Genomic DNA, 138221 nt, shown 5'->3' with positions numbered 1-138221 from the left:
TCTCCAAATTTCTTGCCGGACGCCGTCGTGATCAGGGTCGAGTCCTAAATACCAATTGACCGTAAGCGGATATTGGGGGGGGCTAGTTCTGTTAAGGGCGCGGAAGCTCACGAAATCAAAGGCGGCGATTTTCGTTCTCTTCTGTTGATCCGCCTGGTCGACGCCTTCGGGCTCATAGCGGCCAACGAGCAAGGTCGCGGGAGTATCGTCGTTGGGTGCGCGTTCGGACCAGGACGTCCGTTCCTTCGGCTTCTGCGAGGTGGGCTTGAAGAAGTTGTTTACAGCGATTTCTAGCAAATTTGATCCATCAGTCAAATTCGTAGTGGTCATCTCCTGGGCGGAGGAAGCAAGGCCTACTCGAGATGCTGCTCTGAGCCTTGCGCTTGATGACAGGTGGGGATATGGGATGGGTGGCTTTCCGCTTCGTATTGCTGGGCGACGCAGGGTTGGAATCCTTCTCTGGCGCCATGACGACGGCCGTTGATCGTGACTGCGATATGTACCTAACAAATCGCACAGAGAGGAGAGGGCCACAGCAGGCTATGCGGGAGAATGGCATGTGGCTATAATAAGAAATGGTTCAAAGAAGGCGCCAAGACAAAGATAATTTGGAGGCAATGATATCAATTTGGAGCAGGTACCGCGATGGAGGATGCCCTGGTGCCTGACGCGTCGTGGGGCTTTTGGGGCGTGGGGGTAGCCTTTAATTAGTGGGGAGCCCCTTGTAAGTTCAGGGGCGTCGATGTGCTAGCAGTAGCTGCAGTAACCGTAACCACATGTCAACCTTGTGCAGTTACTTGACGATGCAACCCAAAGGCTTCCCCAGTCCAACCCAATATGAGGGTCCAAGACTACTGCCAGACATACTATGTAGATGCTTGTTAAAAATGGGTAGCTCTACGGATTCCAACCATGATGGACACTTTTCGCACCACACCGCCTCGCCGGCTTCACAAGTCTACATGTACTTATAGCTTCGAGGCCATATGCCTTAGGTACTACCTACATAAGTAGCCATAACTGGATCATATCATTCGCGTCGATTTCTGAGATTGCCGAATCAGAACAGGAGCAAAATAAGCTCAACCTTCATGGCTACTGCCGGGAGCTCTGGCAGGACGAATATATACATACATAAGTAGCTGTCACATTCTTCAATGGGAAATCAGAACTCATCACCGATCAACTTCCTGTCGAGAAACCCCATACGCCAGTACACTTTTTCCTCATCCATCAGGAGCTCGTGTCTGCATGGATTCAAGCACCCAGGAGATTTCAGCTCGTTACCGGACTCACGACCAGAACAGCCAACGCACAAGTACTTACAATGCGCTCTCTGTTCTGCTTCCTAGCCGGCGCTGCCTTGGTAGTGGCAAAGGCCGACATGCCTGCTCCCCCTCCTGCCACCTTCGTGGACCGGTGGTGCTTCGTGGTGGGATTCGTAGCAAACCACACAGTGAGTCGGTTACGCTCGCTTCTTAAATAGTTCGCACTAATTTCAGTGTAGGATATCGATGATTTCTACGGCGAGCTTGCTAAGCACGATGTTGATGCAACACCGCGAACGAACTGCACAAACACCGGCTTTCAAGGCTGTTCCTTCTTCGTTGGTGATGGATCATACGTTGATCTCCTGGCGGCGGACATAATCCATCATAATGTGGAGCAGGCAGACTCAATCTGGTTGACCAGTGATGATGGCATCCACGACCCCGATCGTGATTGTCATAGATTCATTGGAGAGTAATCCAGGAAAAGAGAGGTACTGCATGATCTGGTCCTTGTCAAGCTTGGGGAAGGTCTGAGCACCACCGTTGTCCTAGGTAAGTAGGCAAGTCGTAAGCAGCTTGCCTCACTTTCCCATGATATATTGGCCTGCAGGGTGGTTCTTCGGTGTCTCTTTCAAAGGTATGCTCGGTGATGGTATTATCCTCCCGCAGGGCATTTCATGGGTTCATGACAAGGGGACTTTGGGGATGCTGCCTAGATGGAGGATTGGGAAGAGAATACAGAAAGGCTCTTAAAGCTTGGATACAAGTACATGTAGGTAGTAAGTAATACCACCACTCCCCTTTTACACATGGAGCTTCTGTCATATTAAAGGGGCTAGCGGTTTTTCAGTCTGTTCAAGCAGTCTTTACTTCTGTCATATCATTAAAGCTACAGTAGGGTCATGTCAAAGTGAAGGCCTTGTAAAGGTGAAGGTCAAGCGATGATGAGGTTCATGTCAAGGGATGTCCAGGTTTAGTCAATGCTACCTATTGAATGCAATGCCATTGAATACAGCAATTACACCCTGTATGTATTCACAGGAAGCTGCAGCAGTATTTTAGCACCTGCAGTTCCTGATGGGCTTTCCCTTCCTTCCTTTCCACCTACCATTGCATGCACTCCTTCATGTTTCATATGGAGTCGGCCTGAAAACACTTTGATTCCTATCTTCCATTTCTTTGCCATTTGCTTCTCCTTCGCTTTGCCTTGACTTAGCAAAACAACTCTGTGCCGACAAAAGCAAGCCTCTCCACGTGTGTTGCTTTGCTACTGCTCACTACCCAAGTCAACCACTACCGACCGAGATGGAGCTGTCCAATATGGCCATGCTCTTCTTCCTGGCTCTGGCCAAGTTGGCCTTTGCAAACCCTTGCGACGGCGTTGGCGCTACACCGGTCTTCTACCACGAGTACCTGGGCGATGTTTGCCCTCCCCCGTTCCCTCTCAATCCGGATGGTTCCTGTTCGCAATGGGCCAACTATGCCTATGATTGCATCTCTTACTGCCAGATCAGTGCGTATCCCCCCAAACACGACGTCTGAACAACATGACTGACCAGATTGAAGACACCACGTTCGATTGGGCTACCGAGTCGCCTTTCCCCGTTCTGAGTGTCATTATCCAACCAAGTGCGATCTCAGCGAGGGCAAGTCAACTAGCTGGTATGAAATCATTCGAAGCGTCACATCCTGACACTCTATCCATGTCCAACTAACATGATATGTTCCCAGGTCCTGGAGTTTTGGCTTCAGCCCCAAGGTTGGCAAGGCCATCAAGCTTGGTGTCAGTGGAGGCTACAGTCAGAGCTACGGAACCAGTCAAGGTCGTTCTTGGAGCTTTGATCCCAAGGAGGGCGAGTGTGGTTATTTCACCTTCGTCCCTGCCCGCAAGACTACCTGGTAAGCCCCAACCAATTCTCTGGTTCCCGGCAAGCGAGGTACGGGTTGCTGACATCCTCTTCACTTGCATAGTGGCACTTTGTCGCAGTCTTCCCCCATGTGGCAAGATGGCGTGTGGACGTGCGCTCCTAACGTCGTCAACACCGCAAACTATTGCGCCCCGGGTGTCTGGTATGATTCTGCCGGTGATCCCGATGGCGTCATCCTCTTTGTTCGCATCAACTGCTTGACACGCGAACCTCTTGGTCCCGAGTTCCAAGACCCCGTCTACAACAGTATGCTTTCCCTGTCTTATGTCACAGAAGCTATCCTCGTGATGCACTGTAACGTCCAGAGATAAGATCCCGCTAACGATAATGTTGCAGTGCCCGGAGTTCCCATGGACCGCGGTCTGCTGGCTACGGTCATGCAGGGCTGGGTCGACGATACCTGCAGCGCGAGCCTTGTCAGCAGCAACTCTGACGGCACTCAGACGGCAGCCTTCGATATTCACGGCAAGGGCTTCAGCGACAGCCAGCTCGGAGACAATGGAGCCAACCTCAACGCCGGCCTCACGTCATGCGGCACCCTGGCCTCGTGGGTCTTCAATTGGACTCCCGACAACGGCACCTACGACTGGGCCGCAACTGGAACAGTCACCGGAACGTCGGTCAAGGGATGCATTGGTGATGCCGTGGTTGCAGCTGGTGGTTCTACTAAGAGCAACTGCGACAGTGGACCTTTGAGCGCTTAAGGATTCCCTGGACCCTCATCAGAGTAGGCGCGGAGATGACCAGAGTGTGGAGTTGATCCACATGCTTGTTCTAGCTCAACTTGCAATGGCGCTCGTGAAGTCTGGTATTTTGGGAAAGAGAGAAACGCATATATATATGACGTAGGTTAGGTAGATGTTTCCCATCGTAACGTCACCTTGAACCACGCTGAGGGTTTGAGGATCTACTGGCATATGGGGACAAAAGCAAATCGCCACATCTCATTTCTGGTTGAAAGGTCTTGCCGTTTCCATTTCAGCCCCATGTTAATCATGACTATAGCCGCGCCCTATGATCTTTATCATGAACATGTCGATCTGCAAAGCCCTGTCAAATGTAATAGCGATGCCGCTCCCTTTCCCCCTTTGTGGCGCCTATATAACAGATTGTTTAATCATGTCAGATTCGGAGTAAGGCTGAAATAGCTGAGCGCTCGAAATAATCTTTTGGAAGAAAGACCAATGCGATGGTTTTCCCACTCACTAGAGAGGCTGCGTAAATCAAGTTGGTTTGATAAAAGCCATAATTATCATTACCTACTTAGTCACTAGACCCTCGTTTGCTTGTATCGGCAGCCATGGTTGAGCTTGAGGCTATGATGAACCTGGAGCGACTTAAAGAAGATGCAAAAGACTGTTGGTTGGAAAGGCCTGATTCTGAGTATCGTTATAAGGCCCTCATTCCCACAGCATTTCCCGAAGCAGCGGAAGGGTCAGAGTACATTGAGATTGAGTTGGTGGAGAATTTCCTCGCAGATTTCATCATTTCGGCGAGTCCTGTAGATAATAACGCGCAGCCTGTACCAAGTTTACAGCTGATCAGCATCGAATCAAACAAACGCTAGAATACACAGGCAAGTCTTTGAAGGCTTTCTAGGCGCTGCTTCTACCAGCGCCGGGTGGCTATGGCTGCTCGTGTAGGGTAGGAAAGGCCTCCCCTCCGTGTATAGATCAGAGATTAACGAGATCGAGGAGAGTATTGGCAAATTCGGCTACTCACACGGCCGGCCCGCGACGAGATCTATCCGTCTGGGCCTGAGTGAGCTCTCGCGCCACGTCTTTAGAATGAACCTGGAATATGATGGTACTCGTACAAGCCCAGGCTGGATGATCGTAACACATTAGCCAGTCATTAATCTACTACGTTCCAAGTCGATTCAACATTGGTCGACTGACTCAAATTGAACAAACGCTGTAGTAAACGCCGTATTCACATTATGCCAGCTACTAGATTGTCATTAGACTAGCTTCTTCTGCTAGATAGGAACGGACAGCTTCATATGCCTGATTGGTTGCCATCACATCATTCTGCCCGGAGGCGGTACCCTTGTGTCGAGATCCCTTCTGTCGACGGCCTCAAATGTGAACAGTCTATCGAAGAACGCCTTCTCCTCTAGGATCTGGGATGCGGCCTTCTTGACCTCCTCCGGGTTGTTCTCTTCCCACGCAAACGACTTGATTGTCACCAACCACTTCTCCGCGGGGTCCAATGGTACCAGATCCGCCCATGGTGGCAATCTCCCCAGTTGAGTACGTGGCTCCACGTCCCTTTCTGGCAGCGCAAAATGGCGCGTAAAGGCGATTTCGAAGTCTTCATCCTTGACGAAAGACCATGTTTCCTCGATGAGCTCCTTGTCGAACCTACCGTCGAACGCCGTGTTAGTACCACGGCAGCTTGCAATAGGATACACAGTGGTCAGCTGTCGGGAAGAAGGCCTTACTCGTATTTGTTGTCAGCCATGACCATCGGCAAGTTGCCCTGGCCAGGAATCTCCATCTTCCGTCGCTGTGTGAAGGGCTGGCCCTTGGGAGGATCCGGGAAGTCGAACCATTGCAGTGTGCCCGCTACCGTGTTCAGATCCACCTCGGCCTCGGTGTCGAAATCCTTCTCGGGCGACACATTGTATGCCAAGCGCAAGAAATAGGACGAGCGAGCGAGCTCCTTGCTCAGGGCACTCCAGGCCGGGTGCGGACGAGGACGCTGCTGATTGTTAGGAGGCGGTGGCATCTGCGTCACGTGTTCTAACTTGGGAAGGCCTTTGGGATGCGGTTGAGGCGGCCCGGCGTAATATACGACCCGCTTGACAGTGTGAAGACCTTGCGACCAACAGATTCCGCCCAAGATTGCTCGGGCATTGTCGATGTCGGCCTTGAAGATGGTCCCATTGAAGCTCAGTTCGTACATGATGGACGATTTGCCCACGAGTGGGACTTGGGTTGGGATGCTGAAGAGCCTCAACCAATCGATGAGGATAGGCAATTCGTCGATGCTTTCCCCAGACCAAGGTCTTGGAACAAGGTGTGGCGAAGGGATAGGATCTTGGGCGAGTTTGCGCCTGAAAGTTAACGAATTGATGCACCAGCTTCTGTAAGTCTCTACCTTCTTGGACGTTTCGTGTAAGGCTTGAAGGCCCATTACCATTAGTGGTCGTGCCAGCTGCACAGAAGAGAGAAGCAACGATTAGCGTGCCACAGCTGCCTCAGCCACTAAAGTTAGAGCGGTTTCCACTTAAGCAGGCGCGACAGGGCATTCAACAGCAGCTGCCATCTCATTAACCGTCTCAAAGTTGCCAATGGCTGCTGTCTTCATCCAATTCTCCCAGGCCAGTCACAAACACCGATGCAAACGAAGTATTGAGAGCACAATATACCACACTCGACTTGAGCTCATAAGTGCCCAAAGTACTTTACTGGGCGTACGATCAGAAAGGCATACCCGCCGCAGAACACGGCACTCACTAAGGCTACCTGTTCAGGACGCAATCAGGCAGTACAGGCTCTCCTGAATTCGCGTTTTAATTAAGCTCATGACGCAGCCAAATAACACTTGAATGGGTTGCACTGCATCTTTTGCTTTCGTATGATTCGTTTCGGCCTGCTCTTGTCACGTATCAGGTCGGATTTGCCTGCTTGCCTCGGGCTACCATGACAAGATTTTCATCCTCGGATAGGGGCGGATCGTGGACCTGATGACCGGCTTCGCTGGAGAGGAATATTCATGCGGAGCCAGAGCCGCGAAGGAATCCTTGTGAGCGTCGAAATCGAAAGTCATCGTTCCGGCCTCCAATACTGGAATCTGCGGAATGCTCAGCCATCCCCCTCCCCCACCCTTTGTTTTTCTCCGCCAGGATCGGTCACCCGGGCTTTTGTTATGCGCCGCGTACGGCCCAAATCATGGGAAAGTGTCACATTCCTCTTTTGGGAATTGGCGCATTCGAGCGCAATGCTTCGTATGTCCGCCAATAAAACTACAACCTGGGCCCGAGCCGCATGTGCCTCATTCCTCCAGAGACTGCCATGGCCTGTCGAGGACCATAGAGACGTCATCTATCGAGCCTGCCACCCTGCGTCTGGATCGGCCCTGGCCCCCAGAGGCTATCCGCTCTCCACAGTAGCCATTATTAGACTAAGCTGTCAGCACGGTTCATTGGAGCCCCCTAATGCACAACTACGGCCCGGGTGGGGTGTGTTGCTGTTGTACATTACCGCCGTTGAGATAGCCGGGTCCGGCAGGTTGCAAGACATCGTAGGATGGCCCATCGCCGGTTGGGTTATCCTCCATCATACGACCTGCGGATTAGGGATATGCGGTACGCTGTGAACCTACAAGCCTTCTTCTGAGCAGCCAATCCGTAAATTGAGGAACATAGGCTCCGTTCAGGATTGTTGCGAGTCAGCTGCTTAGCATTCTGATATACATCCTGTGCCGCTGAGCTACTGCCTACCTCCCAGTCAGAAGGACATTGCAGCACTACAGCAGATGGCTTCCTGAGCTGGCTCCTCAGTGCTCGGCATCATTTTCGCCCAATCCTGTTATATTGAAGGAATGCATGGCTGAAGTATGGGCAAGAGCAGACCTGTTAAGAAGTGATGCTTATTGATTAATCATACGTCTCCGCATGGCGTACTTTTGCTGGGCTGGGCTGAGCTACAACAGGCCGGATATGGGCGGCCTGCTCATGTCTTGATCGACAAAATCAACTTCAAACTCGAGAGCGGCTCTGAATCCCATGCGGCGCCGTGATATCTATCAAATAAGGTCCTCAGAGTAATCGGCTTAGGGCTGAGTGGTGATAGAAACTTGGCATACACACAGACACCTGGGATACGGTGGCATTCGGCGCTGCTATTCCAACACCCTACTTGGTACGTGCCGGCAAGAGAACTGAAATGAAGAAGGAATAATGAACAAACCCAGCCACGGGGATTCTTTTCCGCGCAACCGTGGGGCTTCTCTGTTCAGTTCTTCCATCATCAGCCCACGTTCACATGCACTCCTAGACTGCAGCCGAATCCCATGTGGGATGCCGCGCGATTGGTTCTCTTCGCGAGAACCGACGCCCACAATTAAAGGTATATGCCGCACCTACCTGAAGGGTAACATGTACTTTGGCGTGTTCGTTGCGGGACATGCATGCATTGGGAGCCTCCACCGAGATCAACGGTGCTGCTGTGCCGCAGGCCAAGAGAAACTTCTTCTGGGCTAGGTCGACCCTACCCTTGAGAGGGGAGGTGTAGGTAACAACAACCTTCATGGTGCCCGCCTCCTTCCTTCGGGGTGTCTACTGTATGTACGTAGGGCGGAAGAAAGACCCCGAGCAAATAACATACAGATCACCTAGAAGGAACGGATGCTGAACCGTGTCTTTTGTCTGAAGGATTGCATGCATGCTAATAGGCTGCAACCGTCGCAATTTCTAGCCTTACTCGAAAGGACTGGCCCCTGTGCCCTACCATTTTCTCCGGGCTACTGGGTGCGCCTCCCGCAAACCACCGATCCTGACCTGAGAAGAAGGAAACGATGTCAGATACGTTATGTGTTAGGCCGGACCCAAGCCAGCACCCAACTAACGGGGTCCCTCTTTAGTACATATCACCGTTGGAGGGTGGGAGCTGGTATATAGTAAGTACTAGTAGGGCGAGGGCAGGCGATACAATACCACTACCCCTGTGGCTGATACCTCGCCGTCTCGAGTAAATGATGACCCTGGTCATTATTTTTTCGACCTTGTACGCGACAAGATGATTAGTCGCAATTCGTCATTCATTACTAACTACTTCCTTTCGCCGCCTATTACTCTGTATGCTATGTTGTTATATTAATATGTGGTGGTGATGTGTAACGACTAATCCCCACTTTCCTACACGCTATCATATCATATCATTTTCCGAAGGATTCCTCGGCACCGAGGAGTACAAACTACTACTGGCTACTAACCTGGTGCAAGGGGCTAACTAGGCTACCATGTGGTTGGGTCATGCTCTCACCTCCTTAGCTCGCTCACTCTGCATGATAGTAGTGCATACATTACCTCCTCGGATGCCTAGCCTTAAGGCTGAGAGAACGGATGCATAGTGAGCTAATGGATGCTGATGGCGGTGGTGGTGTGGTGGTGGCTTCTTGTGGGTGGTGGACGAGGATGAATCCTACGGAATCCTTCTCAGCCTTAAAGGGCAAAAGCCTTTTGGAGTTTCCATTTCCCGAATTGGAGGCCGAGAGTTTCATGTCCTGCCAGACAGGGCAAGAGTTCGCGAAAAGGGAAGCCCAAAATAGCACCAAGCAACACAAGAAGCGGGCTTTGCACCTATGCTGTATACCTCCTTTCATACATAGTGGCAGTCCCAAACTTAGAATCTAAATTTTGACAGGCCTCTCTCTGAGATGTATCTACGGGGACAGTATACTCGGGTGTGGTTGATGAAAAGGCGGGGGAACTTCTAATAATAGACGTTGGGTCCGGAAAGTGCAATTGTTATGGCCCCCAAGTATTAATAAATCCCTCCTACACGAAACTCTCAGCAAACTCTGCCGTATCCTCGTGATCGAGGACGGAACAAGAGTTGTGGTTGCTGTTTCACGACATAGACCCCAATCGGACCTGGCTTGCTCTATCTGGCTTCCCACGGGCTCCCGATATTGTTATTTGATTATTGCCCAGCCGCCACACACTTTTTCTTCTTTGATACGAATGGCTCTTGGTCTCGGTGTGTTTCCTGTCGCCCCTATCCTATCGGCGGCGGCTTATGGTGCGTCCTGGCCGTGCTAGACACAACATATGCTTAACAGCTCAAATTGATGTGATTTGACGTGTATTGGTTGCTTGTTGCTTTCCTGGGAAGATATGGACAGGACTTTGTTGGTTGCGTGAAGTATTGCGGATCTGGAGTTGCAGTATATCACCTCAATATCCAGACTCTGCTGGAGTCACGGTAATAATATCACAGGAGAGGCCCGGCACATAAGGTGGGTTGGGCAAAAAGGGGCGAGCCTCGCCATCCAGGCCCTCGTACAAACTGCACATGCAATCCTGAGAACACGTACTTCGAAGCTATCTACAAATGTTCTGATGCAGCACCTTTTCTCGGATACTGCTGTGGTTGTTGCCATGGCATGTAGATCTAATTACCCGTCGTTTATAAGACTGACAATTGGCATGCTTCTTTCGGATATTAGGCGTACAATTATGGCACGCTATTCAGTAGCAAAGCCGTGGGCCATAGCTATCATCTAACGAAACAGGATAAAGAGTAGAAAATCCTCTTAGTCACTTTGAAAGTAATATCTTGACGACCCGGGTTGTCCTTGGGGATTTTTTTTTGGACTTCCCACATGAGCTCATGATTTATATAACCAATTTGGTTATTGCAATTCTCTATTTATCTTAGCTGAAATGACACTGACATCGGAAATCAGTTTAAAGAGACTCTGAGCCGGGCAGTTTGTATAAATTTACAAGCAGCTTACTGACGGAAAACGGTCTGTAAAATCACTCACGGTTTGTATAACCACTTTCCCTCTTAAAAAGAGACTGTCACATATGAGCAGTATCAGGAAGTGCCTCTTTCTGAGAATTGTTCCCGTACAGTAGCAATATACGCTCACTGCCTCACCGTCCTCACTGAGCTGGCTATTGATACACTGCCTCATGATTTCGAGTATAAGGGACTTGTATAGTCGTTGTGAGAGCTTACGTAAGTCGTCGTCTTAATCTTTGACCCCTAGCTCACTTGCCCACCAGCATAATCTACATATCGATTTCCGTATACCCCAATGGGACTATAATCATTCTCACTGCATTGTATTAAGCAGTAGTTGAATCTCCGCTCCGCGTGAGCAGGACCCGTCCGGAGTGAGGCTGTGCAAATTCGCGCCAATGCATGCTGACTGAGGCTAGTTGTTATCATATGGATGTGGCCTGCCCAGCTATACGATACGTGCCTACGTATATCCGACGACGAGACAAAATTCCACCGACATATTCCCCGAGAAACGAGAAAAGGGAAAAAACGTGCTGCTCGCCACCCACGCGCCTGCTATGACTTTCTTTGATGGGAAATAAGGGTAGTATCATAAACCATCAACCGGGCCGCGCCCGAGTCAGTTTGTCACCCACGTTTCAAACAAAGTAAAATCACTTTTAGTGACTATAGGCGTGCGGATGGATCCTGCTACCGTAACCTGCTCTTTCCGTGCCGCGAAGGATCATGCCGCGGGACGATAGGAAGAAGCCCATGCCGACCAGGGGAGGGTGTATGTACCGTGCCGTAGGGGCGTGAACTGGGAGGGGGTTCCTAGGTAGTTACTTGGTTTTCTCAATGCCTACGCGGCGGATTCATCTGAACCCCTCCCGTCCCCATGTACATACGTACGTCGTCGTATGTAAGGCTTCAAGTCAAGGTGAAAGAGCCCAAATACGGGGCACATATCTACGCAGAGCGGTGGTGCTGGTCCTTTTCTGGTCGTCATCAGCATCGCATATACGGGAGGAGCCAGGGGGGGCCAGGGCAACGGGCGTCATTTCTTTGTAACAAACCATGTCATATATCATCAAGTCCCCTGAAAGAGGAAAGGGAACTAAGCCCTGTCGCGCGTAGTCACCGATTACATATGCTTACCATAGATGGGTAGCATCCGGGGGATGGAGAGAAGGGACTTTTCGCATGATAAGGCCCTGGGTGCTCTCCCTCTGGGCGGCGGCGGTGCGCCTGGCAAGTTCCGTCAGGTGTAGCAAGCCACTAACAAATCCTTATAATACATATGCGTGTGTGGTCTGTTAGATGTTTCGTGACGTGACATGGACGGAAAGTGCCCGGATTTTTTGACTCGAGCATCGCGGGCGAAGACACCGCATCCGGCTTAGCCCACTGATCATCCAGCAAGCCAAGGCAAGTGTCTGATGTCCGGAGCCCCCACCAGACAGCCGTGCCCTGTCGGAGCGAGCAGCGACGACGGAAGATTGGCGGGTTTGGCTTCTATGGAGGTACTTTAACTCCTTCTTTGTCAAAGCGTTTTTCCGGTTGTCGCCAAATGCCTGCCCAAGAACCCGGCCTTTTAACAATAAAAAGGATCTATAAGTGTAGCAAGGTTGCAGCGTACCGTGGTACGGATACTGAGTCCCGTATTGAACCCCTGGGATCGCAGCTGGAGCCCGCTCCCCCACCCCATTTCTCGCTCTGGTTAGCATTTTTCCCTGAATAAGGCCCAGGAAAAGGTCCATCCCAGTTTCGAAAACTGCCATGGGTGCAGACCTTCGAAGTTCGGCATAATGGACGTTGGATATGGGTGTGGCCCGGCATTTGCGTGTCCCCTTGCTCGCCCAGCCACGCTCACCAAACCTTACTCAGTGTGCGTCGCCTGACACCATGGGGGTCTGTATCTGGACGACGCACCCACTTGACCGAGATGAAGAGCCACACACATAAATGCATCTTTTGAAGCAGCTCGTGGCATCGACCCCCTAAACGTTCTCCGCTAGGGGCTGGCAGGTGCACTCACTGGCCGGCCACTTAAGTTGGCTGGTTGTTGGCTGCTTGCTGGCTGGGTGAGATACCCGAGCCTAGCACTCGTGGCACTAATGAAAGTGATCGATATAGCCAAAACAAAAAAAGGGTAAGTACTTACGTAGGATGTGCGCTTGCATACTACTATTCGGACCGGAGGTATGGAGATTGGCCCCAATGCAACCATGCTTTTGGCTCGTTCCCTGTCGTTCGTCGTGGGGAGGACAGAGAGTGAGCGAGAGAGCGAGAATGCAACCAAAGTCGGTGTACCTGAAGATACATCGTTGGATACAGGAAAAAAAGGCTGTTTTTGGGGGGAGATCATCCATCCTACGTTTCAGGGAACATGTCAAACATGTGCAGCTAGCAGGCATCATCTCGGTGCAATCAGCGCATGAGTTTCTGTGCGGCGCAACTCCAAGAGGAGACCTCGGTTGTTGGTGGAGTTGGGATTGAACCACAGATGCTACGTAGCTGTCCCCCCAATTGAAGAGCGAAGCATCTATCCCAAATCGAGTACGTGATTTCGCCAAGAGCCATATCATCGTCAAGAAAAGATGCAGCGAAAAGAGGGCAACCCGTCCATATGTGAGGGTGCCCAATGCTCTCCGTTTGTTGTTGTGGTCACCAATTGTCCATGCATATTGGACGGCCATGCCGTTAGCACCTTGGCTTCGCACTCTGATAGAGTGTGTGTGCAGTGCGTGTCCGTCGGGAAAACCCGACCATTATCGCTTTTGACGGAGGGAAGTTGTGTGAGTGGGGGTTGGTTATAACGGTGATTGGATGCACCTCCAAAATGGAAATGTTCGAGAAAAGGGCTGAACGAGAACGACAAGGATGGCACCAGTACCTTTACCTGGGTGTAGTGATGCGACTTGGTAAGGCTGATTGAGAATGGAAGGCCGTCAAATCCTTCCATAACCGACCCCGTTTTCAGCACCGAACTACATATCAATATTGCCTTACCTTACTGTATTCGCTCGTGATACCTTGGGATACTAGCTGACCTCTCTCTTACATTGCTGATTACCTATTCGGGGTTCACAGCATACGAATAGTAGTGTGGTACAAGCAGAAGACGGCAGCTGCCAGCAGCAGCAGCAGCCCCATGATGTCGGAAGGGTATGCATATAACGGTGTGGATGGATCAAGAGCCACTTCGACGACGACCCTATTCTAAAGTATGTATGGCGACACGACACGTTGTTCCTCTAGCAGCGATAAACAATGATCTTCGTTCCCGTTCAGGGAACAGGGAGAGAGTCTGTTTCGCAGGCTGCAGTCGTGCGTAGATCGTGCGGCATTCAGTTTGCTCACACCAGCGAGGGTGTTTATTTCACCCAGCCCTTTCCCCACTAGGCCCGGCACCTGAGCACGGCACTCACCGGCTATCGTGGCCCCGGGGAAAAGGGCAACGATTGGCGGTCAAAGAGTCGCATGTGTAGTGTAGTAAGTTAGTTGGCGGTAGTGTGCACTGTGAGTGACTAGGTGAGTGTGCATGCGGACAACAAGGAAAAGGGGGCCGCCCCTAAAGCTATGTACTTAACTAAGGAAATCCATCAGCCAAATGTAACGACGCCAACAGAGCCCATCTCCGCGTAATATGGCTGGTCCGGGCGTCCTGAAGGAAAGCCAACAGCGAAATCCCGTAATTCCGTAAATGCACATACACTCGCTGTGCGCCGGCTGGCTCAAGGCGGCTTGACGGGAGGGACCTTCAATCTCCGGCAGTTCGTCTCACGTTGCTATCGGTTAAGGGTTGGCGCCGAGTCCACTATTTCCCATGCGCCAGTCCACCTCCTAGGTAGATTAGGGCCTAGCTGGGCTCCTCCAGCACAGTACCACGAAGCAGATAGAGGCGGTTACACATTTCGATTCGAGGAGCTGGAAAGACCTGAGGCGAATGATTGATCCAAGAAAGAGAGAGAGAGAGTTTGTAAGTCTGTAAGATGATACGACCTCATTCCACCTTGTGGTAAGCGGGCGGCCGCGCACGCCAAGGCCCCTTGAGATTCAATTCTCTGACAGCAAGTGACAAACCACCCCAGATGACAACGTGCCTGTTAGCAAGAACTGTAATCGGCGCCGTTGCCAGCTGAGCGCGAGGCAGCCCAGCCCAGCCCAGCCCTTTCTCCGCGGCGGTCTGTTTCCGCGGGCTGCCACGGCGCTAGCTCGATACCCGCTCCGTCCGTCAAAGTCGAACTCGTGTTTAGCTACTACTACTTGTAGCTTCTGTTACTAGGTGGCCTGCTAGGAGGGGCGGCCAGACCAGCGCGCGTCAGCCCGGGTGCGGGTGCCACGCGGTCTCGTGACTCGGACGTTTTGGTCTCTGGGTCTCTGGGTCTCGGCCGCTCCAAACCCCAGGGGGGGTATCTATCAGCAGAGATATCGGCTAAAGAGCTGCTACTCACTGTAGTGTGTTATTCCGGTGGTATTCAAACACCACCATTGATCGTCGCCTCAATCAATGCTACACAGCAAGTCTAATATCTAACCTAAGATTTGTCACCGGGAGAAGTTTTCCCGGCTGCTAAATGCGAACCTCATTTGAGAATCGGTCGGAGGATACCTCGTAGTATTGCTTGCAGGCATGTATATGCATCGCTCCCAGCTGGATATCTCACGGGAGTAGAAAAGTGAGATGGTGGGGCTGAAATGATGATGCTAGTAGGTGATGCGAGACTGGCGGTATCAAAAGCGGCTGATGAAGTGTTGGAAATACCATATCCTGCGTCAGACAGACGGCCTATGCCATGTGACTATTGATTATTGGCACTATTCCCGTATGCACGACTTTTGCCACTGCCTTGGAAGTCAAGACGGAATGTAACATTGTCGTGCGTCGTCGCAGCGAGCTGAGGTTATCTATCAGCATGGGAATAGGGGACCTATGCGATGCCATTGGAGTAGATCCTTGCTCCGGTAGTCATTTGCTGCGCCCGGCATCGGTCTGTTGCACTGAAAGACCAGCCGGTCTTGGGCAAAGATCTGAGTAAGGCGATAGTGTACGGAGTAATGCAAGCTCACTTCCGGAAACACCATTGGCGAACTGGATGCAAATACCAATGCAGATGTAAATTTGTGATGAATCAGGGTGAAGATCCCATGTATGTCGATGGATGGAAGGTGGTAGTAGAAACGCCCCAGCTCGTAACCGCCTCCTGTCTCCTCTCGCCTCTCCTCCTGGGCAAGTAGCACAGTCATTTGTTAGGTAATCTGGAACAAAGGCAGGAGCGAGTCAACTGCTCCAGACCCTCCGGAGCGCTCTGTCCTGCTCGCTTTGGATCAATCGGAGTATGAGCGGCCGTTTCGGCCGTCAAAAGGCCGGGAACACACACACAAAATCTTTGTGACATGTAACAGGCATGCACATTACATACATGTATGTACTCTTTCACACCGATCAACCAATCCCGTAGCACAATCAGCGAGACCTCGTGTGCGCTGCATGTTGCGGGACACAGCCGTCGCACTGCAGAAAGGACAAGAAGCACGTTTTGAAAGGGGAGCTGCCTTGGCGATCCGAGACCTCACTGTAGCTGAATCAAATCAGCCTTGTAGGGTCTCGCGGGTTTTATTACCCATACCTTACATATGCTTACATAGCCCTACCTGCCTGTTTTTCCAATACTGTCCCACAGCAACACATCACCTGACACCAGCCCCTGAAGTCTAGGGAGCAGCTGATAGATGCAACAACCGCACATAGATGTTCACTTACATTTATTACAGAACATACTCGGATGAACCTCATCCGTTGCCGTTGTGCAACCCTTTCTGCTACCTGCTACCTGCTACCTACACTGATTTCGCAGTCAGCAACACGTAATGATCCACCACGCTCTGTTCAAAAACAATTACAGGCCAATCGCACCTACATACACATGTATGTACGCAGTAAGTGTGAGCGATCGCCAATTCCAAGACACGCAGCGCTTAAGTCCGATGATGGGCGAGTCGCTTCGCTCAGTGATTTGTGCGTTTCCAAGGGGCTATGCCATGCAAGCCCGAAGTCGATGACGAGCGGTGGGTGCTCTCCCCGCATGAGATCCGCGCACCCTCCTCCCCTCCTCCCCCTTCGGGGTGTCGCGCGCTCCGATAACTGCTCCGTAAAATCGCACCGAATGATATCTGCCACAAGCGACATCATCATCAACTCGAGTATGTACGTATGGGGGTTTTCTCTCTCCCCAGTGTGGTCAGATATCTGCGTTGAGTCGACAGCGACACTGCATGTAAATGTGCAAATCTGCTGGGGCAGTATTTTGCGCATATGGAGACGCTGTATGTAGGCAGTATCATTCAGAGGGTGCGTCGTACAAAGCACCCAATAGCCTTGAGGCATGTAATACGGTCACTTGTTAAACGCCCACGGGAAGAAAACTGCAAGTCCTGGCGTATGTCTGCCTACTTTCAGAAATATTCGAAACCTGCCCTATGTACAGCGGCTGCATGCCTCTTTTTGATTCCCATGGCTGGCTGCTGCGGTAGTACCAATGACCAGCCAGATCTGAACACATGATTTGACCGACATGGTACATGTTAGATTGCGCAACCCAATGTGGCGACGATCCATGTGCTTCTTTTTTCTGTTCTTCGTCCCTCGCATTGCCCACACTTTTGCGCCTCGCATTTCCCATACGCACTTGTCGTGATCTTCATCGAAATGGTTGGTGTAGGAGTGTAGCACTTGCTGCTTGCATCCATCCTACCCGCATACATAAGCCGAGGCGACAAGCGTGGGCCACCACCCAGCCACCCCCCGTAGCGCCGCATGCCACCTACGGCACGCCCGCGGGATCGACACACGTCTCAACGGCTAGCATCGATCCATGGATGATGGGATGAGTGTGGATTATATTATTATGTATACGTATATGTAATGTATGCACACGCATGCCCACCGTTGATACGTTGCTATAATTATTGTTTCTCAACTCCTGCCTGCTCCCGATATGGCACATGTGCTGTATTGTGATAATATGTCGTGGTGCATCGCGTAGACAAAATGCAGATGCGATTGGCGTGCATAAATAGGCATTCTGGGATTTGTCATTCGAGAATTGGATTTGGACCTGCCGTTGATGAAACCCAGAGGTCTGAGAACTACATACAGACTACTACCCGCGGTATCACTGCAGCCGGGAGCGCGGCCGCCTGCCTGTTGGAGGTTTGTCTTTGTCTCCATTAGATGGATGAAGGTATTAACTAGAACCCGTATAGTGAGCACACAGGTTAGGCCAGCCAGCCACAAGTGGAAGGAAAAGAAAAGGGGCCCGTGATGTAATGACACGACATCACACGCATACTCATTTTCTATCTCCCGTCTCTCCGTCTATTTCTGTGGGAGCGTGCAGATAGCATTTCTACCTCTGCGGAATGGGCGTGGGTGTAGTCGCACACAGACTATTGTAGGGCTGGATCGATCACACACACACACACGTCTCGCGGAATTAGACGGGGAAAGAAGGAATCCGGTCCAATCAGTGGGTGTTGGAGAGCGGCCCGTTGTCCGCATCAGCTGAATGAAGACTATGCGATAGTAGCTTCAGCAAAAGCTGAGACTGTGTAGGCTTAACTTATATTACCCAGTCTTCAGCCGCGGGCCCGAAACCAAGGCAATAGTCAGATGGTGCTCGTCTGCCTACCCTATCGAAACAGTGATGGGGGCCACAGACTGGCTCTAGGCCTCCAGCGTGCACATGGTGATTGCTCACTAAGAGAGGAGGAGCTTCGGGGGCCCGCGCCCTACGCAAGTCAGTAGGCGTGGTGCTTGGACGTTTCTCTTACTCGCTAAGGCAAGTGTCCAACCTGACACCAGGGCTAGATGATTATATAGTGAGGACATGCTAGATGATTATGAATCGGCTCTCATTTCAAGTTGGCGCATGGCGTGATAGGTTAACGGCCTGGAAACTGGAAATGTCGATGTGAGTACTTACTACGACGCGATATTAGGCTAAATCGACATGCTCGGGCCCTTGGGGGCTAGTAGGTTAGCACGCATGCAAATCTTTCAGGGGTTGGACCATATCAAGCGAGAGGCGACAGTTTTCGAAGGGCACTATTGTCGTACATACAACGTTTTGGCAAGGCTTTCTTTTGTTCATATGTCAGCAACTCCGCCGCCGAGTGCAGATCGGTCGGAGGTGATGAAAATACGTAACCCGTTCGACCGGGATGAAGAATGTTCTGTTGCACCAAAGAAGGAGGCCACAATCTCCGAAGCCCGTACCACACGAAGGAGGTCGATGATAACAACGTACAAATGGGTTCGCACAGGCTAAACTCGCTACCACGCTGTCGGTTATCATCCCCAGCGTTATGGGGACAGGCTACTTGCTTGAGATAACGCGAGCCAAGCCCGACCTAGGACGCACTTGCATCACTAAGGTCGCCGACCGACCATCGTCGTTGACGCGAGGGGGAATTTACACGAACTGGAATGGCGGAATCGTTCAATGTCTTTCCCCTAGGGCTAGCTTCTGTGCTAGCTCGCAGTGGCATGTACTCGTAGCCTACGAGAAGTCCCTTTCGATTTCTATCTTTGGCCTCTTTCTCTCTCTTCTCTCCAAAACCACATGTAGCTAGCCCCGGCTAGCCTCTTCCCCCTCGCGTGCGTGGTTTAGGTGGGCTCTAAGCGAGCTGCTGCGAGACGAGGCGATTCCGGCCCCCGCGCCGGGCGGCCTGGTCTTTGGCTCGATCTCGCCGGGCGAATTGCTTTTTCCTGCCAGACGCCGGTAGGGCTATCCACACTTTTTCATTTCCTGGGCTGGGAGGTGCGTCGGCAGAGAGACATATGACGACTGCACTGCAAGTACCGAACTCGCATTGCATCCACTCTCTTTGGCTCGGTTTCGCCTCGGATCCATACCCAGGGCCTAGGCGGCCTGGCTCTCTGGCTATTGCTGCTGCAGTGCTGCTGCTTGCGCGGTGCGCGGACGCTCCATTCGGAGATGAGGGTTTGCTCGCCACTCCACAATACATAGCATCCTCATCTCATCCCACACCGCACACTTCGTAGGGCTCGCATTTGGCTGCCTGTCCCTTGGATGGGTTCAATGCTGTGTAGCCGACGAGTCATTTCAGTCAGTACACAGTAAGATGGGCGACGGAGCTGAATGCCCAGATACCCCAGCCTACTTTGAGTGCGGAGATAACTGAGACGGCTCTAGCGGGGTGTTGTATCGCCTTGATAGTGAATACCCTTCTACCTTTTACATTGATACCACACGCAGAGGGCTTGGATCATGTTATGAATCCAAACGCCCCCGAGCAACTGGAGAAAAGAACGTAATTCAACATGGCCTTGGAAAGCCGCGGCAAAATCCATGATCACTGAGCGGATGCTGGACGTTATCCCTCCCTAGGCAGAGTATTGCTAGGTAGATTACAACTTCACGCCAAAGGGGTTATCACTTTGTGGCACTGGCACATAGCAGATGGGCGGTGGATTGGGCTTGCTGACAAAGATATAGTTAAGCATACTACCACGAAGTGTCTAGACCCGGGAGGGCCTAGTATGAAACTCTCCAGTGCCAAGGACGTCTTTTCTTTGCCGATCTGGGCATCTGTGCAGATCAATTGGGGATGTTCCCTAGAACACTTCCTTGCCCAGCGTAATTTGGACATAGCTGATTGGTGAATCCAAAGCGGCGCTGTAACAGGTAGCCGCTAGAGTATAATATCTTGGAATTATCAGGCTTTCCAGTTATGTATCGATTCGACGAAATGCGGGCATCATCCGCAGTTCGTCCAGCGCGTTTTAGGGCGGCGCGAAAGCCGCAGCGAGTGAGAGCGAGGTGAGGGGGGACAAAGGTAGGGATACTGAGTCAGCTCGGAATATCTTCCTGCACTTTCATGCCCATTCCGCAAAATTTGGATCTACCACTATCTCCCAGCCAGGGGCCGGGTGGAAGAGTACGATTTCGACCGAGTCATCAACGGAAGATTCCATCTCGAAAGCACCAAGACCCGCCCGCCGTCGTAGGCTTGATCAGCCGTGTATTCGTAACGCGCGAGGTTACTAAAAGGGGGTGGTGTGATAAGTACAGTATTTGAGTGTAGCTGTTTCTGATGGACACATACAGTAGGTAAGGACCCCCAGACCCCGGCAGCAGCATCACCACCACCAATAGGCGGTGGTTGCATTAGCCTGTGTCATGCTCGGCGGAAGTTATAGGGCTGAGTAGTAGCAGGTGAGGAGGTCGAATGAGGCTTATCCTCCGGTGAACCTTGCTAACATGAGTCGCCAACCTCATCCCATGCTTTCTATTAGGCCGAGCGAATATTTGCGCCTCATAAGGCGAATACACCCTCATTTCATGTCATGAGACGGCCTTTTACGCCCAGTAGCTGCAGCGGGTAGACCAGAGACTTCTGTATAGCTCGGCCTTGTGTAATCAAATATATGGTTCATTTGCGTCAATCTATGACGATGACGCAGGCGGATGACGGGCGTCCACTCAACGCAACCGGCAGCTGCACGTGTCGTATATTCATTCATCTAGGTAGCCAAACAAGAGCCGATGGTCCTGATGATCTCGGTATTGCGAGCCATGGGAGTTTGTTGCGCCTCAAATGACCGCGATGACCCCGTTCCACCGTGGTGTGATTATTGGTTGCTTCTGGCAAGCCATGCCTGTCCTCAGGCGGTGGATGGGACATCCGCGGGAGGCGGATTCGGATGAGACTGATTTGCGGCCAAGGTCTAACCGCCCGGTGAAACTGTTTCCTGAACTCAACTCAGCAATTCCATCCAGCGTAAGCATTGTGCACGTCGATGGCGAAGAAGGCCCGGTGGATTTGCCTCTCTAGTGCTCATCGCCGCTGTATTGGGTGGTGACTGGAGCGGGAGAGCCAAGACACCGACCGACCCAACTCGCTCGCGACTGGTGGGAAAGTGAGGCAATACTTTCCGAGCCGCCCTCGCTTGATCCGTATTGATTGAGTGTAATTATCCCTCGCGAGTTGTCTGCTATAGCCAACAGGTCGTGTCTGGTGAGGATACAGTCGTTAAGCCGCTGTGGCTGACAAGTGATGGGTAACGTCCAAATCTACAATTGCAACCCCCAAGTGCCAAAAACGGTATATCTTGCATGGCTTCCCGTAAAGGTGCCGTTCTACATGCAATTCCCATCTCACCCGCCACGGAGCAGCCCTTTCCTTTGATCGATCGTCTACGCCATGCTCACCCAGTGCTGATAGTACACCCGATTGGCCTTCGCATGGGCGGCTGCACTGCAACTCTGTAACTTGAAGGCGTGATGCCAAGGGCGGGGCATGGCTATATGGAAAAGCGCCTCCATGATGTAAGTGATATATGTTGTGATATGTCGTTCTGGTCTGTACTACACGAGTAGTTCGGAGTCGCTAAGATGGTACGAGGGAAAGCGCATCGTCCACCCGAAACCCAGAGTACGCTTAACTCACTGTAAGCTGAGATCATCAGGTTCTGACTAAGACCTCCGGTCTCGTGGGGATGATAGGGTAGACCACGAGAAGCACCTGACTATCGCTACCTGCATGCAGCATGTCGCTCCCTCTGCCGGCGCCGACAAGACGATAACAATACGATTCAGACCACGCAAACAAGTTTCATGTATTCCTCCTCATGGTGTGATGCCAGGGATCGCACGGTTAGAGATGCGGGCGCTTTCGGCAAGATCAAGATCAAATCGCAGAAGTTGAAGGGGGCCGTCATCACACATGATCACTATTGCTCAATCAAGGTGTGTAGGGCTGAACCGTGAACGAGATGCGACTGCCTTTAGAATGCCAAGCTTGAAACGAGCTCTACATACACTACAGGGATGGCCCCTCAAAATGACCTGATTGATCCTACGAGTACCTAGAGAATAGCATTGGACGTAACCGTGTCTCGTGGCTATCCCAAAAAGGCAGGCCTGCCTATCAGGAGGCAAACCAATGAATTGACTTCGCCGAGATTGCCTGATAGGTGCGTTGTGTTATAGCTTGTTGTTGCGTGGAAGAGTTGCATTGGTGAGTAAGGGCCAATATAATTTACCGTACATATGCAGAAAGAAGAAAGAGCACCAAGGCAGATCCCGAGAGCGAGAACGCTACCATATTGGACCGAGTGCAAGAACCGGACGCACTGTACACGCATTCCATAATTGGGCCATCTGGATTCTGGAAGTATGTAAGAAGTAAGTAAGTAATATTATACGGAGCTTGGTGGTATGCTCTTTTTGGCGGTCAAGCTCAGGCAGCCGCAGCTGATCCAGTCAAAATAGTAGGTTAGATTGATGTATTTTCGAAATTCCTTGATTCAGAGCTTGCGGGCTCGCGGGGCCGAAACTTGCGAGCCTAGAGCTGGTGATACTCCGTATTCCAACTCGGCTGAATTACGAACTGCTCCCATGGATGGATGCACGTTCAGAAGGACAATACGGTGATGAGGAGAAGCAAAACAACAACAACATGATGTTGTTGATCCTTATCCTCCAGGAAGCAGGACAGATCGATACTCATCCATATCCATATCGGATCTCGCTGCGCTAGCTGGAAAGTACACTCACCCTCTGGAGTCCCTTCGCCGTGCCGCAATCCCCCGCCCGTCGGCACGACAATGGAGGGACTGCTGAAATCATCAATACCTATGCCGAGAACGTCTCGATCCTTGTCTTGATGATTTGACACGGCATGCTCAGGAGGACTGACTGACCTCAGATCGGACTGTCGGGACTAAGCAGAGAAACGAAGCCTGCTGTAGACTATCCAACCCGTAAGGATCAGAAAGCCTCCCAACTTGTTGCTCATATGTGTCTATCTATTATCCCGGAGATGGCATTTAGAGACGGGGCTTGTGTTAGTAATCAAACTTACTGGCGCTCGCTTCCAACTGACTATCTATCCAGGTGAAGGAACGACATCTTGGACAAGAAAGGCTCATGGGCCGGTGCTACTGTTGCTACTACCGCCCGCTACTTGCCCTCTTTAGCAACACCCCCCTCCGCTCGTGGCCCTGCGCACTGCGCTTCGTCGAGACACCCCCCCCCCCGAGGAAGCGTACTTTACAGGCCCCACCATAGTCAGCCCTTTCTGGCCCTTTCCACTTGGAGAGAGCATTGAACCCCCTCCTGTGCAGCGTGTAACCCCCTCCCCTGTCGATGGCTACACTTGGACCCACCGATTCGTTAGGGATGGAATTGTTCTTGTACATAAACCCGACCGCATGTAGCGTGGTACTGCAAAGTACCCTGGAAGAAAGTTGACTGGAGGGCCCTTGACGATTTTAATGAATGGGAAAAAGGGTCCCTTGGATTCTTCCCCTGTAGGGCATACTCGCGCACTGGAGTCAATGTAACCCACTGGATACCCAGGTACTTCTCATGGGACAGGCATGGGCTCAATGATCCCTGCCGCCTCCAACCGTCGAAAGGGCTGAAGGTATAGACGTAGCCCCATGTACCTTGAATCGTGTACATACTCAAATCGGATTTATGTACTGCAGTACCAGCCGCCAGCCGCCAGGCGCTGGCGTCGGTCATGAGCGAGGTAAGCGGTACGTGAAGCCCAAGCGGCGTCTGCTCCATTGCTTTTGGACCTAAAACTGCACTGCTCGCTCGCCCCTCTGCGACAACTTTTTGCTGAACTTATTGCCGTGACGCCCTCTTTCATCGCCGTTGCAGCTTGCTTCCAGACGCTATCCTGTCCAACCGTCCGTTGTCCAAGACAAGACAACGACCAAGAGAGAAGGGAAAAAAAAGAGGCTAGAGCAGAAGACATCCCACGCCATATTTCTCACACTACTCGACTGTTGTCTAAGCCGTGGACTTGAAGAAATTTGGGGGGTCGCTCGGCTTCGAATACTTACACATACTTGGCTGAGTGTCTAGGCCCTTATGCATCGGAAAACGGTCTATTAGCCGGGAAACTTGTCACCACCGTGGGCCGATTATCACCATTTTTCATGACTACAGCGTTACGATTTGTTTTCTGACGGCTTGTACTTTATACCTGCATATGCATTCTGTCTCTTCACGACTTTTTTCTATTGTCTTGCATTGGAGGAATCTGTACAGCATTTACATCGCCCCCGTCATTTCGAAAACACCCTCGGTTTGCCAGTAGAGGCATACCAGAACCCCAGATATATACCCGGAACCGCCGATACGAACGATTGCCACAACCAACATTCTTGACGCAAACCCCTTTTTGTTGCCGTCCCACAGCGTACTGAGCCACAGAACGCATACCCAACCGGTACAAGGCCTCTTCGGCTGCTCATCGATCGTCTCCCGCCGGGCCAAATCGATACTTCCAATTCGACAGTTGGAGTGGTCCAAATCGCCTCAGCTTCTCGGCTGGCGCATCCGGCACAGCTGTCCAGGGACTGGTCTTCCGTCGTGGCAATTGGATCAGGTGTTATTGCGCAAGAGCATTCAGCTTGAAGGAGGCGAGCAAGGGGGAAGAAAGATTCAATATGGAGACACCACGATACGCCCCAGGGCGGCTCCTCCGCCCATATACATTGATGATCGGACGAGAGGAAATGCTGGGAGAGGTCATCCTTCATACCCTTCTGCATTCTCGCCGACGCTGGCATCCAATCCTATGTCGATACCGAACCGCCCCCGTACCGAAAACGAGACTGCACCTCCGCCGTTACCACCCCCCAGATATGTCCCGGTCGATGGTCCGCAACCCGACAGGAATCACCAGGCCCCTCGCGATCACTACGAAGGGTCCTTCAAATTAGGAAGTCGAGGTTTTGAAAGTCCTGGCCACAGTCTTGACGTAGATGGCCCGAATTATATGCGACGGGAAAGCGTCAAATCCGTCAAGGATGAAGGCTACCATAGTCTGGCTTCTACCATGAACCTGTAAGTCATTATGTCCGTGTGTGCTCGATCCTGCTCACTCACACACCTGCTGCAACCTCCAGACCGTCACCCCAGGATTCGTTGCCAAAGAAGCGTTTCATGTCCCATGATCAGTACAGGCCTCGAGACAACAACGACTACGACAATTCTTTGCTCAAAAAGTTCTCCGCCCAGCCTCCAAGGCGATCTTCTGCACTAAGCTCGTCCATCAATGACGCCCACCCACGGTTTGGCACCGAAACCCGCCAATCGCTACTTCCACATCTATCGTTGCCCATACGGACAAGTAACAACTTCGCAATGGAAGTCCCGGACAGTGCCATGCAGTCAGCCATTTCGCCAAGGGGTTTACCGTTCTCTGGAGCTGGCAGCAATGACTACCGTTCCCCAATTGAGCTAGCCGACTCGGATCGGTCACCTCTGTTCCGCAGTCGACGTACCAACAGTGGCTCTCTGCCAGATGATGCAACGGTTTCTACACAAGGTAGCTTCGACAATTTGGATGATACTGATTTCCCCATGGAAGAAACATCAGGAATCAAGAGACTTCACATTGATGATTCGGGACGCTCAGAGTACCAAAGAGTGGGTTTGAAAAGACGTGCTTCTTCACCGCCGGGGGATGACATGATGCAGGGCCTGCCGAGTTCAGGGGAACTACTGCGCCGTCGCGAGGGAGGCTCACGGCAGTCCCCGACTCCTCGGTTGACTGCGATTCCCCAAGGTTCTATCTCTTCTGTGTCTTCAGTTGGACGCAGCGGATCATATGCGTCGAATGTTTCCCTTACTGCGACTAGCATAACCAGTGGAAACTCATTCGGACGAGTATCGCCCAACGGGCTATCTCCTGTCGATGGTGTCTGCCATTCGCCATTCAGCACACCGATTTCTCTGACACACTCGCCCCAATCATCTATCTCGCGGATTCCACACCACCGGAATCTGAGCGACAACAGGCCACTTGCTTCTCCTCGCAAACTATCGGATGTGTCTAAGACCACCATGTCCAGAATTCAAGGTTTCTTCATGTGCGAATGCTGCCCCAAAAAGCCCAAGAAGTTTGAGACGGCTGAGGAGCTAAGGTAAGCTATAACCCGCCCCCTGCTAGGGAGCTTGTCCAATCAAACCCAATTCTCCCTTTACCTGTGTTGGCTGTGTAAGACTGACCCTCTTCCCAACATTAGTGCACATGCGGCAGAGAAGCAATATGAATGCTCCTTTTGTGGCAATCGCTTCAAGAACAAGAACGAGGCAGAGCGTCATCAAAACAGCTTACATGTTCGGCGTCACAGCTGGTCGTGCTCGGCGCTGCATGTTGCAGGCTACGACAAAGCCTTCCACGAAAGCAGCAACAGGCCCGGCGAAGCTGACGCCTGCGGTTATTGCGGGGATGAGTTCACGCGCAGCGGCGGCAGCGGCCGTAATCGCCATGCCACAGAACAGGATTGGGATGAGAGACTTCGTCATCTGCAAGAGGTGCACAAATTCCGGGAATGCAATTCGAGCAAGAAGTTCTTCCGAGCAGACCATTTCCGACAGCATCTCAAACACAGTCACGCAGGAACGAGTGGGAAATGGACCAACATGCTTGAGAGCGCTTGCATGATTGAGGAGGAGCCTCCTCAACCCCGATGATTCCAGGCACACTTGCTCCTGGGATGTAGATGAACACGAGAGTCGTGGAATTCGACATGCAATTCCATTGCTACACTCGACGCGCCGGAGTGGGGGCTTGCGAAACCCCAAGCGGCGGTTACATTGGGCACGCAAGGATGCTGAATCCTTGATCGCAGTCCTGCCGATCTCCCGCATAACCCAATCCAGATATCGTATGTGGTATGTGGAAGAGTGCCCAGGCCCAAAGCGGAAAAGGTCTCTCCTCGCCAACGGGTGGCGCAGCCCCCGTCGTCTTAGTGGTCAAGTTACGAGGACTGCCACCTCACCGATGTTGCGTGCTTGCTGCAATACAATACCTTGATTACAGGCAGGGAGGTCCGATCTCACAATATACGGCCCCAATATTTCCCTCATGTGGGACACACATAGGGATGCCGTGGTCATGAGCTGGCTGTCACCACTGCTTGTGAAAGGAGTGAGCTTACGCTATGCCAAGGCTGGTTGCAGATTGGGCATGAGTGACGAGAGGAAGGCTTCGTATACGCCTCTATTGTACAGTACGGGTTTTTACAGCATAGCGTTAACATCATCAACCGGAGTCGGGCATGACTTACACGAAAAGGCGTATCATGGATTTGGCCTACCTGCATATTGAGATGTAGATGAGCATGGGTTGATGTCGATTGGCCTTGCACAAAGAGGGAACTACGAAGGTCGACATATAAATACAACCATGGAGTATAAAAAAAATATAGGCACAGGAGAGAATCCTAAAATAAAATTCAAACATATGCTACTACCCGTCGTCGTTCGATGAATCAACATGTCATGTCATGTGTTCGAAGGTCTTGAGAGTAACACTTACCGATATCAAAACAGTATTCAGGCAGGGAAGAGTTGGACTTCCTTATTTGGAAATCTAATTATACCATGTTGTATATTACTTTGGTCCCAAAAATAAGTATCTTTAATATGGCGAGGGAGACAAACAAATCCAGGGTAAGGTAAGATAAGCTGTTTGCATTCATGGCATCCAACCTTAGCCGACACAGCCGAAAGACGCCGGCGGCCGATAGCACGCCCGACCGACATGTGGGAGATCTAGATTCGGCCCCCACCTTCGGCCTGAATAAGCCCTTGCTGCTCAACCGACCTGCCTAGCTGCTTGCCTGCTTGCTTGCCTGCTTGCTTGCCTGCTTGCTTGCTTGCGTTAGCTAACGCAAGCAAGGCAGAGAGAGGGGTGAGCAATCAATTGTATGATTCACGCCTTGCATCTCATTTCTCCGTCCTAAAGCAATACGAACAGGATGTATGGTATCAGCGCTCTGCATCACTGACAGCCGATGTACGGCGTTAACGAGACTACATCGTTACTCGTACTGTTTTCCTGTCGCCTCGCCTTATGCCGTTGCGATTGGACCAAAGTTTTTGGCTCATCACATGATTCAGCCCTACTTACTACTCGTCCAGCTGCCCCGCTACGATTGACGAGGGGTAAAAGGAAGGTCAAGGCTACCTACCAGACCTTACCTCATACTTCCAGGTACGTACCTGCTTCGGCAAGTAACCTAGCGAGAAGGACTGGAGGCAGAAAGAAACCAAAAACTTATCCAAGGCGTAAGTAAGGCTTGCTTACTCTCAATTACTCCTCGACAATTAACATAGAATATACCCTAAAGCAGGTAAGCAAACAACTTGTACCTTTGCCCAAGGGAAGCTGAGAGAGCCTGCCTGTATCAAAGCGGTCGTTGATTCGCCATCGAATTACCGCAGGCAGCCACGGCGAAACAACTGGATTGACGCCGTTGATTCTCAGTCACGCGCCCTTGTTCCTATGTAATTGATCTGTCATGTCTGCCCAGAAAGCAGATGCCATGTACTTGTTCTAGTCAGCATCAATCTAGGAGCTAGGCGCATATGTACTGACCTTTCTTCAAACCCCCAGTCACCAACCACCATGGCGCTCGACAGGATACCCGGCAAGGACAATCTCTATGTAGGAGGGTAAGCAATTCTGCATTGGCATTTCATCGAGCTATCATATCTATTCCATTGCCATGCACAATTTCCGGCCATGCGATTGTGACTGCAACATGCCTGCATCTGCATTACCTGCAGCAATGACGGACACTGACAACGAACAGGATCTTTGCCCTGAGGAAAGCTGATGCCTTCGAGGGGAAGAATATCAACCATGTACTTTCCGTCATCAATTACTCGTTTGAGGGCTGGGGCGAGGAGGCCAAAAAGTTTCAGCATTTGAGTATCGACGTGGACGACATGGAAGACCAAGACCTGCTCGTCCACTTCCCGTCCGCTGTGCGCTTTATTGACCGCGGTCTATATCCGCCCGGGTCGGCGTCAAGTGAGCAGGAAAATACGGAAAATTCCCCTGGTTCGGTCTTTGTGCATTGTGCCATGGGCAAGTCTCGGTCGGTAAGCTGTGCGATAGCTTATCTCCTCTACAAATACCCACATCGTTACGGTGGAAAGCAGTTCGATGCATCAGCCATGTCTACTGCTCAACGGCGGGAGACGGCAACAGACGCGGTTGCCCAAGCCCTGAAGGGTGTAAAGGAAGCAAGACCCATTGCTCAACCGAACTCGGGCTTCATGTGGCAGCTTGAGTTGTGGTGGGAGATGGGCTGCCCTGCAGACAGCGACGGGGCCGTCGAAAGTCATCCCATCTATCAGAAATGGCTCTATGACCGGAAGTTAAAAGAATCGAGAGCTGCGCATATGGCCCCTGAACCTGAGTGGATTCGCTTTGAAGACGAGACTCCAGCGGCGGCCGCGCCGACAGCATCAAAGGATGAGCAGAAAGAGCTGAGATGCAAGATGTGCCGCCGAGTACTGGCCAACTCCAAGTTCATCGTAGACCATAACGGTACAGGCAACGAGGCGAAGAAAACTGCACCCTGTGGGCACATCTTCGTGGAAACGCTGTCGTGGATGCGGCCAGCACTCGAACATGGGGCGCTTGAGGGGCGCCTCAACTGTCCCAACCCCAAATGCTCCGCCCAAGTTGGTCGATTTGCGTGGCAAGGGTTGAGGTGTAGCTGTCGCGAGTGGGTGTGTCCGACCTTCTCGCTGAAACGAAGCGCAGTTGACGAGTCTGATCGCTCTGCCGGATCGTCCATCCGCATGCCTCCCCGGAGCGGCAACCTATAAACGCTGCAATAAATAGAAAATAGTGATCTGCTTCCAAGCCAGTCAGCCCGCATGAATCCTCCCATCTTACATGCAGACGGCAGAGGCTGCAAAAAACTACACTACAGTTGACTGCTGACGTTGGACTGGTGATCCAAGCTCCTCTTTCCCCGCTGATGACAGTAATAACCTCGTTGCCTATGTCATTAACGTATTCCTTCGGCATCGCTATTTGCACGCCTTGTGCTCTCTGCCAACCTCACGCGGTGGATTGATCGATCATCGTCTTGATGACTGGTCAACTGTGATCAATTATCTGTCACACTCAACACCTCCGTACTCGGCTGACGGCACCACACCCGGATAGTTCCGCCGACATCTCTATGCTAGGGCTTATCTTTCCCCATGGTCCACGGAATCCTTTACTTGACCGTGCAGTACCCCCGCGATATCGAAAGTGGCTGGCATAGCCTCCCTGAGACGTAAAGTCCCATATGTGTTGTTCCATTGCGGCCAAATCACTGTGAGGCTGGGATTGGCAAGCGGCGCGAGTACGATTGAGACAATGTGCCTTGTCAGCATTTGTTTGACTCAACTGCTAACGATAAAGACTAAGGGCATATCTATGCCTTGTCCACACATTCAAGCTGGGCGTAAAATGACCGACCACTACATCATCGGATGTTTGCTGACTCAGAAGGTCTGCATTGGTTCCATAGAATGGAAATGTTCATACCTCGGGTTCGCATAGGCAACAAATCCGACATGACAGCAGCCACTACCAGGCCGTTCTACGTCTGGAATACATGGCGGTTTGCCCTAAGTAATGATTGGATAAAACGATCAAACTCCTTGAAGCCATTTGTGACGTTCCACCGCCATGAAGGGATCCACGAAGCCACTACCGCTTTGGGCTTATGTCAACCTAAACTAGGAGGAACTTTGTGGTAGAGTTTTTCCTAAGTTAGTTGACCGGGTGAGAATCCTTCGCCAAGAGAATGAATGCTTGTGTCGTCTATCGTATGAGGCCCAGTCATCACGGCTGGGGACAGGCGACCGGACCATCCGGTAGGAACACTACAGAACGCTGCATTCGAATCATATACTATCTTGCAGGGTAATGCAGAGTCCCGGGATTAAGATGCTGAATGCATGTTGGTCCTGTTTGCTGCAGCAGTCATCTCGTATTTGCCGTGAACAGATCGACATCCAGCAGGCGAAGGGAGTCCTTTGCCGGTTGCCGGAAGAATCAGGATTCAACTCGCAGGCCCCCGCGATTTGTGGCCGGCATGCCTCGAATAAGAGATTCGCCAGGCGTTCCTCTTGGGGCAATACCCCTGGACAGGCATACAGACAGACGCTCGTTATCGGTGCTCATCGAGATATGCCGCTTCTTGGCGCTATGTATGAACCGGAGCGAGCGAGCTCTTTCTACCCTGGCCCCTGGAAGCTTGGCAACTGGACCGACGCGGGCGTGACTTGGCAGGACGACTCGTCACGTTGCTCCTGTAACCGCTGCATTTGCAACCACGGCTTTTGGATGGTGCCTAAAGTTGGCGCGCGTCATGGGCATGAAACCAAATTACCGCAGGTCAGTCCGGCCGACGCATTGATGCCGCATCATCAGTCAGCCCTACCCAGCTACCTGTGGGATTTTGCCATTTTAGGTATATGTCAGGCCTTTGGAAGGATTTGCCCGTGGGGGACTCGGGCGGGAGATCCATCGTTTCCATTTACAAGGGGCAAGGCTATATATGGAAATTTATGTTACACGGAGTAAACCAAGATTGCTGTCATTGATCCCACGGGAAACAGGGCATGTCGGCAGCAGTCGATGATCCATCCTTCCGAAAGGGAAAGCGGCGGGTCCTCGGCGAGGCCGGCGGATGGTATGCTATGCAACTTATCCCTTTCGAAGCATCGTGGCAAGCAACAAACCCAGGGTCATGTTTGTTACATTGCAACTATAGAACAAGGACGCCCGTATCGGTGCGCCTTTTGCGCCAGAGGCACTTTCATCCTCTCTCCCTGAGTGGACATAGGGACAAATGGTTTGCAGTATACTTGGTTCTGACAAGAAACCGCCACTATGTGTCCTTTTCTTGGCAGCGCGAAACTTATTTTAAGGGCTTTACATTGGGTAATTTCTTGGGCATCGGCTGCCCGAGAGTCCACGATGGCCTTGCCCAAATTGCGTAGAGTATTACGCTTCCTCTATTTATCGGGCCGCTGCGGTGTTTGTGTCACCCTCCGCACCCTGCTCTCGCCCCGATACCCCGTTTAGGACATAGCTTCACCAGGAGAACATGGAGGGCAAGGATGATGGACTGAGTTTGCACTATTGTGTAATTGTCTATATGCGGCATGTGGCGGCGCCGCCGCCGCCCGTGTGCCAGACTTGTGTTACTTGTAACTGCCCTGTTTCCTTTTTCGGCTGCTATGCCTAATCTAGGTGCGGGCTGCCGGTGCGGCCTCTGGGGGCCTGGGCTCGGTAAGCCAAGGAAGAAAAGAAAGAAAGAAAGACCTACTGACAGACAAACAAGCATGGGAAGGAGACTGAAACAAAAATGAAATAAAAATAAGCGCAACAGGTGGAATCGAACGTAAGGTGTGTTTGCTTGCTTGTTCGGTCAAGGGAAGAAGCTAGGCAAGCCAGGGGCGGCGGCTTGCTTGTCCGTCAAGGGTGAATGTAAAAAGCCCCGGCAGGCCATAAATGAACACAATGATCAGGTCCCAATCGGAATATGTAGACTGCCAAGTATCGAGTATATGATAGAACTTTCCATTGATGGATACCGAACATAGTAATCTTGGAGCACTTTTTTCACTTTATAGAAGCAGGTACTGCTGCACTCCATACTGGGCAAGGATCCGAACCCCGAAGCAAGGAGCCGGGATCTGACCCCCGCCCTCACAGCGGTGCTTCCGAAGGCATCGGGATTTGTAGCACCATGGGGGGGCATTGATGCCTGCCGCTAAGCTAAAGGGGGCCAGGGGGGATCTCCCTGGGTCTCAAACCGATTATTCACCGAAAGACAGCAAGAGACAAGAGTCGTGTCGGCGGCCAGTGGCTGGGATAACTGGGAAGGCCAGTACATACCCCCGTGCCGGTACTACACCGGAGAACGCTTCCGAAGTCGGGCTCCCTGCGAGCGCTCGTGATGACGACGCACGCAGCCCCGATTGAAAGGAAGGCGCCCGCCTGAAACGCGTGACGATACATGGTGTAAGCCACATCGGCAGGTTTGGTGTGATGAAAAGCCCTCCTCTCCTGACAATTTCAGCCACACAGGTACCCTACCCTCCAGCATATGTGGTTGAGTAGGCCATGTCCGAAACGAGAGAGCCGCACGAATCAAGACTCTTACTCGTCCAGGTCAAACTAAGATCAGGCCGGATGCACATGGTGTTAGGTGCAGCCGAAGAGCCCGAGATGCATATCTTGTAAGCTGTTGCCTCCATGAGCGGCGACACGCCGTAGGTGCAGGCCGATACTGTGTCCATTACTCCTTGGAGGCGGCCAAGGAGATGTACACACAGCAGCACATCGAGTCCTCAAAGCCAGTTCGTTCCCAGCGCAAGATATTCCTAAAGCCCACCAGCTGGAATGATTCAATGATATAGAGGGGCCAGTCAAGTATAAGGGGAGGCGAACAAGTTTGCGGTTCTTCCATTCATGTTGCACAAAACCTTGTTGGCCTAGATTCTTGACCATGGCCGAACCCCAGATATGTCGGTAGATAGCAATGAAAGCCGTGTGGGATGACACCATGACGAGATGCCATTACCTCAAAACAGCATTGAAGGATCGAACCCCCACCCTTCGTCCCCGCTGTATGCTGGGTATGGGAATCGCTTCAGTTCGCAATGCCACACCCCAGGGGGTTGATCGAAGGAAGATGGCCATTATTGCTTGTTACTGATGTCAATTCCGATTATCATCAGCACTAGTCTCTTGTTGGACAGCTATATATTACCCACACTTGGTCGTTTTCTTGAAGTTGTCCTGGAAGACCTTGGCCGGCGTATTAGAGCCGAGGAAGTAAGGGTCGAAAGCAGTGATAAATCCCGGGAAACCGAGTATTTGGCCGTGATAGATCCAGACTACCAACTATCGTGTAAGAAAAGCCGTCACCTGAAATGCTGAGGTGGATGGGTGAATAGGTGAGGTGACTCGACGATGATGTGTGTTTTGTGCATGGCTTGGGGTCTGACGTGTCAGATATTGTACATGTAGGCAAACAACAAGGTAGCTTCATGTACTTCAAAAAGTGTCTGGGGAGAAGAGGTTGGGACTTATGCGAGTCCGTTGAGGCGTGCCCGTTTTCCCCACCGGGCCCAACATTCCTCTCTGACCTCAGGCTCCGTATCTCGTACGGGATACGCTCGACGTGCTTGATCGTCGTAAATCTGATAGGTAGATGGTCGGCATGCTTGATAGGCTGCAGGTAGACCCAAAAGTTCATTCTCTTTTCCACTTGGAGTTTATCTGTAGTTCTAGGAACGTGGTGCCGCCGTGGATACAGATAGCCCCCGCAGACATAGCTCACAGCGCCATATATCCCGAGCTTTCGTAGGGCATCGTGAGGAAGTGCACCATCCGGCTTCTGCGTGCAAAGCGTCATTCAGCCAATGGTGGATAGTGGGGTCCCAGATACTGCATCATCTGCCTGGCTCTAAGATGCCTTACCCAGAGCGTGCTTGAGGCATGGCTAATGGTGGGTGGGATAGCCAATGGCCGTGGCTAGGATAATTGTAACGTTCTGGGGCTGCGGGGATTGTTGACATTCGAGAAGCCGTGGGTTCCATGATATAGTGTTAGACACCCATCTAGTAATAAGCCGCTGACAGTGTCGTATCCCGCAAACAAGACACATAGTACGGGTCTTTGGCTGACGTGTTAGAGGAAGCGTGAGAGAAGGACCGCGGGAATATTGGCCAGGCAGTCAACTTGCAGCAAAGCGAAGGGAAATGGCCTGCTGTATCGTCCGCAGATGGCATGTCCTGCGGAACCCTGTGTCGTATTGCGGGACGAAGGTACCCGGTTGCCGCATACTTGCAGCACTTGTTGGTGGCCGACTCGGGAAACTGGCGTCGATAAATGTTGATCCATGATCTGCAGAAGCGACGATGCCTTGTCACCCGATACCTTTGCGGAGCGCGCATGCAACACCCAACCAAAAAGCCGTAGAACCATTGGCGGCGCAGCCTAATATACCCAACAGACCCCGTCTCATTGCTCAAGGTAACGTCGAATATGTGGTGGTCGCTTGTGCTTATGCGAAGGATAAGCACTAGTCTTTTTAGAGTGCGCAAAGTCCACGGGCTGAAGGGGCCAGAACAAGAGGTGTGGTCAGAATGCCATGGAGGTTGATGATTCCGGTGAGATTCTGGCCTTTTGAGCAGTATTGATAAATACTTGTGCATGGAAATAGGGTTGCAGAATAGCTGGCTACTGCTGGTCGAGGCCGTGGTCGAACTGCCACAAACAATCAGCCGACCCCAGAACGATATCAAAGGCTGCGATACGCCGTCGCCTAGAAACCATCGATGTTGTAAAAGATAAGCGCACCGTCACCCTTCTTTTCTACTTGGCAGCGGTAAGCTTGTGACCCTATCTAGACCAGTTGTAGTAGAGGCAGGCGAGGTTCATTGCGGTAAGACAGACTCGCATGATGTGAGCCGACATTCGGTTACAGACTCAAGATCGGGCCTTGATTGAAAGCTATAGATTTCGAAGAGAATGCGAGGTCGAAGGGTCATTGCTACGTGTCATGAGTGCTAGTGCTACATATGAAGCACCAGTAGTGATGTCGTCCTAAACAACGGGCAGTAGCAGTTCTATCTCGTATCTTATGGTCAAATGCTGTCAACCACAGTCACAGGCAGGTGTAGAATTCACTACCAAGCGGAAGCGCACCACCTGAGAATATTGAGGACAGCGCAAGTTGGGCTTGGTGATACAGTCTAGTCGCATGCATCATACTTCTTTCTGCTCGGGCATTGGACTTTTCCGAGTGGTGGAGGTGCCGATAGGGGGATGGGCTTTGATAGGATGGACTCGCAAGTGTCTCTAGACTTCAGCGCTGGCGTCAACATCAAATGTTATCCTTGGGCACAGCTGGGAAGAATGACGGAATGCTAAGTCTTTCACGATTCCGCTGCGACATCTCAGCTTGCCGTTTTCGCTCTTCGGCTTGCCGCTTCTTGTTCAGTCGCTGCTGGTAGAAAGTCCTGTACGGAGTCAGTCTAAGAACAAGAGATGGGAGTTTGCGAAACAGGACAACCTTTGCAACTCGAAAACGCGCGGCTCTTCGTCTTGAGAAGCCTTCTCGGAATCGGCCTTGTCCTACTCCCTGTCAACAGAATTCATATAAGGCTCCTACGTGAGGCAGCTGGCGAACCTGGTCTTTGGGCTTCGACTCGTCCTTTTTCTCTGCCTCGGCCGTAGAGTCCTTGGCCTTATCTTTATCCTTGGAGTCTTTGTCGTCACCCTTCTCAGCCTCCCTCTTCTTGCGCTGTTTCTCGTCATAATCCTTCTTGGCCTGAGCAATGATCTCATCGTCTTTCTCCTTCTGCTTCTTGGCATCGATAGCAGCTTGGTCGACGATGGGCTTGCAGAAGCGAACCTCCTTCAGATGAGCTGCGCAGACATAGAAGTGGTCTTGCTTATCTGGAGTAACAAGGACACTTGTAGTTGTCTTGTAGCATAAGTCACAGCCTTTGGCCGATGAGTCGGCGACCTTCCGGTGATGCCAGATATTAGGAAGCGACATGATTGCGGATAGAGGCAAATTGGAGAAATGATAGACTGGGAGAGAAATTAAGACGGGCTTGTAACCTTACGGCGAAATCAAAGCTCGTTCTATATGCTCTGTGTCTCCCCCAAATCTCCTGGGTTGGTTGTTGGAAACTGTCGTTAAGAGGGCGGGCTTGGCTTTGGACGTCAGGATGTCAGGCCGCCAGACGGACTTAGCCGTGGCTCCCCCGTGGCTCCCTGGGCTACTTATGTAGCCTAGGTGGGGCTGAGCTTGGGTGGGCTAGTGGGCTCAGTCAAGTCAGGGACCAACGTCCAATATTCTTCAACATTCTCCAATAGGACGGACGTCCAACGGGATATGGTTCAGGGAACCTTGGAAAAGTACTGGTAAAATAAAAGCAGTATTTCACTATCAGAGGAGGCTTTATTTAATATAGCAGGGAGCAACTACTCACCAGTTGTTTGCTTCTAGTGTGTGGTCCTGGTATCTTGTATCGTAGGTGTAAGTGACGACAGTAATTGAGGTTCAAGGTCAATTGAACTAAAGGATAGCTGACCTCCTAAGATAAAGAAGGCCCCCCTGATAAGGAGCCAAGACACCATCAAACAATTCCGTCATTGGCGCGCGGCAAGGACAACCACTTGTTACATTTCTGCAGCCTTGCCTGAATTATATTCCCGCCCAAGCCATTGATTTAAACGAGCCGAAGAAGCAGATCAATCTAGTCTGTCTTTCTTGCCAAATACACCACCACCTTGGGCCATCTATTCCCTCTTCGCACTCTGAATGACGAAATACATCCGGGGACACATACCTTGATTTCCTCCCGCCATCATGTCTGGCGGACTAGACACCCAGAAGCTTGGTGTCGTCTTCAAGTCTAGACCTGACATTCTGAAAGGGATCGAGAAGGCTGCCAATGACCCCTCGAGGGTCCAACTATTCAACAACATCGCCGACTTCGTTTACGAGCAGATTGGCGATCCTTCATCCTCAGAGCCTGCCCTCAAGCGACGTCGCGTCGACATAGAGCCTAGCACTAGCAAGAATGGCGCCCCTACCAATGGCACAGCTACCGCCTCGAGCGCCGATGTCGCCTCCGAGAGCATTTTGCTCGAAGTAAAAGAAGTCTCGGTCTCGGTGCCCCAGCGCAAAAAGTTTGACCTGTGCTTCACGGCCCAGCATCTGTACGCTCGATTCCCGAACACCACCGCGCCCGTCGCCGGCATGATCTACGCCTGGAAGGACATCGAATATGCCTTCTACATTCCCGTCCCCGAGAAGACGCAAGTGCAGCACAACTACGTCCTGTTTCCGCCCAACTCGTACCTATCTTCCCTCTCGAAAAACTCTACAACCTCGGAAACAGAACCCCTGGTCTTCACGGTTTCGGCGGGCGCGCCGAAGCCTGGCGCGATAGGTGGCCCGAACGCCAGTGCGGCTTCTGCCGTCTCGGACTCGTACAGTACACTGTTCCACTGGGCAATCAACAAGTGCCTGCAAGCAGGCTCCAAAGGCGTTCATGTCGTGTCTGCCGACCCCGCCAAATTTCACAGCCTCGTAAAACAGTCACACAGGCCGAAAGAGAAGGCAGTACACGTGAAGGCGTTCCGGGGCTCTAAGGATGGCTTTCTGTTCTTCCTCGAAAATGGCATCCTCTGGGGTTTCAAGAAGCCCTTGATGTTCATCCCGCTAGACCGCATCGCGGCTATCAGCTACACAAGTGTCTTGCAACGGACATTCAACATGGTGGTGGAAATTTTCACGGGTGAGGGAGGGGACACCGAGGCGACAGAAGAGGTAGAGTTCGCCATGATTGACCAAGAGGACTACGGCGGCATCAATGAAAAGTACGTCGCGAAGCACGGTTTGCAGGATAGGAGTATGGCGGACCAGCGGAAGGCAAAAATGCAGCTTGCGGAGAACGCAAAGGGCGGCAAGAAGGGCGCCGACAGGGAGGCCAACGGTGATGCAGAGGATGACGGCTTGACGGAGCTAGAAAGAGCTGCGAAGCTGGAACAGCAATTACAAGACGATGAGGATGAGGACGAGGAGGATTACGATCCTGGAAGCGACGCGGATAGTGACGGGTCCGGCGCAAGCTCAGAAGGCGATGATGACGACGATGACGACGACGCAGAAGGTGATGAAATGGATGAAGAAGGCGATGGAGATGAAGCTTAAGTGACCCGACACTATTGTTGACTTAGAGAGAAAGGAGACACAGACGGAGACTCGGAGGCTTCTTCATCTGGCGGCCGATGTTATTCAGCGTGTATACGATACGTTACCATTCTCGTCCGCATAAGAGTTTCAGCGCTTTGCATTGGCAACGGGAAAGACAATGGCTATGTCTGGAAATGTATTGGTTCCTACCACGGGGGGAGTCATGGGAACAGCGCACTCAGATACTACTATATGTATGATTAAGTACGACGATGATAGTACATCATGTGCAATATTATACATCTAATAGAGGTTATCCTGGGATTTAATATCTTCCAATTTATGCGCACACCCATACTTGGCCTATTTGCTTGTGATTACATTACCGATGGGATAGAACTTTGGAGCCGGAAGAGAGGGAAAGGGGGGGAGGAGGGATGGCGGGCATGGGTGAGCGCACGGTCCATGTCACCGGTGCGGGATGGCGCCCAAGAAGCCGAGACCCGAAAATTCAATTGAGGTCGACCCGTCCGTCGTTCGGCTGCGTTGCGCAGAAGTAGAAGTAGAATAGCTTCACCACCACACCCACCTCGACCTCTCTATCCGTCCCATTGCCCATTCTCAGCATCATCCCCAACCAAGCTGCGAAAAGCCAGGGCCTCATCATGTCGGGCGCCCAGAAACCCATCCGTCTGCCGCCCGTGCGGGTGCTGCGCGTCAAGAACCCCAACAAGCAGGCCGAGCGGCCTTGCATGCAGCTCATGTCCTCCGTCCTCGGTACGTAACAACCTTTTCACTTTCTCTTTACCGGCCGAGTTATCTAGCAGCTGGTGTCTTCAGGAGGGGAACCGCCTACTAACCTTGAGATTGGTAGCCTGCTGGGCTTCGTCGGGATACAACACCTCCGGCTGCGCGCAGATGGAACAGGCCCTGCGCAACTGCATGGATGCGCCCCGGCCGTCGCCGCCGCGGACCGACGAGATCAACTACCATTTGTCGCGATTCCACAAGAGGGTCGCCGGCGTCAAGAAGAAGTAGACGGGCGCAGGCAGGACTATGGACAAGAAGGAAGTTGCCTGTACGATGTCGACAAATGGTGGAAGTATCGAACAAACTGGCAATGCACATGCAGCGACAAAAGATCTCGAGTATTTCAAGCCCCCGTTGAAACGTGTACCCGCTACACTTCGTCCGCCGGAAGAAAGCAAATGGAACTGGCTACTTGCCACGGCCATAAACACTACACAGGGTTGAGACTTTCGGCTTTACCTGGGCTCTCTACACGACGGCTGGAAACTGCACAGAAACGATAAAACGAAGAAGAGTCGAGAAATGCGCATCTCCACTGTACACCAATGCAACGAGGCAGGGAGTTGGCAACGAAGCATGGACAGGGCGTTTACTCTGAATCTGGAATTCGGAGTACGGAAAACGACATACTTGAGAGTACCGTCGTCTCTAAACGTCGTCCGTGTATGATTATGTATAAAGAATCCAAGCACATGTACAAAACGTATACCGCAAACTGTCCCAAGCTTGTCGCTATCTACAAGTGATGATGTCCTCTCTCGTCCCAGCTCAGCACAAGCACGGCAGATGCAGCGATTGGTAGTTGCTGCACGTCTTGCCGCTCGGAGTCGCGCTTCCGGTCTGCAGGTAGACCTGCCAGAAGTTCCCGTCTAGGTTGCACACAAGGAAATTGAGTTCTACAGTATTTTCCTCCCTTAGCTATTTTCTCGCCTATAGAGCCGAGAGGATTTAGTCAAGAGACAGAAAAACTTACGGCGTCCCCAGCTACTGCTCTGCCCCGTGATGATGGTATCCCCCTCGAGCGCCCACACGTTCGTGCCGGAGCCGCCCGTCGCGTTGGCAAAGGTCAGCGTCTTGTAGCTCGTCGAGTCGTCGCCCACGCTCAGGTACTGGCTCGTGTTGGTGCTCTGGATGGTGCCGGCGATGTTAAAGTACTCGCTGCTGGACTCGGGGCCCATGACGGGGATGGAGGCTGTTTGCAGGGCGCCGCCGCCCCTGTGGGTCAGTTATATTGTCCAGCCTTTATCTTCACGTCTTTCCCTTCTTCTCCTTTCTTTTCCATATCCCCTGTTCCGTGTCCCTAAAGAAGGGGGGACAGGTCGAATCGCCATAAAAGCAAAAGAAAGGAAAATATGAGATCTAGAAAAACGACTCACGGTCTTCTGGATACGCCTGCAGGTAGTAATGGAAGATCGGGTCCTGGACGGCGCGGATCTGCTCAGGCTTGGCCGCGGCCTGCGAGGCCAGCAGAGACGCCGTCGCCGTCAGCGAGGGGAGGGAGGAAAGGAAGCGCATCCTGACTGAGAGAGAGAGAGAGAGAGAGATATAGACTGAAGTGGCTACCAGGACTATCGAGTTCCGTCACGAAGTAAACGACCTGCAAGTGTCGATTACAGTTTTATGTATTTATAGAGACAGGTCGCTGGGGCTGTCGTGTGTCTGTGACGGGGAAATGGTGATAACGATAAATAGCTAGATCCAGCCAATCCTCAAGTTAGTGCAGGGAAAGTTAAGAATCATGTCGTACTCTACTTTCGTGGACGCTTCCGTTCATCCCTTTTCCTCATTATAGAACGGAGCCTCGTATCGATCCGGACGTCGTGGCATAAGGCGTTCCCGAATCCGGTAACAGCGGAGGACGGATATCCGTCTGCATGAGTAGAAAGGTGGAGGAAATGGTGCTCCAGGGCGAGAGCAAATCCCGCCCAACCTGTGTCATTCTATATCCAATGGCAACCACAGTCGGGGCCCTTTCGCTTGCTTATCGAGAGAGGAATCGACCGGACAAAACAAACCGCAGTAAAAGTTTCCAAAACCTTCATGAAATTGCAGTGTAAATTCACTCCTATATAGTGTATTGAGCTGGCCCTTGACAACCATCCACCCCCCCTAATGGTCAGACTTTGGTTGACCCATTCCCACGATCCGCCTTCTCTGGGCTCGTTTGCCGTAAGCCCATCAAACCCAACGCAAAATCGCCCACGGAATCTGACCACTCCTCGCTTCCGCGCTCGCAAATCAGATGCTGGAAGGGACTCGAATGAAACACCAGCAGAAAGACGCCTTCGCTTTATAACTAGCGCCAGACCGTGCAACAACATACGAGAGCAGCATAGAAAATCAGGCATGGTAGTGCAGAAAGCATGGGAAAAGTTTGTTTGACCGCCCAAGGCCAAGGAGTCTTCGTTTTGGCTCCCTGCTGATTATACTCAGTTTGTTGTCTTGTTGGACCTTGCATTATGGTCTGTTGGCCTCCCAGACACTGGAGCATATACTGCATAGTTATACGTCCGTAATAAAGAGAAAAAGAGCGAGCGCAAATGGGTATTCCACCAACCAAAACGTGCTGGTATCTCGAAGAATAAATGAGCGTGTCAAATCCAGTCCACATCTTTTTGCCTCCACCCAAGAGCCCCAAAAAGAAGAAGACCTGGTTCGTAAAGTATGTCCAAGAATAGTAGTCGTAGAGAGTGAGTGTCATGATCAGTCGCAGGAGAAAAGAAGAAGCAAAAACAAAAGGACTCGGTTTTTCAATAAGTTGAAAAGGACAAAACAAAAAGTGGTATCAATGTGATGCGTCGTCTATGCGGAGAACTGTACGCCGTTTCAGTGTCATGCAGATGTGTAAAGGTGAATTTTGTCGGCCTGGTTGACCCTTAGAAGGTCTATTAACCACCCCCGTCAATGCTTCGATGTTGATGATGATAAGAAATAAGAATTATGCCGCCGTGAGTGGTGTCAAAGGGGGTCGATCGGTGGTGCCATTGATAGCGTCCATCGAACTCGAGGTCCGAGAAGTTCAGCTACTATCACCAACGCAGAAAAGTTCTATTTCTCCGACGCCGCTGGGGTTGTACTGGTTTTTCATGCCGTCTCGGAATTCCATGAAGGCGATCTGGATATCCTCGTCACTCTCGATGTTGACAAAGTCGCCATCTTCGTCGCGGTAACGCAGCTTCAAATTGCCCCTACCAATTGAGCTGTTCGTAAACCGCGAGAGCTTGGCGTCGATCCGGTCAATCATCGATTGGTAGGTGATGTTGAACGCAACCACCAGCGTTATGTAGGTGCCTGTATCGTACAGCACTTTCACCTTGAGCTGCGTGGGAACATCTCCGGGGCTGAATAGCGCGCTGCCTGGGGTGGCGGTACCGAGCGCTGGCGAGACGGCGGACCTGTTGTCGAGTTGAAGCGGGGCCGGCGCGTTTTCGCCACGTTGGCCAGGACCAGGACCCGGAGTGCTTCCACGTGGGTAAAGGGGCTGCGAGGGGAACTGGGACATTTTACCACCGTAGGAGCCATTGGATTGATGCATACGCTCACGTTGGACGCCAGGGCTTTGGGTATTGGATCGCATGGGAAGGTCCTGCTGCATAGGCGAGCCTGTTTGAGATCGAGGAATGTTATTTTCGTGAAGGTGCGCGGGTATGCCAGGTACAGCAGGGTACAGGAGTACTGCTATTGGTCCTCCTGCTCTGGTTCTGTGGGCCGTTTATATCTGGGGGTACTGTAGGACCTACTCCTTTGTTGCGCAGCAAGGCTCTGCGCCGTACTCATGGCAGGCAGCGAAGGGCCACGGGGGTTTCGGCCGCTCATTGGTGAAGGGCCATCTCGGGAAGGTGCTCGGGGCATAGCCGGCGCGGTATAACGATTGTTGTCCTCCCAGCCCATAGGTGTGCCGGATTTCGGGAAGGGATATGCTCTGGAAGAAAACTGCATACTACCAGTTGTGCTTGTCCGTGTCGAAGCAGGTGAGTCAGTGGTAGGCGAGAAATATGATTCCCCGGGACGTGGGCCAGGCGATCCTGCCGGGGGCGGCATGCGGGTATCGAGAGGTGGTGGAATCCTTGGCAGCGCGTATTGAGGTGGAGGGGCCCGAACCATTGTAGAGAGCGACATCGTACTTTCTCCTGTTGCTGAGCGCGACCTCAAGCTCGAATGTGATGCATTTCGGGTCATCACCCCGCCTGTCGAATGTTGTTGGCTGCCAAAGGAGAGATTCGGTGTGGACGAAGGTGTTTGCTGGGCCTGTTCCTCGTCGTCGTCACTTTCGTTCTGTTGAGCGTAAGGGTTCTCCAATTGTTCAGCATTACGCATCCAAGTGAAAGAAGGGGCTGACTGGTCTGGGCTAGCAGCGAACGGGGCATTGTCCTTCCTCTGCTGATCCAAGCCAACAGCCCACTTCTTCATGATTTCTTCATTACTGAACTTAATGACGAAGTTTTCCACACCGGGATCACCTTTCCACCATATTTGAACGGTGTACGAACCTGAACCCGAGCGCGATTAGCTTCATGCCAGAGGAGTGGACTTGGAAAGTAACGTACCTTTCCCTGCAAACGACAACACTTCGGTAACATTCGTCATGAAAATACGCCCTTTCAGTTGAAGTTTGTTGTTCTTGTTGCGAACCTTCGGTATTGCTGATTTCGTTTTGTCTTTCTTCTCCTTCGTTTTGTTGGGCACGACTTCTTTGCAGCAGAGAAGAATGCATTCGAAGAGATAGATTTCGTACTGTATCCTGTTAGTGTTTTCGCAAGCGGAAAGGTAAAAGCGTGGGCAGCCCATACAAATTTCTCCTGGTCGTTCCGGCCTGTGACAACTGAGTACATCCCATGCAAAAGAAGTCTGCCAAAGGAGTCCACTCTGTGGTTCTTCCAATCGTCGACCCTGACAATAAGATCCTCCAGTGCCTCATCGAGTAGATCACGGTCAACGGCCTCGTTGGCCTTGGAAAGAACCCTTTCGGCAGCTGCTATGCCTAGGGTGAGATCTTTCTTGGTCTCTGGGTCCTCGCTCTTCTTGAGAAGATCCTGGAAGGTGTTAGTTCGGAATGCAGTATACATGGGTACTTTCCCAGGCATAGTCTCAGGCGATCCCCAATACTCAAACCTACCTTCAAAAGAAGCGGGTATTTGACCAATCTTTGCATCGGCTTCAATAAGAAACCATCCAGGGTATTAAAATCGATCGCGACAGGGTTCTGCACCAGCTGGATCTTGTCAAAAACCTGACTCGCAACCTGAGCCGCCTTACGTTGGTTTGCGATGAAAGGTTGGTAGATACTAAAACCCTCTTCGTACATGACGAAGGGTGCTCCCCACTGTTGCACCTCCTGGGACATGGAGTTGGCTGTCTCGACTCGAATTAAGAAGCGGCGCTGGAAATCCAGGATAGCATTGATGTTCAGGAAGATCGAGTGAACAGTGTCACCGGGAATTACACCACGCTGTTCCAGGGCCTTCTTGAGTCCGTACAAGTTCTCCAGATCTTGAACGTATTTGCGCTCCGTGTCCACCATTTCCTTGATAATGTGGTCACGATATGTCATCGTTGATCCGCCAGCTGCGCCGGAAGCGTTGTCGTCAGGGATGGCTGCTCGGCTTGCCTCAGCAAGCCATTCTGTTCGGCATTGTCGAGGACTTTGTTTATCACTGAAGTGACCTAAAGTGAAGAAGCCGTCAGCAGTCGGAAGGCGAGACAAGGAAAAGGAAGCAGTACCTTGACAAATCCCGTCGTGTCGTTTCCCAAGAGATCGTTGATCACGAAACATTCGGAATTGGGAATTTCCAGTTTTTCTAGACAGACCTTCACAAATCTGAAGACGGCAAGCTTTGACCGCTTGGCCTCACTCCCTTCGGTATCTTTCACAACGAGGGGTTCTGCAGGCTGCAGCGAGTTGTAAATGGCAAGGAGAGGGTAGCCTGTCCGTAGTAGTTGCCACAAGGATTCCACCGGCCCTCCATTCTCGCCAGTAGTCGATAGCTCGTTTAGTTGGTTCAGATGTACCTCAAAACCAGGGACCTGCGTTAATCTCTGCTTGAGCTGTACGCATATTTGGTAGAGAGATCGAGAGGCGTCGGCTTTCTCATTGATGATGTTAGCAGTCGCCATGACGGGACCTCCTCCTACCAGGGTACTCGCAGAACCCATAGATGTCAGGGATGCGCTCGATCCTGTCGTGAAAGTCGAGCCAGACAGCTGGCTCTGACGTGGGGCGCTCATAGTGCCAGGAAAGACAGGAGCCGTCTGCGTCCGCAACAGGGCTGGGGCATGGGCCATAATGAAGCAGGACTCTGCACTACTCCATGCGCTCACCCAACCAGCGTCAGTGTTTGTCGAATTCGAAAGGCGACAAAGGACTGGTCAGGGTGAACCGAAACAAGTAGCGCAGCTTCGTTCCGAGGACTCGGGACGAGGTGCTGATTCGAGTGAATGTTATCCGCACTCAACAGTCGCAGGGGTCGAAAAGCAGCTTTCACGTATGCGCAAGGTAGGTGCAATGGTGGTGGAGGTGGCGGTGATGATGGGGCGAAAGTGCTGTTGTGGGAGGTAGACTGAAAGTGGATAATGTCGGTCGGTGTCACCTGTCTGCCAATTCGAGCGTGGTCAATGAAGGTGATCTGATCACACAAGTCGTCTCGATACGTCACGAGTATCGAGTGGTTATGAGCGATGAGCCAACTGATATCGCGCAAGTTGGCCGACGAGCGTCGTCTTCGTTGTCGGTTTCGAAAGGGACCGAAGCCTGTTCTCGTGTATTCCCGGATTGCTAGATAACCCCAACCAGCTGTGTTCGAATCGAGTCGAGTATCCCGAGGCGGCTTTCACCTGTCTGTAGCCCCGGTCGTCGTCGTCGTCGTCGCCTTCGGACGTCGTCTCTTTCGAATATCGTCGTCTGCACAGTTGACGTCTAACCTGCGTTGGTGCTCGAGCCCGTGGTCCCCTTGGAGGTCCGAACCGAGTCGGTATTTGTTTGATCTCCCAGCGTCTTTCTTTCGTGTTCCTTTTGTCTGGAGGCTTCCTGGCTTTGGCGGGGGGGGCTTCGCAAGTCGAGTTAAAGTTTCCTCGTGTTTCTGCCGATGATGGTGTCGTTGCGCAGGGCAGTCTTCATAGGCCAATAAGGGAACTTGAAACGTGGAAGGCAAGGTGACCGAGAGCGGCGGCTAGGAGGCGGCCAATGTCAGTGTGCAAGGTCGGGCTACTTCGGGCACACTTGAGAGCTCCCCACGTCTTTTCTGGATTTTTCAAATGGACGGGCGGCTGCGGGTGGTTCAGGCCGTTGGGTTGGATCGTTTTGCTCAGAAATCAGATAGATGGGAAGTGGATATTCGACCGAGTGCTGTTGTCGACCACGGTCCGTCATTACTAGGCTCATGCCAAAGTCCCTGAAATCTGGAATTGGGGGATGGATGTCTTGACCGATTGTATTGTGGTGTTAGGTAGTCTCGAAGCGTAGGTAGCGTGAGTAGGCAGGCAGGTAGCGTGTACAGCAGCGATGTGGATGTGGGTATTGGCTTTGTGTAGCCTCTGGGCCTTCTTCGCCTTCTACTTTTCCCTTTCTGCCCGTCTTGGGTGCTGGGTCTTTGGGTGCAGCCAAGGCCACCCTATACGCTACAGCAGGTGGGTTGCTTTCTGTGGCCTGCATGGGATGGACAGACCGGGGGGGGGGCAATGAGGCCAATGGAGCGTGCAATACTTGGACACTGTGCATTTGGTCTTTCTTCTCTTCCTACCTACACGTACTATCGTAATATGCTACAAACTAACATGCAACCTGACTATGGAAACCAGCCGCCTGGAGGCTTGAATGTCGTTTTGGTGCCTCGCAGTAGTACACCGGATGTGATCCATTAAACACTTCATAGGGGGGCGGGAGGGGGGGGGGGGGCATGCTTGAGATACACTTATTACATACTGGAACCTACTTGCATACATACCTCATAATGTACATACACCTCGTCGCCCAAAACACACCACTACCTGCATCGTTCGCTGTCTTCGACTACTTTATCTACACATACGAGTGTCTCTTGTCTCAGCATTTCACTTCCGAGGTTGGGGCTTTGGGACCCTGGGTGTTGGCTGTCGCAAAAGCTATCTTGATCGTACCACCGTTCTCCTCCCGAACCCTTCTACTGCATCGCGATTGATGCATTCCCAACTATCCCAGCCTACAACCATCAATCGAAAACAGCCCGAGCCGGTTTAGTACATAGCACGTGCTTCCAGCAAGCAAGCCAGGCTGCTTAATAACATCTGACAGCACGTTCACAGTATGCCCCTTCTCTATTCGCACCCTCGAATTGAGTGATATGTAAGTGTGCCTCTGGGTGGCAGGCTACTCGCATTTTGGGCATCGATTGTGATGGGGTCTTGGATGTTTCAAATTAGCGAATGTTCGCACTATTCCCAAGCTGGCCTAACTTCCGGCGGTACTCAACAATTAGGAGCGACAGCGTTGCACCCCGAATCGTCCATGATCGTCAGCTGCCACTACAAGACCGTTTCTGCCAGCTCATCGCGATTCGTTCATCATGAGCGTGCTTCGCATAGCAATACAATCCTGGGTTGGCGCCGTTCGTGAGATAACTATCTACATACTAGTAGCGGATTCTACGTCGGGTTCGAGTCGACTTGCTGTCTTGTTCATGACCCAGGCAGTCTAAGAGCAACGGACTGCTTGTCAGTTCTCCAAAAATAAAACAAAAAAAAGACTCGAGACGAAACCCCGCGGTCACCTATTGGCCAAACAACAGCATTCTGGTTGGAATGCAAGAGCATTCTCCAATTCCCCATCACCAGGCGCGCTTGGCACATGAATACCTAAAGAACCTAAAGAGCATGCATGGTATATTTGGAGTGGTTGATTTGGCATTGGTCAACAGATCTTCCTGCATACACCTGATTACTTACTAATAAGTGAAGATAACTCGGCCCGCCAGAGCTTCTCTCTCGCGGCAACTTATAAGGTGGGGTAATCCCTGTCCGACGACAACGGCCTGTAACATCCAGAGCATCAAGAAGGCAAAAACGGTTAATATGAAATGGCCGACGTCATCCCCAGAAGTTCTCTAGGACATATTAAATACTTCCTCAGCGAACGCTGTTTATGAACGGGAACCGTGCTGTTCAACATAGAGTGGATTTGTCAACATGTTTGCTTGGGGAATACATATACGGTTTGTTATTATTAGCTTCAGCCCCTCCTTTCCTCTCTACCTTTTGAATAGGGGGTTTCGATGTTCAAATTTCGAATGGAATGATACCCAAGCTTACCAACCTAGTCAAGTTCCACCACCGTTACAACTCCACCAAACCTACTAACTAAAGATGAACCTAACAGCCAAGCCAGAAGCAAGCTTTTGGAATTGGTGGGAGTGCAATACGACAATATCTTGACTCTTGAGTAGGTAGTGAAATCAGGGCCTTATCAAATTAGGCTAGAAGAAGAAGAGAGAGAAAAGGGGAGGATGCACAACACATCAACTCACCAAAAGCATATATGTACTGCCGGGTACTGCAAGTGAGGGCTGCTTGTCTTGCAGAAACATTGATGCCGTGTGGTTGTTGGCAGGCAGGGAGAGAGCGCTGGCAAGGCGTTATGTCGCATGTCCAGATAGACAGCACATACAGGGGAAAGGTTGAAGGTCTCTGACCTCTGCTGCAGGCTGCAGCTCTGTCTTCATTTCTTCTTCCCATGTTCTAATGCACACTACCATGGCCAACAGCACTACTGAATAGTCTAACACCTCCCACCTTTGACCTTTGTGGCTGACTACACACTGACACATATGCAATGGTCGTACCTGCGGGGATCCGAGCCGATATTGCACGCACTCACTTCCTTTGGTGCTTCCATGCATGTTTCCACTGCTTCTTTCGACGTCGAGCCTTGCCCAAAACAACATCCTTTGCTCCGTCCCATCCGATCGAATATGCACCTAGGATTGATCTAGAAAGGTTTGAAACAGCCCCTTCATGCAAGTGTAGAGTAGTACAGCATCCGACAGCAAACAACACTCCATATTCTTTCTTGGTGAACATGAGCCCCTACCCCCACCTTGCTTGCCTGCTGCCTTCCTTTCGGGGAAGATAAGATAGTGGTCTGACCCGGATGAATATATCCACAATCTTGCTACGTTCACTGGCTTGCCCGTGTGGTGGTGAATGGTTCAAGTCTGTGTGTTCTGTTTCTCCCTATGTACGACAAGGTATGTCTTATGCGGCAGGTAACCTTCTTACAAAGCCAACAACTGAGATATTCCGGTACTATTAGCCGGTGGGACATAGCACTAGACCGCATCGCCAAGGATAGAGCTGAGTCTGACAGCATGCTATGCTATTGGATAATTGGGCCCGGGTAGGTCTGAATACTTCTCGAGACCGTGCATGATCCTTATTACGGACAACCACCACTATCACAAGCATTGCCAGCAGGCTGCATGATCTAACCTAAGCTCTCGCATTGACGCACCCTCTCAGATGGCACATCATAGCAACAGCCATGTTTCTTGTTCCAGTTACTTGGCATTGGGTCGCACCGGCGAGTATTTGCTAGGTGACTATTTTCTGTCCCCGCCTCTGCCGTACGCACTCCCATCCCGTGCAGCGACGATCGTACATAGGTAGGTAGCATATGCCCAACTATGCTTCCTTTTTCGGCCATGGACAAGACTGCTGCCACTCACTCCAGGGTGGGCCTTGGATCGAGAATAGGATGCTTAGTAAGCCGTTCTCAAGTGGTCAACTACATCTACTACAAGTTAACAATGCATCAACGCAACTGTATCTCGTTATTGAAGGTCTGGAAATCCGGGGAAGACTTGTTTCGGCAGGATCGTCCGGCAGATCAAGCTCATCTCGTAACTTTCCGCATGCTATTTTCTGTTGAGTTTTGTCTAGTGCAGGCTGCAGCCGCCAGTGGGCAAGTTGCGGAAATAAAGATCTCGATACGGGATTTGTTGCTCCAACATCGGGTTCCTCTCTGGCATTCCCATTCGGTCGCTGATTACATGATTTATACTTCGCCACTACGTAACCTGTCCAGATAGTGAGCAACTTCGGGCAAACACTGTCCAAGATTTCATTTCGTTCACTGGGTGACACTGCCTTGGCCGTCACCAACGACCGCCACCTCGTTTGGGTAGTAGAATGATCGACGTGCCCAGTCAGAGAAGCTTGTCGGCCACAAGTCTACTCACTCTTTGCCCGGCGGTGCTGATGAACTTCCATTCGTCGGAAATCGCTCCGGGCCACGTAAAATTGAGAAATTGGTACTACAGCAAGGTGATATGTTCCCTTTTACAGCTCTACATTCGGCCTTCATGTGTGATTGACTTCCATATAAAACGCCATGATATCCCGTACTAGGTGCCAAATACATGAGTTCATAGCCACCAAAACATATTCGCTAGTCTCCATGTCAAGGGCAGACAACTCGCCCGTGACCTGAAAATCCGCAAGGGATCTCCCTGGGAAGGTTCGAGGCCCATGTGTGTGCTATTCGGAACAGCTGACGAAGTCTCAACATGAGCAATATCAAAACAACGGCTGCTCTCAACAGACCAACGCCGGCTATGATATGTTAGGCAAGTGTACAGTGTCTACGAATAGACGAGGCTTTTTGACTGTCGCAATCCACTCCAGGGCGGATGAGGTTGAAGTTTGTTATCCAAGAGTCCTTCTTTCTTCAGAGAAAGATCTTACCTGAGGCATGACTGGTATCTCTCTATGTATGAGAGTTCGATTAGTTGATCATAGTATTAGTTTCTCATGATGGTTCACAGCTCAGCCAGAAATGTAATGTTTCCTATGTTGCTGCAATGCACAGCTGGCAAAGACCGGGTTGGTGTAAGTCACTAAGCACCAAGCCTCTCACTCACATCGACGACTATCTACTAGTTTACTTCCATGAAAAGACAGATAGATACTTTATACTTGTGAAATGTCATATTTGCAATTGGTAAAGAATAGAGTCGTAATTGTGCGTGTTCGGTGCCCTCTGCTATCACTTGAATACGACCTCCATTCTGAGCCCTGGCATTCGTTATATACGATTGCTAGAACTCACAACGACAGGCAGCGTCTCCTAAGCTTAAATCACGTCATTTATCTACCGTGACGCACCGTGGAGAACAGAGAACACCCGGATGTTCTCCGATATCCGGGGTCGTGACTGGTACCCTCATACCTGACGCACGCGGTGAGGGTCTCTGGGTTGGAAGAGACCATACGAGATCATCAAGCCACGGGACGATCTTTCTGCTGACATAGCGACAAGGTCTTAATGACGGAGGCGGTTCAAGTTACACGTGCCTGTGAGAAATTATGGTCACCATTTCCAAAGGACCCCAGAGGACTATAGGCACCTGCCATGGTGGTGTCGATATCTCACCTTATTTACGTTTACATCTATCCTAATATTGCAGGAGTCGCTCTCGTGAGCAGGTATGCTACTAGGTATGTATCTAGAAGGCGTGGTTGTGAAAACTGTAGCCTTTGTACCAAATCTCGACCAGTTCACCTTGGTGTGGTACCGTATACAAGGCAAAACCGAAGCGCATGCGTCCACGTATTGTAATCATCACGTCTTCTGGTTACTTGAATTCCAAATAGGCAGATATGGGATATGAAGAGCCGCGTCGGTGGAAAACAATTCGGCGTCTTATTAAGACTCTACCACGATATGCATGTTGTAAGTCAGGTATATGTACCCTCTGAAAGGCAGATCAGCATACAAATGCTTGGGCACTTTGCACTCGCAGCTCTTTCATTGCATAAGAGATCGTGGGCTTGTCCATACTAGCCCGGCTATTGTAGTCTTAGCCACACATTCTCCCTTTAGCATAGGCTGAGAACATAGCTAATTACCTACTACATCCGTTCCCTTTAGTAATGGAAGGCTTCATCAGTCATTTCGTATACCTTCCTACAGTGATACAGTGTTTATATAGTCATGGGCTCATGATTTCGACACCTTCACCCCTACCGGAAAGCCTGCGAGTTCACCGGGAACCTCCAGCTTCAGGTTCTGAGTATTATCTTGAAATACTCAGACCGGGATATCCCAACTAATCTATGTCTCACAGTTGTCCTTATTCTAGCCTACATGTACTTGGCAAGAACATATGGTGCAGTTAGCCTCTATTGTAGTATGATCGGAAAGGCAATATGAAGAGTCAAGCTCTTTCAATCCTCTTCAGCGTGTGAGTCCATCCTAGATAGAAGAATGATATGATGACAGATCCAGTTTGAGTCCGGAAGAAGGAACACCGCTGATGTCCCGAAAGTTGACAAGTCCTGGGTCGTCAGGTAAGAACGACGGCTGCGATTGACCTTCGATTATTATCGTGATTCCATTGAATCGGCAAGATAATAAGTGGCAAAGAACAATGTTAAGAAATGCAGTTTCATCCAGGATGCTTCAGAACCACAGCCATTGCCTCCAATCTCACAATAGTCCTCACTTACCCACTCCTTGATTGCCAACGCGGCAAATGCTGAGCGTTCCTGCAGGCATCAAAAAGAGCCATTATATAAGTCTAGAATGTCTTTCGTAATATAAACCTGTCAAGCTTGATCTCCTCAAAAGATCGTAAGTCGGAAGCTTCCCCGAGGCTGCTGGACCCCACCATCGGCCACCTTTGGACGGCATGGCACCGGATGGTCTTCCCAGGTTGCGATGCAATCGTAACAATTACTACTGCCAGTTTTCCAGTATTTTGTGAAGCGAATAGATAGCAACAAACGTTCCTGGATCTTCTCCAAATCGAGAGTTGGCAGGGGCGAATAAATCCATGGATGTTGGCTTCGTGCATCGTAATAAGGGCGATCTTTCAAGTGGGTTCATGGCGTGGATAAAGTAACCTCACTCATGTTTTCTGGTAACATTGAGGGAGCCCATGACGGGAAAAGATGACTCCAGGTTGGGCCAAGTCACCCGGGATCGCCAAGAATGGGGATAGCCAACTTCGTTCTCCCCAGGAACTGGCTGCGAAGTCGCTCTCCTGTGTGCGTCCCCCACACATCCACCCCTCCAACTAACGGGTACATTCTTACTCGTCTGGGTTCCAAAACATGTAACAACCATGAGATTACGTGCTTCCACCAGAACAGCTTTCGTACCCAGGTGTCGGGTGTCTGGGGTCTGGACCGTGGGCAGCAAGGAGGCCCGTCATCCCTTCCCTGTTTTCTGCCTTGCCTCTTTCAGGACGTGATGCGGCTACAATACTTCTCTCCACATTGCATGAGTCTATTCTCACTACATGCGGAATAAAACCTGTTTCTGAAATGACAGTATAGTTTTTTTTTGGTCGTTGATAGTCGACCGGTATGATTTCTCCTCAGCTCATGTAGACTGATGAGTACGTGCTTACTGCCGGCTTTTTTGTAAGAACCTTCAATAGCCAGCCAGACCTACGTATTGATGGATGCATGCATCGGTACCTAATAAGCCTGCGGTACACGTACCTGCTCCGCCAGTGAACCTCCACGCGCCTCCACCTCCGTCTGCACCGTTATCATTCAACACCAGCTCTCCTATACAGTTGCATGACGGGAAACACATCAGAGTGGCTGGCTACCTCAGCCGTATAATACTCACTGGAAATCCCGATTGTTTTGGGTTGCACCAACCGATTTACTCCGGTTGTACAAACAATAAGCAATTGTCGTCCATTGTTGTCCTGTCGGACTATTCCGTCCGAGTTCAATTCAATCTGCCACCTTCTAGACTGTTTACTCTAAATTCGCTGCCGCCTGTCGGGCCTAGCACCATTCCCGTCTCTACCCTTTCCCATCCAGTGTCATTGCGCCATCACCAACCCCACAGTCCACCTACATACATCCTTTGTCAAGACAAGACATCCGAAAGCCAGCAGCCAGCCAACAACTGGAACCGACGGCTAATACCGTCTGCCAGCCTCAAACCTAAACCCGCCTGCCCGCGGACTCGCCGGCGCGCGCGGCTGATACGTGCCCTCGCATTTGATCTTACCTACCCTCCGCTCCACCCATACGCTTTCGATATCCCAACAACAACAACAGTAGGTATGGAACCCTTCCCTTCAGCCACGGAGCCCGACGAGGGTTATAGCGAACACCCACTTTCTGCCGACAACAACGCCTTCGCTCTACCACGCGGCCTACAATCACCGACCGAGCTTAGTTCGTGGCTGGCTCCTCGACTGTCGTCGCTTTCCGTAGCTCACAAAACCCAATTAGCCATGGCTATTCTCGGCGACTTACCGACCACGGTCATCGCAGACATCGTCCTGAAGCAGTTGAACCCCCGTCTCTACATAGACTTTGTCGAATACCTCCCTACGGAAATCTGCCTGAAGATCTTTGGTTACCTCGACCCCGTTTCCGTCATTCACGTCGCGCGCAGTTGTCGAGGCTGGTACGAGCTGGCCGCGGATCGCAAATTATGGGAGAAGCTTTTCTACTGGAAGGATGGCGCGCGCTGCCCGCAGAGATCGACGCGGCCGAGGAGCGAATGAATGCAGGCCTGTCGAACACCGGCATAATACACCCGCAGCGGCTGCGGTCTTCTGAGTATGGCCATGCGCATAAGAAACGGGCCATTTCGGACCCGACACCTCAGGACATCGCCCAGAGCGATGCTATGGATATCGACAACGATAGGATGGACGCCGACGACACGGAGATGGCCGGTACAAGCTTGTTTGGCGGCCCGGCTGTCAACGGCAGCACTTCATCTTCGAAGAGTACAGCCAGTGTCGCGCAACATCTAGGCCATTTAATGATGGAGTCGCCCAGCCCTATGCCCGAGTCGGCCGGTACAACGACCCCGGATAGTCGTGCTGATATCAAGGGCAAGGGTAAGGCAAGAGCTAACGATGATGGGACGCAACAGGCGCCAGCGCCAGTGACCTCGCTGTCTTTGCCATCGCTACCGACCTCGTCACTTTGGACGTACGATGCTAGAGACATGCGCTACAAAATCAACTGGCAATGGTTATATGCTATGAGGCGGCGGCTGGAGTACAACTGGGAGACAGGAAAGTTCACAAATTTCCAGTTCCCTCACCCAAACCACCCCGAAGAAGGTCACGGCGAGTGCGTATATAGTCTGCAGTTCAACTCGGAATATCTTGTAAGCGGGAGCCGGGATCAGACTATTCGCATATGGAACATGCAAACACGTCGTCTCGTGCGACAACCCCTCCGAGGTCACGTTGGCTCAGTGCTGTGCTTACAGTTTGAGTCTGATCCTGAGGATGATTTGATCGTGTCGGGCAGCAGTGATTCGAACGTTATTCTTTGGAAATTCTCTACGGGTCAACCGATCCAGTGGCTGAGGAAGGCGCATACTGAGTCTGTATTGAACGTCAAGTTCGATAAGCGGATTCTTGTTACCTGCTCCAAGGATAAGACCATCAAGATCTTCAACCGAACCCCGCTACGTGCAGGCGACGTGGGTTACGGCCACATTAACGGTGTTAGCCCTGTACCGATAAACATTCGCCATCCGGACCATGAGGATTTTGCCTTGAGCCTGCTACCTATCAAGCCACCTTACACACAAATCGGTTGCTTAGAAGGGCATGGTGCAGCTGTGAATGCTGTGCAAATATGCGGCAACGAAATTGTGTCGGCAAGCGGTGATAGGCATATCAAGGTTTGGGATTGGCCTCAGCAGACCTGTCGTCGGACGTTCCTTGGCCATAATAAAGGCATCGCATGTGTCCAATACGACGGCCGGCGCATCGTAAGCGGTAGCAGTGATAACGAAGTCAAGGTTTTCGACCGGGAGACGGGCTTAGAGGTAGCGAGCCTTCGCGCCCACACCAATCTCGTGCGTACTGTCCAGGCGGGCTTCGCAGATCTCCCGTACAGCGCTGAAGAAGACCGTCAAACTGCCCGGGAGATTGACCAGGAGTATTTCAGAGCGGTCGAGTCTGGCCGGTTAGGCGATACACACAACGCTCGGGGCAAGTCCCTGAATGCTGGCAGCCGTAGGCCAGAAGACATTACCGCTTATGGTGCGAAGTTGCCTCCTGGTGGCGGCGGCGGTCCCTACGGAAGGATTGTATCGGGGTCCTACGACCAAACCATCATCATCTGGCGTAGAGATAAGGAAGGCGTCTGGAGGAGTGCCCATACTCTCCGTCAAGAGGATGCAGCCGCTGCTGCATTGCGACAATCGGCAGCCACCCGCGCGCCATCGCTTTCATCGGGCGGACCTCAGCCTATGGTTATGAGAGCTACACCAGCAAGACCGCTACCTCCTGCCAGTGCACCTCCGACCATACAACAGACACCAAACGCTATACACGTCGAACATCCTATCCACGCCACTCTGACCGCTCAGACTAACACGTCCTATACTCGGATGATCGATCTGACTGTTCCTCAAGGCCCTGTCGCGCTTCAGAGTGCTCTTCTCAACTTCCCAACCATTTTGACATACCACAGTCACATGCAGACAGCTATAGATCGCGAACCCAATCCTGCAAACAGGTCGCAGCTTAGGCAGGTTGTCGCAACAGCGCTGGTACGGGCTCAAGTTGCTCAAAATCGTATACGGGAATCCGCAGCTGATCAATCGATGTCTATGACTGCGCAACAGTCCGCACAATCATCGTCATCGAGCTCTGCGCGATCCATAACACCCACAGCGCAACACACCCTCGGCGGTTCAGGTCCGCCCAGCTCGGCAGCACCTCCCAGTGCAGCTTCCTCGTCCACCGCAGTCCCGCCACCCACCACGCAGCAAAGTTCGTCCTCACGCCTGAGCGCCATGCTGCAAGGCCGCAGTCGTTCGAGAAACCAAGCATCGGGCAGTCGATCTGCTGTAGCTGCCCCAGGTTCGACAGTACCGAGTAGCTCATCAAGCATGGCTACCACTAGCTCAACTTCTGCCGGACCGCCCACTGTGGCCAGCGGGACACCTCAACATGCGACGGCTTTGCAGCAGGCGCAGGCACAGGCACAACAGCAGGCTACCGCAGGAACCTCGTCCACTCAGCCAGTAATGACCGTAGCTGCTGCGTTGTCCGCGGCTGCACCGGCACCTGCACCAGCACAACATCACCCGCATATTACCCCAGCAGACCAGAATCCGCGGGTCTTCAAGCTGCAATTCGATGCTCGCCGAATCATTTGCTGCAGCCAAACGTCAACCATCGTGGGCTGGGACTTCTACAACGGAGACCCTGAGCTTGAAGAGGCGTGCCGCTTCTTTGGTCCAGTAGAGTAACTTTGTCCAGTGGGATAGTTGTGGGCTATGTGTTTACACCATGACAGATTTGTATTAGTATACAGCGATGTGCCTGGCTAGGACTACGCCGGCATTGCTGTGCATGGGCAGCTGTATTATGGAGGTGAGAAGCATTATGGAGGTGGAACGAGCCTTGGTTTTCACAAGCGCATGAATTTGTATTGATAAAATAATTAGTATGCTAGACTCGCTACGACTGGAATGAACTCAATGACACTTCGATTTGGCTTTTACTCTTTTCACTGCAAACACCGCGATATCACCACGGTCCTCTCTAGGTGACGTACATGGAAGTAGAGCAGTAATAAATGGATTGCTTTGGTATGCGAACTTATCGCCAGCCCCCCTTTCCCCTGAAGTACTTCTGCATGCTTTTGAGCATGTTCCCGCTCCAAATGATTGCAAACCACACGTGAATGAAAGCGCTTTTGTTATTATCCGAAGCAGATGCGACTTCTGATGGGAACAAAAACGATCAGGGCCTCCCTCCCATCCTCCAAACGCCAAAACGCAGCATAATTCAAGAACCGCCATCGCCAAACTGGTCAAATGGCCTGACCCGCCGAGGAGCTTCATCATATCGCTGCTCCTCCCGCCATCTTCTTCTGGCCAGGTCACCGCGCAGCCTCCTGGACCTTGCCGGCGACCTCGGGCGGCTCGTCGATGAACTCGGGGACCTCGTCCTAGGAAGTCGGGGACGCCGCCGGCGTCGACGCCCAGGCCGCCCTCGGCCTCCATCTCGGCGCCGAGCATCTCGAGCTCGGCGTCGAGCTCGGCCTCGTCGACGTCGTCGGGGACGTCGTAGCCGCGGCTGAGGGACTCCTGAATCTCGTTGCCGACGTCCATGAGGTCGGCCATCTCGTCCTGGAGGCGCTCGATCTTGTCGAGGTCGACCTTGCCGTACTGCTTCTTGAGCTCCTTGTTGGTCGTCTTGAGCGCGTCGACGGTGGCCATGACGCCCTTCATGTTGTCCTGCATCATCTGCGTCTGCTCGAGGTTCCAGCTTTGGCTCGTCTGCTGGTCGCGCGCCTGCTCCAGCCCGCGCCGCTTCTTGAGCAGGTCCAGCGCGCGCCGCTTGATCGCCTGCTTGCCTGGGCCCTCGCGCAGCTTCGACAGCTTCTCGTTGTATTTGGCCAGCTCGTTGTTGATCTCGGCGATCCGCACGTCGATCTTGCCGGCCCGGTTGTCGTGGCTGTCAATGACGTTCTGGAGCGAGACCTTGGGCGCTTTGGCGCCGCTGCCGAAGAGGCGGTTCATGGTCGCTGTTGTTGGGTTTCGGGCCTTTGGGATGGTGGCAACTCGTCAGTGAAGTTCTCCTGGTTGTCGCAGTTGCATCGCAGGTTTGTTCCGCGATGTCGTGGCTTAAGGACACCCCAAATCGTTACTGTTGGCAGCCTGGGCGTTTTAGGTGGCAAGTTAAGATCGAGAGACAAGGTGGGATGTACTGATTGATTGATGCGGCTCCCGCAATGACGAAGCTTGGCGTTGGAGCGGTAGACGGTCTCTTATCTTATCAAGAGGTTGGGCTGCTTACCTAAGCGTTCTTTCAACTTCACGACCCCTTTTCTTATTAGTTGCAATGCATGTAACGTGCCAATTTAGACTACAAAACAGCATTCCGATTTTTTTATTCGCTGGTCTCTCTGGCCCAGCCCAAAACTATGCGTGTTCTCAAACTTGCGATGTCAGTGGCGTTACAAATTCCTAGTAGTGGTGAGGATCACCGAAACAGGTTGTTCTGAAGGGAAGGAGGATCATAGTCTCAGAGGTTCGATGCAAACATATGATCTATCTATATATATGTGCCATATTGCTATGGCACTCGGTATCAATCGAAGGCTAGCCGCCGTTCGGCCGATAGTGTAAGGTCCTTGACGTTGTCATCCTGTGCTTCCCCTTTCCCCTTCCCCCTACCCCCTGCTTCCGAAATACAGCCCTGCCGCAACGTCGGGCTTCCTCGGAGTGTTGAATGGCACCCCATCCCTTCATCCCAGACTTGGACGATTAGAAGCAATATGCTTCCCACAACACCCACGTCCTGGTGGGCTTCTCGTATCACACCCATCCGGGCATGTCTCAATTCTTGTAACTTGGTACGAACTATCGCATCGATATACGTCTTTTCCACTAAGTGCATAGGATCAATGTGTGTTAGTAGTTCGACCCTATACAGTAGCCAGTAGAAATGACTGGTTGCCATGCGCAAGGACTGACTTACACGCAGTACTTCAGGCCTATAGGCACAATCTGATAGCTGCATAGCCACGGGCTGTTGGTCTTTATCTGATGGCCCAGATGCTTGGCCCAGCAAGCATTTGACACAACAGTCTACTGAACCCAGGGCGCGTGTAGTGACCATCTCGGTCTGGATTCAGTTGCAAACTCATGGCTGCCCTATGTATATAATAACACAAACAGCAACCACAGAGTGATCCAGATAAAGCTGCAGCAGCTACCGTAAAAGGTTGAAGATCTATATGGAGCAATGAAAAGTACGATCTCAGCTTTACATTAACACCGCTTAGGTATGTAATTACTATTGACCCCTGTACAACGACGTAGCAAAATCTTCTGGCTTCGAGATTACTTGACACCAGTGTCTTGACATGAATGAAAGCGTTATCAATGTCTGCCTTTTTACAGGGAACACGACAAAACTCGGGTCGGACACCATGGAGATCGTACTGCCCGTCATACATGTACAAAACAGCTGCAAGCGCAAAGATGGTCCTTAGAAGGAGAGGCCTACTCTTTTACGAATTCTAGGCTGGAAAAGCATTATCCTATTAAGAAGTATCAAGCTTGATTTTGCTCCTGGCTATGGGCTCACGTTTTGTACACGGTGAGTTCACGTGTGTATTTCCCTAATTTCATAGTGAGAGAGGCAATGTTTTAGGATTCGTTTGCTCACGTTTATGAGTCTGGACGCCAAAAGGAAAGGCACAAAAAGAAAACGACCGTATTCGTTGCTGAATAAAAGAGAAGGGGAAAAAAGAAAAAGAAAAGTAATGTTACAGGGGAGTTTCGAACAGAGGCCCGAAAGGATCACCGGTTGCCAGTTTATTACCAGCACTCAACGCAGCTCCAGTAGCCTACTTTGAGCCCAGTACTCTGCCAAACATCCCACTGCACCACTAGGAAATCCTTGTGTCATTTGGGCTTATGGACCCTAGCCTGCCTCCTCAAATGACTATGGATGTATCCTCCTATTGGATAGCACCTCTGGCAGCACTTGTGCCTTTTCCAGTGATACCACCGAACTTACTACATGACACTGACCAGAAGCAGCCCTAGTGTTCATCCTCATCTGGAGTCCTATCTGCGCATCACCTCGTATATGCTAATCCTCACCTCCATATTCAACATGTTCTGCTGCCATCCTCTCTTTCCCCAACTTCCAATATCTTGAGACTGTGGCACATGGCGGCCAAGAATGCTTCACCTCGTTCGGTGATTCGCGGCGGTTGAATGCAATCTCTTGCTGCTCCCAGTGCTCGCGCACGAAGATTGAACTTGGTTGCAAACAAGGTCCTCCGAAAGGTTGTCAATTCGTCCGGTGAATTCCGGGTGAAGCTAAGGCGAGCCCTTTAGCAGCATGCCGCTATTACCCATGGCCTCTGGATATCTAATAGAGATGGATGAGGAAGAGATCTCGGTTGGGTAAGAGTTGAGGACGGAGTAGATTCAATTAGACAAAAATAAAGAATAACGGGAGTTCAGTTAGACCAGAGTTGTTAAGGAAAAAAACTCAATCTTCCGTCTTAGTCCAGTCGTAGAAAAGTGCATTTTACACACATTAGATGAAACATAAATTCCTTTATATCCTAGAAATAGATTAATTAGAGTACTTACCAGCTATTTCGCTAAGAAAGGAAATATACATAGGTACCTATATATAGATACGTGTAACATGTTCATGCTCCTACTATAATTACACACTAATGGATCACTTAATAAGATATGAACTTGGTCTCCAGAATCAGCGACTCCCAATTTGCGACGGAACGTCAAGTGTGTACCAGTAGAAACGGCTAGGCTGCTATTATAACCAGAAGTCTTATTGTTTACAGTCGATATTGACAGTCAAGATAGACAACCAACACTTGCCCACGACTTTCTGAACTCCTCTAAGCGTTGGTCTTGATCCTGTGCCATCTCATGCAGACTGCGAGAAAGAGAGCGACTGCCACCGCCCCTGTGGCCGTGTAGAAGATATTCTGCACAGCCTGAGCCATGATGGTATATACTTCCACCGTCACTGGCGCAGGCAAAGTCTCCAAGACCTCCGGTGGTAGGGACCCCTGTGCAATGTCCGTCATCTGGGCCTCGCTCAGTGAGCCTCGCAGATGCTGCAGTCCAGCACGTACGCGCATGTTCAGCAACGAGCCCCCGAGAACGAGTCCCAGTGTCCCGCCGAGCAGCTGCATCATCAGCGCGATGGAGACAGTCAGGGGTTGGAGATGTTCTGCCACCCAGCTTTGGGAGAAGACCACGGCCAGCGTCTGGGCTGTCCCGAACCCGAACCCCGAGATCATCGTCAGGAGAGACGCCTTCAAGCGTGACGTGTTCTGGTCCAGCGTGGTCAGCACTGCACTCCCAACCAGGGCCAGCGTGACTCCTGTCAGAATGATGGTGTTCGCATAAGTCACGAACTCGGTGCTGACGCCCGTCGCGAGGCTTGCAACCCCGGATGTGATGAAGAACGCCAACAGACAGACGCCCGTGTCGAATGAAGAGAGCCCATGGACAGACTTATGGCATCTCGGTTAGTATTCCGGCGAGTATGGGTGAAGTAGGAATGTGAGTCACGCACCTGGAAGTAAGTTGAGAGATAATAATACACGCCATACATGGCAAACATCGTGAAGAACCCGAATCCTAGGAGGAGAGACATATCTCTGCTGAATATCCCGCGAGGCAAGAGCCTATTGTCAGGATGGGGATGTGTACGCTGCTGGAGTATGAATATCGGCAACGCCACCGTAGCCACCGCGAACAGCACGATAACGGGGGTTGAGTTCCATCGTCCATTCTGCGTAGCCATCTGCAAAGCAAGCAAGACGCAGACACTGCAGACGAGGAAAAGACCGAATCCCAGAAAGTCGAAGCGGCAGAAGTGCTGCCAGGCGGACAAGTGGTCGCTTGGGCGAGCTGGTTGCTGAAAGGGGTATATGAAGACCATCGACATGACGGCGCCGAAAATGGTCAGAGCAAAGACCCAACGGTAGTCGATATTGGTCTCGAAGAATCCGCCTAGGAGCGACCCGAAGGCAAGGCTCATGGCATCCACGCCGACGCAGCCAGCCATGTACAACAGTCTCTCGTCCGGTGAGGTGATGGATATGAGGATCGTAGCGCAAAGTGGGAAACCCAGCGCGATGCCGAGGCCGGTGATGGCACGGCCTAGGATGAATACGGCAGCCGAGTTGGCTATAATGCACAGTATGGAGCCGACTAGATCGCGGAGAAGAATAACGAAGCTTCATCAGTTATTCGAAAGCCAAAAATGCCTGGTCCAGTGGAGTCTTACCGATGAGAAACATGCCGTCAATAACCACAAGCATACGTATATTGGCTACTGCCGCGAGACGCCCAAATCCTATCGCCAGGCATGCCTGAGGGAAGAAGTAGGCGGCACTGAACCAGGCGATGAGATCGAGCGCATCGAATTGGCGACTGAGAGCGGGGACAATGGTTGCTATATCGAAGCCCCTGAGTCAGATGGTGCGTATCACTCACACGCTTTGTCGGGAGTTGATTTCATACTTATCACGGAGTCGTCAAATCCTTTCTAGAATGCGACCAGAAGTAAGCATGAAAGTCCAGAGTAAACTACGAAAACGGGTACTTACGAAGAACCAAGCTATTAGGATACCGACGAAGACCAATCTTCTTCTACTGTCCTTGTAAAGAGGTAGCTTCTCCTCCTCTCTTGGTCGCAACTTCTCCTCAATCGAAAGGGCTACCAGTGTGACTGCTCGTTGGCACAAGGGGTTTGGAAGGCCGCTGTTGTCCGTGGTCGAGGGGGGCACGGCGGTCCCAGCAACATAACTCTTCTCGGTGAGTTGGCAGCTTGTATGCTCACTGCCAACAGAGGAGACATTGGTAGGTTGGTTCATTGCCATCCTTGCTGGAGGATCATGGAGGTTCCGAGCAACACTCGATTGAAGTACCCCGAAGTCACAAGGGGCCAAGGGAGGTCATATACTTGGTCCTGTTCTCACATACTTACTAATACCCAGTTCCTTCTGGCAAAAGAAAAAGAGAATTAATTTCGACTTTCTACTGTCGGTCGCTCTAGTCCCGAATTGATATGAAAGAGTCTCTGCTAAACCTGTAGTCTGTCACGTAGGGTCGGCATCGGGATAGGAAGACTGCCGAGCAAACAGAGAAGTAACTCATTTCCATGTATACGAGGTTATTGCTGAGCAATCAACACATGTTCGAAGGCGCCGCCATGATACACAAAGAGCCGCTAAGGCTGGCTACAGCTTGCGCGAGTGAAAACACATGAACTCCCGAGAACTCGTGGTACATCGACAATAGGTTAACAGAAGCAAACCACTTTTGTACCTCCTCAGGGCAGCGGCTCAGAGCCCCTTCTGGAAAGACTTTGCGATTCTGAGTCACACAACTTTGGCCCAGATCATGTTATCATACTTATACGAGTGATTGGGTGCATATGTTCCATAATATATGAGTGTCAATGGAAGAATATTGCCAATCTTGTTTATGGTATTGAAATCGCCAATAGACAACTTGTCTCTGGTAACGGGCTCAAGCATGTCCTGGATCAGAAGCTGAGTTCAATCCTCTATGATGTCTTGTACGAATCCTCTGTTTCCTATGTCTTACTATACGAAGCTTATCATTTCGGCAGTCCTGTAGAAGAGTCCTGGACGCCAACTAAGATAGGATTGTCACATCAGAGTTGAAAAGAAGCTGCCGACGTCCCTAGGCGATAATTACGGTCACACAAGTACAATTCCGTAAGCCCGTCACGCGAAACCATCGTGTCCTGTGAGAGCTAGCCAGATATCTGGCGATGGCAAGCGAAGCTTGTCATTCATTGGTTCCACGGACGTTTACCGCTCGTGAGACTATGTCTATATGGGGGTATCAAGGTAACATGGAGATCTTGACGGTGTTGGCTAGCTCGAATACTTGGTACAAGTTGTCCACGACGCTCTGTATTCCAGGGTACATGGTACGCAGGATCGATCATCCGATCTTGCAGTTCTCTGAAGAGATATGATACGTTGCACAGCTACCACTTTGCCCGAAAGTGTGGTGTCACCATTTCTTTGTGCGCTCACCCAGTTTGGCGAGTTTCTGCATCTGGATGACCGCAGGAACGGTCTTTTGTGTGACATGTTACTCAATATACGTCTGGATGTTGGCAGTCAAGCAATAGACCGGATGCACTCTGGGTCAGAAGGAAGGACAATAGGTTGGAAAATGAGATATTAAAAATCCAATCCCATGTGGTGAAGTTTGCTATACATGCTTCTATCACGAAATATGTAAGTTGCCCAATGCTTGGGATGCCGATATTACTGGGTAAGAGTATAGAAAAGAGAGAATAACCACCAAACCGCAAATTCCCTATAGTATTATTTACCACGTTGCTACTAGTGAGCATCACAGCAAAAAAAGCACCATGCAGGTTCTTCGAGTATGGCTATGCACTATGTCTTAGCCAGCACTTTCAAGGGGCTCGATGATTTAATACAGCATCAAACAGTCAATGCTCCAAACACCTAGATAGGGCACTTGCCGACCGAAACAAAAGCTTACTCCCTTGTCCCGGAAGAATGTCGTTTTGATAATATGAGCGAGGGACCTGGAGAGACCGGAGCAACTAGATGGCCGGATATGGGACCGCTTAGTCCTTTGGATCAGATACTGTGGTTAATAGGGGCTGTAGGAATCTTGGAATCCTGGGATCTCGGAATCTACGCCACATGATCACTTGAAATAGCCCAGCACGCAATGATGGAGACTGAACCAATTGATCATGATGAAATCAAATATTGGTAAAGTAACAACTTTGACATGGCAGACAACGCAGCATTTCCTAACCTTGTTGCATCTTATGATAACTCGGCTGAGACCCCTCCCCTTTGGAATAGACAGTGGGTAATTCTAGGTGTTACAATCGCTCTTATTGTAAGCAAATATATCTCCAAATTTACATAGGTTGAAGCTGTATCTAACAAGTCCTCAAACATATCGAATTCTGGGTCTTTGTGGCCTTGCGTTTCTATACCAGATTATATATCCAGCATGTTGGGGGCTGCGATGACCTCTCAGTGATGCTTCTCGTGGTATACTTTACTGACTGTCGCAAGGGCGATAGAAGTCTCCTAAATGCATCCAGCACCGGCATTACGAGTTTAACTTGAGTCAAAAACATAGGTATTGACAAAACGATCTATCTCATGCTTGGTAGCGTATGGGTAATCTCGCTCTGCCGTCTGGCCAGCATAGTCCACCTCCGAGAGGACCCCTATCCGGCGCTTGACTCGACCCGGTATGCGCATGCGAGCATCCTTCTTGGTGAGGAAAAGGAAACGGTCAAATTTTCGTCATGATATCTATTAAAATGCAATCCTTGAGGAAGATCATATATCTTGCCGCTTGGTGAATAGTAAAGCACTGTGTAAATGACGATACCTACAGGGTCTATCCTACCACCAATAAGAAGAGAGTCTACCGCTAAGACAAACTTCAAAGCTTAATGACCTTCAGCGTCAGCATATATCTAAATCCGACAACTACTCATTAAGTAATCACGAATGTGAAACCTTTAGCTGTCCAGATACAATCGTATCTTGGTACGTTATCGAGTGATCATCTCCATCTATACCCAAAGCAGATGACCTCCGGCGGCAACCATCGAATGGTCGTATCGCTCCGACGGACCCACTGGCCGCCGGAGAACCCCATGCCAAATGACGCACAAGATTCCCTCAGGCCTCGCGCGACAACTCCTTCTCAGTATGTAACAACTCTCCTTGTGGCACTTTGCCAATTACACCAGAGGTAATCTGGTGACGGCCTCTCTTGGATCAGCAGCAATGGCCGTCTTCCTCTGGCCGCGCGCCCTCAAGCATGTCTCGCCCACGCGCTACCTGTGGCTCTTCCCGCTCGCGGCGGGGCTCTCGTGGTTCAGCACCATTAGCATCCTGCTGGCGCGCTGGCTCGCCCTGGGCCAGCCGCGCTACCCGGGCCAGGTGAACCCGGACGTGCCCTTCATCAGCGACATCGCGGCTTTCACCTTCAAGCCCGTCTTCGTCGCCGGCTGCACCGTGGCCGGGCTGAGCTTCGCGGGCACCATGTTCGCCGTGCACCACGTGCGCTACGCGCGCGCCTTCTACGGCCTCGTCGACGACGTCGCCTGGCGCCAGAACACGAGCGCCTGCGCGCTGGTCGCGGGCCTCGCTGCCGCGGTGTCGCTGTTCTTCCTGAGCGTCTTCGATACCGTCGATGCCCACGTGCGCCACCAGTACTTGCTCATGGGCACCTTTGGCGGGCTCGGGTTGAGCGCCGTGCTGACGGCCGCGGTCTGGTGGGACCAGACTTGGGGCCCTGCCAAGTTTGCCGGATTGCGGAGGTGGTTCGTACATGCCCCGGAACGACCCCGTCGAAACCACGCACAGTGAAGAGATCAGCCAGGCTAACATCGTACGACAGGTGTCTCGTCAATACGTGCTTGATGGCTTGTCAAGTCGCGGTCGGTTTGTCGTTTGTTGTTCTGATGTACTCGGGTCGGTATAAACCTGCTGGCTTTCTAGAATGGACCTTGACGTACCTGGGTTCTTTCTGGCTATTGTCATTTGTTGGATACACGAGGTAAGCACTGGCGCTCTGATAGATACTACCTGGTATGCGTGGCTGTCGAGACTCACATCGAGATACCCAGATTTCGGGAGGGCATTGACCCCCAGACTCCCAGTGACACGGAACGGCGACCACTGCTTGCTTAGAGTTGAAGTATCGCAGCATTCCGTAAATTCGGTAAGAATCATCGATTGTATGTGTATCGCTTCACGGGTTAATGAAGGTCAAATTGAATCTGGCGATTCGGATCCGCCAAAGCATCATAACTGAGAGAGTGGACGTTTGGATACGGCATATCTGCCGATAACTGCATTGCAAGGCTGATACTGTGAGTGTCAAAATTGATATTCCCAATTTCCCCCAGCGTAGCAGTCGCTGTTCATGCTCTAAAAAAAGCCCTAAGGCTTCTGAATCACGTAACTGAAATGTATTACTCAAGGTGATCGTTATGTGAAGAAGCCTAGGCTACATACCTCTGATTGTAGCTCTGTTCTTCACCTACCTACCTAGCAACAACCACAAATTCGTTGCACCAAGTGATTTTATTTGAAATGTACTGTGGCTTTCAGCTACTTCCAATTTACCACCACTTGTTCCGTTGCTCTTTATCCCATCATAACCAATCCTGGAGTCAATTCACTTTCCCAGACCACACAAAAGTTCCTTCTTCGGCGAATTTCACGACCATAAATGATCCCTCTTTAAGTTCATGATCATGGAGGCGTCTCCTGTCGGATTCCTCGATCTCCCTCGAGAGATCCGCAACGAGATCTATTCTCTCCTCTTATGCGGCCCCCGACATCTCCAGGCCACATTCACCTACCCCTATGCCTATGCCACGAGTCCTGGCGGTGGAAAAAGCCTACATCTGGCAATACTACGTGCAAATCGACAGATTGGCGATGAGGCTAGGGAGGTCTTCTACAAGACCAACCGGTTTGTTCGAGTCAGTATCCGTCTTGAAGGGCCGAGTTTGCGTGCTCTCATGGCCGGGTTCGCCTCAAATTACTTACCCTTACCCATGATCGTTCAACGCCGTTCTGCCATCGGCGCCTTCAAGGGATTCATCATGAGCTACAAGCTCTCACAAACCAACCCCCCTCAAAAGGTCATTCATCGACACGAACTCATCATCCTCCACCGCGATCTTCACGTGCTTTGCCTCTGCTTGGAAACTGCCACTATCTTGTCCGATAACTTCGGAGACTATACCATGCATTCAATTACCCTCCATAACCCTGTCAAGAGCATGGATAATTCTTATCCAACCATTGATCAACAGGAGGCGCTCCTAAGCCCATTCGCTAAGCTCCGCGGATTCCAGCATGTCTATATTAAGGGCCACGTGAAGTTTTGTCTGGCAACACAGATCATGACGCAGGTCCAGGTGAAGCCGGAGACCAACAAAGAAGTAATTCTGGAGGACCTACTCCACTATGAGCAACTTGGGCACGAGTACCTCCGACAGAAGCTCTTGGATAAGAGCTGCGAGGCTTGGGCCGGAGCATGCAAGAAGATTGATATCCTTGGACATCCAGATGCCACATATGGTCGCTGCTTGGCACAGGCTACCAGACCGTGGTTCAACCGAGTGGGAGAACTGTTTTTCGAACTCAACCGCAAGCTGTGGGCGAATGTCATTTGCATCATGGAGTCTAATTTGGACGACCCTAAACTTGTCAGAAATCTCGCAGACTCGGCCCTTGAAGGCCTTGGCCATGCGCTGAGGAGGGGGGCGTTCTGGAGGGGAGCCTTCCTAACCGCAGACTGGAGACCCAGCACTGAGCAGAAGGCGGACATGTTACGGCAAAAGGCCAGAGTTTGCCGATTGAGCCAACGCTTCCGGAAAGCGCTGAGAAAGATCAAACAGGCTGAAGAGCTTTGGCCTGGCGATCCCGACATTCGCGAGGAGAGGTTTGCGGTGGAATGGACGCTGTGTTGGGCGAACTTCACAGTCGGAGAGCCAGAGTCAGCCTCGGAACAAGTGTAGGCTTGAACCTGGTTCAACCGGCCAAGCAGAAAGAAAGTGATCATGGCCTAGTGTAATGCGGCCATTGACGCCCCCAGGAATATCGCGAGGAGGAAAGCCAAAGATGGGGCCAGTACTATGATAGAGATATGTCGGATTGAGTGATATTCAGTCATTCCTTTGAGCCATAATATGTTCCAACACAGGGTTCTAGAAGTGCCGCAGCTGTTACTAACATGTACCTACCTCCTAACTACCAGCCTGCCCATCGCTACTCAGTTGATCCACCAAAATCTATTACGTCGCCAGCTATCCCGTTGCCAGCTACCCACCCCATTGGCAACTGTGCAGTCGTTAGTTATTCCACCTCTTTATCTGCCACCGTGAACTAAGATTATGCGAGCACACAGGCCCACAAGTATTGTAGATGTGCCAAATGTACCATGTAATCCTCGCCACTATCTTTGTCATAATGGAAACAGGATCTCCTTCAGCTGCTTGAAGTGCCGATCCAGCGGAGCCACACTCCCCACGTCCACGTCGTGAATGACGAGGATGGGGTGATATGCGATTCGCGACGTCGAGTGGTTCTCGTCGCCTCCGCCAAGCGCCTCCTCCACCGCACGCCGCCGCTTCGCGTACGCGGGCTCTTGCAAGTGCCATACCACTCTGAACCCGGCCGTGTTGGGCGGCTCCCCACCCTCACCATCACGATCGTCGAGCTCGGAGCTGGTGACGTCCTGGCCATCGTAGCTCACCCGGAACTGTCGGAAGACGGACAGCAGCAGGTCCTGCATCCGCAGCGCCTGGCCGGCCGCCTCGAGCTGCAGCCAATGGAGCGGCATCCCACCCTGCATGGGCAGCAGGACGTCGGCGACGGCGACGGGCGGCTGGTGGACTAGCATGCGGCGCCAGCTGGCGGTGGGGTGCCCAAAGGCGTGCCGCTTGGTCCAGAGGCGCGGCCACTGCGGGAGCTGGTAGATGATGGGGTTCGTGCTGCGGGGCTGATCCAGGACCGGCGCCTGTGCGGTCACGACGTCCGACTTGGCCCAGACGACGCCGCGCTCGCCGGGGCGGCGGGCCGTCAGGAGGTCGTCGAAGAAGAAGGGGAAGGCCCTGGACAGGAACGGGTTGGGCCGGGCGTCGCGGACGGCGGCGGCGGACTCGTCGGGCTGCAGGAAGAGCGTTTTCTGGAGGCGCGGCGAGGTCGCGATGGCGTCGCGCCAGCGCCGGCTCACGCGCTGGGCGGACACGAGGAGGGTCTGCTCGTCGACGCACAAGAGGATGGACTGAAGGAGCTCGGGGGTCTTCAGCGGGCTGGGTGATGGACTAGTAGATGGCATTCTGAGTAGTTCAGTATTGATGTTGTCTTGTTTTCTTTTCATGCATTTAAGTTTAGATCTGATTCCCCTCAAGGGGGTCCAACTGCTTCGCAACTTCATGGGCATATCTACTTGTTGGGAGGACATTGAATATAGCATATACCAAGATCGTGTTTTGATGATTATGATTGAATATGTGATCTCTCCGACTCTGATCTGTCAATACTAAGCCAGACATTGGCTTTTTGCAGTTTGACAGGCACCTTGATGGGCAACTGTGAGCGAGCATGATTGAGCGAGTAGTCTTGGTGTTGAATTCTGCGGCTCTTCTCTGAGAAGCCAACTTTGGTGTCTTTACCTAACCCCCCGAGCGAGATAATGTAGTGACCCAAAGTACACCGTTTTGACTGTTTTGTTGACTGTCTACGCTGGGAGGAATGAGAAAAGGGGTTGTTCGGTTGCAAAACTCTCATCATCGTGACATTTGCATGCCTTATTTCGGATATGGCGCAAATTCCAATTCCAGGTCGGGTAATCAACCCAAGAGTTGCAAGTTAAGTCTCAAAGAGCTGAATCTTTCCTGTAAGGTGTTCCATATTGCAAGGGGCAGACCGTGAGGCTGATTCCCCAAGCCACGCCCCCAATTCAGGCTGTGCCCGGCTGCCGGTGAGTCCCACGCCAGTTCACCTGCAGCATATAGGGAGGCAACAAGGTGAGGCAACCATTGCAGGCAGCACTAAGCGGACCAATGCAGAACTCGAAGCTAGGTATCTACACATGCGACCATGGTGGCCATAATATCATAAAAGTGCGACTCGCCCCCCGCGGCGGCCGACAGATCCTAAGCCTCTTCTAAGGGCAGCTGAGCCGGCTTTTCTTGGTAACCAGGAGCAACATACACCCTATCTATCTACAGTCCCTACGGCGCCCCACAGGAAACATAGAGTGAGAAATGGCGTCACGTACGGATTCTGCGTCACAAACACCCGCGCAGGCGCAGGCGCCTCCCCCAGACAGCCTAACGACCGTAACAACCCCTTCGCAACCCTAGGCAAGAGGCCGACATGGAGAGACTCTTTCAGGGTCATCGGCAGAGGGAGACGCACTCCCTCGTTCCAATCACAGGCGGTGCAGGCCGAGCGCGAGGCCCAGCAACCGAAGCGATACCCTCAGATTGTGTCGGTATACAATAGTCTTACTTGGGAAACCCTCCGCGACGACTTCCTGCTGAAAAAGTGGCCGGACGAGGACTACTCTCAGGAGCCGAGCCGAAAGAAAGATCATTGGCAGTTCGAAACCCCTGAAGATTTAACCGACGTGAGTAATCAACCATTTCCTGTGGTGAGGGAAAATTGCACTTTTGCTAATGGAGGGGGCAACAGGATGACTGGCGAGCCATCAAAGAGCTTACCAAGACGAAAAACATCCCGCGGTCGCCTTCGCCAGATTAGGCCGGATTTTCTGATCATATGTTGCTAGGATGCAGGAAGCATGGGATGGGAGGCGTTTCGGGCTGAAAGGGTCAGCGACTGGTCAGCGATGTGCGCACTGTGCCACACTGCATACCATTGGGTCTGCAGGTCCCTCTAAATGGGCTGTTCAAGGCAGCTAGGCAGATTTCCTTGGATATCGATTGTACATTCGGCGTCGTGTCGCGTGGTGGCGGTTATCACAATGGGTACTGAATCATCGCGGTGTAACGAAATCCTCAATTTCTAAACACGTCTTATTACTTATGTAAACAAGTGGCTCAATGGTTTTCGAACACGAGACTTATGTGTAGCAAATGACGGAGGCGCATGAATTTGGGCTTCCAGCAAGGCATCATTGAGCAATACAGAAGTACTGTGGCCTATGTCAATCAGCGCTTGATTTATGCTACATATTCCCCTCCTCCCTCTCATCTTCGGTAGAGTATTGGACTGAAGCTACATCCAAGTTCCCAATTGACCGGTCGGCACTATCTCGAAAGCATGGCCCATATCAAGCTGCCAGAACGGTTGCAAGCTCCGCTGCGTGAAGCGCATACGTTCCCACGGAATGCCATTTCATCCACCATCGATAGCCTTCCATATGCTCTGAATGCGCTAGGGATAAGTTCGATGCGATAAAACCAACGCTATTCGAATCGGATAAGTCACAATGGGAAGTGGTGATCAGAGATTTCTTCCCGGCTGATGGTCGAGGTAAAACAAAAGCAAGCCCCCAAGACGTTATATTGGCCAATACTCACCATCCCAGCTGTCGATAAGTGCAATGCGCACCATCTGTCCGAACTGACAGAATTTCTCGGGATACAAAGGCATACAAGTAGCAGCCCGAGCAGGATACAGGCGAAAAAGAAAGATCCGAAATGCCGTTTCGTGTAAGGCTTACCTATAACCGGCATCGATCATGACACTGAAACCCCTGACTAGGAACCTCTTTGCTGTCAACTCGCGGGCTCCACTCCTCCTCACGTCCGAGATGTTCGGCGAACTCATGACTTATCATCAAGTAATGCCAAGTATCGTGGATTTCATCTCGTTGTTTGGAGAGCAGAGCCAGCCCAACGACCTGAACTTCAGCGGGTTCAGCGCACAGCCAATTGCGACCAAGCCGCTGGACGGCAGAGCAGTCCAAGAGCTCGGCCGAAGCGGCAAGCAGTACCAGCTCTGTTACAACCTCAAATGCGTGAAGCTGAAAACTTCGCATCCAACCGACTTCACTTTTGACGAATGGTCCATCCGTCAGGCTGTTATTCACCACCAGTTTGACGTGGTTGGGGGAAACAGTTTCTGGTTGGTCGTGAAGGGCGGGATGGATCTTGAGCTGCAAAGACGATTTAAAGATCTAATGGGTGATAAAGCTCCGTCTGAGTGCGGCTCATTTGGAACGCCAGAAGAATCTTTTCGCTCTACTCTATTTGCTCACCTCATGTATTGCCTCTGGGCCAGGGAGGATTGGAGGGGGTACATTGCCTGGCTCGAAAGATCTGTCGATCGAGAAGTAAGTCCATCCAGGATCCTTTCGCATCCACATACCGCTGATGCTTATTTGTTCCTCAGAGCCAGTCGGCAGTATGGGGCCGAGCTGCCTACGTCAACGTCTTGAAAAAGTACACGGCTCAAGACATCCAAGAACTCCAGATATGGGAGGAGGCAGCGGGCCAAGCTATTGCGGCACTCGAGGGCAATATCGATGTAATATCGGCCTTGCTGGAGTTCTATGAGGGTGTTGCCAAGGACAAGAACTTCACCGTTCAAGGAGACTGCGCCGGTGCAGTTGCATCGTTTGCAGCTCAAGTCAAAGCTATAAATATCCAATTCGCCATGGAGGTGAAGCGGACTCAAGCCTTAGTAAAAAGTGTTTCGGATCGAAGGGAATTGGTAAGTTATGTTAGAAAGCCGCCAAAGTAGGCAACCAACTGACGAGCCAAATTTCCTAGGTCATTCAGCATCTACAAAGTCAGTCAGCCATCCGCATGGAGAAGGTCAGCCACAGGATGGAGCGAGAGCAGACCATGATGCTTATCATAACAATTGTTACGCTCATCTATCTGCCTGCCACTTTCGTTTCGGTAAGTTGACATTCTAGCACAGTTAGGACGCCCGCTAACTGTGACAGACATTTTTCAGTACGGACATCATCAAGTACCAGGGCGCCGACAGCCCGGGTGGCTCGTTCTCTGAGACGGCAATGGTAAGATGGCTTCAAGTTACCATCCCATTGACCTTTCTCACTGGGCTTGGCGCTTGGGTTGGAAGGAAGGCGTTGCAGAGAGGGTGGGCGAGTGAGAATGAAACCCCGCATATGCGCTCTTACCCTCCCCACGAGATTCAAGGCTGGCATGGTAGGATCAAGCAGCTTCTCATGCCGCCTCGACCGTTGCTGCCTTACAACGAAAAATAGAGAATCACCACAATAATATGGCGTGGTCGTCTGATGGGAGTGTCAGACTTGGCGCGCACAAGGGAGAGCAACACGGTACATGTGTCTGTGGGAGTACTTCATGTAAAGTACCTAACAAGTGTGTTTCAGTACAAATGCGATTCTCAATGATCTCGAAAGAAAAGCCTGATGACTGCTAGTTTGTGTTGTGTCATGTTCATGGGATCTGATTAGACCCCGAAAAGCTGACTTAAGCCTCACGAGAGGGGAACAATGGTTACCTACAGTGTAGCACTGTGCGATGCTGGCCAACCAGAGTAGCAACCCGTTAGCGACCTGTCTCGAGTAAGACAATAATCTAGGGGCTGAAGCGGCAGGAGCCAATGGCACCCCATGAACAGCCGCGCTGGTAGCTGCCCTAGAAGCAGGCTGTAACATATATGTACATCAATTACAACACATATGCATCTGGAAGCGCAAGCAGCGAATGGAACGCGAACGCCGGCATTTATTTGTACATACTGCACTGCCTTCGCGAAAGGATTTTACACTGAATGAGGTAGCTCGCTGCTCGTCGGGATCCTTCGAAGTTGGGGATGGTTAAGGGGGGGCCTGTACGCAGTGGTGAAGTCGCGGCTTAAAATGGACAAACCATGCGGGGCTCACGATCATGAATGAGGCTTGGTGAAAGACCAGGTATAGTGACAGATCATCATGTACTTTGCCTTTTTTGTTGGACTCGAGGTCGGGAGTTGGAGGTACCTATACCGAGTATACCTAAGTAGGAGGTAGGTAGGTATGGTTGATGCTGCAGGCCCTGGGGACTGGGGAGGCTGCAAGACTTGGAGGACAACACAGCTGCTGTACTGAAGTGGCTGCCCCCCAGAACGTCCAAGCTGAATGTGAGTAATAGGGAGAGAATTTGAGTAATAGGTGCCGGGCACGCTGTAGAAGGCTTCCATCAGCTGATTTCTGCAAGTGTCCATCGTTGCTACTGATTACATACCTCTTCTGTCCTCTTGTGGAGTCCAACAAAGTCTGGAATCAACATTAGATTCCCAGCCTGCGATAACTGTTCACTGCGAATCTAATTGAGATTTTGTCAAGCTCATCTCACTCTTGTCGATTAAGTCCTTATCTAGGTACCTTGTCTCACTCCTCCATAACTGCGAACCGCTTGGCGCCCGCTGCATTCCTTATCCCAAGCAACAACCGCAATGGCGGGACAGACCTCAATCCTCGACACCTTCAAGGCAAAATTAAATAGCGAATGGAAATACCGTGCTTGCCACTGGCATAATGCGAAATCCCAAGGGGTTTGTCTTCGACCAGATAGCGAAAATGGAGAATGGGTTACACATTGCTGCACCAAATACTTCTACCACACAGCCGAGATAATCAAGTGGATGCTCCTGATAGATGGGCAAACAGGGCAAACCAACGCTGCTGCGCTGCTAAGCGCTGCGCAAGACAGTGTTTACCATATGCGCAATCAGCCTGGCCGCTTCGGGGCCAGCGATTTGGGCAAGGGCGACCGGCGTTGCTATATTGTCTTTGCCATCCTACTGAATCTCGATTGCGGTTCTTTGATACATACTTTCCAAAGATATGGCATCACTGACGGGAACCTGTCGAATGAGCGACTGTCTAATCTAGATACGCTTAAGGAGGAGCTCCCAGGTTCTGCTTCGGACGTCAACAAATTAGTCAGCAACTTCGACGACATGAGGTTCATGTTCCAGCATGTTGTGATGGACTTGCATACGCCCACAGTCTACTCGGACCGGCAAAAAGGCAGATGGATCAGCCCCTTTTGCAGGCGTCAATTGATCAACAACAAAGGCGGGACAGCCAAGGTGTGGCAGGTTTCGGTACAAGATAGATTCCTGTCGCTGGGACTCCAGGATAGACTGAAGCGTTCAGAGTATAACGACCCTCTGTATGGAAAGGTAATTGCTCCCTGACATCATGCTGCAAAGTGATCATCCCCCGGCTGATATGTGGGCAGTGCTACTCGATGGCCTTGAAGACTTTCACGAGTGAATACAAGCATGTTTTCAATCGAGAGAAGCTAAACTACTCAGCAGTCGAGGGTTTAGCGGGCATGGTCCAATACTTGGGCGAATACGAAGTTGATGAAGAGATTGATGGTCAAGGAGTTGACCGTACATGGAATCTACTCTTGGAATTCGGCGACCTTGATCTGGAAGAGCTGTTCTTCTCTCCAAAAGACCCTCCTGGCGTCTTTGAAACCATTGTTGAATTTTGGGAAGCCCTGTCCAAAGTAGCGGCAGCAGTGGAGAGGATTCACAACCTAGAGGCACACCGAGACCGTGGTGATTCGGTGAGGTATCATGGGTAAGCCTTGTTATTATATGGTAGATGGATGATGCAGCTGACAAGTACAGGTGGCATGCTGATATCAAACCGGACAATATACTACGTGTCCGTGATGAGTTCAAGCTCGCTGATCTTGGCTTTGCTAAATTCAGCTTGAAGGATGAGACTGGCTCAGAGCCTAAAGCAATATTGACAGGTCTCACGGAGACTTATGGTAAGGGGTTTAGTTCATTCCGACAAGTCCGAAGTTAAGCTAACAATTCGTTTCAAATAAAGGAGCTCCAGAGACGGACAGAAGACGCCGTACCCGCGCCGGCGGCACTCTGACTGATTACACTCAGAAAATTGATATTTGGTCGCTGGGGTGTGTGTTCTCTGTTGCTGCCACATGGGTTATACTTGGCCGCCAAGGTGTGTCCGTTTACGAAAAGCTTCGCCAGAATGCCATCAACAAACTGCGCTCCCCTCAATCAGAGAGGCAGCCAACTGCCGCCGACGCTTTCCACGATGGCCATGAGATTCTCAGGGCTGTGACGGATTGGCACAGTCACCTTCGAAGTTCTGTACGAAAATCAGACTCAATAACTCCTAAGATCCTGGATCTTATTGATGACGAGATGCTTCGAAGGGAACCTCAGCAACGAATACCGTCGTGCGAACTGATCTTCAGGTTTGCCGAGGGTATTGCTGCTGCCAGAAGTACTCATGCACTCCAAGCAGACCGGGGAAACTTGAGGCCGCTCAGTGATGACATCAAGAATGCAATACGCCAAGTCGAAGAAGAGGCAGAGCTCCTGACTAACATAGATGGTGAAGGTGACACGGTGAAAGCGCAAATATCTCTGAACCAGGGTGTCGGCGACCGAATATCAGGGGCAATGTTGACGCATAGTAGCCATCAATCTACCAGACGGAACAAGTCGGAGCTCCTGCGACAAGCAAAGAAGAGCATGAGACTTCCTCGCAGAGATCATATTGGTACATCTTCGCATTTGTCGACGAGGATGGGTAAGCCAAGTTTTGCCACGACGCAACCGACGTCTGGCGTTTTTACGAGAGAATTGCGACCAAGCCCTGCCCCGGAAAGGCCAGTCGCACATCCCTGAGAGAGCGGAGGAATGAAAACGCTCCCCAGGCTTCCCTTCCACCGGAAATTGTTATTGGCGAACACCAAGTCGAGTCGCCTGAGTTAATGCCCGACAACAGTCTGGAGGGCCAACCAAAAGAGTACCAACCCTTGGAAGAGGCAACGACACCTAAGATAGAAGCCACTACTCAGAGAGCACATGCAGGCGCCTTGTCAATGCAGGATTCCATAAAAACTCATGGTGATCCTAATGCCGGGTTTGCCCAGGATCAGACGACGCTGAGAAACAAGTCATACATACCCGGTACACCACCCAAGAACAGAACCCGGCCTCAGTCAACAGAGGGATTGGGCGGCCTGTACATTACTACTACGTCTCCGCCATCATCAAGTCAAGGTGAAAGGGTGCCTCGCACTAATACTCGAAACGGATTCGACGGTCTGCCAACGCAGTTTCAGCTTGATCCCAACTGGTCCATTTGCCGCCAACTTGAATCCATTCGGAAAAAGAGCCTTTTGAAACACTTGCTGGGTGGAAACGACAAGTATCTGAGCTCTTTTCTTGTGAATAGAGATATTGTAAGAAATAGCTCCTTGTCACGCATTCTGATTTTTTGATACTGACAACTCGCAAACTTCTAGAAGTTCGTCATTGATAACGGAGGGTCAATGAGACCATATTGGCCAGCCATGAGGATTGCTCTCGAAACCCTTGCAAGCATGATCGGAAGACTTGATAAAGACGGTCTTGATATCGAGTTCACCCTCGGAAAAGGTCATAACACTAGCAATGCTCCTGCGAGAAAATTGTTAGAGAAATTCGACAAGCACGGGACGAAGCACTGAGACCTCAGGATCCTCAGATGGTTCGTACGGATATGGCTATGATTCTCGGCCAAATCTTCCAAGAGTATCTTAAGGATACTTCTAAGCCCATGACGCTCATTGTTTTCACCGATGGCATATGGGAGGGCACCTACTCACTTCAGGATGTGGAAACATCCATCGTCGAATTCCTTCGCGACGACGCTATAAGCAAGAAGTTTTCCAATCTTCGATGGTTCAGCATTGAATTTGTCTCCTTCGGTCAAGCAGGGGTAGGGAGGCTTGAAGGGTTAGATGACGACCTTGAGAGTAAATATAAGATACTGTAAGAGGCCCAAGCTGCTGCTACTCCTTTATGTCGTGCTGACTTTGTATATCCAGGGACGTGATCGACCATGAGCCAGTGTCCGGTGACGTGTACAAAATGATCCTGGGGAGCCTCAATAAAACTTACGACGTGAAGCCAAGCAATGCATCACCCGTGGCCGACACTGCAAGTCTCTCGCCAGGGAGTCCGCATAGCGCTACTGAGTCACCCATGCTTCCACCTTTCTCGAGACAAAATTCAACCTTACGAGGCAATCGACTGAGTAGAATGCTTGGGAGGAACTGAGAATGAGCTTCAGAAGACTCGACCATGCTAGGACTCTCGGTGCCCCAGTATGATACTTATCAGGCGCGTAATTTACGAGGGGTTTGCCGGCTACGAAGGAATCGGAGGTATTCACAGACTTCTTCTACCCGAGGAGAGCACAGATTTTTTGAACCCTTTTCTCGAAGCTCTCTTTGGAGCTACATCACAGATGTACCGTCAGGTCTAGAAAATTTGGCCAATTGGTGGAATTTCGCGGAGAAATGCCTATCTTGGGGAATTATCGACTGTCATTTCTTCGACCCCCATCAGTTCGGTGGCGGGGAATCCCTGCACTCGAGAACGTGGGATTGCCAGACATAAACATGAAGTTTTCCGAGCACCTTTCAAGAGTACTACTAAGACGAAGTGGCCTAATAAACCATGAAGCTCTCGGTCCCCTTGCTAGCTTCCATCCTCGCGAGCACTACCTCGGCCTACTGGCTACCCGAGGCGCTGGAGTGCATCAAAACCTGCGTGGTACCCAAAAACGAAACAGGAACGGACGACACCCCCAATGTCGTGAAGACCGTGGCCGAATGTGGCGATAAGTCTCGTGTGGTATCCGAGAAGGGTATTACATACAATCTATGGACTCCGCTGCAGCTCAAGTCCTTGAGCAATGTCGAGTTCGTTTTCAATGGCAATGTTTCATTGCCCGACAATGTCAGCTACGTCGAATCGGTAGTCGCTGATACCAGTATCTACCCGGGTCGCTGGATCAATTTTCAAGGCAACAATGTCACGTTGGCTGGAAGCGATGATTTAAAAGAGGGGTGGTTCATTGGTAAGTGGCTCTACGAGTTTATCTCGAGCACTGCTTACCAAACAGCTAGGACACGGAGAGCTGTGGTGGCCGGGCGGTGCTGCGAACAGCGTGAACAAGGGGCGGCCGCACTTTTTCTCCTTGAAAGTCGAGTAAGAGGATTCACAAACCAGCCGGCATGGTGATATATCTGCGAAGAACTATGTGTTGTGCAGCTACCTCAGAGCAAGACATCTGAAGATCTGGAAGCCTGTCGCATGGGTCTTCTCGATGGGAGGCAGCCATGTGGGGATGACAGACACTCTAGTTAATGCGCGTTCGGATGATGGATTCCCTTTCAACGCCGGTAGGCGACTATCGCTTTCCCTGCTGCTGCTGATGCATATTATTGACATGCCTTAAGGTGGCATTGACATGTCGGCGAGCCACTCGCTCATCGAAGGCTTCACCATCTACAACGGCGACGACCTGATCAACGTCTCGCCCCCTACGACGAACGTCACCGTCCGGAACATGTACTCGTCGGGGCGGCCACGGCGTCGCCGTGTCCTGCGCCAGCGGGGCCGGGGGCGACTACCTGTTCGAGAATGCCGTAGTGGAGGATTCCCTCATCGGCGCCCGCTTCAAGGGGTCGCTCGGCACGACGTGCGACCTGCACAACGTCACCTGGCGCAACTTCACTGTCCGCAACACGTCGTACCCGATTCACTTCATCGAGAACTACGTCGACCAGGAAAAAGGGATCCCGCCGGGCCGTAACCTCAGTCTGGCCGCGTACGCAATGAATTTCACCTGGGAGAACTTCGTTGGTCGGACGCGTCAGTCTCAAGGATGGTAGCTGTGTCAGCGATCCCTGTTGGAGCGCAACGCTGGGTGAGTATTTCTTCTTCCCGGCCCTATCGTATGTGCCATTAAACTCATAAATATTGTAGGGAGGGCACGGACAAAGGCATTTATCTGCTCTGTGCTGATGAAAACCACTGCAAGGACTTCCGCTTCAGCAATATAGATCTGAAGGCTTACGTAGGTTCCAAGGTTGCCTGATTACTCAAAACAAATATGAAGAGAGCGCCGCATCGCTGACCTTGTAATCAACACAGGATGGAAAACCAGCCAAGATGGAATGCACTAGCTTAAATGGAATATCTGGTATGGGTATTGCATGCACCAACAGCACTATTGTCATGGCTTGAATGAGATGGAAACCAATGTGCTCTCATCCTTCTAGGACAATGGAGGTTTGATTACAGCAGCGTGCCGGCTAGTCTATCTATATCTATAATTTTACAGTCTATCAAAAGAATCTCCAAATCGAGTCCGGGCCCTTCGTCTTCTTGAACGCACTGTACCATCTGCACAGAGGGTACAGTATCGCCAGGGAAGTTGCCCACAGGCCCCAGTATATCCATAGGTTTTCCACCACTACAGCGGGCTGACCCGTGAACGGATCAGTCTTGCCGGTATCGCGGCCGAAAAACCGGGCGAGAACGGCGCCAGCAGAGAACAAGATGAGTTGGTGAACGAGGTAGAAGAACAGGGCGGAAGTGCCGTAGGTAAGGAGGATCGTCAAGCGTTTGGTGACACCAGACGGCAGGGCGCCAAATAGCGCGAGTAGGGAAAGGTTGACCGACATAGTGTAGGCAACGAAGGCGACATCAGGTGGGTACTTGACGACGTAGAAGAACGAAGGGACGGAAGCCAGGTAAGGGTTTCTATCAGGGTGGGCAAAATGTTCGGGCATGTGGAGGCAACCTTCGAACAAGTTGCCAAAACGGAAGATTCTTGTGAAGGCAAAGGCAAGGAAGAAAGCCAGAGCGACCAGAAAAGTCGACGAGTTGAGTCGGGCAGACGATAAGGGGTGGACCTGAACGAGGCGGCCGTACAGCAGCCCCATGATGGCGAAGGAGAGCCAGGCCATGGGGGGAAACACCGACATGATACGGCCCGACATGATGGGCCAGAACCAGATGTCCACTATCGGGTTCCCAGTAGCCGTCATATCCTGAGTGGTGTTGAAACTTTTCTCCGTTTGACAGTGCCCGTGGGTGGGAGACAGCCAGATGTTCCACCACGCAGTGACAGCCGAAAGGGCCAGGAGGATGCCGTTGCTGAAATGCCACGAGATGGCGATGGCGCGAGTTGATGCCTTGTCGCTATTTCGGATGCCTTCCAAGTTACCAACAAGCAACGGCGTCGTCTCGCCGCTCTCATGGCTTTTCTTGAAATAGGCCATAAGGCCATGGGTCGTGGCTGTCTCGATTTTGTCAAGCACAAGCCACAGGATACCGGCGAGAACGTAATCAATGGCCAGGGCGAACAGGACGGCATTAAGGAACCAGATCTTCCCTCCCGTGAATACGACTCCCATCAATACCGTAATGAGGGTTAGAACCGCCGCACGAATGACGAAGTGGCGAAGCATCTGGTACGTCGACCAACCCAGGCGCGTTCTTGACCGGCCGAAGTACACGACCCCCATGCCCAAAAGAAAGGTGAAACCGGGGGCGCAGAGATGCGTGAAGGTTCTGATGACGTAGCCGATGGGACGATTCCATTCAGAGACCGGCGTGCTGTCGCCCTCGGATTCATGCGCTTGGCCGTGGTCCCAGGACCGTATAGCCACGACGGCATGATCCATGGCCATCAGGACCATGAGCGTACCCCGTAACAAGTCGGGGGCAAGCACTCGAGTTATGCCTGCCGCCGGCGCGGAGGTTTTCAATGCGTTGCCATTGCTCGATGGTGCACCACCAGCAGCAGTTCCGTTGCGGTTTTCGCTGCCATTGCTGACGGCCGGCGCGTTTTCCACAGCTGCAGACGACTCAAAGTTCGTCTCCTGGAGGAGACGGTCTCGACGCGCTTCAGCGGTATCGTTATTCGTCCGCATACCGGGCGTATGAGAAATACTCACAACAACCTTTCAGACAATGGAGAGAGTCAAGACGAACACATATAACAAGGCAAAAATGTGATTCATTCTGAGACAGCGAACCAACGGCTTCTTCGGTGATTTCAAAGCAAGGCACGTTACGTAACGCTAGCGACCTAGAGTGGCCCGAACTCATCCCTGCACAGGGCGCCAGGGGCTCTCAAGCAAGAGCTAAGAAGCCATCAATGGTGCTATGGGCTTAATCAGCGCTGCACAAAAAAGGCATCACTGCGTTTGCTGGAGGCCTGGTGAGTGTCACATTGTCAGCGTGGCGTGGCAACTGGTGATTTCTCACCAGAGTCGCTGGTGAAATGCTTCTGACATTGGAGAGCTGATGACATAGTTTCGAAGGGATTCTCCGAAGTCAAATCCGCGATAAACATCGTAGGTTCCTGCGAAGCAATTAATACATGATAAGCCCCTGGATGATTGCAGTGCTGATGTCCATGTGTGAGCTTGCAATTGGTAGACTTGGAGGGTGCTGTTTCTTAATACTTCCCCAGATTCCAGATTCCCGGCTGATGCAGGCTGCAGCTGAGCGGCACCCAAGAACGATGACCGGCTATCTCCGGCTTTGGACCTCCAAAGCTTCCCAAGAGCTTGCCCCCCACCGTCGTGACCTCGGTCAACCTTCAATTGACAACGACCAACAGCTTAACGAGAGACTAGCGACGAACCTACACCGGCCGAAGAACCATTCCTCGGCCACGATGAACTCACAATGGCTTCCGTGCGACCCATGATCCAACTCGCCGCCCGCCAACGGGTGGCCTTGCGCGCCCCCTCTCTACGATGTTATGCGACAGCCTCGGACGTCAAGAATCCGCGACCGGCCTCCAACAACCACATTAGACTTGTCGAAGTCGGGCCACGGGATGGCCTCCAGAACGAGAAGAAATCCATCTCTCGAGAAACCAAGACCGAATTGATCAACAGGCTGACCAAAGCCGGCCTCACCACCATCGAGGCGGGCTCCTTTGTCTCCCCAAAATGGGTACCTCAGGTGAGGCCACCACAAACTCTACTCTCCGCCTGCCTGCTCCTTTCTAACCCAAATATGTGCAGATGAATGGCTCTAGTGAGATTATGAAGCAGCTCCTTGGCAGCGAATCTCGGCCCCTGCACCCGTGACCTATTCCTTTCTCGCACCGAATGCGAAAGGCCTCGAGAACGCGAAGGCGATCCTCGAAGAACATACCGGCTCGTACTTGACGCAAGCCGAAACGCTCGCAGGGACAGACAAGACCGGCAGGCCAGGTGTGGAGCTGGCCGTCTTTGCCGCCGCGACGGAGAGCTTTTCCCAGAAGAACCTCAACTGCAGCATCGCCACTTCCCTCGAGCGGTTTGCCCCGGTGATCCAAGGGGCCAAGAACATGGGCCTGCGCGCCCGCGCCTACATCTCGGTCGTTCTGGGCTGCCCCTTCGAAGGCCACGACGTCGACCCCCACAAGGTTGCGGAGATCGCCACCTCCTTGCTCGAGATGGGCGCCGACGAGATCTCGCTCGGCGACACCACGGGGATGGGCACGGCGCCCCGCACGCAGGAGCTGCTGCGCTGCATGGCGGCGGCGGGAATCCGCAACGAGGACGTCGCCATGCACTTCCACGACACGTACGGCCAGGCCCTGGTGAACACGGCCATCTCGCTCGAGCACGGCATTCGGACCTTCGACAGCTCCGTGGGCGGGCTCGGCGGTTGCCCCTACAGCCCCGGGGCCACAGGCAACGTGGCCACGGAGAACATGGTATACTTTTTGGAGAGTTTAGGCATGGACACCGGCGTCAATCTGGACGCGGTCGCGGACATTGGTGACTGGATCACCAAGGAGATTGGCAAGCCTAACGATTCTGCTGTCGGCAAGGCCGTCCTGGGCATGCGTAGAAATGCTGCCATGAAGGATGTCTGAGCATATATGCGTATTTAGACCACCCGAATCACCGAGAAATGTACATGCAATATATCTGCTCATATGTAGTAGTCTCATCTCCACAATTCTTAGGATCGTGAGTTTAGATAGAATATGAGGTAGTGTTACTGTCACCCCACCCACTTGTCTGTGAGCTTGTGAATTTGTCTGCGATCTATCTATAATCAAGAGCATAGGAAAACTGGCGTAACAACTTGTGCATAGGTATCAGGTAATTGTAAAGTTCTATACTCTCTAACTGTTGGATGTTGTCTTCTGGTCTTCCAGGTTTATATGACGCTACTGGTAGAGCTACAGAGCTACAACCACATGCAATACAGCAACACACAACAGTCTGCAACTAAGTTAATACATACACAACTTCCGAGTACAGCTGAAGATAGATACAGTATGAAATTGCTACCTGTAAATACAAAGTGCTGAAAGAACAGTGTAAGAGTCATGTGATGTGATACAGAGTGGGAGGCTAGAGATGCTTGGCTTGGCGGGGCCGGTTTTGAATCTTAGCTCCTTACCTGAATCAGCATTAGCGCAGTCTGGCGGCTAAGCCTCCAGGGAAACCCGACGTCAACGCTCTAGTGTGTCCCGTCGGTGGAAGCTCCAACTGAGTGACTACAGTGCATGCCTGTGTCTGAAGCTTGCTAGATCTGGATCTTCCAACACCTCGACAAGAGCAATTTATCTGATCCCCCCCGACCAACCTGCCCAGCCATCGTCGCTCCCAGACGACCTGCAGAGCTTCGAGCTCCCGTAATTCAATCGCATCCTTCTTCCTATTGATAGCATCTCCCTCTCCCACCCTCCGCAGCCATGTCCGACCCCCGCGAGTCGTCCTCCTACTCGGTGGTGCCGCGCCTGCGGTACAACACCGTCGGCGGTGTCAACGGCCCTCTGGTCATCCTCGACAACGTCAAGTTCCCTAGATACAACGAAATCGTCAGTCTGACTCTTCCCGATGGAACTGTCAGATCTGGACAAGTCCTGGAAGCTCGAGGTCAGTTATAGCGGGCGGGATGCGGCTTAATTTGCTGCGCGCGATATATATATATACACACATAGCAGACGTACTGACGAGCTTGCCTGGCATCTAGGAAACCGAGCTGTCGTGCAGGTGTTCGAGGGCACCACCGGTATCGATGTTAAGAAGACCAAGGTCGAGTTCACTGGTGAGAGCTTGAAGCTCGGTGTGTCCGAGGACATGCTGGGTCGTATCTTCGATGGATCGGGACGCGCTATCGACAAGGGACCCAAGGTGCTTGCCGAGGAGTACCTGGACATCAACGGAAGTCCCATCAACCCTTACTCCAGAGTATGCAATACCCAAACACCCGCCCAGGCGGCGTCTTCGTCGTACAAGTCTCGCATGCTTACACAATGCTAGGTTTACCCCGAGGAGATGATCTCCACCGGTATCTCGACCATCGACACCATGAACTCGATTGCCCGTGGCCAAAAGATTCCTATTTTCTCCGCTGCCGGTCTGCCTCACAACGAGATTGCTGCCCAGATTTGCCGACAGGCCGGTCTGGTCAAGCAAGCTAAGCAAAAGGGCGCCACCAACAAGGGCGTGCATGACGATCATGAAGACAACTTCGCCATTGTCTTCGCCGCCATGGGTGTTAACTTGGAGACGGCCCGATTCTTCACTCGGGATTTCGAGGAGAACGGCAGTCTGGAGCGTGTCACCCTGTTCCTCAACCTTGCTAACGATCCTACGTAAGTTGGCCGTGTTGCTGCTAATGAATGTTCTTGTTGGAACTTGTTCGCTGATGATGTCACCACAGAATCGAACGTATTATTACACCTCGTCTGGCGCTGACGACCGCCGAATACTACGCTTACCAGCTGGAGAAGCACGTTCTGGTCATTCTTACCGATTTGACCGCGTACTGTGACGCCCTGCGTGAGGTCTCGGCCGCCCGAGAAGAAGTGCCTGGTCGACGTGGTTACCCCGGTTACATGTACACTGATTTGTCCACCATCTACGAACGCGCTGGTCGTGTCGAGGGACGAAACGGATCCATCACCCAGATCCCCATTCTGACCATGCCTAACGACGATATCACACACCCTATTCCCGATTTGACGGGATACATTACCGAGGGCCAGATTTACGTCGATCGTCAACTCGACAACCGTGGTATCTACCCGCCCATCAACGTGTTGCCGTCTTTGTCCCGTCTCATGAAGTCTGCCATTGGTGAGGGTATGACGCGCAAGGACCACGGTGATGTGTCCAACCAGCTGTACGCCAAGTACGCCATTGGTCGTGATGCTGCGGCCATGAAGGCTGTCGTCGGTGAGGAGGCTCTGTCGTCGGAGGACAAGCTCTCTCTGGAATTCCTGGACAAGTTTGAGCGCAACTTCGTCGCACAGGGCGCTTACGAGTCCCGAAGCATTTACGAGTCCCTGGATATTGCGTGGAGCCTGCTGCGCATCTACCCCAAGGAGCTCCTGAACCGTATCCCGGCCAAGGTTATCCAGGAGTTCTACCAGCGCTCGACCGCCGAGCGCAAAGGCAAGAACAAGGCCCACCCGGAGGACGAGGCACAGCAGCAGCAGGAACAGCAACAGGAGGAGAACTTGATCGACGCATAGAAGATGAAGTAGGACGTAGCGTGTGTGTGTGTGTGTGTGTATGGTATAGGTCTCTGTAGAATGGATAATTGACGCACAATGGTTGATTTGGCAGTTGCTCCTGTTGTTCCCGTGTTGATGGTTGAAATCCTAGCAGAAAGTCGGTCTTTCATGACTGACCCTCCTATAGTATAGCATGACTATAGTATGGTTAGCTTGTCGAATCTGCCTGTTTGGTTCTTATATGCAATCTCCTTTTGGTTCGTCCAATACCTGCTGTGCCTGGAGTAGCATCTACCTACTAAGGGTAACCCTGGATTCTGTCTCGGAGCCCGCACTTCTATCTCGACTCCTATAGGTTGCCTGGCTGTATCCACATGCTTACACCTATGTACACATATCTACACATTCGTTTTGTATGTGGGTTCTGGGCCCCATTCTATAGATGGTTCACCATCGCCTTCGGCCCGAAATATGTATAGTCTTGGGTCTTCTGCAAGGCAGCAGCAACAGGAGCACAAATCAAGGCGAGCTGGCAAGGGCGAGCTGTGATGCCGGTGTTAAGCGTGCAGATGTCATCTGACTGACGGGCGCAATACGCAACATCAAGTCCCCCTTCCTGCTGAGTACATGTACTGTACACATCTAAGAGCGAAAATATACTATTACATCGGTACCTACGGTAACTACATGAGTTAGGCTACCAGCTACTACCTCCCTCCATCTCCGATCAATCTTGATAGGTCGCACAAGTCGACCTCGTGACCAGCTGAGTTGGATGCTAGGGAGGACGGGCTACATACACGAAAGTCACCAACCCAGCCACCCGTTTTCCCCGTGTGACGGAGCATCGAAGGTGAAGAAAGCGGGGAAACTGAGCCAACGCCAGCCATTCCTGTCGTGCCGTCCAGATTGTGTTGCCAAGATTTCCGTATTTCTGGGGTTTGGACTCTGGAGCCTTACCCCGCATTCGACAAGCTTGACCCCGACATGGACCCCCCGGTAGGTAGCATGCAAAGAAATTGTCTCTCGGGACGGTGAGCGTGGATGAAAATTAGACTCCCTTGTTCTGCTGTCCCTGTTGGACGGGTTAAAGGCGGCCGAGGAAGGATCGAGGACCATCTCGTCATTCCATCTTATTGGGACATTCTTCTGGGTAGTGGCATTCGATAGGTATCTTCCCTTCAGCGGGGTTTGGGGCGGAAGCAGCACCAGTTCTTTTTGACGCATGCTTGAAATCTGCTGCTTACTCGGTGGTATGCCTGCCTGTACCTTGGTGAAATATGAGGAGAAATAAATGAGTCGCAGCAGTCGCAGGCAGTGTGGTGGGATTGCATGAGAAGAGTCGTGCAACCTTGACACACCTTCCTGTAAGGCACATGAACTGCAGAGAGCTGAAGCCTGGAGCCTGACCGTTCCCATTCCGGGGAAACCAGACAGAACGAACCACGGCTGGGTGAGTCGATGACGATCGTCGGCCCTAGATCCTGCCATTACTCGGGAAATGACCCGCAATCTCCCCATTGTCTCTACGCCTTCCTTCTCCGTATGTTATGTACCATTAAAGATGCAACATTTTCCTAACGGAATTGTGTTATGCAGATACAGATGTATGGATAGACTATGAAGGTTAAAGAACTCCAACGGTTTCCCTTCCAGAAGACCCAGTCTGATTCGTCGAGGTCGGTTTTCAGACGAAGCTTGTACGGATACTCAGTTGTCACTCGAAATAGGCAGGTAATAATAGTGGTAGGTCCAATCGCACGTTTTCCCAAGCACGGTCACCCATCTAAGCAGAAAAAAAAAACAAGGTCAGGGACATAACGTGAGAACGAGGAACGGTAACACCGCGATCTTCCCCAATCTAAACGCTCCAGTCACATCTCATGACCACCCCTTGCCTAGTATATAAGCATGCTGACCATCGGTTACGTCGTTTGCCTTTACCCCAACTTTTCGGCGAGAGGGGAGAAGCGGAGTAGATGCATGCGTAGATTCCGGCCGGAGAGACCCAGTCAGTACATGGATCCGAGCAGTATACCGCATGTTAGCTCAAGTCCAGGTTACATTTCCATCCTGTACAATACTACTACAATACATACCATCCGTACACCTGCAGCCGGGTCGACTAGAGAGAGACAACAGGCCAATAACAATCAACTGGTCTGGTGGATCGACATGGCCCGGCATCCTTCGAAGCTTAATATTAAAAGTGACATCTCTCCCCCGTGTTTCCCGTGTCTGCCGTGTCTGCCGTGTCTCTGCTTGCCCTGCCTCTTCCCCAGACTCTGCGAAGCGGTTTCTGTCAAGTCAATCGTCCGCTCTGGGTCTTCCTCCCATTCAATTGCAAAGAGAACAAGAGGTCGCCCACTTGCCAATTGAGTAAAACACGCGTTCCCTAGTGTTACTCATCAACCCACTACCTACTAGCAGCACCAGCGCCAACTCCATTGATCCATATCCACCCGTGCTGCCCGTTACTTGTTGTACCTGGCACCTTCTTCCTTCTGCACGGTTCATCTCCCCCGGCAACGCGGTAATAATAAAAAGTCGCGATGCATCTGAACGCTCACCTCGCCGCCGTGGGGGCTGCTCTGCTCCCCATTGGCCTCCGCGCAGACCTACGGGTTCAAGGGCCCCGGCCCGGACAAGGACGGGTTCTACTGGATCAAGAGCGAGGGCCTGCAGGCCGCCTTCATCACCTACGGCGCGTCGCTGACGCACATGCTGGTGCACGACCAGTACGGCGTCCCGCGCGACGTCGTCGCCGGCTTCGACAACGCCACCTACTACGAGGTGGACAAGCAGCACAACCACTTCGGCGGCGTGCCGGGCCGGTACGCCAACCGCATCCGCAACAGCACGTTCGAGCTGGACGGGCAGAGCTACCACGTCAGCCCCAACGAGAACCCCACGGCCGACGCGCCCCTGGGCGCCGACACGCTGCACGGCGGCAAGGACGGCTGGGACTGGCGCAACTTCACCGTCGTGGCGCACACGGACGACAGCATCACCTTCTCCATCGTGGACCCGGACGGCAAGGAGGGCTTCCCCGGCGAGGTGGTCTCGTACATCACCTACACCGTGTCGGACTGGACCTGGGACTTCAAGATGGTCGCCCTGGCCACGACCAAGAAGACGCCCATCATGCTCAGCAGCCACGTCTACTGGAACCTCGACGGCTTCGCCAATAACGAGACCAGCACCGTCCTCAACCACACCTTCCACCTGCCCTACAGCGGCCAGCGCGTCGGCGTCGACAACATCCTCATCCCCACCGGCGACATCCTCGCCAACCACAAGGGTTCTGTCAACGACTTCTGGTCCGCGCCCAAGCAGATTGGCGCCAGCTTCGGGGACCCCGAGCTCAAGGACAATTGCGGTTTCAACTGCACTGGATACGGTACGTCGCCCAAAGAATCAATCAATTTTAATGTCTCATGACTACCTGATTGCTGACACGATTTGTTACTACAGACAATTGCTGGCTCGTGAACCGCGCGCAGAACGGGCCCTACGACTGGCGCAACGACGGCTACGTGGCGCGCCTGGCCTCGGCGTGGTCAGGCATCCAGCTGGACGTGTACTCGGACCAGGAGGCCTTCCAGCTGTACTCGTGCAACGGGCAGAACGGGTCGGTGACGCTCAAGACGACGCAAGGGCTGCACGACAACCCGGACTTCCCCGCACCATCCCGCAGTACGGCTGCGTCGTCATGGAGGTCGAGGACTGGATCGACGCCATCAACCAGCCCGCCTGGGGCCGCCAGGACAAGCAGATCTTCGCGCCCGGCGGCGACCCCTACGTGCTCCAGGCCAGCTACCGCTTCAGCATCAACGGCACTTCTTCTAAGTAAAGAAGGGGGCCGACTGGAAGAACGGACTGGAAGAGACTAAACTAGAAGAATAATATAGTTGTGCACCTCTTCGCAGAGTTGGCGATAGATAGACAGCCAGCCCTTAGTATGTAAAATTTAATCTATATGCGTCGCGCGTTACTACCACATCTTACTATAATGTGACCCCTACTCCGATCGTATAGTCGCGTGGCTAGTTGGAGTGGATCAAAAAGGTATAGGGGTAAATAATAAAAAATAAATAAAGAACCCCAAGATGAGGAGAAGAAAACGGCAAAAAGAAAGATCGAAGTATCCTATTGAATAGGATGCATCGGGAATTGAGCCCGATGCGGGGGTCGAACCCGCAGCCTTGAGATAACCCCTCGTCAACGCCGGGGGTGCCGGAACCGGACCCCGTGTAACTAAGTAGAGTCTCACGCTCTACCGATTGAGCTAACCAGGCGGTTCTTGTGTTTGTTGAGGGGCAGGCGGCTTATTCTGGATTTAGACCGGTGTGGCTGACGACATTTGATGGTGTTTTGACTCGACGACGATCAAATATGGGGCTGGTTGTGGAGGCCAAGCCATAAGTCAGTTCGTCCGTCCCTGGTGGGAGACGCAGGTGGGAGACGCAGGTGGATGGACCACCAACGCAGAGAGTGAGTACTGTGGAATGGGAAACCTTGAGCTTGGATGTGGTTCAGTACTTGTCAGGTTAGTTTCGTAGGGTGATTTCAAGATATCTAGATAATATCCGAGGTGGTAACTCCATAGTTGTCATTTTGAAAAGGGGTTGGGGGCTAAAGGTAGTGTATCACCAGCCTCAACCCTGCATGGCCTTGGCTGTTCGAAATCCAGATTGTTCGACTCAAAGAAAGGATACAATCAGGTCCTTTCGGATAAGAAAGCTTTCTTTCATTTCACCGTCTTTGATGCCATGGTATCTTATCTGAAAGCCGAATGAGGATGGACAAAGCCTTTGATTCTCGCGTTCTCTAAGACGGGAAACAATGGCTTTGCTCATACTACTTGTACAAGTAGTAGTTGGAGTTTGCCATGATGCTGGCCATGAATTAAAGGGACATTGCATAGAATCAGGACCTGGCTACCTTCTCAGGTACAAGTGTATCGCCCAGTACTGAATTATCGTCACGCTGGATCCCCCGATTAACATAATCTCAATCACGGCTCCCTCGTCCCACCTACCAAGTAGACAAACAAGAAACAAATACTCGCAATGGCGTATCGACCACCACGAAGACCATCATATCTTGGACTGGTCCCTTTCGCCGGGCAGCCAGATGCGGAGTCGGACTCGTCGTCCTCGAACTCTGACCTCGACCAAAGCATCAGAAATGCCGAGATCAGTCTCCCCTCTTCTTCTTCTGCTCCTCTTCTCCCCCATCTACTCCCGCTACCCCTTCTTCTCTCCCCCCTACTGAGACAGCAGGGACGGCTGTTGTCCCCGTGACCACTGTCCCCCAAGCCAAAGGCTGGTGGGAGGAAGCCGCCCACACCACCCGCGCCTGGGCCAAGCTCGTCGAGGCCCTAGGCCTGACCGACGAGCAAACTGCATCGCTCTTGGCCGCGCCGCCCGTCAAAGACGCCCTCTGGGCCTACGACGAGCGGTTCCTGCAGCCTCACCTCGGAGGCGTCGCCACCACCGACGGTGCTACCACCACCGCCCGCCGGCCCCGGTCCTCCCGCCCCCTCAGCAGTAGCAGCCACGAGCTAGTCCGCCACGTAATCCCCGTCGGCGCCAGCGCCTACACCAACGCCGACGTGCGCGCGCTGTGGGAGGACTTCTTCCGGGAATCCGCGAACAAGGTGCGGAACGACCCGCGCTACCCCGGGGACTGCCATCACGTGCACGCGTCGCTCGCGGCCTGGCGCATCCTGCTGTGGCTCCAGACCGAGGAGGCCGCGGCGCTGGGCCTCGGCGAGCTGTACATCGAGGAGCGCGCGCCGCACAACTGGGGTACGGCGGTGCAGGTCGTCGGGGTGCTGCTGGAGTATCTGTACGACTTTGAGGGCGAGACTAGGGTCTAAAGGGGCGTGTTGCCCAGAAGGAGAAGGAAAGAAGGTAAGTGAAGACGGAAGCACTCAGGGTCAGAGCCAAAGATACATGTATAAAGGTAAGTCCTTTAAATGAATTATCTGGTATATATTTAATACATACCGTACCCTATATGAAGTTGTTTTGAGTAAAGTAGCCGGATGCATGACAAGCCTAGCGGAACTCCTATTGACGTTGAATGAATTACGTGACTCGACTTACCTATTCTAAGGCAAGATGTTAATTTCCACTCCACTCGGAGTGCACGCCGTTAGAATGACTCTTCTCCAGGATCACTGCTGATAATAATGGAGCTAGCCATGAAGACAGAGCGAGTGCCAAGAAGGTCCATTTCTTGCTGGCCCGACATATTTCGTTCTCTCTATTTCCGGCTTGTTTCCCCCAAGCTTGTCCAAGACGCATCCCTCTCAAACCTCCTGCCGTACGTACACCACGGGCCCCTTGTAGTGATGCCTACCCACGGGTATATAGTACGCCAGCGAAGCCGCGACGACCCCGCTATAGACCAAGATAGCCCAGTTCATCGTATCGGGCGCGGGTCTCGCGAGGGGCGGGAAGAAGCTCATGATCAACGCCAGGAGCAAGAACCCCATGGCCACGAGGTTGATGACCAGGCCCGCGCGGCCGAGGGTGAAGTGCGCGGGCAGCAGGGGGCGGCCCCGGACGCGGCGCAGCGCCATGCACGACGTGCTGACGAGGTACGACGACAGCAGGGCGGCGATGCCCATGGACGTGAGCTGGTTGTACGCGATGGTGGAGCCAACGTTGATGACGGACAGCAGGCTCGATACGGCGCCAGTGAAGAGGACTGCGTTGGCGGGGATCTCGCGGACTCGGCCCGGGCCGGCACGTGGGCGAAGACGCGGCGGAAGGGGATCCCGTTGTCCCGCGCGAAGGCGAAGAGCTGCCGGGACGCGGTCGCCATGCTGGCTGCGGCATTGGCGATGGCCAGTATAATCATGACTGAAACCATGGCGCTGGTGCCTGTGACGGAGCCGGTTATGTTGTAGTACAGTTGTATGAATGGAAAGCCCGTAGGGGTGTCGAGGACACGAGATACATCGCCAATATTGTAGCAGAAAGTACTGCGTAGAAATTAAGCTTCATTAATCCCACATTAACCAGCGTGGTAGGTAATATGACTTACAGCATGGTGACGAAACCAAGGCCGCCATTGAGGACGATGGTAGCCATCATGACTCGGGGTAAGGACTTGGACGCATTTCGAAGCTCCTCGGAAAGATGTACGGCAGAGTTGGACCCGATCAAAGCAGTGACTGGCGTGATCATCCCAATCAGTACAGAGAGACCCGTACTGTGCCAGCCCCCTTGGTTCGTGAACTGAGTGAACACATCCGTTGAGGGACTGGGTTTAGGCCCCATAAACCACACAGGGATTATAAAGGCAAAGAATCCCGCCATGTGTAGAACAAAAGCACACGTCTCCAGCCATGGCAATAGTCTGACACCAATGGTATTCAAGACAACCAGCAGTATGACAATAAGTATAGCGATCAGCGTCCCGTGCCAGTTTTGGAAAACATAGTCGGGGTAGTTGAGCACGACGACGCCCTGAAACTCGGTGGCGGCAAGGAAGCAGCCCGCAGCCGTGCTGCTCTGCCAGGCTAGAACGGACAGCCATCCCATGGTGTAGGATAAGAACTTCTGTGCCGACTCTGGTGCAAACTCCGAGATCCAGTGGTATTGGCCGCCCGCGGTTGGTGCCATGGATACCATTTCGGCCATGCTAGCAATGACGAAGATGTAGCCAGCAAATGACAGCATGTACATATATATGAGGCCGGCGGTGCCTCCGTTACCCAGACCGAACGCTGCAGTCCTGATGAATGATAAGTTTTACATCTCACCAGTCTTGGTGATTAGCTGCTCACCCAAGAATAACCTCCCATGTGCTCAAGAGGACCACGGTAAAGGAGAAGATGGAGAAGAACCTGAAGTTGCGCTATACAACATGGTTAGATGAATTGGAAGCAAACACGAGTGTTGTTATCGGCCTGATACTCACCCGGAGCAGCTGCTTCTTGCCCATGCGATGCATGTCGTGAACATCTCTCGAGGTTCCATTCTTCTCGCTGACCAATGAGTCGTGGATTGCATCTGCCAGAAAGACCGTTCCCTTTTTGTCCATCTTGGCCAACGGGTTGAGGCAGCAGCCGTTCCAAGGTCAAGCGCTATGTTGGTTGATAGAAGAGCAACGCCGTATCCTCACCAGATTTGAGTGGAAAGAAGTGGTGGTCATCCAGAGTGCTGTCCACGGTGGCCTTTGCACTCCCCTATATCACTGGCCCATGTTGCTTTGCAGTTGCATTAAGCCCTCGGAGCGGGAAATAGATATGAATAATGAAGCTAACATTGCAAGAGGCATGTATAACGGTGCAGATCGAAATATATACACCTTATTCGTGTAATGGAAGATCAGACGCGCAGAATTTCGATGCAGACTGGAAAGTTACCCATGGTACGAGGCAGCCCTTTGACCGTGCAGAATCATGATGATACTGCCATGCTGGCGGGCTGGGACGGAAAAATAACGGAAACCACCCAAGTAGACGTACAGTAGAGTCGCACACCAGGGTCAAGTGTAACCCCAATCTGATCTAGGACATGCACTATCCGTATAGGTGATAGAGTCATCCATCTATTACTCGATTGGAGCATCTCGGCCGTCTCGTCTGATACTGAGAAGAGAGTCTCGAAGGGTCTGTACGGCGTACACAATCAATCCCAAGGGCCCGAGTTGTTCTGGTTGCTGGCAGCAGTTATTACCGGAGAGAGTATTCCTACTCGGATTTTTCTTGACAATGAAGCAGGATGCTCGCCTGACAGCAATTTTCCGCCAAAGCAGGCTCAACGCAGAAAATATATCAATTGAGGTCCTTCAAATATGCAAGCATATGGGAGAGAATGCTCACTGACTACTTATGCACTCAAGGCCCCAGGCCCAGGCCCCACCTGAATTAGGGGAGCTTATCGGGGATATGCAGCAAAGCACCCCGAAAGCCCCAACTTGATGCAACTATCTGTGGCGACGAGTCAAACAGACGCATTCATCTGGGGCTATTGATGGCTCATTGCTCATTACACGCAGACTGGCCATACCAGGCGACATATTGGACCATCTGCGATTGCCGAAATTCGGGCGACTGATTCATCGTACCAGCAATCAGTCACTGACCTGACATATCAGACCGCGGGGTAAAATTTCCTCAGCGAAGTCACCCCACCAAAGCACCAAAGCCTGCCGGCCATGGAGGAAGACAGGCTGCAGACCGATCTTGGCCACGCCGCCGATCTAGAGGCAGCCGATGCGCCGCCCGAGCCTGTGCCCGAGCCTGTGCAGAGGCAGCCCAAGAAGAGATTTGTCGGCAGAAGGACCGCAGCAGCCGGTGCAGCGAAGAATGGCACCTCAGTTGAGGATAGCGGGGCAATTCAAGGTATTATCATCATACACTACACCATGCCAGACACCCCTGAGTCTCAAACAAAAAGAGTCCCTGATGGTGATCATTATAACACACTGATATGATTTACTAGTCTCACAACCAAGAAGGGCGCCCAGGCTCCTCAACGCAGTCCCGCCGGAGATCCTGAACGACCCCGCGCTGCAGGAGGCCATGGCCCTGCTGCCGGCCAACTACAACTTCGAGATCCCCAAGACGATCCACCGGATCCGGAGTGCGGGCGCGGCCAAGGTGGCCCTACAGATGCCCGAGGGCCTGCTGCTGTTCGCGACCACCATCTCGGACATCCTGACGCAGTTCTGCCCCGGCGTCGAGACGCTCATCATGGGCGACGTCACGTACGGCGCCTGCTGCATCGACGACTACACGGCGCGCGCGCTCGGCTGCGACCTGCTCGTGCACTACGCCCACTCGTGCCTGATCCCCGTCGACGTGACGCAGATCAAGACGCTCTACGTCTTCGTCGACATCGGCATCGACGCCGCGCACCTGCTCGCCACGCTCGAGCGCAACTTCGCCACGCCCAAGACGCTGGCCCTGGTCGGCACGATCCAGTTCAACGCGACCATCCACGGCACCAAGTCGGCGCTGGAGCGGGCCGGCTTCCGCGTCCTCATCCCGCAGATCGCGCCCCTGTCCAAGGGCGAGATCCTGGGCTGCACATCGCCCCGCCTGCCCGAGAGCGAGGCCGTCGACCTCGTCCTCTACCTCGGTGACGGCCGCTTCCACCTCGAGAGCATCATGATCCACAACCCGACGATCCCGGCGTACCGGTACGACCCGTACTCGCGCAAGCTGACGCGTGAGACGTACGGGCACGACGAAATGCAGACGCTGCGGCGGGACGCGATCCGGACGGCGCGGGGCGCCACCCGGAAGTGGGGGCTGATCCTGGGCTCATTGGGCCGCCAGGGCAACCCGGCCACGCTCCGGCTGATCGAGGCCAAGCTCCGGCAGCGCGGCGTCCCCTTCGTCAACCTGCTGCTCAGCGAGATCTTCCCGGGCAAGCTGGCCCTCATGGACGACGTCGAGTGTTGGGTCCAGGTCGCCTGCCCACGCCTCAGCATCGACTGGGGCTACGCCTTCCCGCGCCCGCTCCTGACCCCCTACGAGGCCCTCATCGCGCTCGAGGAGAGGCCCGACTGGGGAAGTGGGCCGTACCCCATGGACTACTATGCTCGCGAGGGCCTGGGGAGGACGCGACCCCCAGTAGTTACTGCTACATAGAGCAGAGAGGCGAAAAGCAATCTGAAGAATGAATACCCGGGTAGTTTCAATGACATGAAAAACCTGGTGAGATCGTACTACATGATCCCACACCCAAGCAAGTAGGGATCCAGTCAATAGCAATATGATCTGCCTTGTACCCCTGACTTGACCCCGTATACCTGGGGATGGATCCACTAGAACTAGGCTTATGACCGTTAAATCGAATGTTGTGTTATGATTTGCTGGGCCAAAATCCGGCGTAGGATTGGTTCATGACTTGACTAGCTATGCACGAAATCCGTGCGTCGTCACCCGTCGGCCAGTTTTCAACTCCTTGTCTCCGCCAAGCTGTGTTTTACCGACACATGCCGGGCCCCATAACCAGTCCGTAAAATCTATAGAATATGTAGTCATTAGTGTCGGCTTTACCCACGGACACTTCGTGCTGCTTCATTTCTCACATCTCAGGAAAGACTGCTTTCCTCTAAAGGATACACTCCACCTCACTCCGCTTCAAATCCTCCCCACACACGAGAGAATTGGCTGTTGTCATCAACCATCTCCCCACCCTCTTCCCTCGCGTAGGAGGCGGAGCACCTGGTCGAACTCCGCCATTAGATACTAGCGCCTGGCGTAGGGTTTTCATGCTTCGCTGTGCTTCCTTTTCCTCGCCACGTGCTGACGGCTGGGATGTCGGCCGAGAAACGCTCTTCGTCGGTGCCGTACGCTCTAGGTGTCAGCTTGATGAGAGTGTGCAGCGGCACGTTCATCCAGGGGCTATGAGACTGGTCCTTCTTCATGAAGTATGCGTAGATGCATCTCAGGATGGCCTGGTGCGTGACAATGATAATATCCTCGGATCGTTCCAGCTCCATGATGATCGGTTCCAAGCGAATCACAACATCACGGTACGATTCGCCGCCGCGGTACCTGTAGTTGTACTTGTCTCGTCTCGCTGAACGAAGTCTTCCGGGTATACGTCCTTGATTTCTTGGTACGTCATACCGTCGCAAACGCCAGCATCGAGCTCATCGAGCGCTTTCCACTGGAGCTGGTTATAGTTCTCAGGGAGAAAGCGAGCAGTCGATATTGTCCGCTTTAACGTCGAGGTCCACACCGTCAGGGGGCGATCTTCCTGTGGGGACAGTCAGTAGTGTCACTAGCAACATCACCGAATACGCGGCATCGCATGACTTACACCAACGGATTGGCGGACCAGCTCTGGCAACTTTTGAGCATATTGATGTCCTCGAGGAGACAAGTCTGCGTCGCCTCCTATCCTGCCGTCCAGGTTATATAATGATTCTCCGTGTCTTGACAGCCACACGGACCGGGGACGGATATGTAGGTTCATGAGATAGTATACAACCCGGCTTTGCAGGTAATCTCGTATGCGGTTGATAATCACTTGGCTGCCAACGTCCATGATCTTTAGGTATGTGTAGTCGTTCTCGTCGCCGTCTTCGTCAAGGGACTTGTAGACCTTTTCGTAGTTCTTGATCCGGTTACGGAAGTCTTGAGCTGCCTGCTCGGGGTCCTGGCCCGTATAGTCCGGGCTGGTGAGCTTGACATCGCGGATGTTGGCCATGATCATTGTCTCGTCGTCACACTTGGACTCGACAAATAACACCTCGATGCCTTCCTTTGTGCATGTGTCCAGCACCCACTTTCGGCGCTCCTTGGTGGAATTGGTGGCATCCAGTATCCCAATCACGCCGCCCTGCCGGAACCAGTCCAACATGTCGTGCATGGCTGCCTCGGCGGCGGCTCGTCTTCGTTTCTCGCCCTCGGCATTGCCCAGATCAAAGAAGTCTGCGGAGGGATGGGGAGCTTCGGTGCGGCGGTAATTGCCCACATTGAATGTCTGGGCATCGATTGAGAGCCATTGGAGGTAGCGTTGTGCTGGAGCAGGATTCAGGTTAGCTCTATGGCCCCCAGGCATTCCCATGATTTAGCGGGACAAGGGAGAAGCAACAAGGACTATAAGTACGCACCTTTCTGCGCAATGAAGCTCTTGCCACGAGCCGGCAAGCCAACCATAACCACACATATCTTGGTATCCTCCACCTGCACGCCTATGCCGTTAGTTCGAGGAGCCATGTTTGCCAACGTTGTATAATATCGCAGTCTGTAGCAACTCGAGGAACCATGTGAGGCAACAGGACAGAAACTGGGGTGGAGCGCGGGCACGAGACCACAATGGGCAGGCAATGTTCAGGCTAAAAAGCGCAAATTGACCAAGTATATGAGTTGGGGAAGGGGTTGATTTTCCAAGAAAAGTGAGTAGAATCAACAAGAGTGCTGTTGTATGGATGCAAAGCAAAGTACATATAAACTCTAACGTAGCAGTCCGTGATAGAATCAGATCAGACCATTACAGGCGTCGTTCGACGATGGCTGCTTCTCTCCTGGTAAGAAAGCTGCACCTGACAGGCAAGATGGCTTGGCTAGTGACAAGACAGGAAAGTCTATGCAGAAACGAATTCCGTCACCTCGGGTAGGCATCCAAAGGGGTGGGAAAGTGGCTTGGGGGAAGGATTGGAAACATGGAACACATGCAGCGGGAAAGCCACTGGACGATGGGAGCTGCGCGGCAACTGCACTGGCACTGGTAGGTACTGCAATTGCAACTGCAATTCGCTGTGTCTGCCCTGTGTGTGTGCTAACCACTAGTGACGGGGACCCGGGAATTCTCAGCAGCAAGCAGTAGCAACTGAACAGGCACAGCGGGGTGACGGTGACGGTGACCAAACTCTTTGGTAAGGCGAAAATCCAGCGGCCATGGCATTACCTATTGCCCTCGAAATGGGGGGCAGGCCGGCTATGGATTCCCCGCATAGACCCAATCGAAGCCGAATAAGCTTGCATCCCAAGGGCGATTCCGGGCCTGGGGTCTCCACTTCCACTAAAAGTGCAGTTGCTTCCCCCTGCTCCAAAAGCCTGGTGACAGGGCATACACACTATCACTATGGGCAGTATGGGGAGGCACGAGATCACCCGGTAACCAGAATTTGGTGGCCGATGGAAGCAGAAAAGAACATTGAACAGCCACATGGGATACTACCCAATTGGCGTCTCCTGATGCAGGGGAAGACTTCGTCTTCCTCGTCGCCTTCTACTTCTTAAGCCAAGTTGTAACTCCAACCGTTGCATGTACCCCCAGCTCATTGCGGATGTAGCAAAACTAGACGATCAAACAGACGAAGAGAGAAGAAAAAAAATTGTTCCGTGCGGGAACGACGTCATGCAATGGGGCCGTTAAGATGGAATTGTCTCTTTTTCTTCGTCGCCCCGAGATCCAGTTGCATATTTCCGAGTAATGACAATGATTATGTGACTAAACTGGTCTGAACCCCGGGTAAAAGGTGGCCAGGTAGCCGAGTATATGGATGGGATCGGTACCCCAAAGCGCTCGCTCGGAACACGAGGTGGAAACAATGCAGCAGGAGGAGGCTCGGTGTGACCGAAGATAATCTCCAAATTCCATCTTTCTCCCTTGGAAAAATTTGGTTGGGAGCCGATGCCAATGAAGATGTCACCAGCAATTGCACCATTCTCATGCTGTCCACTGTTTTCTTCCTTTCATTCGGTGCACTGGCCCCGAAAAACGCCATCGAAGTACACCACAGTGCGCCCTGTCGTGCCAGGAGGCTAGAGTATCCAACATGGACGTAGCCAGGAGCTCGATTGCAGCGGACAGGTGAGCTGTCGTTTCCTAGCGGGAAGCCCGACAGGTCTCGGATTCGAACCCAGGGGACTAATCCCGGTTCTGTGCATATGAGAAGCAGAGATAAAAGCACTGGGGGGGCTCTGTGTGGCTAAAAACGCTTGTAGGGCGCGGATCTGACGGCCGACTCGACCGTCGGGTTTATCTCGCCGAGAAGGACGAAAAGGAGGGACGCCACGGCATCGTGAAGCCCTGCCGCCCCACGAGCTTCGGGAGTAGCGGTGTGGGAGTGAGTAAACGCACAGCACAGCGCCGGCGCCAGCGCGTGGCCCCCCAGCCCAACGAACATTCCAGATGACCGACCCCCCTTGGCCTTGGCCCGGGCTTCATCGTCTTCCTTCACCGACTACTACATACGTGGGACTGACTGAGAGGAAAGGAAACCGTTCAAACTTGCCTTGCTGAAACTCCACGTATTGCCTCGTGCACGCGTGGTCGGCGCATGACCCCCTGCAGCTACACCTCTCATTCTGGCTACTTGGGCTTGCTTTGCTTGTTGGGTTGCTCTAACAGCTGAGGGACGATACGGGTTCGACGAGACCGAGACACCGTCTGAAATGACCACGATGATAGTGTGAGGGTTGGGGTAACAGCTGGGGCGACTCTAACTTAGCGCTGCGGTATTCTGTGGTGGGATGGAGAAGGGAGAATGCCCAACTTGTCGTGGGTTAAAAAGAAGGAAGCCAAATCTCAACGAGCCAAAGGAGCCAAAGCCGCACCAGTCATGATCCACCAATATTCAGACATCGCCTGCCCGGCATGGGAAGCTTATCAACACGTGGAGGGCGCCACGAAAGACAAATTGGCAGCCAAGACATCGAATTGAATCTGCAAAGAATCAATGCACTGATGTACTGTAGAGAACTCCGTTGGATCGATTGATTTTGCTTTTCCCCCGTGCAATTTGTCTCAACTATCCTCTTAGGGAATACAATGAAAGGGTTCAAACACGGTCATGACGACGAGTTGCCTGCACGAGTATATTCATACGGCGCAGTTCTTGGATCTACGGATCGCGCGGGCAACCATCATATCATCCCACGAGATCTGCTATCTCACTCCCTGTCGTGGGGGTTTCTTGTTCTGGAGTCTGGACAAGCCTCAACATCTGTGCACGGACCAAGCCAAGTAAAGCAGCTGGCAGCCACATTCCCAACATGTGATAACGAGACAATTCTTCCTCCCCCTTTTCAGAAATCCCTCAGTAATATTCTCGCGCAATCACTTCAATTAATCCGCCTCCGATATCGAAGCCAACGACAACGTTTGTCAAGAAAGTCAAACCCAGTACATAAGGTCCACTCGCCCCCGTCGTAATGCCAGTCTATTGCCATCCCTCTCATTAGTATCCATAATCGGAGCTTGCAGAAGAAAAATGCTACTATTACAACTCACCTGGCACATGCCTGTGGATGGATGAACTACATCGTGTTTGATCATGTCCTTCGGGTTGATTTCGAACGGCGAGTTCTGCAGCATCACCGCAAAACGTGGTGGCGTGGCATCACAAGGCACAAAATAGCTACCATAGTCCCACAGATAGGTTGCGGCAGGTCGGAAGTGGTTATTGACTATTTCGGCCACATCTGTGTTATGTGTCAGTAACCATCTCTGGTCGTGGATGCAATATGCTTACCTGGTGGTAGGTAAGCCAATGTCGTGGCACTGTCAAGTATCAAAGGAAGACTTTCTATGATATCAATGTTTCCAATCTTGAAACCGTCGAAAATCGTTGCATAATACGAGGGTTGGTACGCTGCAAAGTTCTTATTTGCCAGATTCGCCTGCTCTGTATTAGCTCACGTCTAAGCAGATGCAATCTTGATCTAAACCTACGATAAGTAAATCGCCCTGGCGGTGATTTTGGCTACGATTAACCGCCGGTGGCAGTGCACCCAAACAGAATAGTCCATCAGACGAGTTGCGGCTGATTGCTAGAGACCAGTACGGCTCGACGAGGCCGTCCGTCACCATTGTGGTAAAAAGGGGGCGAATACTCAAGCGCAGATTGATTACTTGTATCATTGGGGTCGTCGCCTTGATATGCCGACGTAAGAGAAGGATAGGCCATTCCGAGCATACCACTTGTAATGTTATCGCCATGCCATGTCCCTTGTGTGGCGATCGCCACTTCCTGGTTGTGGACAGCAACATTCGCTAGGGAGACATCCATGTAGCCAAGTTGACCACTGACTCCAGAGCCATCAGCGTTCCTGATGGTAAAATGCTGGTCTTGAATTGGGCCATTGGGAAACCCGGTTGCACCAAATTTTCCCCAGTCACATTGTGATCTCGATGCCGGTTCGGTCACGTTATTCAGGCACGTGAAGTTCCTGGATCTGACCCAAGTATCAGAACCGGCAGTGTCCAAGATGAGGTTGACAGGAGAGCCGTCCAAAACCACTTCTACCGAGTATTGGGTAGCGCTGTGATCGACGACGCTGACATTGCCTGTTGGGAAAATGCCAGGTACAACATCGAACTGCAGATGCTCAGCGAAGAATGCGGCGGCAGAAGGCAGTCGGTGCGAAGGGCTTTGGGGAAGGCGCTTGAGCTTAGCATGTTTGCCGCCCTTCCTGGCCAGGGACGCCTTGGGAGTGTCCGAGAAGGGTCTTGCCCGGCGGAACTCGACCCCTGGGATTGATAGCGAAGGGACGATGTCGCTTTGCGGGATGGGCTGGCGGCGAGGCTCGGAAGGGAGGGACAGGCAACAGCCAACAAGGATGAAGAGAAGGAACCACATTCTGGCGCCAGATAGAGAACAAATGTCCATTCTTATCGAACGAAGAATTGCAGTTACGCAGTTAGCATACGATGTTCCTTGATTGCATGTGGTGAACAAGCTTGATCAAAGATGTAGGCCAAGGGCAAGGGGGGAGAACGAAAGAGGAATTGTAGCTACGTGTTTCTCATAGTGGGGAGGTATTAATCAGCACTGATGATGGCAAGTGCTTTGCCATTTCAGTTGAGGTAACCGCAGTTTGAACGGTCAGATGCAGTTGCGAGGTATGCCAGATTCTGCTCCTGTCGGTTGCCATCTAACGGGATATTTTGAAGCAAACGTCAAAATCGGCCGCTGCTGGTGCGAGATTGTTTAAATATTAAAACAGAGACTTGGGAACTTGGTGCCTTCAATGGACTAATACTACTATGATCACAACGATGGCTGGAGGTTCTTCATATTTGCAGCTCACCATATGGTACATACATGTAGGATTGTAGCAGCTTCGGTTTCGTTGGCTTACACCACGAGGGCTCTAGTACATAATCACATCTGTCGCCGAGGAACTGGACAGGGTGCTATTGTATGATGCAGCACCAAGTTGAAATTCCGTCGTGGGCGGTTCCATTTACATGTAGGTTCCATTCATGCATGTCACATGCCGGAAGCTGCGAATCTTGCAGAAAGGCGGCAGCCGATCCTGCAATCGAGCAGTTTCAGGGGATGACGTGCATTTGGTGGACCTGGGTGCATTCGTTCAACACCCAGGTACCTACATCTAGCTGCCTCGATTCGTGGCAGTCACAGCAGGGTCAACATGAACCAGAGGAGATGGGGAAGAGCGCCCTTTTCTGGGTCTGTGCGACGTTGCAAGCGAAATGTGATGACCAGAACACCTTGATTGCCAGAGGATGGAAAATGCAATTACACCGTCGAGTGGATTTCGGAGGATCGATCGGTGTAGAACACCATTTCGTTGTGATAGGTGAGTAGTGTAATGCGTGCAACAGTGAGCTGATATCCAATCCCACTAAGCATGGCTTTTAGAACATTGAAGATCACGAAAAGACGGCATGGTTAGTGAAGCGAGCTACGGGATGAACTCCACCCCCTGCTATCAAGATGGATGGGAGCTGTCACGTCAAACTGGCGTGCAGGGTTCCAGGGTGCTCGGTCTTACCATAGGTTGCCTGCGATTGGGCGGTCTTGGCGGTTCGGGTTCGGCAAGCTGCCCAATTGGGCGTCACACAATGGCACAGTGGCACTGGGGGTCCCAATGTAACGGTTTAGTGGCATCCCTGTCATTTCAGACGAGCAAGACGAAATTCGGACATACAACAAGAAAATACAGGTCATCCGCCGGATAGACGTCGGTTGACAGTCGGCTCCCCATTGGATTGTTTTATTATTTGCTGAGCCCCGTTGGCAATTCCGCATCAAACCGACCGTGCGCTTCGAAGGGATGGAGTGTGCAGTGATGCGAGGGAGGAGAAGAGCCGAGGTCTGTCTGGAGGGTAAAAGCGCCATCCCACGAACTGGTTACTTAATTCGTAGGGGGAGCTCGTTAGTGTGCATGGCATCATCCCAACGAGCTGAAATGATAGACACATCTGCTTGGACCCTGCCATTCTCTCTTGGTTTACAAAAAGCTGCTTGGTGTCAAGATTGAATTCATTCGCGTTGAACAATTTCCATTTCGTTTCTGCATCCTTGGCTTTTGGGGGGGTTTTTTCCCCGTGGAACACTGCCAATAACCGTTCCTGGCAAGTCATCGTGATGGCCTCACCTCAGACCCCCTCCACTATGCCGGACCCCCTCGGCAGTATGACCAAACTGTCAAAATACGTTGCCTACTACGAGCCGGCGGCGGTATCCGATCTGCAGCAAACATTGTCAGCCACTTCCAGAGACAGTCAAGACCCGAAACTCATCTTGGTAGCGAGCTGGATGGGCGCACAAGATATGCACATCGCCAAATACGTGTCCAAATACCAATCACTCTATCCCACCTCGCGCATCCTGCTTGTCAGATTCGTCGTCAAGCTAGTCATATTCGAATCACTAGCCAACGCTGCCGTGCAACCTGCCGTGACCTATCTCCGCTCCCAGGTCGACTCAGACTACCTCGCTGCGTCACCGGCCCGGCCCCAGATCCTGATCCACGTTTTCTCCAATGGCGGCATGGCCAGCACCAAACATTTGCTTGCCTCTTATCGGGAAAAGACCGGTCAGGCTTTCCCCCTCCACTGCGCCGTCTACGACTCCTGTCCTGGATTGTGGACCCCCACCAGTGGCTACCATGCTGTCATGGCAGGTATCTCCAAAGGCATATGGCGGTGGATTGTTTCGCCCTTTCTTCACATCCTCAACTTCTACTTCATGATCGTCGTCAAGGTTCTGCGCCGTCCATACCCTCTGCTCAACAACGCCAACTTCCACAATAACAAGGAGGAAGTGCGCCAGTCGAACCGCGCATACATCTACGGCAAAAAAGACAAAATGGTCGAATGGACTCACGTAGAGCGTCATGCTCAGCAAGCGGGAGACAAAGGCTATCACGTTCGGACTGAAATGTTCGCAAATAGCCCCCATGTCGCCCACATGCGGACTAATGAAACTCGGTACGTAAGAATCGTGACGGATACTTGGGAAGAGGCTATCAGAAAGTAGCTAGGAGGTCAAGAGGCTTTCCATGGTTCCATAATGAGATAAATTAATGATGAATGATGAAGTACAAGCTGTCTTTGGATGGTGCCACGTCTGCTGGGTCCTGCGATTCGACATGTTGATGGTCACACATGGCTTCGTGCCATTTTTCGCAGCGTGACTGGTGACCGTTGCAGATTAGCTAGATGTACCACGAGATCTTGTTGTCACAAAATAGAGTCATCGCTGCTTCAAACATGCCCAAAATATCAAGTACCGTAAACCAACCCTGTTTTGCGGAGGTTTCACTTCAGGGACAAAGAGATAGTAGGATATGTTCCAGAACTGACTTGCTGTGCCGCTCTTTGACAAAGGCATTGTTTGCCGACCAACCCAAAGTTTTCGTCAGTCTTTTTTAAAATATTTGGCGGGACTTTCCATCTCTTTGATAACCCTTAAAATCTATCGCACGCTTTACTTACCGTCGCTCTAGACAGTTTCCTTCGATCAATATTTCCAGGGATCCCAGCAAACGACACATACATAGATAAAGACGCATACGCGCATACGATATCGGCTCAGAACATCCCTCAGGATTATGAAGGTGGTGGTGTGGCAGGTAAGGATGTCAAGGTGAGTTTCTCCGTCAAGACCGACTACCTGCTGGCCGCGCTCCGAGACGACGTCCCGGAGGACTGGGTCTACGGCCAGTTCCCGCCGCCCCTGGTGTATTCCACGGCGAGGGTGCCAGAAACTAACGTGGCCGCGTTCGCCCGCAGTTACATCGAGCACCTGATCCGCGAGGCGGACGCTGCCTACCACGGCCACAACGGTGCCGAGGCGTGGAGGAGGCCGTTCATGGGCGTGACGAACGATGCCCGGGCTTGGACCTGGCGCGTCGAAGTCGGCGCCCCGGGCACCACGGTGCCGCCGCCGCCCGCGTGGCTCCGGAGCTCCATCTCCGCCAAGAACAGGTGGCTCGCCGTGCGCATCACCTCGCCGGCCATGTGGGGTGGTAGAGACAGGGCGGGTTTCAGGTACGTGAAGCACATCCTGCACTCGCTCACCCAGGCCCTCAGCTTCGAGACGCCGGAGGACTGCGGCATGGCCGTCTCGGTGGGCATGGGCAAGCGGGCTTTCTCACTCACGGAGCTGCGGAGGCTCGCCGCCGGCTTCTTCGTCACGGGGCACCTCCTCTCGACTCTCCCGGACCAATCCCGGACGCTGCTCAACGGCCAGGGTGGCGGAGGAGGGGGAGGGTGCGTCAACAACACGCTCGGCTCCGTATTGGCCGCAACCCTCCGTCGCAGGCAGGATGCCCCTAACCGCGCGCACCCGGAACACCAGTTACCAGGTAAGCTATTCGATGAGCGCCGCGTCATCCAATGGGGCGCGCTGCCCAAGCCGAAACCTATGTTGACATACCTGAGTGTGGGGTCCACGCTGCACTTCAGCACCGAGACGCGCGAGAAAGTCGGGGAGTTGATGTCCTCGAGCCTGTCCGGGCGGCTGCCCGTCTACGACTTCCGCCACTACCGATCGGGCGTTTACCGTGCTCCCGAAGGTGGCGGCCACCGAAAAAAGACGACCGTTGCCTGTCGACAGCTTGGGGCCACGACCGACGCCGACAGTGTGGCCGTATGGTGTGACCTGCTGACGAGCCTGGTCGTCACTCTTCTGGAAACAGACTACCGGGAAAGATTGGCAAAACGCTAGTCTACTGTTGTGAATTCGCCGAGGGAAATCCCACCGGCTTCGATGCTTTCGCCCTGCTGCACGGATTCGCCAGGACTGACATCGCCGAAAGTATCCAACGACGCATTATCGAGAAGGGCGATATACTTCCCTGGCCCAACCCGCTACCCCAGGAGCCCCAGGAGCCCTTGAAGCCGATGCTGTAAGTAAGGATAGAGAGGGTTGATTAGGTAGTGGTAATGGAGTAGTAGGTAAGTAACAAAATATTACGTAGGTAGCAAGATCGTGCGTAGGTAGGTTACCATGTTCAGCCACTTTAGTCAACTGCCGGCTGGGACTTTCTACGGTCATATTGCCACATTACAAAAGAACATACCATATATCAGCCTGCTTCTTCACCCCTTCGCCAGTGGTCCTACAAATTCCAATGCTATCATAGATGCCGTAGCAGCCTTTCTCAAGACCTTGAACCATCGCATTTTTTTCTGAAAATCCAGTCGCGAACATTCCTAGTCTTCTGCGGTCTTTGTCTCGTCAATCTCTCGTTTCTTTTCTTCTATGACGCGAACAACAGCCACATAGTTCCTCCTTTTGGCCTCGGTGAGGGCATCCCTGTATTTCTTCCGCCAAGTTTCACTCAGCTTTGGGTTCGTACGCTTGTTTATGTAGCGACTCGCTTCCATGGAAGCACCCGCGTCCAGTAGCAGCTTGACGATCGCAGCGTCGCCGGCGATGGCAGCATGCTGCAGGCACGAGCGGGGGGATTTGTCCGTTTCGTTCGGGTGTGCCCCGTACTCCAGGAGAACGCGAGTAGCATCGGGGCTCCCGCGCCGGCTACTCCAAAGGAGAGCGGCATCGAGAATCTCGAGGAAGTCCTGCTGGGTCTGCTTGTAGTGCTCCAGAAGCGTCCGGAGCGTCTGAGGCTGGTTCCCCTGCGCTGCAACAAATATGGCTTTTGCTTCCTCTTCTTGCACTCCCGCGCTGAAGTAAGGTGGTTGTAGATAGAGTTGGACGATATCATCGTGGCCCATGTAGGCGGCGGCACCGATAGGAGTTTCCCCAAGTTCCAAGTCGGTGATGTGAGTGAATGTAGGCTCGTATGGCAAAGCACCCTGCTTCAAGAAGAATTGCAGGACGTCAAGGTGGCCCTGGGCAGCAGCAGCCCATGATGGTCTCCCGAAGAAAGAAGGTGGATCGGAACCCTTATTGAGCGACTCTACCAACGTTAAGTTGCCCATCCATGATGCTATGGCGAGGCAGTTTTCCCACGTGCCTCCAAACTGAGCCCTGTCATCCTTTCTTCCCCCCACACAAGACTGGGAAGACGGTCGAGCTTGTGTTTACCGCCAAGCATAAACATGCACTGAAATCGATCCTTTCGACCTGCTTAGGGTCAGGGTCTACCGAAGAGATGGAATGTTGTATGAGTAAGTCGCAAGTTTCGCGAATGGTGCTGATCCAGGGATGGGTATCAGGCCCATCCGTGCGAACTCGATGGTGCAGATATCGTGCAATCACGGTGTAGTGACGCTCGACCCTCTTAAGACTATCCGGGCTCTCGGCAATCTCCTCGATAGCTTTCGCCGAGATTACGGCGTCGAGAACCTCGTTTGCAAATGTACCTACTGGTCATTAGAGATGGGTCCCACGCCATGCCATGCCAAACAAGGAAACGTACGGCATACAACTCGAGTTGTCATGGACTTCCGCAGCCCTTGGTCTTGCACCATGAACAAGATGATGCTCTTGAAGATGTCCAAAGGGAGTTCTAGGAGCTGCATGTTGTTTTGGTGCGCTCTCTCTGGCTTTCGTTCTCGCTAGGGCTGTAGGAGTTGATGGTCAAGTCAAAAGCCAAAGGTAAAGTAGGGAGTGTACGTATGTGTAAGCAAGTGAATGAGAGAGAGAGAGAGACGAGACTGGAGATTGTGTTGGTGGGGGTGAGCAGTTGCTTATATCAATCAATTCGATACCCGTGGACATTGGATGTAGTAATTACAGGGGTATCTACAGGGCTGAACCGCCCCACCTGAACGTGCTAACCCCCCCTGGCGAAGATAAAAATAGCCATTGTATCCACCTAAGCCAAGATCTCATCTCAACCTTGGATTTCCCTAAACGTCGAGCGAGGGAGATGGTGATTGGCTAAGGTGACCAGGCCTACTACGTCGCACGGTCTAATCGCCGAAAGGTATAGGAAGTGCATTCTCGTCGGTTAGCCAACGTCTTGGGCCATCAAGCAGTGCTATCGAACAGGATAATCTGGAAGCAGGCCAATCGTCGGTTCCGGTCCCGCCTTCCTTTAGATTAGGCAGTTTCGGGCTGTGTGGTATGGGCGAACTTGGTCTGCTTTCCCGTAATTCTACACTCAATTCAATTAGGATTTATTCTTTAGATATGTTATCCGTCATAGCTTAATCAATACTCGCAGGCTTGGTTCTATTCTACAAAGTATTCCTTTTGCGAAGCCGAAATTTGTCTTTGTACCCTCCTAGCAATTCTAGGCCTTGTCGAACTCCATGCTCATCGCCTTTGAGTCCCCCCAAACCACTTTGATGCTAGTGAGCTTGTAGCCCTCGAAGAAGGCCGGGTTGCGGCCCACGGTGTTCAGGTACGAGTAGTTGTTATCCAGACCGGCCAAGATCTTGAACTGCGCGCCCTCCTCGCCCTGGGCCCCGTTCTTGAACACGTGCGACTGCCCCTTTTCGCCGACCGCGCTCAGGGCATCGGGGATGATGACCTTGGCCTCGTCGTTGATCACATTCTCCGAGACCAGGAACACCTTATCGGCCGGCTTCTTCAGCACGCCCGCCTCCTCGGCGCCCTTGTACACCAGCTGGGACACCGGCACGGCCTTGGTGTCGCGGTCCGGGTTGAGCACCGGCTTGCCGTTCTCCTCAACGTTGGCTCCGGTCTTGGTGAGCTTGTACCGGTTCCCGTCGTACTCTGCGTGCCGATCGTGTGCGACGATGCCCAGGTACTCCTTGCCGTCCTTCGTCACGCGGCCATAGCTGATCTTGGCCGCTGGATCAGCGTTTGACCCTTTAGACGAGATGTGGTACGTGGTCCAGCCATCCTCCTCGTGGAATCCCTGGTCCTTGAGCCCCAACGCTGGGATCGAATCGTCAGCACCCTCCGTTTCTTCCTTCTCAAACTTGTAGTTGTCGTAGCGCTTGCTGTAGTCGGTGCCCTCCTTGGGGCTGACCGCCAAATCGATGCCCTTGACGCCCTTCTTGCCCAGAGCCGCAGAGTCTGGCTTCTTGCTGTCGCCACCACCACAGCCTGCGCCGCGGCACCAGATGTCCGGGTTTTGGTTGGTGTTGCTGCCGCTGGGCTTGTCCCCGGCTCCGATGTGCACCGGCTTGTCACCGTTGCCTCCTCCAGTGGAACCCTTCCCATCGGGCGAACCGATGCGTGCGGGCGAGCCGTCGCCGTCGCCGCCATCGCCGCCAGGGGTGCTGCCTTTTCCGCCATTGCCACCCTTACCACCTCCGGCACCTTCGCCTTCACCACCTTTACCGCCGCTACCTTTGCCACCAGCACCGACGTGGACGGGCTCCACGACTACACGAGCATGAAGGTTGCCTTCATATTTATACGCTTGAAAGACCTCATCAGCTTGCTTGTACTTAACACGGGGGCTACCCGGGTGCGTGTGCTTGCTATGTACATTGTACACTGAGGAGCGCGGGACCACAAGGAAAGAGAGAGAGATCACTTACAAGATACGGCGTCAGTTGTAGTTCTTGGAACGGCTCTACCCAAGCCTTCTGGAATGCTGCCCAGGGTAGCGAGACCGAGCACGAGGTTTCTAGCGTTGAAGCGCATGGTTGGTGAAAAGGTCTGGAAATGAGTGACTGTACAGGAAGATGACTATTGCGGATAGCCAGTGAAGATGCAGAGGGGTATCGGACATCTCTATCGGAGTGCTTTCGTGCATTTATAGAGCAATATGCTGTAGGTCAATCTCTAGATGGCAATAGAGCTCCTAAATTACGGCCCCGGAAGGACTTGGAGGCGCAGTTGAGCTTGTGGTTCCTGAAATCCGCCCCTCTGGCCGATATAGAGAGCCCCACCCGCATCACATAAGCATTTAGATGGCATTGAGATTATACTGAGGGATCAGAGGATCCTATTGCCAAGTTTGGCTACCGTTCGTGGCTTTTGTCCCTCAGGTACGTGGTCTATAAAAATAATATAGTAATGAACGGCGTCATGCTTTTGCGCGAAGGATCGCGAGATGCTTACATCGTATCTGATTCCCCTGCAAGTCTCATGGCAATCGTTAATTTAGGGGTAATTAAAGACACTGGCGACGAAAAGTTCCTCTAGTTGGACCTAAGGCTGACATGATATGATATTTAATTGTAACATGTATAGTAAGCGCGCCAACCGCCCCCACAGCGGCTACCCCCCCTGAACGAACTAACTCCGCAACGGGGCTCCTATTGTCTAAACCGGACGACGGCGGGTTTCAGCACGGAATTGTCAGGTCTTTCTCGGGCCAGGTGCTAAAAATACAAGCCTTCATTCGGTGCTAAGTTACCTAACCCAGGGGAAAGAGGCGCACCGTTAGGAGTGTCACACTAGCCAGACGAACTTGGATTAAGACGAACAAGCCCTATGATCAGAAGTTCATCTGTAGTAATAGCAGTAGTAGCAGTAGCAGAGTAATACCAAAAACAAATGGCCGATATGATTTTCCAATGACATGTGGCTCCGCATTGCATGACATTCTGTACAATTCATGACTGTCGCTAACTACCAATTTCTCTCTCGACCAAAGGCAGACTCTATACGTTCGACGCGCTATCCTAAAGCATGTACAAAAAGGTAGAAACCAGCAGGGTGGCTAGATACATGGTAGAAGAGAGAGGTCCATTGGACGAGCCTAGGGACGGCTGGGGTTCATCGTCGGTCTGGTTCGCCACGCTGTCCACCAGTCTAAGGCAAGTGAGTTCCGCTTTCGCCTTGCCGTCCTTCTCCAAGACCGTCATGACAGGGGTTATTCCCATGAGCACTTGCGACAAGGCCTTAGTTGTGCGGTCCGCGAGGTAGTGGCGCTCGCTGTCGACGAGGAACAAGTCGTAGCCCTGGCCGGTGGTGGCCCTACAGTGGCTCTGGTCCATCATCTCTAGGCTCTTGTTGCCGCCGTTCAAGGCTGTTGTTGCGTATCAGTTAGCATTGGGTTTCCCTATCGAATAGGAACCGTGAAACTTACGCCGTGAGATAACCGAACCCCATGTGCCTCCTTTGACGGAGTTGCATGACGGCGGTGGCTTATTTATCAACGTGTCTCGTAACTGATTACAAGAGTCCGAGTCGCTGGCAAGTTTGGCGGCAGACTCGGCCTGGCGGATCAAGTCGGACACGCAATCCTCGCTCAGGGCGTCCGCACAAGTGAAGCTGTTCTTCTTCTCCTGAGGCACAGTAATGTTTGCGGAGATTCCCTCGAAGAAGAGCGCACAGCCAGCCGTGCTGTTGTCAAAATGCAGCGAGGGCGGCGTGCCCAGATAGTAGTTCTTGTCCAGTGCCATTGCCGCCTCTGGATGGCTGCCGTCTTTCGGGGCCTCCTGGAAGCCGACCGTCCAGGTCAGAGGCCGGGAGTCGAGAGTGGTGATGACGTTGGTGATGCCCAAGGCCTGCAGAGTGGCATTGCCGACCTTGCATTGCGCAACGTGGTACTCGTTGGTGGGACACCCAACGGCGTCGCAGCCCAGCAGCTCGCCAGCTGCATAGTGCTGGAACAAGCGAGGCAACAAGGCCACTGGGTATAGGGTACTGGCAGCTAGAGAACGCATCTTGGGCTTCTGATGCTCTATCGCAAAGACTAAGTCGGCGATGACTGTTGAAAGAGTTGTTCAAATGTGGGCAAGAGCGGAAAGAGGTATGCGTAACAAGCAAAGTTGAGAAGGATACATACAATACAGTTCAAGTTGAAATGAAGAGATTTCCGAGAGTTGTTGCAGTGACAGATACACTGCCTCAACCTGATACAGAGCCCAGGTACGAATACTGGCAGTAAGCGAGTGCGACCCATCTAGCGCGCAGTTCTGTTCTATTTTTGGGGCTGACTAGTATAGTAAGTTCAGCTATAAGGCTGGATCTATGAACAAGCCCCCGCCCCCTACCCCTGGACCCCACCGGCACCGGATACCTAGCCTAGAAGAGCCTCCACCTACTTACTATACGATCCAATTTCAACTGAGTTCTGCAGGAACAGGCCAATGTTCATGGATGGAATCCAGCGGGTAGTAAGCTGCCGTAATAGGAAATTGTTGTCAGTTGTTTGAGACGGCTGAGGGGGTTTCGTAGGAATATGGCCGATATTGAGGTTCAGTCCAAGAAGTCATACACTGAGTCGGGACTCTTTGCGATGTAATGTGGCCTCCTTCTCATGATAAATAGAGTACCCTGTCTCCTTCAGTCTTCACGACAGATTACCAAGGCAACTCGACAAGCCAGCTTCTCCTTACATCCAGGCCATCAGCACATTCCCTAATTCACACACTCATTTGCCCCTATTGGCAGCGTATATCTTCAACATCATCCTCACTCACACACTCTCTACCTAGAAACCTACACCATGGCCAGCGTAGCATTTAATGTAATCGGCCTCTTGTTCGGGGTCGTCTCCATGGCCCCGATGCTCAACTCGATGCTGCCCGACAAGTCCGACCGCGAGACCACCGTCCGCATCGGCGTCGGCACCAGCATCAAGGGTTCCGACACGACCGGCGGGAACACCCCGGGCATCCGCATCTTCGACGTCATGGGCCGCGACCTCGGCGAGGCCCGCGGCAGCAAGAAGGTCATCGCCGACGGCGGCTTCAAGGACATTGTGGTGACCGCCAGCGACGACAAGCAGGGGCGGCAGGCGCAGTACCTGTCCGTCTCCAAGGGCGGCAACGACGCGCTCTGCATCTCGTACATCTCCATGACCTGGCCCGACGGCCAGAAGAAGGCCTGGTACGGCGACGTCGGCTACCAGTGCGGCGGCTTCTGGTACAACTCGCAGACGCTCATCGGCGACGACAACTACCAGCCCAAGTGCACGTGGATCGACGGCGACAAGTCCAACGGCATCACGACGCAGGGGTTCGGCATGCACATCACCGACTTCACCGCGACCAAGGAGCGCGCCGAGGCCTACGCCGACGACCCGAACACCATGTGCAAGAGCAAGCCGCGCTTCCACCTGTACGACGACCTCAAGAGCGACTACTTCCTGCCCTACTTCAACCCGCCCCTGGAGTACGACGCCAACCTCGTCGACAAGGACCGCAAGAAGGTCCTGGTCGACGGCGCCTCGACCGGCAAGCTGCCGCCCAAGAACAAGGTGCGCAGCCCCCGCGAGAGGCGCGACATCATCTCCAAGCGCCACCTCTTCCCCGGCAAGCTGGTCACCAGCCCTAAGATGGCCCACAGCGCCCGCGAGCTCTGCGAGAGCAACAAATCCCTCGCCCGGACTTCGTCTCCTTCCACGAGAACCTGTTCTGCGACATGTCCGAGAAGGAGCTGTGGCCACTCTGCTCCAGCAAGGTTACCAATGGCTGCTTTGACACCAAGACGAACAAGATGGTGGCTAAGCACGTTTCTCGCCGCGACGAAGTCACGGGCGTATGATTCCCGAGAAGGAGTATCATGATGTTGCCGCTTGGTAAATTGGGGTCACGGGGAGTTCTATATGGTCTCCATATTGTGTTACTTTTCTCTATTGGTTTTCGGGTCTTATGGTTAGTTATCGGTGATGAGCTGGAGTCGTGCATCTGTAAAGTTCGGAGTTTGAGGCCAGCGTGTATACATATAGGTATAAATGTCACTTAACCTAACATACCAAAACATAAGCACGAATCATCGCTTGAATGACTGCGTGGGTTGACTATATTCCACGATCTGTCACACTAGCCTTCTTCATCTTGACAACCTTTGAAGCATCAGGCTGCCTAGGTCCCAAAAGGGGAAGAGCCATAGACGTACACCCTCATTGTACTGTACTAGACTCAGCCCTGGAGTGTGAGAGTTATATTCTCACATATGAATGGACGTGATTGAAGTCATTGTGGGCAATGCTTTCCTGGACCAAGAAACGGGTATATCTGGTTCTTAACACGAGGCATCACTTAAGACTTCACGTTGTTTCGGAGCGAGATGGCCTGGAGCTAACTTGGAGGCTTTGTTGGTAGGAACATGCCCATCACGAACATAGAGAATGATACTAGATAAGAAGAAATCATCCAGACTGCCTCAAAATCGCCATGCTAAGATGAGCAAGGAACGATCACAAGGTTGCTTTGTACTTCAAATACTAAGAGACACTGGCTTCCTTCAGCGAAAAGGCATAAATCCTGGATCTGCATGGCGACCAGACTGCCCATACCATCGCTGTCGGCCAATCCCCGAGGCGTAGACGTCGTCGATGGGTATTCATTCCCATGAAATATCAACCAGCTGGCATGTTCGAGCTGAGCCCAGTTGTTCATCCCGACTGCCCCCCGTCTGCGCGAGCTGGCGACATGCCCCCACAAGCGCGAGGTGCTGGATCTTGGGCGCCGCGAAGGAGAGTACTACAGGTCGTCATTGCCGGACAGCGCCCACATCGCTCGCCCCGTGCCGAGATCCCACGCTGAGCTGTGGCGGCAGGTATCATGAACGACGGCGCCGCCCGTTGAGCTGCATTTCGCCCAGGATGGGCGCGGCCTTCAAGACTGCTCAGGGATATCCTTTCTCCGGGGCCATGCTCGACGCGCTCCACGGTCAATATTCTCGTAGACGCAGTGTGTTGGGCCATCTGAAAAATGGAGGAAGCATCCCAAACCTGCAACAGTCGAGATAGCGTCATCGACACATCAACGTCACCGTCTCTGATGGGGATCGAGCCACAATAAACCTAGGCAGGATCTTTGAACCAAACAGGAAAGAACACACGAGACCCAGATGTCGGAGGGGGCCACCCGGGCCCTCAACGGACGAACAATATACGTACGAAGCATACACTCAACGGAAGTCAGACCGTCTCCGACATCATCAGCTATGTCGGTCTGACTCGACAGCATTATCACCGGACCAATAAGACGATCTATGTCATCCTCGCCTTCGGACTATAAGCAAGAACTCACTCAAGATTGATCTAGACCTTCGAGCTGCTTTCTCTCCATCCATCTACATATATGTGTATGCACCTACTATCCGTAGCGGGATCCAGTTTGACACAGATTTTTCCTGAGTGATCGACCATCGGCATGAACCCCCTCCCCTTAGCAGTAGCACTGGCCGGAGCGGGTTTGCGTGACACTAATACAAAAGCCACTACCGAGGGGCTCTTCAACGGTTTTTATTTATTTCAACACCAGAGGTGACTAGTCCGCGGTTGTTTCCAAGAATCGGACACACCCCGACAGGGCTGCAGGTGAGGAGTAGCAGAGGAACGGGTCCCCGAGCATGCCGGATGCGTACTCGAGAGAAACGATGTCCTTTTAGTCGCGCACTGGGGGGAAGGGCAAATGCCCTGCATAGCCGTTACATACCACCGATCGTGTGCCTATCATTGGCCGTAAAAGGGGGACCCCCGACGTACATACAGGTACGCTAGAGGAGACATAGGGACTAACCCTGCTTGCCCTGTTAACCAACCAAGCAATGTGGGCATACTCGCAAAGTATGTATTTGCATGATGCATCGCATTCTTCCGCAGAGGGGAGAGCGGGTTAACCCTAGGTTCTTAGGACACTCTGTCTACCGGTCTGCTGCTGCGCGGCAAAGTACAGACATGTAATGCAGTAATGTGGACGAACATCTTTGTCATACGGCTTATAGAAGTCTCCGCTTTAGGGCATTCTCCCTCGTCCCCATAGCTTTTACGTGCACCACCGTCTGGGACTGCTATACTCCGAGGCATACATGTGATGTGGCCCAGCCCTATCCGCTTTCCGTATTCACCATTGGGAAACCCAACCGATTACATGTACAGTCGAATTCGAAATCGGTTTCCGCTTTGTTGAAGTAAATTATCTGTTAAAGCTGGGCCCACCTCGGCCTTGGCGCTGACGGGCACTTCGCTAGACTAGCGCGGTACCTCGGGTTATTAGAGGTACGTACTGGATAAGCAAGCGCCATTATTTGAGCATCGTTTAATCGCCTAATTCCACGCTTCTGAATATCCGGGGAAGCTACAAAAGGAGGAAACATAGTCCACTAATTTCATCGCTTACTGCTTAGGCATTGCTCAGCCATTTGCATACATTTCATCAGTACGTTGCCATCTAATTAGATGGCCGCCTTAAAAGATCGAGCTTTTTCGTCTCTTTAATAGTATTATAACTAAAATAAACTCTATGCGCAGACCACTACATCCGGCCACGCCATAGAGTATAACCGTACTTAGTATACTTAATATAATAATAATAACTATCTTATAGTATAATAAATAAAGGAATTATAAAGATAAAAACATTCTTATAATTTATTTATAACGAGCTAAAGAATATAAATAAACGGCACGCCTTAAGACCTTTTATTTATAAAGATAATAAAAATATAAGAGACGTATTACGATCTCTTAACTAGTAGACGAAGCCCACACGTACTTAAGCCCCTTGGCAAGTTGCACGAAAAATACCCTTCCCGAAAGACAGCCGATACTTACCAAAGAACCAGACACAGCGGACGTGCTTGGCCGGAAATCGGGTGGCAGCCATAACAGGCGATTCCCACGCCAAGTAATCCAGCTGCGATCCTCGCTGATACTAGGGCCAAGGCGTATAGCCTCGCAGTGTGGAAGTAATGACCGGCTAGGCTGGCGACCAATACAGATAGCTCCAACATCGGTTAAAATGGACGAAGTATCCGGACTAAACGATAATGTGTAGGAAGCGGTGCCTATATTAGTAGTTTGACGCTCTTGGCCCGTCGCGGCGTCCCAGAGCTTGACCGTCCTGTCCCACGACGCCGACGCCACCACCTGGCCGTCGGGCGAGAACGCAACCGAGTTGACGCCACCGCCGTGGCCCTCGAGCGTCTGGCGGTAATTATTCCACTTATCGTCCACCGCTGGCTGGCGTATTATCCATTGAGGGATATCGTGTCGAAATATAGTACGAATTACACTTTATTTCGGGGCAAAAACGAGGCTAGATAAATAGACTTAAAGAGGGGTGAATTAAATAATAGAAATAGTTGCGAGAATAAAGCAGTTTATATTATTAAAGAAAGTATTAAGTTATTTAATAATATTTAACTTAATAAATTATTAATAACTTAGTGTAACGAATTAATTAATAATTTATAATAAAACTTTTTAATGTAGTTAAAATTTCTAAGCTTTTTAAAGCTTTATTTATTAAGCTTATTACTTTTAATTAATATAAAAAGTGGTAAGTTAAGAAATTATACACTTCGTTATTATTAGTAACCCGTAAATGCGATTACTTTAAGTAGTATACCTAATAGTGGTAAGCATACTACACCTTTAGCCGCAGGTACTCGTTAATTCGCCAAGGGTCGATCTCTAAGAGCGCTGTTCCTAGTACTTCGACTTTATATATATCCGTCCGCAGCGAGTCATCCATAACCTGTAGATACTTCATGGCCAACCGTCGATGGACTTCCTTCTCGTTAATATGGAACTGGTTATTCTCTCGCTTCTCCGGATCGAGAAGGAAGTCGCGGAATAATAGATGTAGTAGTCGGATCGGTTGTTCGGATGAAGAGGGGATACTGAGCACGGAATAAAGTAGGTCTAGATTGTCTAGTACGTCGTCTAATGTTATACGGAGCAGCCGGGCCAGAGCCGATATAGAGAGGGGGCTAGCAAGTACCACGATCGAACTAAGAACAGTATCGAATTGTTTTAATCGGGCTGCTCGCTGCCGCACCGAGAGACCGAGAAGCAGCTGTTCTAGAACGGGCATGTACGTAGTATTAAGTTTAGATTCTTGGCTCCGCGTTTATTGTTTTAAGACTTCGCCGAGATTTTTATTTAGATTACTAACTTTTCGGTTATTAATAAAGCGATAAACAATAGCGGTAAAGATAAATAATAGTACCGCTATCTTAGTTAAAATCTATAAATCACCCTCGCTTAGTTATTTAAAAAATAAGCGTCGGTTATTTAATATAAAAATATTATACTTATTCTTAACTTATATAAGCTTATAATTAAAGAAAGCGCGTATATCTCGCTTAATTACTACCTTAGCGACCTCGTAAAGAATAAAATCTTAATATACGCCCTTAATTAAAATAAAGTTAAAACGAATAAAAAGCTCGAGCTTATTAATAAAAAAGATTTTAAGTTATAATAATTATATTCTTTTCGAGCTTAAAAATAGATTAATTAAGAGTTTAATATCTTTATCGTCTTTATACTCGTTAAGGGTATCGATAATAATAAGTAGGGTACGGTTCTTATAAGCGTCTCTTGAAATCTTTAATAGCGGTTGAAATAGAACCTTCTCGATTTGTTCTCGCCTCGCTTTCCCGAAGATCAAAGGGTCGGAATCGATGGCAGCCTAGATATGAGGTGTAACTGCCGGTTCCCGTGAGCACAGCTGCGCCGCCAGGGTAGGGAAGAACTTGGACACGCCGCCGCGATCTCCCTCGCCACGTTTGAAGAAGAAGCTAGCACCAAGGATCCCGCCCATGGATGTAGTGTACGCTAAGGTACGCGAGATGGTGGATTTGCCCGTTCCTGCCATGCCGTTGAGCTAGAATATCGCTTCGGCGTTCGAATCCTAAATCCATTCGTTAATTTCGCGCAAGAGGTCGACTCGAGTGTCTGGAAGGCAGGTCGAATTATGTTCTTCGGCATGCGAATCGAAGGCGGCTGCGTATGTAATAGATAACTTCGTAAGCACCTTTACTAGGGATTCTTAAATTATAGATATCTCTTTATATAAACGCGATATTGCACTCTGCGCCCTTTCACTATAAATAGGTGGTAAGAAAACGCTAAATATTTTAAATAAAGAATATATCACGTCCTCTTTATGCATAGTCGTTTAGCCTTTCGCCTATAACATATATTTATTAATGCTAAACTATAAAAGGGGGTATCCTCAAAGAGTGGATTCAGGGATGCTCATGATATTAATGATTAATTGTTCGAGTGATCTTTTATTGCTTAGGTGCTAGCCTTCCCGTGAAAAGAACTCTACTAACGGTGGCGTAATTAGCTCTTAGATAAAGGTTATAACTATAGTTTAAGGGGGCACGAATCTAAGAGTATTAAGATATAAAAACAGCCCCCCTTAAACTAGTTATTATTTATATTAGTTTATAAAAGAGTATAATAAACGAATTTTATTAATTTTAAACGTAATATTTAAAATACTCGCTAGCGATATAAAACCTTTTCACTATAAGGCGGTTTTTAAACGCTAATTAAACGTTATATACTTTTATAACTATTATTACGGTAACTATTATATTAGTACTTTATTAATCTTATACGTTACTTTTTATAAAGTAGTGGTTTACTTTAAAACCTTAATATATAAACTATTGTTACAACTCGACCTAACCATGCGGTTAAAACCCTACTCGCTAGAACGGGATTACCATACCCCGACTAGGCTACGACGTTATAACTACCGACCGTACTACTAGTTATATTAATATAAACTCCCCTATATTACGAAAACGCGTAAATATAATTACGAAGATATCCTAGATAACGAAAGGATGGACCCGACCCGGGAAAGTAGCTAGGAAAGAATTACGTAATAAAGAGCGACCGGATTACTATACTACTAAGTGAGATATTAAAATAGATTATTATAATTTAAGGGATAAATTACCGTGAGCTAATAATAAGATTATTATAAATTAACGGGTAATTTAATAAATTAATAAGGAAAGAAATTAAATATATAATAATAAATATCTTTTATATATTTTATATAAATACTTTTTATTTTAATAATTAATTTAAATATTAATCTTAATTTATTAATAAAATAAATAACTTTAACGAAACTATTATAAATATTTTTAATATTTATATACTTTAATCGCTTTTATTTTTATAAGTTATTACTTATTATATTAATAAAAGCGACTTTTATTATACGTTTAAATACTTTTTTATATTATTAATATAAACCTTAATATATTTTATTAAGTTTTTTTTAAAACTTAAATAGCGTTCGTTATATTTTAATTACTCTTATTTTTACGAGTTATTATTTAAACCTTTAAATAATAATATTATAAGAATTATATTTATATTTAGCCTTAATAATACCGTCCGATAAAGAAAGACCCCTATCGCTACCCCTAGTACTATTTAACGGGACCCTGCTATAAACGTCGATAGCGACGATAATAATAACGAACCTACCCGATAAGCGCTAGTTAAGCGAATTAAGGAATTCGAATAAAAGAGCGTTAATTATTAATATTATTACGCTAAGTTTAAAAAGGAGCGTAACGAGTTTTTAATTAAAAACGTTTTAAAATAAATACTTTATAATATTAATAAACTATGCGAAAAAATATATCTTTTTTATATAGTTATTATTATTATTTAAACCTTTATTATATTAAAAAAGGGTATAAGAATTAATACGTTAATATTTTTTAACGAGATAAACGGAAACCTCCGAAGTTTTTTTTATTTAAATTAAAACTTATTAACGGTTTTATAAAAAAATGTTTTAAAATACTACTTAATAAGTTATTTACGCCGCCTCGTTTTTTAAAAATAAAATATTCGCTTAATTTAAACGTTATTTAAACGAACTTATAAAAAACGACTAGTAAGTTAAGCTATACTGTATAGAGGTATAACGTATTTTTAAAAGTTACGACGGCTTCGAATAAGCTTTTAAATTACTCTTTTAAAACCCCGACAAAAAGCGATAGGCGGAAAGGAAACTTAAAACCCTTAAATAAAAAGAATTAGCCGCTTTTTATACGGCCGAGTTCCGGTGTATTATAACTCGATTAAATTATATCGAAGTTACGAAAATTATAATATATTATCGAAAACTAAAGGACGATATTAAGAACGAACTCAGCCGGCTCGACGCCCCCAATAATTTTCTCTCGTATATAGAGCTTATTATTAAAATCGATACTCGTATATATGAGCGACGCCGCGAAAAATAGGGCGGACTTTAATAATAAATTAATCAAACCTAAGCTAATACGGGGCGATTACGATAATATAATTATATATCGCTTAGAAATATTATAACGTATAGTTATTATAATAAGCTTGTAAATTTCGACGCTATTAAATATAATAAATAAAATAAGAAATTACGCGGTACCTGTTATAATTATTAAAAACTAGGATATTACGCTCGAAAATATTAAATATTAAGGAAAGATTTCTAACGAGTCCTTAATAAATAATATATTAATATTATTAAAATAAAGAATACCTTTATAATAATTATTAAAAATAATAACGTTATTATTAAATATAATAGTTTATTTTAAATAATTTATTACGATAATAAGTGTATTTTTTATTTAATAAATAAAGAAAGTACCGAATAATTCCTTAAAGCTTTAAGAAGTAAGGAGAATTATAGCCGAAATATCGCGATAATATAAAAAGAACGATCCCTCTTTTATAACGGAAATAATAATTTAATAAATAATATTATAAACTAATTAAAATAATTTATAAATTATAAACGCTTAATAAGTATATTAATAAATAAATTAATATATAAAATTACTAAGTTTAAAAACTTAAAAATTAACGGATAAATAATTATCCTTAGTATTCCTTACCCCGATTTAAAATATTTACGCTAAGTACTTATTACGGCCGGGTTTAATTAAAGAATTTATAATAATTACGCCGTAAAGAATAACTTATAAATTTCTTTTATATATAAAGGATACTTTACGTTTTTATAGATTTTATATATATATAACGTTTATATAAAATATTTCGCGAAGAAATTAAAATATAAATAATATCTTTAAAGGATTAATAAACGACTTATTATACAACCGTACCCGAACTATATTATTAAAAGAATTTAAATATTAATCCTTAATAAACGACGCGCGTATTTATTAATATAAAAAAACTTACGGTAATTACGATAATATTACCTAAAAGGATGAGATTAAAAAGAATATTGCGAAGATTAATATTTTAAATACGCTTAAAAAAATTATAAATTTATAAACGTTTAAAAAATGGCGCTTAACGCTTTTAAAACGTATAAGTATATATTTAATAAGAGGACCCCTTTAATATATTAAGGAATTTATAAAGCGTTTATAAATTATCGCGAACTTAATAAACTTTTAAATTACCCGAAAAACCCGGATCTTAAATATTAGGGATAGTATTTCGTACGGGGAAAAGTATAGAAACACCCCTATTAATATATTAAAAAGCGCTTTAAAAAAAACGGAAAGAATAATAATAACGATACGAGATCGATCGTAAAAAATTATTAATTATTTATAAAAGTAGCGTTTAAAAAACGAACACCGCTTATTATAAAAAGACCATAATAAGCGGACTAAGATAGGTCCCTATATTAAATAATAGATAATTAAGTTATTTATAAGTATATCGTATTAATAATAAGCGTAAAAAGAGTTTATATTAAAGTACTACTTAATAATAAAGCGTAAAGAAACTATATTTTATTACGAATCGTTAATTGCTTTAAATTCGAATAATAAGAGAAAAACGGTTTATATCGATTTAAAACCGTTAATAAAAGACTTGTAACCTATAACGATAGAGAAGTATGAAAGGAAGTTGCGAACCTTCCGGTTAATATTAAAAAACGCTATGAATGAATTATGTATAATATTATAAACGTTATAAAATACGATATAATTTTAAAAATATTTTAATTACGGGTAAATAATTCTAAAATTAATTAAAAAATAGGTTAATTTTAATAAAATATATTAAAAAAGGTTTAATTAATAAGTAACGGTTTAAAAAGTAACCTTTTAATAAACTTAAAATATTTAAAGTATATATTATTATTAAAAAACCTAAGCCGAATATTATAACGATTATATTAAAAAAGTATCGGTAATTCGAAGCTTTTTTTAATAAGAAATTAGAAATAAGCTTACCGCTTTATATATAATAAAATTATAAAATACTTTTTAAAAATAAAAGGGAACCTTTATTTATATTTATATATAAATTTAATTAAAAGTACGAACAGGTTTTAAAAAAATATATTACGGAAAATCTCGAAAAAAAAGTTATTCGACTATTTATATTACTAATAGGCTTCTTTATCCTCTTCGTTTTAAAAAAAAGTAAGGACGGGAAACCTAAATAACGTATATATATCAATTATTAAAAACTTAACGAAATTATTATTAAAAACTAGTACCTTTTATTTTTAATTAACGATTTACGAAATAAATTATTACATATTAAAATTTTTATAATACTCGACCTCTTTAATATATATAACTTAATCCGAATTAAAAAAGGAGAAGAATAAAAAACCGCGTTCCGAACTAAGTACGGCTATTTCGAATACTAAGCGATACTGTTTAGCTTAATTAATATACTAATTAATTTTTAATTTATAATTAATTATATTTTATAAAAATACTTTAATAAATTCGTTATAATATATTTTAATAATATCCTTATTTATTTTAAAAATAACGAACAATACCGAAAATATATAAAATTAATACTTTAAAAACTATAAAACACTAACTTACTAATTAACTTTAAAAAAACGAATTCTATTAACGATCCATTACTTTTATAAAATACGTAATATCCTTGGGCAAAATCCGAATAAAACCTTCGAAAATTTTAATAATTAAAAAATAACTTACGCCTATAAACGCTACGGAAATTAAATCTTTTTTAAAATTAACTAATTATTACCGGATTTTTGTCCCCGGATTTAATAGGATAACGATACTTTTAATAAACTTAATAAAAAAAAAACGAACTATTTTAATAAACAGAGAAAAAAAATAAGGCTTTTTATAATATTAAGGAACGAATTTTTAACGAACTAATACTTTGCGTAATAAACCTATTTAAACCCTTTAAAATTAAAACTAACGTATTAAACTATACGATCGGAGGATAATTTAATTAATAAAATAATAACGGAAAATCACACCCGGTTATATTTTTTTTAAAAAAAATTTAACAAATTAAAGTTTAATTATTAAATTTATAATAAAAAATTAATAATTATTATTAAAATTTACGAAAAATAAAGATATTATTTTAATAAAATAATAAAACTAATTAAAGTTTATACCGATTATAAAAACTTTATAACGTTTATTATTATTAAAAAATTAAATAAATAATAAATATAATAGTTTAAATTCTTATTAATATTTAACCTTATTATTATTTATTAAAAAAATAACGAAAACGGTCGCGTTAATATATTAAGCCGATAACCGAACCATTAGGAAAAAGTTCTACTCGAAACGCGAACTATCCTTATTTATAATTAAAATAATAACCTTATATCGTCGAGGTAATTAAATATTACGAGCTACGTCTAATCTAATAATAATTAAATTACTAAGTTTCGGTAATTTAATTAAACCCCCGACCCCGCGAGCTATTTTAAGGATTACCTTAAAAACTATAACGGTCTTACTTTTTACCGAAATAAAATCTATATCCTTAAGCGGTATCGCGAAAACTTTATTAAAGAATTCTATAAGTATCCGGTACACGGATACCAAGGGATATTTAAAACCTAGAAAAGGATTATTAAATAATTAGATTATAAAAACTTTAAACTAATTGTAATTAAAGTAATTAATAAATATAACCTTTATAACAAAATTAAAGCTACCCGACACCGGCTGTACAAAAAACTATAGCTAATCCTATTATTAAATAGAGCATAAAAAATTATTATACTTAACTTCGTTATTAAATTACCCCTATTAAAAGAACTCTTAACTAAAATTAATTACGATAATATCTTAATAATTACGGATAAACTTATAAAGTATACTTATTTCTTACCGTATAAAAAATTTAATAATATTAATAACTTAGCGTATATATTCTTTCGAATAATCGTTAACCAGCACGGGCTGCCCGAAATAATTATTTCCAATAAGAATAAACTATTTACCGCTAAATTTTAGAAATCGTTTATAACATAACTTATAGTTAAATATAAACTATCTACAACTTACTACCCTTAAATAAATAAATAAATTAAATAAATAAACTAAACCTTAAAATAATATTTACGCTATTATATTAATTACGAATAAGATAATTAAGTATAATTATTACTTATAACTTAATTCGCTTATAATAACGTAAATAACGAAGCTACGCGTATTTTATTATTCCGAGTAAACTACGGGTACAACTCGAAAATTATTAAAAAACCTTTAAAAGGAGAGCTAATACTAATTATAACTATATAAGTTAAAAAATTAAAAGAACTTTAAATTATATTATAATAAGACCTTATTTTCTTTAATAATAAATAAAAAGATACGCCGACTAAATAAAATTAAAAAAATTAACCTTTAAAAAAGGAAAAAAAGTTTACCTCTTACGACGAAATATTAAAATAAAATAACTAAGTAATAAATTAGATTTTAAAAAGATAAAACTATTTAAAATCGTAAAAACTATTTTAAAAACTAACTACCGATTATTACTATTTAAAATAATACGGATATACCCTATATTTCATATTTTATTACTCGAATTAACGGCCGAGAAAACCCTAATTAATATATAATTAAAAATCGAAATAAATTAATACGAATACGAAATCGATAAAATTATTAATAAAAAAAAGATAAAACTTCTAATACCTCGTTTAATAAAAGGGTTACTTATTAAAAAATAATACTTAAAAGCTTAAAAAATACCTAGCGAACGCCGCGGAGAAACTCTAGAAATTTAAAAAAGAGCCTCCTCTACAAAGATCAACGGCCTAAGCTTAAAAAAACCTATTAAACTAAAAAACGACTAGTTAACGTCCTTAAAAATATTTAAAGAACGTAGGTTACTAAGGACGAAGTTCTCTTAATTAACGATCGAGGAGGAAATACCGTCCTCTTTATTTAGCTCCTATATTCCCCAACGAAACGCCTCCGAATACTTTTTTATTATAACCTTTTTTATATAATAAAAACGGGCTAAATAACCTAAGGCGGTAAATAGCTACGTTTATAAAAAGAATAAAGCCTTTTCTACGTCTAACTCTTCCGCCTCCAGCTTTTTTTATTAAGCGGCTAGCTTCGTTAAAGCTGACGTAATAAAGGTGCCGTTATAGGAGCAACTAACCCGAATATATTCCGAATAGCGAAACGACTTCTCGTTTATATAATAAGTTAAGTTCTAGCGAAAATAATAAGTACAGGGTATATTAATTAGGTTACCCGTAAATTCTATATTAATAGTAAAAGCTAAACGCGTAATAATTTTTTTAAACCGAGATTTTTTAATACGACTAATTATAATAAGTAAATATTATAATAAAAAATAATAAAGAAAAGAAACCTACTATAACTTAATAATATAAGTAATTAAAGTATTTATAGAGTCGATACTTTAAAGATAAAATATTTAAAAAAAGGAGGATAGTGTTATAACCCGACTTAATTATATAACTAAAACCCTACTCGCTAGAACGGGATTACCATGCCCCGACTAAGCTACGACGTTATAATTACCGACCATATTATTAACTATATTAATATAAACTCCCCTATATTACGAAAACGCGTAAATATAACTACGAAGATATCTTAAATAACGAAAGGATAGACCCGACCCGGGAAAGCAACTAGGGAGAAATCACGTAACAAGGAGCGACCGAATTACCGCACTACCAAATAAGATATTGGAATAGATCACCGTAATTTAAAAGATAGATTACCGTGAGCCAATAACAGGATCACCGTGAACCAACGGGTAATCTAACGGATCAATAAAAAAAGAAATTAAATATATAACGACGAACGTCCCTTATATATTTTATATAAATACTCTTTACTTTAATAATTAATTTAAGTATTAATCTTAACCTATTAATAAAGTAAACAGTTTTAACGAAACTATTATAAATACCTTTAATATCTATACACTTTAATCGCCTTCGTTCTTATAAACTATTACCTATTATATTAATAAAAGCGACTTTTATCGCACGTTTAAATACTCTCTCGTATTATTAATATAAACCCTAATACGTCTTACTAAGTTTCTTTTAAAACCCGGATAACGTTCGTTATAACTATATAAATAAATAAATAAGAGAGATTTTATTAAAATAGTGGAGCCTCACTAGAGGTTAAGTTAAGCTAAACTAATCTCGTTAGTTTTTTCTCTATATTTATCTTTTATTTATCAATTTTTATATTATAGCTTACTTTATAATAATATATATTAGAACTACTATAATAACTATTAGTTATATTAGCTTTACCGGCCTTTTTATCCTTAGATATTATTATATTAATTAAGCTTATCTTTATTACGAATCCCCTTTTCTTATTATTTTAAATAACTATATTAAAATTATACGTAATAATAAATATATACGATCTCTTTTTTATTTAATATTTTTATAAACGAATATTATAAATGCGTATCCCCTTTCCTTAGACCGGATGTGATAAATATTAATATTATAATAAAAAGCCCCTTTTTCCCGGCCGGCGCGAAGTGGGCTATTACCGCCAGACCTTTATTAATACTGCGTAACCTTCTTAGCAGCCTACTTATACTAGATAATAGACGTGCTTATTAAACTAGTTTAATGCTAGCTGTTTCGTAGTTAGTCGTGGTGTTTATTTCCCTCTTTCCGTATTCCTTCCCTTTTTAGCCCTAGACCGATACTCTTCTTTACTCCTAGAGACTAAGACGAACCTCTTAAACTTGCTTACCTAAAAGACATCTAAATATGTACCAAAGGTTTCTTGCCGCAGCTGCGCAATCTTAACCACGCTGTTCAGCTAATTATAAGGCGTAGAGGCCGCCTTGAAGTAGACATGGGCGAAGGGGATATACCCCACGTCGCGGAAGATAAGTTTCGCGCCATCGTGCGTAGCTAAATAGTTAATAGATAGCAGGTTTAATAGAGAACGCGTTAGCATTTAGGGCCTGTGTGGCAATTTCAAGACGGTGGGGGCTGGCAGAAGGAGGAAGCCTGGATGAGGCCTGGAAGACCCGAGCTTTAGAAGGATGGAGAGCGCCGCAGGCGCCGGAGGAGGTCCATTAGAGCGCCGCAACCGTGTACTATAGTAGCTAGTATAGCACTAACGTCTGTATAAGGCTCACGCCTTCGGCTAGACGGTAAATTAATTATTATTATTATTATATTATTACGAGTAGCTACTTACGTGGGCGGTCGCTTATATAAGTAGTATACTTATATATAAATTAGGTAATAAAATTTCTCTCGCTTACTCTCTTATTATAATTCTTTTTTTTTCGTACGCATAGCCTCGTCGACTTTAATTCCGAGGTAAATAATTTTATTATTAAAATTACACACCTATGAACTAAAAAAGAGAAGAAAATAGAATATAAAAGTTAAATCCTCTATTTAGCTAGCTTATAAGTAAGTATACGAAGTGAGCTAATTAAGTTATTCTTTTAAACTATTTAAGTTCGGTGTTCTTCCGCGAGTTCTCGGTTAAATAGAGCGAATTAAATAACGATAATGCTATTTTAAGTTATATAGAAATATATATATTAAAACTAGTCGCGAGTGCTTATTTATTATAACCCGACCTAATCATGTGGCCAAGACCCCACCCGCCGGAACGGAACTACTATGCCCTAACCAGGCTACGACGTTATAATTATTAACCGTATTATTAATTATATTAATATAAACTCTGTTATATTATAAAAATATATAAATATAATTACGAAGATATTTTAAATAGTGAAAAAATAAACCCGACCCGGGAAAGCGGTTAAAAAAGAGCTACGGGACGAGGAGCGACTAGATTACCGCTTTAATAAGTAAGCTAGGAGCGACGGGATCATAACGCTTTTAAGTAAGTTATTAGAATGGATCACCGTGATCTAAAGGATGGATTACCGTGAACTAATAATAGGATTACTATAAGCTAATAAACGTTTTAATAGATTAATAAAAAAGGAGATTAAATATATAACGATAAATATTTTTTATATATTTTATATAAATATTTTTTATTTTAATAATTAATTTAAATATTAATTTTAATTTATTAATAAAATAAATAGTTTTAATAAAATTATTATAAATATTTTTAAATTTATATATTTTAATTATTTTCGTTTTTATAAATTATTACTTATTATATTAATAAAAGCGATTTTTATTATATATTTAAATATTTTCTCGTATTATTAATATAAACTTTAATACGTTTTATTAAGTTTCTTTTAAAACTTAAATAATGTTCGTTATATTTTAATTATTTTTATTTTTATAAATTATTATTTAAACTTTTAAATAATAATATTATAAGAATTATATTTACGTTTAATTTTAATAATACTATTTAATATAAAAAGACCCTTACCGCTATTTTTAGCACCTTTTAACGGGACCTTATTATAAACGTTAATAGCGATAATAATAATAACGAGCTTATATAATAAACGTTAGTTAAATAAATTAAGGAATTCGAATAAAAAAGCGTTAATTACTAATATTATTATATTAAGCTTGAAAAAGAGCGTAATGAGCTCTTAATTAAGGGTATTTTAAAATAAATACTTTATAATATTAATAAACTATACGAAAAAGTACGTCTTTTTTATATAACTATTAATATTATTTAAACCTTTATTATATTAAAAAAAGGTATAAAGATTAATACGTTAATACTTTTTAATAAAATAAGCGGAAATTTCCGAAGCTTTTTTATTTAAGTTAAAACTTATTAATAGTTTTATAAAAGGATGTTTTAAAACGCTATTTAACGAGTTATTTACGCCGCCTTATTTTTTAAAAATAAAATATTCGCTTAGTTCGAGCTTTACTTAAATAAACTTATAAAAAACAATTAATAAGTTAAGCTATGCCGTACAGAGGTATAACATATTTTCAAAAGTTACAACGGCTTCGAATAAACCTTTAAATTACTTTTTTAAAACCTCGATAAAAAGCGATAAGCGGAGAAGGAACTTAAAACTTTTAAGTAAAAAGGATCGGCCGCTTTTTATATAACCGAGTTTTAGTATATTATAATTTAATTAAATTATACCGAAGTTATAAAAATTATAATATATTATTAAGAATTAAAAAATAATATTAAGAATAAATTTAATTAATTTCATATTTTTAATAAATTTTTTTTTATATATAGAATTTATTATTAAAATTAATACTCGTATATATAAATAACGTTATAAGAAATAAGGCGGACTTTAGTAAGAAATTAATTAAATTTAAATTAATACGGGGCGATTATAATAATATAATTATATATTATTTAAAAATATTATAATATATAATTATTATAATAAACCTATAGATTTCAATATTATTAAATATAATAAATAAAATAAAAAATTACGTAACTTTTATTATAATTATTAAAAATTAGGATATTATGTTCGAAAATATTAAGTATTAAAGAAAAACTTTTAATAAGTTTTAAAAGAACGATATATTAATATTATTAAAATAAAAAATATTTTTATAATAATTATTAAAAATAATAACGTTATTATTAAATATAATAACTTATTTTAGATAACTTATTATAATAAAAAGTATATTTTTTATTTAATAAATAAAGAAAATACCGGATAGTTTTTTAAAAGTCCGGAAGGCGGGGAGAATTATAGTTAAAATATTACGATAATATAAAAAGAGTAACCTTTTTTTTATAATAAAAATAGTAATTTAATAAATAATATTATAAATTAATTAAAATAATTAATAAATTATAAATATTTAATAAATATGTTAATAAACGAATTAATAAACGAGATTATTAAATTTAAAAACTTTAAGACCGACGAGTAATTAATTATTTTTAATATTCTTTATTTTAACTCGAAATATTTATACTAAATATTTATTACGGCCGGTTTTAATTAAAAAATCTATAATAATTACGTAATAAGGAATAATTTATAAATTTGTTTTATTTATAAAAGATATTTTATGTTTTTATAAATTTCGTATATATATAACGTTTATACGGAATACCTCGCGGAGAAGCTTAAATACGAATAGTTTTCCTAAAAGATTAATAAGCAATCTATTATATAACTATACCCGGATTATATTATTAAAAAAATTTAAATATCGATTTTAAACGGATAACGCGCGTATTTATTAATATAAAAAGATTTATAATAATTATAATAATATTATTTAAAAGAACGAAATTAAAAAGAGTATTTCCAAAATTAATACTTTAAATACGCTTAGGAAAAATCGCGAACCTATAAACGTTTAAAAAAAACGCTTAATACTTTTAAAACGTATAGGTATATATTTAATAAGAGAACCTTTTTATTATATTAAAAAACTTATAAAATATTTATAAATTACCGCGAACTTAATAAACTTTCGAATTATCGGAAAAACCCGAATCTTAAATATTAGGGATAATACTTCGTATAGGGAAGAGTATAAAAACACTTTTATTAATATATTAAGAAACGCTTTATAAAAAACGGAGAGAATAATGGCGACAATACGAGGGTTAATCGTAAGATATTGTTAATAACTTATAGATATAGCGTTCGGGAAATAGACGCCGCTTATTATAAAAGGATGATAACGGGCGGACTAAGATAGGTTCTTATGCTAAATAATAAATAATCGAGTTATTTATAAATATATTATATTAATATTAAGCGTAAAAGGAGTTTATATTAAAGCGTTACTTAATAGCGGAACGTAAAGAAACTATATTTTATTACGAATTATTAATTGCTTTAAACTCGAATAATAAGAGAAAAACGCCTTATATCGATTTAAGACCGTTGATAGAAGATTTATAACTTACAACGATAAAGAAGTACGGAAAGAAGTCGCGAACTTTTTAATCGATATTAAAAAACGTTATAAACGAATCACGTGTGATATTACGGACGTCGTAAAATATAATATAATTTTAAAAATACTTTAATTACGGGTAAATAATTTTAAAATTAATTAAAAAATAAGTTAACTTTAATAAGATATATTAAAAAAAGGTTTAATTAATAAATAACGGTTTAAAAAGTAACCCTTTAATAAATTTAAAATCTTTAAAGTATATATTATTATTAAAAAGCTTAAACCGAACGTTATAACGATTATATTAAAAAAGTATCGATAATTCGAAGCATTTTTTAATAAGAAATTAGAAATAAGCTTACCGTTTTATATATAATAAAATTATAAAATACCTTTTAAAAATAGGAAAGAACCTTTATTTATATTTATATATAAACTTAACTAGGAATACGAATAAGCTTTAAAAAAATATATTACGGAAAATCTCGAGAAAAGAATTATTCGACCATTTATATTATTAATAGGCTTCTTTATCCTTTTTATTTTAAAAAAGAGTAAGGACGGGAAACCTAAATAGCGTATATATATCGATTATTAAAAGCTTAACGAAATTATTATTAAAAACCGGTACCCTTTATTTTTAATCGGCGATTTACGGGATAAATTGTTATATATTAAAATCTTTATAATATTCGACCTTTTTAATATATATAACTTAATCCGAATTAAAAAAGGAGAGGAGTAAAAAACCGCGTTTTAAACTAAGTATAGTTATTTTAAATATTAAGTTATACCGTTTAACTTAATTAATATATTAGTTAACTTTTAAATTATAATTAATCACGTTTTATAAAAATATTTTAATAAGTTTATTATAGTATATTTTAATAATATCTTTATTTATTTCGAGAACGATAAATAGTACTAAGAGTATATAAAGTTAGTATTTTAAAAGCTATAGGACGCTAACTTATTAATTAATTTAAAAAAAAGCGAATTCTACTAATAATCCGTTATTTTCGTAAGATACGTGATATTTTTAAGCGAAATTTAAATAGAACCTTTAAAAATCTTAATAATTAGAGAATAACTTACGCTTATAAACGTTATAAAAGTTAAATCTTTTTTAAAACTAACTAATTATTACTAGATTTTTATTCCCGGATTTAATAAAATAACGATACTTTTAACGAACTTAATAAAAAAGGACGAATTATTTCGATAGATAAAGAAGGAAGACGAGGCCTTTTATAATATTAAGGAACGAATTTTTAACGAATTAGTACTTCGCGTAATAAACCCGTTTAAATTTTTTAAAGTTAAAATCGATATATTAAATTATATAATCAGAGGGTAATTAAATTAATAAGACGATAACGGAAAGTCGTACCTCGTTATATTTTTTTTAAAAAAGTTTAACGGATTAGAATTAAATTATTAAATTTATAATAAAGAGTTAATAATTATTATTAAAACTTATAAAAAATAAAGATATTATTTTAATAAAATAATAAAACTAGTTAAGGTTTATATTAATTCTAAAAACTTTATAACGTTTATTATTATTAAAAAATTAAATAAATAATAAATATAATAGTTCGAATTTTTATTAAGATTTAATTTTATTATTATTTATTAAAGGGGTAACGAGAACGGTCGCGCCGACGTATTGAGCCGACGACCGGACTATTAGGAAAAAGTCCTGCCCGAAACGCGAATAATCCTTATTTACGACCAAGACGGTAACCTCGTACTTTTAAAATAATTAAACGTTATAAACTATGTTTAATATAATAATAAATAGGTTATTAAGTTTTAATAATTTAATTAAAACCTCGACCCTGCGAATTACTTTAAAGATTATTTCGAAAACTATAACGGTTTCGCTTTTACCGAGGTAAGATCTATATTTTTAAGTAGTACCGCGAAGATTTTATCCGAGAATTTTACGAGCACTTTATATATAGATATTAAGGAATATTTAAAACTTAGAGAAGGATTATTAAATAATTCGATTATAAAAACCTTAAGCTGATCGTGGCTAAAGTAATTAGTAAGTATGACCTTTATAATAAAGTTAAGGCCGCTAGATATCGATTATACGGAGAATTATAGCCGATTTTATTATTAAATAAAGTATAGAAAATTATTATATTTAATTTCGTTATTAAGTTATTTTTATTAAAGAAACTTTTAATTAAGATTAATTATAATAATATCTTAATAATTACGGATAAATTCACGAAATATATTTATTTTTTATTATATAAAAAATCGAGCGATATTAATAATTTAATATATACGTTTTTCCGAATAATTATTAATTAGTACGGGTTATTTGAAATAATTATTATTAATAACTTAATTCGCTTATAACAACGCGGATAACGAAGCTATATATATATTATTATTTCGAATAAATTATGGATATAATTTAGAAATTATTAGAAAATTAATAAAAAGAAAGTTAGTATTAATTGTAATTATTTAAATCGAG

General features: G+C 48.8%; 36 protein-coding genes across 36 annotated transcripts in view; 22 read left to right on the top strand and 14 right to left on the bottom strand.

The window, feature by feature from the left end:
* PG994_001761 (polynucleotide kinase 3 phosphatase) overlaps positions 1-469 on the bottom strand; it is a gene marked incomplete at both ends in the record, with an annotated part of 1597 nt that extends 1128 nt beyond the window's left edge. The window contains 3 exons of the mRNA XM_066853170.1: positions 1-44; positions 112-290; positions 358-469. The exon at positions 1-44 is cut by the window's left edge and continues 749 nt beyond it. Of these exons, the coding sequence (XP_066721311.1) occupies positions 1-44; positions 112-290; positions 358-469 (335 nt within the window). The remainder of the gene's footprint in view (positions 45-111; positions 291-357) is intronic.
* A 443-nt stretch (positions 470-912) lies between these two features.
* PG994_001760 (uncharacterized protein) lies at positions 913-1747 on the top strand (the record flags this gene model as incomplete). Its single annotated transcript, XM_066853169.1, has 3 exons — positions 913-964; positions 1143-1456; positions 1508-1747. The coding sequence occupies 3 exons, from the start codon at positions 913-915 to the stop codon at positions 1745-1747; spliced, it is 606 nt and encodes a 201-aa protein (XP_066721310.1).
* Positions 1748-2591: 844 nt separating this feature from the next.
* On the top strand, positions 2592-3903 carry PG994_001759 (uncharacterized protein; the record flags this gene model as incomplete). Its single annotated transcript, XM_066853168.1, has 5 exons — positions 2592-2784; positions 2838-2952; positions 3003-3170; positions 3243-3493; positions 3536-3903. The coding sequence occupies 5 exons, from the start codon at positions 2592-2594 to the stop codon at positions 3901-3903; spliced, it is 1095 nt and encodes a 364-aa protein (XP_066721309.1).
* Positions 3904-4194: 291 nt separating this feature from the next.
* On the top strand, positions 4195-4766 carry PG994_001758 (uncharacterized protein; the record flags this gene model as incomplete). Its single annotated transcript, XM_066853167.1, has 2 exons — positions 4195-4258; positions 4474-4766. The coding sequence occupies 2 exons, from the start codon at positions 4195-4197 to the stop codon at positions 4764-4766; spliced, it is 357 nt and encodes a 118-aa protein (XP_066721308.1).
* A 453-nt stretch (positions 4767-5219) lies between these two features.
* On the bottom strand, positions 5220-6106 carry PG994_001757 (mediator complex- subunit Med18; the record flags this gene model as incomplete). The annotated part of the gene is made up of 2 exons (XM_066853166.1): positions 5220-5562; positions 5643-6106. 2 exons carry the CDS (start codon positions 6104-6106, stop codon positions 5220-5222), a joined length of 807 nt encoding a protein of 268 aa, XP_066721307.1.
* Positions 6107-25284: 19178 nt separating this feature from the next.
* Positions 25285-27188, top strand: PG994_001756 (uncharacterized protein; the record flags this gene model as incomplete). The annotated part of the gene is made up of 3 exons (XM_066853165.1): positions 25285-25553; positions 25616-26635; positions 26738-27188. 3 exons carry the CDS (start codon positions 25285-25287, stop codon positions 27186-27188), a joined length of 1740 nt encoding a protein of 579 aa, XP_066721306.1.
* A 1939-nt stretch (positions 27189-29127) lies between these two features.
* Positions 29128-30341, top strand: PG994_001755 (uncharacterized protein; the record flags this gene model as incomplete). The annotated part of the gene is made up of 2 exons (XM_066853164.1): positions 29128-29174; positions 29315-30341. 2 exons carry the CDS (start codon positions 29128-29130, stop codon positions 30339-30341), a joined length of 1074 nt encoding a protein of 357 aa, XP_066721305.1.
* Positions 30342-36418: 6077 nt separating this feature from the next.
* Positions 36419-37096, bottom strand: PG994_001754 (uncharacterized protein; the record flags this gene model as incomplete). Its single annotated transcript, XM_066853163.1, has 3 exons — positions 36419-36554; positions 36608-36669; positions 36725-37096. The coding sequence occupies 3 exons, from the start codon at positions 37094-37096 to the stop codon at positions 36419-36421; spliced, it is 570 nt and encodes a 189-aa protein (XP_066721304.1).
* An 819-nt stretch (positions 37097-37915) lies between these two features.
* On the top strand, positions 37916-39265 carry PG994_001753 (uncharacterized protein; the record flags this gene model as incomplete). Its single annotated transcript, XM_066853162.1, has 1 exon — positions 37916-39265. One exon carries the CDS (start codon positions 37916-37918, stop codon positions 39263-39265), a length of 1350 nt encoding a protein of 449 aa, XP_066721303.1.
* Positions 39266-39912: 647 nt separating this feature from the next.
* Positions 39913-40285, top strand: PG994_001752 (mitochondrial 37S ribosomal protein mS37; the record flags this gene model as incomplete). The annotated part of the gene is made up of 2 exons (XM_066853161.1): positions 39913-40024; positions 40122-40285. 2 exons carry the CDS (start codon positions 39913-39915, stop codon positions 40283-40285), a joined length of 276 nt encoding a protein of 91 aa, XP_066721302.1.
* Positions 40286-40825: 540 nt separating this feature from the next.
* PG994_001751 (uncharacterized protein) lies at positions 40826-41572 on the bottom strand (the record flags this gene model as incomplete). The annotated part of the gene is made up of 3 exons (XM_066853160.1): positions 40826-40926; positions 41031-41249; positions 41434-41572. 3 exons carry the CDS (start codon positions 41570-41572, stop codon positions 40826-40828), a joined length of 459 nt encoding a protein of 152 aa, XP_066721301.1.
* A 1504-nt stretch (positions 41573-43076) lies between these two features.
* On the bottom strand, positions 43077-46339 carry PG994_001750 (CDC24 Calponin; the record flags this gene model as incomplete). The annotated part of the gene is made up of 6 exons (XM_066853159.1): positions 43077-43660; positions 43798-44547; positions 44605-44791; positions 44848-45090; positions 45174-45721; positions 45760-46339. The coding sequence occupies 6 exons, from the start codon at positions 46337-46339 to the stop codon at positions 43077-43079; spliced, it is 2892 nt and encodes a 963-aa protein (XP_066721300.1).
* An 8771-nt stretch (positions 46340-55110) lies between these two features.
* Positions 55111-58283, top strand: PG994_001749 (WD domain-containing protein; the record flags this gene model as incomplete). Its single annotated transcript, XM_066853158.1, has 2 exons — positions 55111-55447; positions 55498-58283. The coding sequence occupies 2 exons, from the start codon at positions 55111-55113 to the stop codon at positions 58281-58283; spliced, it is 3123 nt and encodes a 1040-aa protein (XP_066721299.1).
* A 455-nt stretch (positions 58284-58738) lies between these two features.
* On the bottom strand, positions 58739-59561 carry PG994_001748 (uncharacterized protein; the record flags this gene model as incomplete). Its single annotated transcript, XM_066853157.1, has 2 exons — positions 58739-58757; positions 58864-59561. 2 exons carry the CDS (start codon positions 59559-59561, stop codon positions 58739-58741), a joined length of 717 nt encoding a protein of 238 aa, XP_066721298.1.
* A 2870-nt stretch (positions 59562-62431) lies between these two features.
* PG994_001747 (uncharacterized protein) lies at positions 62432-64429 on the bottom strand (the record flags this gene model as incomplete). The annotated part of the gene is made up of 5 exons (XM_066853156.1): positions 62432-63055; positions 63118-63758; positions 63835-64002; positions 64044-64095; positions 64157-64429. The coding sequence occupies 5 exons, from the start codon at positions 64427-64429 to the stop codon at positions 62432-62434; spliced, it is 1758 nt and encodes a 585-aa protein (XP_066721297.1).
* Positions 64430-67384: 2955 nt separating this feature from the next.
* On the top strand, positions 67385-68293 carry PG994_001746 (uncharacterized protein; the record flags this gene model as incomplete). The annotated part of the gene is made up of 3 exons (XM_066853155.1): positions 67385-67920; positions 68001-68159; positions 68230-68293. 3 exons carry the CDS (start codon positions 67385-67387, stop codon positions 68291-68293), a joined length of 759 nt encoding a protein of 252 aa, XP_066721296.1.
* Positions 68294-68862: 569 nt separating this feature from the next.
* Positions 68863-70137, top strand: PG994_001745 (uncharacterized protein; the record flags this gene model as incomplete). Its single annotated transcript, XM_066853154.1, has 1 exon — positions 68863-70137. One exon carries the CDS (start codon positions 68863-68865, stop codon positions 70135-70137), a length of 1275 nt encoding a protein of 424 aa, XP_066721295.1.
* Positions 70138-70583: 446 nt separating this feature from the next.
* On the bottom strand, positions 70584-71459 carry PG994_001744 (uncharacterized protein; the record flags this gene model as incomplete). The annotated part of the gene is made up of 1 exon (XM_066853153.1): positions 70584-71459. The coding sequence occupies one exon, from the start codon at positions 71457-71459 to the stop codon at positions 70584-70586; it is 876 nt and encodes a 291-aa protein (XP_066721294.1).
* A 931-nt stretch (positions 71460-72390) lies between these two features.
* On the top strand, positions 72391-72889 carry PG994_001743 (uncharacterized protein; the record flags this gene model as incomplete). The annotated part of the gene is made up of 3 exons (XM_066853152.1): positions 72391-72400; positions 72433-72755; positions 72821-72889. The coding sequence occupies 3 exons, from the start codon at positions 72391-72393 to the stop codon at positions 72887-72889; spliced, it is 402 nt and encodes a 133-aa protein (XP_066721293.1).
* Positions 72890-73832: 943 nt separating this feature from the next.
* Positions 73833-75329, top strand: PG994_001742 (uncharacterized protein; the record flags this gene model as incomplete). Its single annotated transcript, XM_066853151.1, has 4 exons — positions 73833-74426; positions 74486-74806; positions 74866-74997; positions 75045-75329. 4 exons carry the CDS (start codon positions 73833-73835, stop codon positions 75327-75329), a joined length of 1332 nt encoding a protein of 443 aa, XP_066721292.1.
* Positions 75330-76525: 1196 nt separating this feature from the next.
* On the top strand, positions 76526-80173 carry PG994_001741 (uncharacterized protein; the record flags this gene model as incomplete). The annotated part of the gene is made up of 8 exons (XM_066853150.1): positions 76526-77257; positions 77317-77666; positions 77717-77888; positions 77990-78472; positions 78784-79314; positions 79378-79510; positions 79552-79885; positions 79942-80173. 8 exons carry the CDS (start codon positions 76526-76528, stop codon positions 80171-80173), a joined length of 2967 nt encoding a protein of 988 aa, XP_066721291.1.
* Positions 80174-80575: 402 nt separating this feature from the next.
* On the top strand, positions 80576-83346 carry PG994_001740 (pectin lyase fold/virulence factor; the record flags this gene model as incomplete). The annotated part of the gene is made up of 10 exons (XM_066853149.1): positions 80576-80978; positions 81028-81109; positions 81173-81303; positions 81361-81501; positions 81554-81791; positions 81890-81980; positions 82186-82195; positions 82248-82356; positions 82410-82510; positions 83186-83346. 10 exons carry the CDS (start codon positions 80576-80578, stop codon positions 83344-83346), a joined length of 1467 nt encoding a protein of 488 aa, XP_066721290.1.
* Positions 83347-84607: 1261 nt separating this feature from the next.
* Positions 84608-85793, top strand: PG994_001739 (uncharacterized protein; the record flags this gene model as incomplete). Its single annotated transcript, XM_066853148.1, has 2 exons — positions 84608-84889; positions 84993-85793. The coding sequence occupies 2 exons, from the start codon at positions 84608-84610 to the stop codon at positions 85791-85793; spliced, it is 1083 nt and encodes a 360-aa protein (XP_066721289.1).
* Positions 85794-86624: 831 nt separating this feature from the next.
* Positions 86625-88412, top strand: PG994_001738 (Vacuolar ATP synthase subunit B; the record flags this gene model as incomplete). Its single annotated transcript, XM_066853147.1, has 4 exons — positions 86625-86808; positions 86906-87123; positions 87196-87530; positions 87599-88412. 4 exons carry the CDS (start codon positions 86625-86627, stop codon positions 88410-88412), a joined length of 1551 nt encoding a protein of 516 aa, XP_066721288.1.
* A 2534-nt stretch (positions 88413-90946) lies between these two features.
* Positions 90947-92247, top strand: PG994_001737 (aldose 1-epimerase; the record flags this gene model as incomplete). The annotated part of the gene is made up of 4 exons (XM_066853146.1): positions 90947-90973; positions 91026-91794; positions 91869-92029; positions 92092-92247. The coding sequence occupies 4 exons, from the start codon at positions 90947-90949 to the stop codon at positions 92245-92247; spliced, it is 1113 nt and encodes a 370-aa protein (XP_066721287.1).
* A 1219-nt stretch (positions 92248-93466) lies between these two features.
* On the top strand, positions 93467-94278 carry PG994_001736 (uncharacterized protein; the record flags this gene model as incomplete). Its single annotated transcript, XM_066853145.1, has 2 exons — positions 93467-93508; positions 93577-94278. The coding sequence occupies 2 exons, from the start codon at positions 93467-93469 to the stop codon at positions 94276-94278; spliced, it is 744 nt and encodes a 247-aa protein (XP_066721286.1).
* Positions 94279-94713: 435 nt separating this feature from the next.
* Positions 94714-96043, bottom strand: PG994_001735 (amino acid transporter; the record flags this gene model as incomplete). The annotated part of the gene is made up of 2 exons (XM_066853144.1): positions 94714-95236; positions 95454-96043. The coding sequence occupies 2 exons, from the start codon at positions 96041-96043 to the stop codon at positions 94714-94716; spliced, it is 1113 nt and encodes a 370-aa protein (XP_066721285.1).
* A 1531-nt stretch (positions 96044-97574) lies between these two features.
* On the top strand, positions 97575-99015 carry PG994_001734 (2-(3-amino-3-carboxypropyl)histidine synthase subunit 1; the record flags this gene model as incomplete). The annotated part of the gene is made up of 2 exons (XM_066853143.1): positions 97575-97761; positions 97862-99015. The coding sequence occupies 2 exons, from the start codon at positions 97575-97577 to the stop codon at positions 99013-99015; spliced, it is 1341 nt and encodes a 446-aa protein (XP_066721284.1).
* A 596-nt stretch (positions 99016-99611) lies between these two features.
* Positions 99612-101097, bottom strand: PG994_001733 (6-phosphofructo-2-kinase; the record flags this gene model as incomplete). Its single annotated transcript, XM_066853142.1, has 4 exons — positions 99612-99952; positions 100003-100132; positions 100196-100899; positions 100992-101097. 4 exons carry the CDS (start codon positions 101095-101097, stop codon positions 99612-99614), a joined length of 1281 nt encoding a protein of 426 aa, XP_066721283.1.
* A 2828-nt stretch (positions 101098-103925) lies between these two features.
* Positions 103926-105467, bottom strand: PG994_001732 (uncharacterized protein; the record flags this gene model as incomplete). The annotated part of the gene is made up of 5 exons (XM_066853141.1): positions 103926-104048; positions 104120-104310; positions 104361-104508; positions 104561-104739; positions 104807-105467. 5 exons carry the CDS (start codon positions 105465-105467, stop codon positions 103926-103928), a joined length of 1302 nt encoding a protein of 433 aa, XP_066721282.1.
* Positions 105468-107249: 1782 nt separating this feature from the next.
* Positions 107250-108116, top strand: PG994_001731 (uncharacterized protein; the record flags this gene model as incomplete). Its single annotated transcript, XM_066853140.1, has 1 exon — positions 107250-108116. The coding sequence occupies one exon, from the start codon at positions 107250-107252 to the stop codon at positions 108114-108116; it is 867 nt and encodes a 288-aa protein (XP_066721281.1).
* Positions 108117-108349: 233 nt separating this feature from the next.
* On the top strand, positions 108350-109808 carry PG994_001730 (uncharacterized protein; the record flags this gene model as incomplete). Its single annotated transcript, XM_066853139.1, has 2 exons — positions 108350-108365; positions 108613-109808. 2 exons carry the CDS (start codon positions 108350-108352, stop codon positions 109806-109808), a joined length of 1212 nt encoding a protein of 403 aa, XP_066721280.1.
* A 488-nt stretch (positions 109809-110296) lies between these two features.
* Positions 110297-111025, bottom strand: PG994_001729 (uncharacterized protein; the record flags this gene model as incomplete). The annotated part of the gene is made up of 1 exon (XM_066853138.1): positions 110297-111025. One exon carries the CDS (start codon positions 111023-111025, stop codon positions 110297-110299), a length of 729 nt encoding a protein of 242 aa, XP_066721279.1.
* A 1259-nt stretch (positions 111026-112284) lies between these two features.
* Positions 112285-113612, bottom strand: PG994_001728 (uncharacterized protein; the record flags this gene model as incomplete). Its single annotated transcript, XM_066853137.1, has 2 exons — positions 112285-113384; positions 113507-113612. 2 exons carry the CDS (start codon positions 113610-113612, stop codon positions 112285-112287), a joined length of 1206 nt encoding a protein of 401 aa, XP_066721278.1.
* A 986-nt stretch (positions 113613-114598) lies between these two features.
* Positions 114599-115585, bottom strand: PG994_001727 (uncharacterized protein; the record flags this gene model as incomplete). The annotated part of the gene is made up of 2 exons (XM_066853136.1): positions 114599-114945; positions 115006-115585. 2 exons carry the CDS (start codon positions 115583-115585, stop codon positions 114599-114601), a joined length of 927 nt encoding a protein of 308 aa, XP_066721277.1.
* Positions 115586-116370: 785 nt separating this feature from the next.
* Positions 116371-117410, top strand: PG994_001726 (uncharacterized protein; the record flags this gene model as incomplete). The annotated part of the gene is made up of 2 exons (XM_066853135.1): positions 116371-117186; positions 117213-117410. The coding sequence occupies 2 exons, from the start codon at positions 116371-116373 to the stop codon at positions 117408-117410; spliced, it is 1014 nt and encodes a 337-aa protein (XP_066721276.1).
* Positions 117411-138221: the final 20811 nt, after the last annotated feature.

This window comes from Apiospora phragmitis (genome assembly GCF_038363925.1).
Source record: "Apiospora phragmitis strain CBS 135458 chromosome Unknown utg000002l:1.0-5516284.0:1.0-5523493.0, whole genome shotgun sequence".
NCBI classification, from domain to species: domain Eukaryota; kingdom Fungi; phylum Ascomycota; class Sordariomycetes; order Amphisphaeriales; family Apiosporaceae; genus Apiospora; species Apiospora phragmitis.
This window is presented reverse-complemented; position numbering and strand designations above follow the sequence as displayed.